This window comes from Talpa occidentalis, unplaced genomic scaffold, assembly GCF_014898055.3.
Source record: "Talpa occidentalis isolate TD23 unplaced genomic scaffold, MPIMG_talOcc4v2.1 talOcc4.5, whole genome shotgun sequence".
Lineage (NCBI taxonomy): Eukaryota > Metazoa > Chordata > Mammalia > Eulipotyphla > Talpidae > Talpa > Talpa occidentalis.
In genome coordinates, this window is record NW_023604861.1 from 73,839,701 (window position 1) to 73,983,879 (window position 144,179).

Sequence of the window (144,179 nt, forward strand, 5' to 3'; positions counted from 1 at the left end):
TTTTGATGGCAAATAAGGCAGTGAGATGGAAAGATATTAAGAAACACACTTAAGGCTGCACACCAGAACTGTCCAGGGTCAAGGCTTCTTTTCAGAGACCAGAGGGCTCACCATTGCACCACGGAAACTTTGTCCAAGGTTTCTCTTTTAATCGTGCTCTTTCCACCACACCACACAAATCTGTCACTAGAACACCCAAGCAACCAAGTTAATGGGCCCCGCGAGATGAGCCTGGACATCCCTCCCAAATCCTAGGAGAAATGTTCCCAGGAGTCCACACCATTGGCGAAGGAGAGCATGGTGGCGGCAGCCTCTCCTTGGGGAGGTTCAGTGCGATGGCTTAGAGGCCACACCATACCACCCTGAGCAGACACGTCCTTCTGAGGCTCCACCCCAACCTCCAACCTCTCCTCATGAACATCAGAGCCCAAACCATCCTGTACTCTTCTTCCACGCCATCCCCTCTGCATTACACGGGGCTGGGGGAAAAAAAGTTGAAAAGAGGTGAGGGAGGGGGCTGTGTATGAGATACACTAAATCAGTCATGATTGCCTCCAAAGAATCTCTTAAATAAAGTCTACTGGAAACTTTTGAAAAGCTGAATGAAACACCCAGCTGACTGATGCCACAGAAACATCATTTCTTTTCTCAAAAATCGAGCCAACAGCCCATTATGTATATCTTCAACCAATGAAGCACCTACTTACATACATCTTATTTTTAAAGGGAACAAAAAAATTTTGATCACACCCAGAAGCAAAGGAGTGTGCAGCTGGTAACATACACCCCTTGGGAACATGGGGCTTTTAAAATCATTACTGTTATGGCTTCTCCCATTATTATTTCAGATTTATTAAGCCTCATCTGTGTAGATTTACCTGCAGAAAGGTAATCAGGTTGTGTATTGTTTTAGGAAGCATGTGGAAATTGCCATCAAAGTGTAATTACTTTATATTCTCATTCCTCCCGGCTCTCTTCCTGGACCTAGAGACAGTCAACATTAAGGCAGATGGAAGTAAGACAATGCAGGTTACTTCCATCCTGTCCAATACTTTGGGATTTCAAAGGCCAAAAAGGCTGTGTGGCAATTTACCTCTGCACCTCACTCTTCCCCCTTTCCCTGCCTCCCCCGCCCAAACACATCTTTTCTGCCTCTCCTTTTGTTCTCTATCCCTGCAATTCCTTTCTATGAGCTAAGACCCAACTTAAGGACCAAGACATCTCACCAAGCCTCTCCAATCCATATCATTCTCCCTCCTATAAGTTCATGTTGCTCTAAAAGTAGCACTTACTTACAAAATATGTCATATTGTGCTTCAGCTCATGATTATTAGATTTGTCTTCCTTAGGGTCTATATATCTCATGCCTCACACAGAGACAACATGGGAGATGGCAAGTGTTCCATTAACTTTTGTTGAATGAATGAGTGAATAAGAACATGGCAGTTGGAGACAGAAATGCTTGACATCAACTCTTACTAGCTAGATGACATTTATCAAGTGATTGAACAAGTGTAAGCCTCTGTTTCCTTATCTGGAAAATGGCTTAGAGGAATAAATGAAGTACACATAAGAGGTGCTCAAGAACAAAGTGTGACCTTGACCTTTGCCAAGTGCCCAGTAAATCAGCATTCACTTGTTGTCTAAACCAGCTTGTATTCCACAGTCCTCTTTTTTTCAAAACAGTGTTCAAGCTGGGACATGTCTACCATATTTTGATTAGGACAGTTTGACTTGTCAATTGTGAAAAAGACTCCAGAAACCTCAACCAAGTCCTGCAGCAAAAAGACACACGGAGGTCATAGTGCAGATGGGTGTTGTTGATGTGCCTTCTTATTTGAGAAGGAAAATTTCCAAAATGTATTACAATCCTGAGCATGTTGTATGAGTCACCATGGCCCCAGTATCATTCATTGTTATTTCTCTCAAAAACTGTCCTACACCTAGTAGGATATAGTGGCACCCCATTTGTGTTTGCAAATTAAATTATAACCATGATTCAAACGTACTGGGAATTTAACTAGTCAGAGTGGTAGGGAAATGTTTTCAAAAGGCATTTACCTCTTTGTATTCAAACTATATTTCAACAAAACAGAACTCCAAAAGATCTGCAGAACCCAAAGCTGCAGTCAAAACAGCCCCAGGCCAAGAATTATTGAATGGTGTCCTTTAAACCTGCCTCATAAATACTCCCAGTGTAATGAACCCATGCCCAAAAACAGCCCCTGAACTGGTCTTCTAACCCCAATACATGTTAAATTTATGCTTTCTAAACAAGATAAAAGACCTGATTGGATTTATTTCCTTTAAAAGAAAAAAAAAAATTTCCATTCCTGACCAAGTTGAGACCCTGAGCTGGGTTTGTTTGCTACTAGCACTTACTTGCCCGTCACTCCAGCAAAACCTCTTTATATAACTTCTCTGGCATTTTTCAAGCACCCTCCGTCCCGGACTGGCCCTAGCTACCCCTCTCCACAGGGATCACGCATGGCAGTGACTCACAGTTTCCTCCTCTGGGTGTGGCAGGTGACTTCCCACCTAACCCAAACAGCATTCTCCCAGGCTCTCCCTTCCAGGGAGAATCACATTGAATCTTAGACTCTGAAGTAACCTTGGAATTCAGCTATTGTTTTTACAGATGAGCGTACTAAAGCCCAGAGTAGAAAATAAAAAGAGCAGGGACTAGATCCCAGGTTCTGTATCCCGTGTCATGCTACTAGGCAGGTGGCCTGACAAAGTCCTCAGCAGGCTCTCCCAGCACCCAGCCCAATTGAGGGAAAGTGAGAAGTCCAGGCAGGGGACAGTGGGTACCTCAGGCTGACACTCCCAGAAGCAAGGCCTGATTAGGCTCCCTGTGGCTGCCACCCTCCCTCCCATCACACAAGTCCCTACTCTCTTCTTAGCTGACTTGCCTGCATCTTGTCTTCTCAAGGTTAGACCCCTTCTAGTATTGTTAAAGTGAGAGGGATGAAATCTGACATAAGAATCCATCTGAGGAAAGGAGATGAACTGTTCTGAAATTATTACAAGGACTTTCTGAAGTCCTTACAAGGACTTTTTGTATCCAGACCAGTTTGGTTACTTAAAAGGAACTGTGAGGGTGGCGGAGTGCACCACCCTCTGAAGCATAAGGTATACATGGTGACCAGGCTCAGAAGTGGCCAAGGGGGTGCATTTTGTAAATCTACTTGCTTTCCTGGCCTAAATGGGCCCAACACTCACACATCCCCCTTCCAGGAAAAACCCTGTCATCTCTCCCCATCCTTCACCAGGTAAGGTCAGCACCAGCTCCAGTCAGACTCCAGGTCCTCCAAGAACCACTCCCCACCCAACACTCTCCCCAGTACCCTCCACGTAGCAGGAGTCTAAACCCAGGATGATGTGTCCAGAAAGGACAAGATTTAAGGCCTCAAGGAAAGTCTTTCAAAGGGGTCACAGTGCCTGGGCCCTAATCCTTGCCTCATCTCCTAGCCAGTTCCGGGGTCCCCTGCAAACCTGAAGCACTCTGCACTTCTGCTTACTCACCGGAGAAATGAGATTAGTGGGAATGCCTGGATAGCACAGGGACAAAATGAGAAAATAAACTCTTTGACAAAGCAAAACGTATTTTCCAAGCTATGATTATCTCATTATGTTATTAGTAATAATACAATCACTTCCTTGTCCTCCTCTCAGACATACACTCACAAGATTTCTTTTGTAATCCTTTTAGGGAATTCCCAGATTTACCAGGTAGCCTGTAAGAAATAGCTTCTCCTCCTGCTTCAATTCCCTTGCAGTTAAGCCCAGTCTGCTAACTGATTTTTTTTAAAAAATAAGATAAAAAGGGAAGGTTTGACCAAGACTCAAGACTCAGAAAACACAATCACCTGAGGAAAAATGAATCGTAATCATCTGCTTCCCTCAGCAGGGAATACCTGCCAAGAGCAAGTCACAGGATTGAAGTTTGGGATCCTTGCTCGGGTCTCAGATGTCACTTCAAGTCTCAAGTTCCTTTGCTTTTGAGGCCAGTTCTTGACCTTTGAGTTCATAAAGTTCAATGCCAACCAGAAAAAAACTCTTTTTTTTTTTTTTTTTAAGATTTATTTATTTATTTATACAAGCACTGCGCACAGTCAGAAGCGCGGGAGGGTGAGAGAATTCACCAGAGCCAGGCTGGGGAACACAACAGGCAGACAGATGAAGTACACTGCTGAGGGGAGCAGCGGGCGGCAGGAGAGGTCTGCGCGCCATGTGGGACCTTCCTCCGGTGGCCGGGGAGCAGCCGGGGATCGAACCTGCGGCACTGCAGAGGCTGTGAGCAGCTTCGCAACCCAGTGCTCAACCGCTGCGCCACCGGGGAGGCCCTAGAAAAAAACTCTTGACGGCACCCTGTTTCACCTCCAGTGTTCACACCTTATGTTCCCGTTTCTTTCTGCCTAGACATAAAGGGTTGACAGGCAGGGAGTGCTGCAGCAAGAGCTGTGATTATACCCTCCTGTCGCTTAAGGGCAAGAAGAGGAGAGGAAAGTCTAAACAAACAAGCACTGACCACACAAATTAACAGACCAGGCACTATTTAGAATCCGTCTTTCCTGATCCAGCAGCCCAAATACTCACCAGTCTTCGACTTTGCCTAACATATAGTATGGAAACTTTTAGAATGATAAAAATAGATTTCATACACGCACAGTAAAGAGCCCACCCAGGTAGGGGACATTTTTCCTGTCTTTGGAATGCTCCCACACTTTAAGGGAACCCACTTCTAAGGCTTCCTAAGTGCTTAGAAATTATTCAAAAGTGAGAATTAAAGGATACAGCAGGCATAGAATTTGATGACTTTCCCTAGTCTCCTCCCCAACAGAAATCTTCCACTAAAGTAAATGGCTATGAGTGTGTAGTTCATCTAGAAAGCACTCATACCAACCATCGGCCCTAAAATGGACATAAATATCAGGTCAGTTTCATAGCCATTTATACCATCCTGGGATAAAACACGTAAATAAACTGGAAAAGGACACCTCTCCTGGCCCGGGGAGGCAGCCCTGCAACAGGGCCCCATGCACACTGCCCTGCTGCAGAAGAAAATCACCCCTGGTCTGACAGATGCTGGCTGGGAAGTTGTCCCCGTGGCAGCTTCAGGGCCCTGAGGGTGCCCCTCTTCCCCAACAAGCATGCAGACCCCTCCATGCCCCTTCCCTTTCCAGCTCTTTTCTTCCATACCCCTCCCCTCATTGTCTCTCCCTCCCCAGTCCTTGTCCTCTATCCTGTGCTTTCTCAGCTTTCTTTACATCTTCTTTTGTTTTTGCTTTTTGTTGTGTTTTTTATTGGATTTTGCTTGCTTTTTAAGAACACTTTTTACAGTGATGATATTTATCACAATATTTCTGATTTTAACCATTTATTTGCCTTAGGTTCATGCATAATGCTAGGGAACCATCACCACCATCCACCTCAGAACTTTTTCATTCATCCCCAACATAAACTCTGTGTTAAAAGTATCCATTAAGCAACTGCCTACCCTCCTTCCTCCCATCTCTAGTAGCCTCTAATCTCTATGATTTTGTCTGTTCTAGATACCTCACATAAATGAAATTACACATTTGTCCTTGTGTGTCTGATTTATTTCATTAAGAGTAATGACTTCAAGGCCCATCCGTGTTGTAGCACATGTTGAATTGTATTCTATCTATGATTGACTCGTATGCCATTGTGTGTGTGTGTGCCACATTTTGTTTATCCATTCATGTGTTGATGGGCACTTGGGTTGTTTCCAGTTTGGGGCAAGTTTAAAGGACACCACTGAATAATGCTAGGCAAACACGGGTGAAGGGGTATGTGCGCAAATCCCTGCTGCCAGTTCTTTTGGGTACACACCTAGGAGTGGAATTGCTGTTTCTATACTCCACTTGTTGAGGACCCCCACACTGTTGTCCACATATCTGCACCTTTTCACTTCTACTAGCAATGCATGAGGGTTTCAATTTCCCCACATCCATGCCAACACTTGCTATTTTCTGTTTTTGTTGGTGTTTACACTTGTCCTAACAGGTGTAATGTGTTATTTGCTTGCTTTTTTGATGTAGGGTAGGAAGGCAGGATGGAGTTTATCCTAAACCATAAATTAATCCAAAGCCTTCAGACCTCTGTGGGTGGCTGTGAAGAAAGTCAAACGAAGGTGATACTGAACACTAAAGAGATGCTTCCAAAGTTTGCTCCAGGAGAGGGCAAGGAATCAACTTTCTGTCTTGATGAGAGGAAGAAGCAAGCCAGAGGACTGACTTGAACTTGTTAGGGAAACAATGTCTGCAGACCTCACTTTATGCCCTCTCTCACATATCCACACATTTTATGCCATCCTGCAACAAATACCCTGAGAACCTGATTGACTTCTGCATAACTGTGTGATATTGGGAGTGGCCCCAGAGCACCCTGGGGTCTCAGTTTCCCAGTCAGTGAAAGGGTGGTCATAGCCCCTCCCACCTATATCATACCACAGTGCTACTGTGAGCAACAAACCAGAGAAAGCTTGTGAAGTTTCTGTGGGTCAACAGTTACACAAACGCAAGGAGTAGCAGAAATTTGAAAATGGCTGTGAACCTAAACAGAATTAAGTCCTCTGTGAACTGCTTCTCATCTCCTTGGAAAGCCAGCAGCCAGGGACTGCTTCCCCAACAATCTAGCTCCAGAATTTCTCTCATTGATTGTTCCTCCTGATCCTCAGTGTTAGGGTCAAGTGCAAATGGGGGAAGGGCTCCCTCAGAGAGAGACTCCAAGGCTCTCCCTTCCAAAGGAAGCACCTGGAGAGATGGCATCTCAAAGGTCAAATGGGAAACAGAGGTAAGATCCTGAATCTGAACTATTGGAAAAACATAAGCCTTTTAATCTGAATGTTTGAAAGCTTTCATTATGAATTCCATCCCCACCCTATCCTCAGTTCCCTGCCCATCTGAGAGCATTTAGGATCAAGTTGATAGTGTAATTTGAACTTTGAGAGTCTCATGAAAGGTATCCTTTTTGCATTTAAAAAATGGAAGAAAAAAATAAGTTAATCACTACAGAAACCTGGATGCTTGTGGGCTGTCCTGGTGATAACACAATGAATCAAATCCATCCTGGGAGAGATTAAACCATGGAAGTTCTTTTTGGTTCGTCCCTGAGGCCAGCTATATCCTGGCACTTCTAGAGAGTTTACCCATCACCCAGGAATTATGTATAGGCAAGTGCTTGCTCCACAGAAGTCACAAAGTCTGGGGAGGGACAGGAGGAAAGAGAAGACATTTAAATGTAATGGTCCAATGAATAAAGCCCTAGGAATCAAGCTTAAGGTTATTATGTGAAATAGTCTGGTTTTAAAAACAGAAAATAAAAACCTCCATTGAATAAAGCAAAATGGAACTCTAATCCTTGCAACTGCATGACTAAAGTACTTCTAGATGCTTCCATTCCTCTCACTCAGTGTGAAGGAAACTAGGCCCCACTCATGGCTGAAAGAGTGGAGTCTTCAAAATTCATATTCTGCAGCCACTCTCTGCTCTGTGTTGGCTGGGCATGTTAGTTAGTTCAACACCAGGACAGGTCTATCTACCTATCAAGACAAGGACAAGGACTGATGGGCTGGATATTCTTTAGTTCATTCACACTTAGGTGTTACCTCAAACCAGCCTTTGCAATGTAAGCATTTTCTTTCTTTTTTTTTTTTTAAAGATTTATTTTTATTTATTTATTTATACAAGCACTGGGTACAGTCAGAAGCGCGGGAGGGTGAGAGAATTCACCAGAGCCAGAGCAGGGAGCAGAGCAGGCAGAAGGACCGAAGCACACTGCTGAGGGGAGCAGCGGGCGGCAGGAGAGGTCTGCACGCCATGTGGGACCCTCCTCCGGTGGCTGGGGAGCAGCCGGGGATTGAACCGGCGCCGCAGAGGCCGCAGGCAGCTTCGCAACCCGGCGCTCAACCTCTGTGCCACTGGGGAGGCCCCAGCATTTTCTTTCTTAATTGTGCTAAGAAAGGATTTTCATCTTATTGAAGGAAATTTGGGCACCGGCAGGTCAGTGACAGCAGAACTAGTCTGAGAAGTGCCTGAAATCACTGTAAGCTTAGTTAGCCCATCTTGAGGCCAGCCAAGTTGAATCATCTAATGTCACCCCAGGTCCCGGCCTTCTTGCCCCTTTCTTCTCCTCCCTTGAGAAGTCTTCTCAAGGAGGGTGCTGGCAACCCATTTTGAGGGAAAGGCTAAGCAGTGGCAGGTCACCCCATGCCCATTGCTTCTTCTAAGGTTTCAGTCAGTGTTGTCAAGGCAAATGTATCCCCTCTGTGACCCCAAGGGTCAGATATTATGCCTTCCCCCACAGCCGACATCAAGGTGACCCCAGTGTTTTCTAAGACAGTATTTAACAGTCTGTCATGCTTGTGCTCTGACATCCTCCAGTGCACCTGGGTGCTTCCCATTGTACCTTTCCCTCCAACTACAAAGATCTGACTCCTCCCCTGACACAAAATGTAGGTAGATGGAGGCCGGTCTTCATCACAGAAGTCCTAAAGGGTAAATGCCAAATGAGGGCCTCTTGCAACAGGTCAGAGGGTGGGTTGGCCGTTCTTCTCTAAAGTGACTCTACATCGTTATAGTGCAGGCATGACTCTGAGGAGGGTGTGGGTGAGGTCCTGCAGAACTAAGAGGCCCTCAGGCAACACCCACACTCCAGGACAAAACTTTCATTGAATAAAGCAAAATGGAGCAGTTATCTCCATCAAACTGCCTTGAAAGGAGAGATCCCTTCCTGAAGCTTTCAGGTGAGGACCATGGGAAGGGGGGGTGGTGGGGGGTGGGTACAGCATTCTCCTCTATGCAGACCTCCAGAGATGACCACCTGGAGAGACAGCCTCATGATATCAGCCTGAGAGGAAGCAGAATTCACCTACTGGGGGTGGAAGTGGTGGCAGGAAGTCGAAGTACACCCAGCAGGCTGTTTGTGCCACTGGAGGAAAGAGGAACTGAACTTTTTCTCATGGGGAAGTGCCTCTTCTCTTCGCCAAACCACAGGCACACAGCCATGCCAGCCCAAGTGAAGTTCCTGCAATGACCGCTGGGCGTGGGCCCACCTCTCTTGTCCCCCACCCACAGGAGCTGCCTCCCCACAGGCCTGGCGGTCAGGGCATTATTCTGTCTTGCCAGGGACCCCAGCCTTGCTGCCCAGGAGCTGGGCTCTTCTTTGCCTCCCCACGACAAGGCTTTGCCTCTAAGCCCAAGCCAGCCAGGGGAGAAAGCTGTGTACACTGACACTTAAATTAGATCCTTGCAATTATCTCTCAATCCTGCTTTGCCCAGTGCTTCTTTATCACTTTTTTTTTATAGCTAAAGTTACTTGCCCTCGTTTTAAGTACATTGTGCAAAAGGCATAGGCCAACTTCTGATATATTCCCACAAGCAAAATTAAATACCAGTAACATGTGTTTTAGTGAATTGGGTCCCTCAATTTGCATCTTATAATAAGGATGTTATCATACTGGTTTATGGCTCAGCTCTTTAGTTTTTATCTCTCTGGGGCTAGATTCCCCCTCATGAGTTCAATATAAGTCTATGAACTAATGCAATTTTTAAAATGCTTTCCTTCTGTGTTAACATTAACACCCTTATGAGTGAAAGGGCTTAACTCCCCAAAGTATACAGAATGTTTGCATTCACTGGAGGATGAGGTGGTATATTAGCCCTTAGTGATATCTGTGGCTGCTCTTAAGTGAGAGGAGTTGAGTCAGGAATCTGGTCTGCCATTGCAAAAAAGTCTTTTTCACCTCTTTCCACTAAGACAAAATCTCTGGTGTGTTCATTGCCTTACATTTAGATTAATTATAAAACATTGTCACCAGAATATTAAAGTAATGTTTAATACACAGAAGGGAATAAGGTATTCTGGAAAATGCATAATTTCCCTATGATGATTTTGCCAGTTGCATGCAATATGATCTTTTGATTGCCAGCTATAGAAATATTGTGACTAAGCTTTCACTAGCTTTTTATTTTTGCAACCATCCTGTCATAGCACTTTGAAAACTGTAAGCTTGGCCCATCAAAAAAAAAAAAAAAAAAAAAACTAAGGGTGCCCATGCTAAAGAGTTCTCTCAGCTTGGTTCCAAAGGAGGGTGGGAATGGAGAGTGTGTGTGGTGCACAGTAGCACCTTCCACTTGCCCGGCCCTGACACAGCGGGGAGGAAGAGGAAGGAGTGACCCTCATGCCTTTCCAAGCCCAACACTTACACACACACACACACACACACACACACACACACACACACATACACAGAGAGAGTGTCCCTTGAATACGGCAAAGTGTCAACATTCCCAAATGGAAATCTCAAGTCCTCCCGCTTGCTTCAGATTTTCCAAGCTCTGCTGCAGCCACACACCCAGGAGGGATGGTCTGAATCAACACAGAGTAGCAGCAAGTGGAATGTTCCTCCTAGCAGTGGCTGAAATGGGACCGACACTCCTTGGGGGGACCACTCCTGGGGATTGGTTACCTCAGCCATCTCCCTCTAGGTCACTGGGCTTGGGCCTTGGCTGTGTTGGTTAACAACCAAGTGTCGTTACCAGCAGAGGGTTCCTGTCCTTCGAGGTCTCACTCCAGGTCTCTGCAGGTGAAACTTTTCCACTTCAACAATAATTTTTTAAAGAATAATAATGATGGTAGAGAAGCACTACAGCCCAAACGCCTTCCTGCGAGCACTCATGGGCAAGTTGACGTGCCCATTCCTCTCTCACACCACTGAGAATGTTGGTAGAATTCTTCAAGCTTTTTTAAAACTGCAATTCATTTTTAAATATGTGTTCTCTTTATCCATGCATCTAGCAGTCATCTCTCATCCCAGAGCCCATCATCTTGTTCCCGTTCTCTTCAAGGCTTCCTCTGCCTCTCTGATCCCCACCCTGTTTTTAAAAATATACTGGATGGACACATAAAAACTAAGTCTTCTTGGGCCTCTCCGGTGGCACAGGTGGTTGAGCACAGTGCTATGAGGCTGTCCACAGCCTCTGCAGCGCCAGTTCGATTCCCAGCCGTGGGGGAGCTACCCACATGGCATGGCAGATCTCTCTCCTGTCTCACCCACTTCTCCCCTCAGCAGTGTGTTTCATCAGTCTGCCTGTTCTGTTCCCCACTCTGTCTCTGGTGAATCCTCTCACCCTCCCACACATCTGGCCTGTACTCCGGTTCTTGTATAAATAAAAATAAATCTTTAAAAAAAAAAATAACAAAAACTAAGCCTTCTTACCCCAAAAGGCTCAGAGTCTGGAGGCTTCATTACCTCTTCATTTGCAACACAGAGGCCCCAGGGGTCAGAATGAAAGGTGATTTCCAGGAGAGGGAACAGGTTTACTCCTCTACTGTCCATCCTACACCTGCTCTGTAGACACAAGGGCTGTGGGGGCTAGGATGGGATAAAACTAAATTTCTCTAGCAGGGCTTTCTAGCCTTGTCTTTAACTCTCGAAGAAAAAGGGCAGGGACCCAGAATGAATATGATTTCTAAAAACAAGATTTCTAAAAACAAGAGAATGATGACTATCAAAGGTAAAAACCCAGTAATGTCCTTGAGATCCCCACCGTCCTTATGGAAGAGGCGGGTTTTCCTGTCTGGGTGTGTGCACTGGCTGTGCGCACAAGATATGAATATGCATACACTATAAATAGGTGTGTGCATAAGGAATTATAAGTGGAAGTGTGCATATATGCATACTTCCTGTACAAACAGACTTCCCCCACTAGCCAAAAGTAGAGCCTGCTCCTATGAAACCTTTCCTAAGCCACAAGAAGAAATTATCATGAGTTTATAGGGATAATTTTTTTTAGTGTTTCCAAACCGAAAAAATAACTAACAAAATCATACCAAACCTATAAAATGTAAAATAACATCGACATAAAGTAAAATATGGTACCATATGATAAACACGGACTGTACACAGGAAAAATAATAAAGGGGCAGTGTGCTTTCACTTACTAGACTGTCACCAGCACACTAGGAGGCTGAGAGGCAGTGATGGTGGTGTGTGGGCAAAGTTGGAGGAGATTGGGGTGGTGGGATGCTGGAGACAGGGGAATAGGAGAGAGAGAGGGAGAGGGCCACCTCTTCATTAACACTTCATTGTCATCTGAATCCTCCAAGATAGGCAGGTCACAAATGTCCACCACTACTAGGTCAGCTGGCCTCCAAGTCAGAGCTGGAGTTTTGTGTGCTAGAGCTGAGTGGAAGGCCGGGAGGATGACCGCAGGCTTGACGGTTTAGGCTCATGCTTTTTCCTTTTGTCTAGTTCTGAGTAAGCACTCAGAAAATCCTACAGCCCTGCCCTACACCTACGTACCCTTTCAAAGTTAAAGTCATACTTTTCTGCCATGGCCATGGCGCTGTCCTTGCAGGAACACCACAGCAAGTATCCAGTTGCAGGACAACCTCACTTCCCGCCACTCACTGATGCTTTCCATTTTGATTTGGATCCTTTTCTCTTGCAATTGCGTCCGCTCTCCCTCTGTCAGTTCTCAGTCTTGGGGTTCCAAAACCTAGCATCATCTTTGTCCACTTGCACTTGGCACTGAGCATCGGTCCAGGGAAGAACTCAGGCCACTCTGTCCGCCAGGGTGCACGCTGCCTCAGTGGGCGACTGCCCTAAAGCAGACTTAGAGGGCATGTTCACATTCTGTCTTTTGTCGTAAAAGAGAAAAAACTCTTGGGATTTCTTTCAGTTAGCATAAGCAGGCCTTTTGCAAATGGGAAATGGCCTGGCTCAAACGTTCAAAAATAAAGAGCTACCTGGACGCCATCATTCTGGCTCAGGAAAAGAGAAAGGGCAGTTAAAAGCGAACTAAGATATTAAACAATTATATGGATATTTGTGGGTTTTTCTTTTTAAGATTTATTTATTTATGCATACAAGAGCTGGGGTGTAGACCAGAGGTGTGCAGGGGCTGACAGGATTCACCAGAGACAGAGTGGGGAACAGAACAGGCAGAGCTACTGAAATACACTGCTGAGAGGAGCAGCAGGCAAGACAGGAGAGGTCTGCTGCACCATGTGGGTAGCTCCCTGGCCAGGGATGGAATTTGTGCTGCGGTGGCTGACCATAGCTTCATAGTGCTGACACTTAACCCCTTGCACCACCAGGGACGCCCTGCATATTTGTGTTTTCTAATCCAAGTAAACAGGGCTTTCAGGGACTACATTTTGCTGAGGTGTGGCATGAGCCCTGTGCTGACAGAGAAGAGGGATTGTGTGCCAGGAAGGAGGCTTTGTTGTCTGCTCTATGGACTTCATCTCACAGAGGCCTCACTTTCCTCTCTGACGCCGGCCTCCAGGTCTGTCGAGAATACTTAACTTTTTCAGTTACACTCCACTATGTTTCAGTAGGAAGGGAAAAAGGGGGCAAATTGGTAATATCAAAGTGCTTTCACACCTAAGGGGAGTATTTCCACTTGTGAGAAGCCATTCCCTGTGCCTGACCCTGGCATGTACTTTATGTCCTCGCTGCCAGTCACTGTGGACAGGTCACATGCGTGGGGAGAGCGTCCTGGAGAAACTCAAGAGTGAAATAGAAAGTCCACAACACAGTGTCAAAAGCAAATGACACTGACTCTAGGCCTGTCCTGCTTCCAGAATGGGGTGTCAGGCAGGCGAAAGGGAGGTATAAACAGATACCAAGTAATACGACTACAATACAAAAACACTAAGGACTTTGAAACCCAAAGTCCAAGAGAATGAAGCCCCAGCCTGCTCAGCCTTATTTTGTTAGGAAAATATTTATCTGATTCCATGTAAGCATGCTTGCTTACTTTCAATTCATGCCTTTGTTATGAAATTCATTTAATGCTGTGGCCAAATAATAAAACGTAACATAATAAAACACGTTGACACAACGTGTATCAACAAGCATATTGCAAAGAAAAAAAGCACTAGGATGCAACTTTTACAAGTAATTCAGAGAATAAAAAACAAAAAATACTCTTCCCCCCCAAAAGTAAATCTTTGGAGCCAACTGACCTGCCAAGACCTTTCAGTTCTTTTTCAAGTTGAGTTTCTCATTTTGCTTGAGACTTGATGTTAAAGTGTCAAATGCTTGATCAGGCGTGATGTATCCCCTTTTTATTGTAAAAATAGTCAATCTCTAGGAACTGACTGACCTGATTGGACCTCAAAGTCTTTATCTTTAGGCCCTTTGTTGTATGGGCTTCTAGCAAGTCAACATCTAAGAAGACCTTTAGTTGGCTTCCATAGACAATCTGGGCTGGGTCTCTACCAGGGCAAATGGGGAACCTATATATACCATTGAACAATGGGGTCATTGTCTGCTTGAAAGGGGTGAGGATGACTACGTAGTTTGACCCAAATACATCCTCACAGGCAATCCCTTCCTCTAGAAAACTGCCAGTTCAAGCATCAGCCTCCTACATGTCTCTGGGCCTCCTTTGAGTTTCCCTTCAATCCATTCCATACCCTGCTACACTCTTTCTAAAACTTAACCATGGACACGTTTTGAAAATCTATTGACAACAAGCTCTTTTAAAAATATATTAACTATAAGACAAAATACAAACCCCTCCATCTATCATTAAAGGGCCTCCATAATATGACAAGACCAGTTTTCAACTATAGCTTCCAGTATTTTCATGAACAAGTCTTCTTGTCCTGTACCACACAGCACCTTATATTGGTTTGCCCTCATCCTTTTCCCTTATTATCTAAATCCTAGCCAGTCTTTTGTGATCAACTAAAAGTCCATCATCTTTGTGGGTCCCAGAGAAATTATCTTCCTTTGCATCCCAATGAGTGTCTCACTTAATTATCTATTTTTATGCTTATAATCTTGGTCCTCCCTCCCCTCCCCATTAAGGCCAATTATATTCCCTTTGAGGATAGAGGTTGGATCTTATTTTTCATTAGAGTTGCTCAAGGTGCCTCAGAAATCCACCTTATATACGGGCAAGACAAATCTGCCTTATCATAGGACTACACATGGGAGAAACTTAAAGATTTCTTTGCCAAGTTCTATTTAGTATGGGCTAGCAACAAGTAATCAGTGTCAGGTCAGCTCAGAGAGTTGAAATACGTGATCTTATCCCCTGCACAGGTTGCTTAACTTTGATCACAGGGCAACGACTGTGTTTCTATTACTACTCTCCTTCTAATTCATCTGCTGTTAATTTTTTACAAGAAAGACTGAGCCAATTACATGAGGACCCATCAATGTAGACTCATTCCCACCATTTGAAAAACAACTTTTAAGTGTGCATCCTACTGATAAGGTATAAAGAATAACATTCCCATCCTTTCAGAAGTGCTACAGTCCCTTGCCTGAGACTGCTATCTACAGTGGCAAAGTAAAAAAATATATTAGCATTTTAAAAGACCCACAGTTCTCACCACATCAACCAACGTAACTGAGACTAGTTATTTAGTTGGATTCTAATTAATTTAATTCTCCACTGGTGGCAATTTCTGATGGGCAATGACTGTGCTTTTTACCTCTTTGCATTCCTTCCCTAGCACTTAGCTCAGTAGGTTGCATATAACATGGACCTAATAAATATTTGTTGATTGAACAAATGAATGAGCCTACTGCACTTGGGGAAGATTCGCAAGTAAACTACTCCCATATGCCTCATAAAATCAAACTGGTCCTCCTAGGGCAAGAGTGGACAGACATGCCAATGCCGTGGGAAATAATGACACCAGCCAATCCAATAAGCAACAGGACCAGAACCCTGAAATTGTCTTTTTTTTTTTTTAATGGTCTCCTCAACCTTGGCAATACATATGGTGACAGTATTCTAGGATGAGATAGATCCTGGAAATCAGTATGTAGGGTCAGGAGTAAAGACCTAGAGTCATATCATAGTGGCAATAACAGTTGTATAACCCTGGACATGTCAGTCTCTGTAAGTTTTTGTAAAGTGGGAATAATACTATCTACCCTACAAGACAGTTATGAAGAAGAAATAAGAACAGAAAATGCATCTCTGTGCCAAGAACACAGTAACTTCTCAATAAATATCAGGCATTATTCTTATTTCTACTTTAACCTATAGTTTGCTCTTTTCCATGCTCCAGGCAGTCTGCCAGCTGAGGAGGAGATGAGTGAGGTGTTCAGCCAGAGACCATATTTTGAACATGTTCTGGCCTTCCATCTCCAGGAAACAATGCCACACTCGGGGACAGGCATACCACCCCAGGGCAGAGAGTAGTTACTCTCTAGTGCTATATGCCAGCAGAGCAAGGGGTAGAGAGAGGCCTCCAAATGTAGCCTGCCCTCAAGTGATCAAATACACCCTAACACTAGAAATACAATTGTTTCCAAAATGTGGTTTTGAAACTTGATAACGGCTTTAGATTCCAAACAAAAATCACTGCACCTGTTTTTCTTATGACATCAATGTATAAATAAAATGGGTTCACTGATCAAAAGCAAAGGAGGCCTCACACTTAGGTCCACTTCCCCATAGTCAATATCCCCAAACCCATGGAGTCTGAGCCTTCTGGTGGCCCACACAGTTGACTGCTGTGTGCTGCTGGGGAGAGGGATTATGAAGCAGGGGGTGTCCTTCCTTCTTCGCAGGGAGGACTAGGCTGTAAATGGGGTGAATGACAGAAAGAGGGGACACCAGGTGGTAACCCTGGCAAAGATGATATCATGATCCCAGTCCCAAGCTTTTTGGTCAGAGATGGGTCCTGTCCCATTCACCAGCCTGAGCCAAGAAGCCCAGGAATGACCACAGGCATATCCACACAAAGAGAACCACTTTAAAGGAAATTCTCTCAAGTTCCTGAGTTCTAAACTTTAGGGGAGTTTCTGAAAAAGAGTATTTGCATTTGAGTTTTTCCCCTCAGTGCAGTGAAGCAAGCAACAGGTAAAAACGAGGCACTCTGAATTAGGGTGTAAGAGGTTCTCTGTAAGTCTTAGAAGCCAGGGGGAAATCATTGCTTCCCCGTATCTCTCTGTAGGTTTTCCGGGTATCTGAGAGGAGAGGAGGGAAAGAATCAGGAGGAAAGCAAAAGCAAAAGAGACAGTGATGTCAGCTGAAGTGGCCTGTCTGTGTTACTATCTCAGCAAATTCAGGGAACTATCATGGGGGTGCTGGGGGGAAGAGTCGGGAGAATTACTTCCTCTCAGATCATCCTTACCAGGGATATTTGATTTGCAGTTGCTCCCTCCTCGGGCTTCCTGTCCTGCTCCTGCTTCAGGAATGACTTTGCCTGTGCAGGCTCAAAACAGCCCCTGCGCAAAGCTACTGCCAGTCCCCCAGCCCTGAGACATTCAGAGTCAACCTATGTCCATTCCAAGAAGTGAATTTGAATCAGAATGTGGCTGGAAGAAAAGAAATGGCAGCAGAATTGCTGAACACAGCAGATCTAATAAAGTGTGAGACCGAATTTGTACATCTCTAAACAGAACCAGAAACCCCTGATCAAAAGGGAAAATTAATAAGATTTCATCTTGTACAGAAAAAGAATGAACAGCATAAATAGCATCTTAAAAATGGAATCATCTTTACAGTCCAGAGTTATGTATAATTTCAGCCAATCCTCCCTTTACTTCATTGCTATTTCTCCACCTTTGAACTCAAAACTAAATATTCTCAGTAACAAGATTCAGGTCATGTGATTGGCTATCTGGATGCTATAGCAGGATGTGATGTGGCCTCGAAATTCAAATTAAGTGGGTGTTTCTCTTAAATCCTGTCCTGAGAATGGAACAGATTGTGGGTTCTATTTAAGTCATTTGAGATGAATTTGGTTTGATGAGTAGCTCTTTTTTATGCCCTTTAACTTTAAAAGCTGTCTTCCAGCAATTCTTGGTCCCTAAGTTTATTTCTATCATCAGAAGGGTGAAGTAAAGGAGGAATCCTTCCAGGTAGTGACCTAATTGTTCTCTCTCATCCGGATGCTGCTTAGAAACCCTTGAAATATAGGACATGCTTACATACTCCCCACTAGGACTGGCACAAAAACAAGTTTTTTATTTCATTCTTAAATCTTTCTGCAATGCACTATTTTCTTCCACTCCTGTTTCTGAATTTAGTAGGTCACAAGGGAGAGATTTGCAACTTGAAATCCTTCAGCACAGGACCTGAAGCCCGGGGTTCCAATCCTGGCTCTTCCACTACCTGCTTGGTTTCAGGAGTGGCCCCCACTTTTTCTTCAAGCTACATGATCTGAGGTCTTTTACCTAATCTCCTGGCCTTGTTGCCCTGATCTGTAACATGAATGATTGCTGTGGTTCCTTCTAGCTTTCATCTATCTTTGTCCTACTTCTTTTCTAGGAGAATTGATTCCATCGTGTGTCTACAAATGGTCTATAAAATTTAAATATTTCCTGAAGGTGTTTTTAAAAATATAAAGCAAGGGGAAAGGTAATGTGCTTAACAACAAGGTATCTTAATTTATACTAAGATAGGAAGGAAAACAACTTCTGTTTCTGAATTTTGCTGGAAGTGAGTTTTCATCTTAATAGAACCCTGCGGGAGTGCAAACTGAAAAACGCTGTGTCTGCTACAGAGCCAGAAGAAAGAAACATGATATTACTGTCTGCGGATTAAGAAATTTGACAGGATGGATCCTTGAAAAAAGGTGTGCTTTCAATAGTATTTGTTTTTGAATTTTTTACAGGCTCAGATTTACTCAAATTGTTTCTCTATACTTTTTTCCAAAAAGGAATCAAAGTTAGGTGTCATGTAAGAGGGGAAACAACCACCAACAAAAGACTTCATTTGGGACCTCCCTGGTGGCACTGGGGTTCAAGTCTCAGCGCTATCAAGCTAGCGCCAGCCACTGTGGCATGAGTTTGATCTCTGGCCAGGTTGCTATCCCACATGGCACAGCAGACCTCTCCTGTCTCACCCACTGCTCCACTCAGCAGTGTATTTCAGTAGATTCACCCATTTTCTGGTGACCCACTCTGTTTCTGGTGAATCCTCTCACCTCCCGCACCTCTGGCCTACATACCAGTTCTTGTATGCATAAATAAATAAAATAAATCTTTAAAAAAATACTTCATCTGATCCTCTCAATTGCTACTTTCTGGGGACACTGATATGTGAGATAAGAATTATTGACAAGAATCAACACTGACATTGAGAAAAAAATCTCTTAATATTAATAATCATCTTTTTCAAAATTAACCTCCCTACTTAATCCTCAAGAAAAGAAAATCACGCACAAAACTTGAAAGATACATTCACCACTTGAAAAGCTTGACTCTCATACAAATGCTCTTGAAAACTCCACACCAAAATACATAGGTAACATTCTAACGGGGCTTGAGGCACTGGATGAGACCTCAGTAGAATCCAACTTTGTTCTCCTTGCCTAACATTTTTCTTTAAACTAAACTAAGAACAGATTCTGATACAATTGTTTCTTTAGCATCACTGGTCTTCAAAAGACTGGGTGCTAGGAGCTGCAGGAACCACTGACTGCATCATGGACTCCAAAGTCTAGCAGACCTTTTTGTTTAATGTGACAGTCTGGACAGACCACAAAATTAATTTGCAAGACCAGGCTTGGGAGGGTAAAAACAATGTCTTTGCCTGGGCCCCGCCCCCTACCCCCAAGCACCCAGGACTGTGTCCTCTAATCTGTGCTCAGAACATGCTGGGCAACCAATTAATCTCTGCAATTTGAAGTTCCACTCCTGGGAGAGGCCACATTGAGGACCCCAATCAGATGTGTCTGTCCCTTCTGCTCCCACCACTCACAGGTAACCATAACTTTCACATATCATACAGGGAGATGTCTTCCCAAACCATCAATCTCACAGGGGGTTTTAATGTTTCTATGAATTTCAAAAATTCATAATAAATTTCATAATTTTTATTTTCTTTCAACTATAAAGGATGTGGGGAGAAGAACTTTTTTGTTTTTGTTTTTTAATAAGTAATCTATATTCTCCAAATTAGAGGGAATCACCCACTTTCTCCTCCATCAAGAAATGTCCACTTTTATGCAAACTCCAAGAAGAAATAAAAGGTGGAGGTGGCAACACAGAACAGAAATCCAAAAGTAGTGTACACCAAGTGTGGTGGTCCAAAGACAGATGTCCAAACCCCCATGGTGGTTCTGTTTCAGTTGGATTTCTCTTTTGAAGCACTGTTGTTCTAGGTCCAGGAAGGAGTTTTGCATGTACAGGGAGGATGCTGTCATGGAATCCCTTTATTTTCAACAGCACAGAGGCAGAGCATGGGGTTGGGACCATCTGTTTCTCCATGAAATAGCTTTTGTCTGGAAGTCCTATCTCACCTAAGTGAGAAGAGTCCTTGAGATCTCAAGGTCACCTATTCAATCAGTTATTTGTCATGAGAAAGCCACTGGGGAAGGGAGATGGCAAGGAGGGATGTTTGCTCCAAGTGCCCCTTTGCAGTGCACACAAGTGTTGGTAGGAGAGACAACTTCACATGCCCTTACCAATAAGTATCCTCACTGTGTGTGTGTGTGTGTGTGTCACATGTGCATGTGCACGAACACTAATGTGCTAACCTGGGAAGAGGCACCCTATGGAGAGACATCCCCTTTGCTCAGTGAGAGTTGAGAGGAATTAACTCTGGACAACACATCAGAAAACTCAGGTTCTCAGCTTCCCTGTTATTGCTGTGGTCCGGGCAAGCGCTTAACCTTGGTGAGCCTCAGCCTCCGCCTCCTCATTCACAGTGTGGATGTTGTGAGATCTGTCCCAATGAGGATCCAATGGAATAATGTCCATGAAAGCACTGTATAAAATGGGAGGCAGTACACTACTGTAAGGAATCATTATAGATGATGAATGAGCAGGAACGAATCCAGATGCCAATTATTTTGCTATCTTTTCACTAGGCTAGGTAACTAGCTAGAGGGTGAGTGGGTAAGACTTTCCCCACTTACATTCACAGCCAATATGTAAATCTATAATACACAGGTGTCTGAGTTCTATTATTTATAAACCTATTTTAATATGCTATATTGTTTCAAATTTTCCTCTGGATCTCCAGGCAATGGAAAACACCAAATTGAGAAAAGTTCTTTGCAAATGAACTGGGCCAGAAGTAATTTTTATCACTTGTTTGTAGACCTAACTTTCGTGTAGCTAATTTCTAAGGAATGGGGCACTGTCCTGATTACAATAGCGTCTTCTGATGTGAACCTCTTTTCTCCTGCAACGTTTTCCCTTGTAAAAACTGCCCCAAATTTCCTGATGTAATAATAAAGGAGTTTTATATGTGTTTGTTTGTTGGCATTAAGATATATTTGCTGAAGGTTTGGGAAACTAAAATTAGAATATTTAATAAGCAGCAAGTGCCATTTATCACCTTCTTTGGGATTTACCACTAACCCAGTGACGTTATCTTTCTTCAGCTAAATTAAAAGACAAATTCAAATCCTGCATGGTAGCCACCAAAAGCATATATTTGAAAAACAGAATTCAGCATGCCATATTATGCATTATTTAATGGTATGCAAATTATAAGTCAGACAGTTAGGAAAACCACACTTCAGCATTAATAAACAGCAACACTACTACTACATTAATTATGATATTGCTATGATTTATTCCCAAGGTTTGCATTTTGATTCTCCTTGAAAATTTATGCCATCTGATAAGCGGTAACCTATTTCCCCTCTACACCTCCTACCCATTCCTCAAATCTGTTTGTCCAACCCACCCGATGGATGCTGGATACAGAGATACAAAGTCACAAGAAGCTGCACTGTCTTATCAGCATTAATAATTAAAGAACAAACAAACACCGCCTAAAGCTCCAACATTTATTGTGTCAATGTTAAGCACACTTTTTAAAAGACAACATAGAATGTATAGAAACAAGGGGTTGGGGGACTCATGCTCATTTCCACAATACAGGTAATTAGGTTGGCTGGTTTCAAAAGGGCCAGGACGTCACTCAGGCCAGCGGTGGTCCACGGGCCGTCTATATGGGACTGATTCACTGTTCCAATGTGGGTCTGTTTTTTTGTTTTTACTTTTTATTAAAAAATATAAATAAAATGGCACTGCAGGCCCAGGCAGGAAGGACTCTGCAGGACTCTGTCTTCGCACAACGGCTCTTGGAGGCTACTGTCAGAAAACACCACAAACTAGCAGGATGACAGACCACGCTGACGTCGACTGGGCGGCTCACGTCCACCCCGCCCCTGGGGCTTCAAATTTTCTCAGAACTTAAGGGCTCTCGAGCTTCCATCCGAAAACTGCCACACATCTTGAGCTCTCTGGGTGCTACGCCGAATGGGGGTGTGTGAAGAACCTAGAAAGATGTTGGAGACAGAGGAGGAGGGAAAAAAAAAAAAGTACAGGTGTGACTTGGCCCAGTGATTTTCTCTTCTCTAACTAGCTTTCTTAAACTTAATTACTGCATTCAACCAAGCTTGTGCCACTGGCATCTTAAACATGATTCACTCAATCTCCCTCCCCCCCCACCCCATCTCTGACCTCCAAGTGTCTTTCCCGGACCTCCCTCCCTCCCCACCAAGGACCCAGACCCCCTACCCAATCATATGACAGTCCTAGTAAACTCGGGACACACCTGGAAGGAAACACTTTCCCTTATGACTGAGAAAACTGAGTAGGAAACAGTCCTTTGGTTGAGGAGAACAGGGGAGGGAGGAGGGAAGGGGGACATTTCCTTAAAATAATAATAAAAGTATAAAGAAACAAAAAATCAAAATTGATGTAAAAGCAGCACAACGAAAACATGAAATGTCATCAAGTTCAACGTCAAAGCAGCCAACGATTTACAAGAGGCGAACAAATCTCTGAAGAGAAAACCAGAACCCAAAATAGTTGCTCCCAAATGGCACCAAAAACTGCCTGTAGTTTCTTTCAAACATGCAGTTTTCTTTTCTTTTTTTCTCTTTTGTAAGGGGGAAAGGCAATGGTGAAGGGCAGAAGGGAGTGGTTATTCTCCTCCGGGGCTCCTCCCTTGCTGTGCACATTGACTTGAAGCAGCAGAGCTGGGAGTCCGGATGTGCCGAGGAAGAGGGCTACCACTGTGGCATTCCAGGCCTCGTTGCCATGGCGACCGAAGCTGGGGCCTGGGGCCTCCTCTCCCCAGACTTGGCGCCGCAGGAGGCCCAGGGTCTGGAGCTCAGCTGCTCTCCGCATCCCCCCCTGAGCAGTGGAGACCTGGGCTGAGGGGCCTGCTGTGTCCAGGTGGGCTCTGGAGAATCCCATTCCCAGTCCGGCCCTAAGTCACTCTCGTTGAGGCCCCTTTTGCTGATATCCCAGTCAGACCCCTTTGTCAGACCTGCCACCAATATTCAAAGCCCTAACAGACCAAGTAAAATAGAGCATGGGCATGGACCACGATCCAGGTATTTAAAAGCACAGCCCCCTATAGGTCTGGGGGGACAGGGCAAGTCCTGCTTTAGAAGATAGACTTGGGGGGAAATTGCTTAATTTGCCTTTTCTGCTGTCTTATAAAAGACCTGATAGATGCTCTCCCTTTAAGTAGTCTTTGCCACTTTACAGAAAGGAAAAACAGTATTTGGATCAACCATTGAGTTGTGTTCTGCCAAGTTTAGGTATTGAGTACCGTGACCCATGTGAACTGTGTTGGTCTCCTTTCCCATTTGAAAGGGAGGAATTAATTGCATCCCATCACCACAGATGACACTGGGAAATAGAGAGAGAGAGAGAAACAGGCCCATCCCCCTAAAGGCTGATTCACCGGCCATGTGTTTTAGTAAATGAAACAGCGGGCTAATGGGATAACAAGATGACAGCAAGCAAAAGTGCATACCCAACAGCCCATGTCTACAGTTTGTAGCTACAGCAGTCCTGGAAGAAATGTGCATCAACCCAGTTCCGTCTATGTGTTCTGATGTCCATTTCTCTAAAAATGGGTTCATTTATTCTTAATTGGGACAGCTGCAGGGCCTTAGGAGACACTTAGGAAAATTTGCTAAGTGGCTCGGACCTTTTAAAAGATAACAGTCTTTTCAAAAACATTTTTCCTAGCAGGTTTAAGGAACACTGCCAATCCCATCCTCATGCCAGCAAAATTCCCATAATTCTTTTTTAATGGGAAATTGTCTGATAAAAGAGAATGGGATGGTACATTCTTGAACACACCAGGCCCAGGGACAATGGAGTAAGAGCATCATAATGAAGAACACATGATTACCACACAGTCAATAAGAAATCGTGTGTGCGCGTTTGTGTGTGTATGTGGGTTTAAAAAAAAGAAATCTGTATTTCCTCCCTCACGCTCTGTGAGTAAATTGCTACAAGCAGGACAGATGAGTCCTGAGGCTTCTCATCTCCCTTTCAGGAAGATCGGAACTATCCCAGTACCTTCTAGCAAACTTTCAGTGTCTCTGCAAACAAAACACTTTGTTTCCTTATTTCTCCAATGAAATTACACCTAACCCCCCACTGCCACTGCCTTCTAAATTCTCACTCTCAGCATTATGAATACATACAGTATGTACTTATTGCATATACACAAATGGTATTTAAATAAACAGTTCTAGCACAGAATGCCCTGGGAAAAAAAGTCTACTACTTCACACTACCTGCCACTGCCACACAAATGAAGAACTAGCCAAGTGTTAACCTCACTTCTCAACAATCTTTAAAATGTGTTGGTTTCGGTCCTTTTGTGTGTCCTAAACAAAGAGAGAAGAGTAAATGGTCTCAGGATGGACGTAGTACATGAACGGGGAGGGTTTCTGGCTTACAATCTATGAGAAGTAGTATTTGCTGTATTCCTGTTTATGAAGTTGCTCTCAAAATGAAGAAAAAAGAAATAGTTTAAGCATCAGTTTGGGTAAGTGGCGAACACTGCACCGATACAACAGGGATGTCACATAAACCTACTTGAGAATTTTGAAAAATGTTAATGTCCTTAGTATTTCCTTATCAAAATACACCATGACTTCCTCCTATGGTTGGAAATGGTTTTTTTTTGTTAGTTTGTTTTTGTTTTTTTGTTATTTTACATGAAGGTTGTTAATTTTAGGGAACTGGATACAAGCTGGCATTTATAAGTTATATTCCGGTTGCCTAAGTTCCAGGTTTCCATTGTTCACTCAGTCTCAGGAATATTTTATAAGAGGGTTTCAATAAGTCAGGAGACTAAGTACCCTGAAGAAACTGTCTCCCAATAAATTTATTTAACTTTGGGACCATGTAAATCAAGCATAATCTGTGATTTATCACCAGCTGTTTGCACCCCTCCCCACCCCCCATTTGATTTAAGAAATTTGAACATACAAGTATACAGTATCCACCATCAATTCTGTCTGTCACGATGCAAAACCTAATTACACTAAGAGCATCGTATATTGAGAAATTAAAATGAATACTGTATATAAAACCTGCACAGCTGCACTCACAGCTCCTAATAAAAGAGTAATAGGGACACACAGCGGTTTTATGGATAGTTAATATGGTGGAGCGGAAGTCACCACGTCTAAAACTAGCATGGCACTGGGGAATATTTCTATTCTCTCTGTCTTGAACAGCATTCTGGATTCAGTTGGGAAGACACCTAATCCAAAACACATAGGTCTCCTCTCAGCTCACTGCCTAGTATTAGGTTCTGCAAGGTACCTGCCCCCCATCCATCCCAGCTTCTGTGCATGGTCCCCCAAATCCTCTCCTCCCAGTTTTCCGCTGCCTCCACTCTGTTTCACACCCAAATGGAAGTAAAAAAAAAAAACCAACTTTCTCTTTATTTGCGAAAGATGAAACTATTCTTGTCTCAGATGAAAGGCATTACATGAAAAGGCCACCTCACAGGCAGTAGGGCATAAGAACTGAGCAACAAAAAAAATGCTACCACAAGAAGACAACAGAATGGCTTTTGTTTTGGTTTTTACAAAAATAAGAACAATGTTGTATCCATTCATCTACACTGGAAACAGGGAGACAGTATCACAAAGGTATGTGTTTTAATAAAGCAAATAGATGCTGCAACATGCAGTATTTGTAAAACTGACAACACAGATTTCTAAGGAGAGGTTTTTAAGTAGACCTGACTTGCTTTTCAAAGACGACGTTTCATTTTGTAAGTCTGTTGGTCGATCAAAGGATAAGTGAAGGGTATTCCCACCCTCGTTTGCCATCAGCCAGAAACACCCTACAAAAACACCTAAAACATCTGTCCTGTCTAGGGTCCCTAGAATCTCAGATTCACAAGGCAAACACCACCATACATCTCAGGAAATCAGTGGCTGATTCCACAGATCTGGCAACTTCTGGGTAAATACCTTGTTACCACTTCCTTTCTTTTCTCTCTCTCTCTCTATTTATCTGATGCCTTTGTTTCTGAATTTTTATATAGGGGGTGGGTGGGATGTTATTTTTGGTATGAGGAAAGACTCATGTGGAAATGAAAGAGCTGTTTTTTTTTTTTTTTTTTTTTTAAATAAACCTCTTGTTACATTATGTCCTAAGACAGGGCAGGGATGGGAGAATAGAAAAGAACTTTCAGACAACAAGGACAGCAAAAAATCCAAAGGAAATAAAAGTTTAAGAAGCTATTACCAGTAAGTTTTTTCATTTATATCTGAATGAATTATGGGTAAGAGATTAAGGGAAAGTTTTAAACGTCAGACTGAAAACACCTTGCATTTCTTGAAAATTATCCTAGAACACTAAAATCTAAAAGCTATTTCCATGATTTGAGATATGTCTATTTTAATATAGTAAGTACTTTATCTTCCTTTAGGGTATAATACACGCATCAAAATGCCCATAGAAATAATCCTGAAAAAGACTGACTGGCCTTCTCTCAAAACCTGTTATTTTCTTGAAAGTAATTTACAGAGTGTGTCAAATGAGGACACAAGAAGCTTACATTGTGTACTTTAATTTTTTTTATTTTTTTCAATAAAGGGACAAAATGGGTGTATGAACAGGTTAATGCAGACAACTGCCAAAAAAACACAGACAGTGGTTTTTCCAATAGAACTTAACAAAGACCAGAAACAAATACAATAAAAAGCCAGGTTGTAATGACCTTTGGTCATCCAAATAAAAAAAATAAAAACAAAGAAAAATAAAAGATCAAATTAAGTGCCTCTGTTTTGAACAGGGCACATAAGCAATAATAAATAGTGACTCCCATAGTAAAAGATAAAATTTCAAGTTACGACAAACAGCTTTCATTACAGGAATAGAAAAGGCCAATAACAAAATATTCTGCATTGCCATTTACAAAAAAGTATTGACTAAAGCGGGCTTTCTCTTTAATATGCTTTGCATATGAAATTCTTTCCAATCTAAATATAAAGCACCATTTAGTTTTTGGCAATGAAAAAAACTGCAAAACATTGTTTTTTTTTTTCCTTTTTTTTTCTTTCTTTCTTTTACTGCATATGAAGGTAAGATGCTGGAATGTAGGGTGATAGAAGGAAAGGGACAAAAAGCACACTACATAACAAACCAACGTTATTAGCTTGCAGTACTGCATACAGTATGGCAGCAGGAAAAAGGAACCAAAAAGGATATGTACAACCCCTCTGACAGCCAGCCGTGTGACATTCTAGCAGGCTCCCCCAAACCGCCATTATATGGCTTCTCATCTGTACAATGTCACACTTTTTTGTTTCTCTCTTTTTTTTTTTGAAGCATACAAATAATTTGCACTATATTATCCTGCCAAATTAAAAAAATATACTGTGGCAGCCTGTCTTTTTTTTTCCACTACCAAAAAAGGTACATTGATACCTTTTAAGAGAACAAGCAACAGTTAAAAATACAAGCTTCAATATAAATACTATAGTGCCTAACACTAGATGAACATTTAATTCAAATACCATTCTAGAAATACAGAAAAAAGACCATAAATGTGTTTTAGCATAGGAATCAACATGAGTGTGCATTTTCCTATATTTAAGTACTATATAATCTTAAACCTTTCCCCAATGTATGTTTTTTTTTTTTTTTACAACCTGAAGAGCGGTGTGTATCCAAGGCATAGAATTTCCACTACCATTTTTAAATGGATAACAAGTCTTGTAACACCACCAAGACAATGGAACCCTAAAATGCAGTTCCCCCCTAAACATAATGAAGTGTTTTTTTAAAAAATTTTTTTCTTAACATTTATATTTAAAAAAGTTTTGTACAAAAAAATCCTTGCACTGTAGAAGCGAAAGCAATCATTCATTTCTATGTTAAGTGTATTCTGTTTTCCATTCACAGCGCTTGCAATGTTGAGTCCAAGTAAGTAAGCTCATTAGTCAAGTAAATGGCTGGCAAAGTTTTTTTTTAGTTTTTTTTTTTTTTAAATGCTCATCAATGAGATTGTGTTCAATTTTTTTTTTTTTTCAGCATTCTTGCAACTTTTCCCTTAAGTATAGACCTGTAAACTGGGAAAATTGTACAGTGCACTTAATTGTCCTATCTGAGCAGGTTTATTTTATACTCAACCTCTGTATCTCTGATTAGAGAAAAGATACAGATAATACAGGCAGAGTCAAGTGCTATTTGAACACCAACTGGGGCAGATGCTAGCTTAATAAAAAAGAAAAACTTAAAAAAATAAAATTAAAAACAATGAATCCTCTTCCATGTTAACACAAATAGCACACAGTGTATGGAAAAGAAATGAAGTACAACTTTTAGGGAGCACAGACATATATACTGCTACTCTTAAAATTCTCTTCTTTTTTAAGAATGTCACATTAAACGCAAGTCTTAAGAATTCATAGTTAATCATCATTGTATCAATATTAGCTTATACACCTGTTCTAGTTTAAAATGGCAAACAGTACCACGTTGTGCTAATAAATCACATATTTTTTTCCTCTGTTACCCTCTGTCAAACCTTATTGTCAGCCTCTTCTTTTTAATATGGTATACAAGATCTTAAAGTTTATTGTTTGATTGTCCATTTGACAACCAAGTGGATCTGGATCTATTTCTTTTGGTGCCAGATTTTTTTTTTTAAAGACATTACTTAAAACAAGCATCTTCATAAAATGAATTCCTTACTAATGTATTTAATCGTGTTCCAGGGCTTTTGCACGTTTCACATTCAATTTAATCATCATTTAAAAAAAATAAAACTTTGGGCAAAACAGCCCTTTTCTTTTAAGCTCTCACCAGGAGCAAAATAGCTTTTATACTGGTATAATCAGTTTTGCTTACAAGATTAAACTAAAGGGAAAATGATGATTAACTAGGACATAATGGGTCATATTTTTAGGTAGCCATTGTTGTGAGAAATACAATATAGAATTATATGCTAGGTCCTAAGGTTTATCACCTCACCCAATGCTGAATTAAGCTACGAGTTTATAACAAGTACAAAGAACCATCAACGTGGTTTTAATAGATCCAAGGCACTCATTTTAAAACCAAATGATAGAATAAACTGGTTTTGTTTTTCTGTTAATATGTCAATTCAAGGCCCTTTTTTCCTCTCCAATTTTGATACTTTTAACCCTTTAGAGACAGACACTTAGCTCACGGAGATTTTTTTTTTTTTTCAGAGCTCTCTGTTCCGTCTATAGAGGGTTAATCCAAAGACTGTTTTTCCTCCTCACATTATAAAATAAAACTATACATGATATGTATTACAGAATGTATGCAGCATGGTCTTTTTCTCTCTCTCTCTCTTTTTCTCTCAGAACGGAACTGGAAACAGCAACATGTTTGCTCAGCAACGAATCAGGGACAATTTAAAATAGCCATAACATACCATACATGCTGTCTAAGTTTAAAAAAAAACATACACAACATGTAAATTATTGCACAAGAGAAAGGCTCAAAGTTTGCGTAAAATGCAATAGTATTGCCCCATACACATCATGCATTCAAACGGTGAGAACACAAAGGAAAAAAAGAAAAAGAAAAAAGAAAAAGAAAAAAAAAAACAGGTGCTGGTGACAAGCACTCTCATCGTCTTAGCTTCCGTTACTTCTGTTTGTTTGTTTGTCTGTTTGTTTAAATCACATGGGACTAGAAAAAAATCCTACAGGGAGTGGGACTGGAGGGCGACGGGGAAGGGGGGGTGGTGAAAAAAGGGGGTGTCGGGTGGGAGTGAGGGAGGGGTATTAATATACCTCTATTCAGTTTTTATATCATTATTCAACACTCGATCACTGTGCCATTTTTTCATGTGTTTCTCCAGGGTACTGTACACGCTAAAAGGCATCTTACAAATTTCACATTTGTAAACGTCCTTCCCCACCTGGCCATGCGTTTTCATGTGCCTGGTGAGCTTGCTACTCTGGGCACAGGCATAGTTGCACAGCTCGCATTTATAAGGCCTTTCGCCCGTGTGGCTTCTCCTGTGGACAGTGAGATTGCTACAGTTCTTGAAGACTTTCCCACAGTACTCACAAGTGTCGCTGCGTCTGCCCTCTTTTGAGCTGGGCCTGCCCGGGCCCGGACCACTAATATGGGGCGTGCTCCCTCCACTTCCCGTGCCGCTGCGCCCCGAGATCCCTCCGTCCAGCTCCCCCGGCGGCGTGGAGAAGCGCAAGCTCCCGTTCTCGGAGGAGTGCTCAGACGAGGAGGCGAAAGGCGATTGTCTGGAGTCTCCGAAGCTAAGAAAGGGATCTTTGAGCTGCCTGGAGGCCGCGTAGCCGGCGAGCCACTGCGAGTACACGTTCTCCGTGTTGGGCATCGCGGCCGGGGGCAGGTCGAACTCCTTCTCGAGCTTGATGCGCTTGGAGAAGGGGCTCAGCGAGCTGGGGCTGCCCAGCAGCAGCTTTTTGGACAGGCCCCCCGAAGCCGACTCGCCCGGGGAGCAGCCGCGGCCGTTAACAGTGCCATCGTCTATGCGGTCCGACTCGCCGGCCACCGAGTCTTCGTCGCAAGTGTCCCTGTGGCCCTCGGCCTCGGCCAGGTGGCCGCGCTTATGCTTCTCGCCCAGGACCTGGTGGAAGGCCTCGCTGAAGTGCTGCATGGAGCTGAGCACCATGCCCTGCATGACATCGGGCAGGGCGCGGCCCTCGTCGCCCACGCCCACCACCGCGCCCCGCGAGCTGTTCTCGTGGTGGCGCGCCGCCTCCAGGCTCAGCCCGAAGCCGTAGTCCACCCTCTCGCTCTCGGTCAGCTCCTCCTCCTCCTCTTCCTCCTCTTCCTCCTCTTCTTCCTCGTCCTCCTCTTCCTCCTCGTCCCCGTTCTCCGGGATCAGGCTGGGGTCGTTCTCGCTCTTGAACTTGGCCACCACGGACTTGAGCGCGCTGCTGGCGCTGCCCACCAGGTCGCTGGTGCCAGGTTCCGGGGAGCTGGCGGTGGAGAGGCCGTCGTCGGACTTGACGGTCATCGGGGACGACTTGTGCATGTGCGTCTTCATGTGGCGCTTCAGTTTGCTGGCCTGCGTGCACGCGTGGTCGCACAGGTTGCACTTGTAGGGCTTCTCGCCCGTGTGGCTGCGCCGGTGCACCACCAGGTTGCTCTGAAATTTGAACGTCTTGCCGCAGAATTCACAGGACTTGGACTTGACCGGGGGCTGGGAGGGAGGAGGGGCGGATTGCAGAGGAGGGAGGGGGGGCGTCGCCAGGAAGGGCGGCTTGCTACCTGGCTGGAATGGTTGCAGTAACCTTTGCATAGGGCTGGGCCGGCCTGGGGACAGCGGTGGGCTAGACGTGTTCCCTGCCAGCTCTCTAAGTCTCCTAGAGAAATCCATGGCGGGAGGCTCCATAGCCATTGGATTCAACCGCAGCACCCTGTCAAAGGCACTCGGGTGATGGGTGGCCAGGGCCATCTCTTCTGCCCCCAGGCGCTCTATGCGGTGGGGGTCCAAGTGATGTCTCGGTGGTGGACTAAACAGGGGGGGAGTGGGTGGAAAGCGCCCTTCTGCCAGGCCGGAAGCCTCTCTCGATACTGATCCTGGTATTCTTAGCAGGTTAAAGGGGTTATTGTCTGCAATATGAATCCCATGGAGAGGTGGCTGGGAAGGACATTCTGCACCTAGTCCTGAAGGGATACCAACCCGCGGGGTCAGGGGACTTCCGTGTTCGCTTTCTAAGTAGATTCTTAATCCATGAGTGTTCTGTGCGTGTTGCAAGAGAAACCATGCACTGGTGAATGGCTGTTTGCAAGTTGTACATGTGTAGCTGCTGGGCTCATCTTTACCTGCAAAATAATACAACACCAACATCAATGTTTAATCACGGGGAGGGCATCTGCAATTGCTTACTTATGTTCCACCTCCAGCCTTCCCTGCCCCCAGCCCTCAACCCCAGGTCCAAAACTCTCCGTGGATATATCCCCGGTGCCTAGATGGTTGCTGGCACCCTCTAATGGCTGGTGCCCAATAATTATTTGTCGAGTCAGTCTTCCTGCCATTTAATTCAGTCCTGAGAATCTCCAAAGCAGAAACATCTAGACCAAGTCACGCTTAAGGATGAGATCCCCTATAGTCTAGGGAACCTCGATAATCATCTTCTGAACATTGGTTTGGGGAGCAAACCATTTCATCTCTGTGCCTCCATTTCCTCATCTGTTAAGTGAGGGATCTGGGCAAGGTGACCTCAGAGAAACTGTTCTGCTTCTGAAAGCCCATGGTTCCAGCCACTCCACCTCAGGCCCCCTGGGTCACAGATGAACTTCCTAAATAGGCTATCACTTATTTCAGAGATATCACAAAAGAGAAGGTCAACTCATTACAATTCTCTGTGGCCTCAGAGATGCTTTTAATCTGAGCCCAAAATGCACTGATTGTGGGTGTTGTTAAATATGAGAAGTTACACAAAATAACTCTGCAGATGCAAGACTAGCAACATTCTCTCATCTCAATTCAGAGAGCCCCAATTCTAGATCTATCACACCCCACCGGGTCTCCCATTTTTATCTCAAGGAATGTTGCAGAAAGTCTCAAAAGAGAAATTTAATTTGGATTTAACTGGTAGTTTCAAATCTTCAGGAGCTGTTCCCCCAGTCAAACAAATGCGAGTCTAGAGAAGTCAGGAGGAGTGGCTGGCGCAGGCTCCAGCAGACACAGCATCCTAGCTTAAGAACAGTTAAAGCCGCCAGCACCATGATGGGCAGCAGGCTGAGAAATGCTACACTAGCCTCCTCCTCATTATTTTGAGAGGCTAACAACGTGAACCAAATTATACAACATCCTGCGCCCTCGGCTGAGCCTCAGCTCCAGTTGAGAAAGAAACAGAAAGATACAGTTCAGCTAGTCAACTCTTTGGCCAGTAGCCAAGCAGTCTGGAGAAGGGCCCTGCTTAAGTCACATTATTTCTCTCTCGCTGAAAAGAACCCGAGAGTGGTAAATGCCACTTTGGCAAAGAGGGGCCAGCTTGACTTCACAATTATTCATTTTTGGAGATAGCTAAATTAAAAAACATATATACACCAAGGGAGTAACTCACAGTTTTCCAGTCAACTGCAGCAATAAAGAGGGCGCAAATGTTGGTGGCCAAAGGACAGGATGAGAACAATTGATAACTTCCCAGGGATTGCAAAAAAGATGGTGTGTGAAATACAAATGAGAACTAACAAACTTTCGCCCCTCTTTTAAAAGAGGGGTCAGGGGAGTTCCTTCAGGACCCTGCTAGTATTTGTCAGTAACTTTAAAAAGGGAAAAAATTCACCATGGAGCTAAAGAGTGGGAATGAGGAATTAATCAATTATGATTCCTCCATTTAGCAAGGCAGAAAGAAAAGCTGGCAGGGTCTTCTCAGGAGCCCTAAACACTCTATTCCAAAACAAGCCAGCCTCACTGAAGCACTTGTCTGAATAATGGACTCCCCGCCCTGACCTTGTAATTTACTTTACAATGCATTTATAATCTCACTCAATATATCCCACTCCTGGGTAAATCTCTTTAACAAGATTAGATGATAAGATACCAAAATTAGGTTTCAAACATTTGCCTAATGCGGAGGGGGAAAAAAAAAAAAGCAGAAAGATTTTGAAAGAAAACGCTGACATTAGTATCACATTATCTGCCTATTTTTGTTTGCCTCCTCTCTTCAAAGGGAAATAAAAAGCATCATTGAGAGTATTTTCATAAATTTTTTGTTGTTGTTGAACAATGACTTGGGTCCTAAATAGGCTGGAAAAAAAACGATCTAGTTCCCACTCCCGTGACCCTCTGTGGCTTTCTCCTCTCCCTCTCTAGGACTCTGTGTTATTATCATACATTTAGCTTGACAATCTGAATTGGGTAAGTAAAAAGGAGATTTGTCAGCTGAAACAAGTCCTTAACACTTTCATCACTCCAAATGTCTTAAAACCATATTTTACCTTATAATATTCTATTGAAACCCGGGCTTAGACCCATAATTAGCAATGTGGGGTTCACAGGCACCACGAAGGTGGCCATTGATAAATGTTGGAATCTATAACCCTCCATCAAGGATCTCATCTGTGTTCTTTCAAAAAGACTTAAATGAGCAAAACCCAGTTTATTTTGCTGTCCTGAGCTTCTTAAAATTTATTTCAACACTAGTTATGTGATCATACTATAATATGTTATCGCTGTGCTGTCACCCTCCCCTCTGTCATACATCAGGTCAGAGAAAATGGCATTTTATCTTATAATGAGCATACAACATACAGTTTTCACTATCGCATTTTAGTATTCCCATCAACTAGATATTCTAGATCATGAGGGCAGCTAGTGTAATCATAATGTCAATGAGAAGGGCTGTTACGATTGAGACTAAAGATTACATGGAAAGAGCTGCTTTGAAACTGGTAATTATTACCAGTCCACTAATAGCAAATGATGCATTACAGTTTCACCATATAATCTGTATTTCACTCAGCTCATGCCAGTGCACCATATTATATTACAGTGCTCACAGATTCTAAATTCCTAAACTGCAGTCATCAATAAATGTGTTACTTGCCATAATTTGTGAAATTACTTTGTTCATAACATCTTTGATGGTTCAGAAAGACCAGAATTGATTTCCTGCGTGGCAAAATTAGGGCTACATTGATTTATTGACGTGTAAAATATAATAATATTCTTCATTTACTCTGATGAAAATCAACTTCTCAATTTGAGAGCCTCATTGGGCATTCACAGGGATTGTTTTGATTTAGAGCAATAAACTGAGGCCTGGCCCCAAGCATGGGAACCTGAGGCATTGAAACAGTTAAAATCCCCTACCAGCTCCCCTGCAAGCTTCCCTGCCAGCTTTTATTTTATTTCCTTTTACTGTATGGGAAGGAATGACCACGTTTTTAGCTGACCGCTGGTTAGAAAGTCATGTCATCCAAGCCTTAGGATCTAGAAGAACAAGGAGGTCTGGTCCTGGACCCCGTCTCTATTTACTAGCTTGTGGCTCTTGGATAGTCGTTTAATTTTTCTGAGACTTAGGTATCCTATCTGTGAAATGAGCAGAAAAACAGTACCTTAAAGAACTGTGAAGCTCACGTGACAGGTGTAGATAAAAGCCCTCTGTAAACTATCAGGTCCAATGGGAACATGAGTTTTCATTACCACCAGGCTTGCATAGTTATCTAGTGTGATGACTAACCACATTACACACCCAGAATGGCTTCCAGAGGAAAGTCCAGAATCAGAATCCAGGCCTTAGCCCAGGCTGAGGGGAGGTTGTGGTTGGAGGGAGGCCAGAGGGGGTGATTTTAAGTCAGGTGACAGAGATCCACCAGGTGGAGGCCACAGGTAGGTGCTGAGTGCCCTGAAAGCTAAGGTTAGGGACCCAGAGGGCAGCGGGGTCTATCTGGAACCCCACAACTCATTTCCACATACCTCGTTCTGGTCACTCCTAAATTGGTCCTGCCAGCGTGGGCACTAGGACACTCTACGCCCTCCCCTGGGCAGCGGAGTGGAGGAGGAGACAAGTGTTCCAGATCTGACACCTGGTTCCCCACTCCTCAAATCAGACTCCTTGCCCTCAGGAAGGTCAAGCAGAAGGGAGAACTAAACTGCTTGCCAGTCCAGCAGCCCTTGGCCTGTCCATTCCACCCTCCTCTCAGATGCCCAGCTCCCTTCCTTTACCTTCCCTCCAAGGGTGGCTCTGTTCCCACAGTCAAGTGGGGCCCCAGGCACCCCCAGCAAAACCGGGAACACTCTCCCCACCCAGCCAGCATGCTGGGACTTGAACCCGCGAGTCCAGCCCCTACACTCCGCAATCTGTGACCTAACCCAGGCTTGGGCCCAGTTAGATGTTGGGAGAAGGGTGAGGGCAAAGAAGGTGCTTTTAACCCTTGCACCACCCAGCCCTCAGGACCAGAGGGCTTGTGAAATGCACACAATACCTCTTTGTTATCTAGGATTACCCAGGAGTTCACGAAAATAAACAACTGGCTTTGAATTTGGTCTCCCGCCACTTGGCCTGCCCTGTAGACACATTCACAGATGTGGGTCTAGGTTACCTCCCATAGAAAAACCAGTCCCCACTTATTGCCCAAACTCCTGCGCCTTGCTCTTGTTATTCTCTTTCCATAACACTTCCCCCCCACACACCTGTTTGTTTTTTTTTTTACTTTCCGCCAAGAGGTTATTTACTTACAAAATAAAAATACTTCCCTTAAATAAAAATTAGATGTCATACTTCTTTTTCTTGAGTCTGCTTTTCTGTGTTTGGGGTGGACTCAACACCCCTCTCCCTCTAATCTGACTTTTTAGTCATGCATGATTCATACCATTTATTCTTACATAGAGAAGCAAACATCTTTCAAAAACATTTTTATAAGCATATAAGTCTAAATTTCATAAAACAATGATCTTCATTATAAAAGTTGGCTTGAATAAACAAATGGACGTGGTGGTGGTATCTTTAAATTTTAGTAAAACTAGGTAAAAAACAAATAGGAAATTAATATAGACACACACATCTATAATGTACAATGGACATATAAAAAACACCATGTTTAAATACACATGTAAATGCATATATAACATGCATGAGAATAACTCTGGAGTAACTCTAAACTTCTGGTCTGGCCTCTATTAAAGATAGATGCTATGGAAAAAATTCAAAATCCTCAATGAGGCCATGGGAGCGAATGTCCAGTAATAAAATGGGTCCTGAGCACACAGACATATGCAGTCTCCAGCTGTGGAGCCAGACAAGTCCCTGCGGAGGAGACCCACAGGGATGCGCTGCTGTCAGCTCCGTGCCTTCAGTGAGGAAAGAAAAAGAAGTGGGGGGCAGGGGGAGGAAAAAGTCACTGGGGGCTGAGTGGAGAAGGGGAAGGGTGCCAAGTAAGTAATGGCATAATACGTTTGCAGATACCAATCTATTTTGGAAGTAACTCCCTTCAGTACTTAAAAAGTAAGGGTAATTTCCAGAAACTCTCATCTCTATACACATGGACATTTGTAGAAGAAATAATGTTGAACTTACAAATACCCTGCGGGGCATATTCTGCACTCATCCCGGGCGTGGGGATTAGAGCTCCGTGTGCAGAACGAGGGGAGGAGAGGCCCCTCCAGTGCAGAAGTTTATCTGTGAAAGAAACCCAAAATCAAGCACTAGAGCTATAAACAACGCACATCTTAAACCACAGGATATCACATTTCAATTCCATTAAAATAGATTAACCTCATTACAACAGCCTTGCAGATAGCTAACAGGCCCAGGGCCTGTATCAAAAGAACAGGAGTGAGTTTTCCCCCAGCTTACTTTTGTTTTTAATTTTGGTCTTTTGGACAAAAAGAAAGGGGGATGTTTTAGGTGGGGGTGGGGGGGATTATTTGTTTGTTTATTTGTTATTGTTGATAGTTGTCTTATAATAAGAGATTTATAAATAGCAAAGAGAAAATTAGTGACAATGGGTAGGGTTATCTGCAAGGCTGGTTTACATGCTTACATTTACTTTATATTACAGACAGTGCAAGCCAAAACAATATACTAATAGGAAATGAGTAGATTTAGGAATCATTTCTTCTAGAACAGAGTTCCGCTGTGCCTTCCCAGTCCCACTGCCCTTCCCTGCACCCCACCAACCCCCCCCACCCCTGCCCCGAGCTATATTTATGACAGCACCTTCAATGACTGGGAAACCTTAGGCAGTTCAGGACTTGGTTGGGCCACACCCTAGAATTCTATCAGCTTGGCTTCTTAAAGCAGTGGAGAATAAAGAGTAGACTTCTGGGGTTAAAATAACTTTGGGCAAGTCCTCACCCTTGAGGGCAAGGAATCCTACCACTGAATGACAGCAAACTAGCAAGCCCAGAATAGCAGCACCCGGAAAAAGTGGCCCACTTCTCCATTCTACTGCATTTGGTTGCACTCTGGTGAGGAAAAATGACTTCTCACACTAATAAACATAAATCTAGCAGTAAATCAAGCATTTCTAGCACAGATTTTTGTGAGAAAGGAAATATTTGGTTTGTGCAACCTGGGGATTATATGGTTGATGTGGTAAGTTCCTAGCTTTTCCAAGTCTACCTTGAGCTAACCAAGCATGCAGAGGTCAAGTTTGAGACAGAGTGGAGGATAGGTGGAGCAGGAGCTGCTGGGTATGTTCTAGAGGCTTGGGGTTTGTGATGATTGGGGGAGGCAGGAGAGAAGAAAAACAGACTTTGATGGTGAGTAAACAGAGTATGTTTTCCATTAGCTTAATACTAAAAGCACTTAAAAGTGTTGCTGTTGTACTCTAGGATAGCAGGTCTCGGGTGTAAAATACATCCTGTTCTCCTTATATAGATCACACTGCCAAGAACAGCCAGGGCAGTCGGCAGGCACAAGGTATCCTCTCAGGAGGAGCCTGGTGTGTGACAACGGCACGTTGCTCGTGGAAGCTCTCACATAAAATCTGTTGTTTAGAGGCCTGCAAAGGGAGGCTGCCCCTGTGGCTCCACCCAGCCCAAGACCATCTATGATGGCATTTCCTCTTCCCTGACCCAAAACAAAATAAAAACCACAAAATGAACCAACACAGGCAGGAAGATCAGATTTAAAAAACAAGTCTTTATTTGACTGTTTATGTTAAAAGAATTAAGAGTAGAGGGTAAAATTAACTACAGATTCAGTCGATGTGTGTCAACTAGAAATCTGAGGATCCATTTTTGCACTTGTTCTTGCCTCAGTGTGTTGCCAAGACTGAAATCCTTTTCTTAGGAGACCCACAAACTCAGATGCCTCTGTGACCCCAGGATAAGAGCAGCAAGGGTACTTAGATCCTTGTATGAGGACACTGAGATTTTAAATTCCCTGCTGTCCAGTCTGGGGAGAGATCCTGCGGGGTCACAATGGGCTCCAGCAAACGTGGCAGAACTGGCAACCTAGTCCAGCCTGACCCACTTGCACCATCTCTGGTTGGCAAGCTGTCCACAAACCCACCGGTCCTGAGCAAGGTAAGCTTGGGGTGAGGGAGGGGAGAAGGGCAAAAACCAGGTCCAGTTCTCCAAAGTACTGCCTATGAGGTAGCCAAAGGAGTATCTGGCATCATGGTTTGGTTTGGTTTTTGTTGAGATGAAAAAACCTTGGAGATCATCAAGTCTGTGCCTTCCATGAACAGGCGGGGATGGAGGCCTTGAGAAATTCAGTGAAGGACCCTGGTGACATGGATGGCTAACCACAAATGAAGATCAGAATTGGTCTCCTGAATCCCCAACCAGTGTTCTTTCCTGGGATGTCCATTGATCTCCTCCCCTCTGTCCTTGACTTCCCCAGCAGTACCAAGCGGCAGAGTTCTCTTTTTCCTCATCCATTGAGAGAAAAGATCTCTCCTAACACCCTCTTGGGGGAGATTCCAGCCCAGAGGTATGGCTTGGGCTCTCAAAAGGTTCAAATGAACTGACTTGGTTTCAAAATTGGCAAACAACACCTGATCTGCCTCCTGGCTCACCCCATCTTTTCACCCCCTACCTCTGGCATTCCTATCAGTCAAATAAGCTATTCTGGAGAAAAATTGAAAGCTCGTTGTCTTTGTGAGAAGGACTCCTGCTTGCACTTGTTGTCATTTGGGAAGAGGGTCAGAGCAAAGCCGACCGGGACACTCGGCTGATCTGCTGCTGCTGCTCCCACTGCACTCGTCCATGCCACTCCCCTCGTAAGTAGAATCGACATTCCCACAGGAACCAGAAATGCTAAATTGTTAATAGCCTCCCTAGGGTTTAACTTCTTGCTATGATGCTTTCAATTATTTCATCAGGGTTTAGGCAGAGTAAAGTCTCACAATTAATGCTTCTAAGCATCACACTCCACCAGCAGTTCTGTCTTCACAGGCTGGGGTTGGGGAAGGGGGCTGCTCCTGGCTGAGGGACTTCTTTTCCCACCCTTGCTTTCATTCGCCCCAGGGAGAGGTGGGCTTGGGTTGCTGGCTGGGAAGTGGGTGGCCTAACTATGCCCTCTTTATTCCTTTGCTGGTATATTTAACACCGTGGTTCTCAAAGTACAGACCAGGGCCTGGCCTCAGCAGCACCTAGGAACTTGCTCAAAATGCAAGTTCTCAGGCCCCTCCCCACACCTACTGTATCTGAGACAGGGGCAACCTGTGTGTAACAAACCCCCCAGGTCAATGTAGATGCTCCAGCTTAGCAAGTGTTGTCTTAGGGAAGGAAACGTAGAGGCCACTGGCCATGAGACAGGCTGTGTCTCTTCTGTCCAGGAGGCTCCCTCCTCAAAGACTAGAACAGTCAAAAGCAGAGCACACTAGGAAAACCCCAAAGGATTGTTCCAAGTGCAATGTGAGGTCCCCTTTCCTCACTGGCCAGGACAGCCAGGCTCTCTATCAAGCAGGGAAACTTCTCAGCATAAGACAACATCCAACATCTCAAGTCTACCCCAGGCAGCTGGAGACCTCACTGCTTCCACAAAAACTGCGGCACATGGCACAGAAGAAGCAAGACCCAGATGCCTGTTTCCCTTTCTAGACTCTCAAATGTGACATGTTGCCCTATTCTATATCAATCTTTCCTCAAAGGCCTTGTGTGCCTCTAGTGATTGGTGTTTTTCACCTGTTCTCTGTATCATAAAGGTCTCTTTAACCCTGACACTTCCGCTTGGGCATTCACAAATGCTTTATATGCATTATTAGGTTGCAAAGCTTCCTTATGGTTGAATAAAAAACATGAATCTTATTTTTCATGTCTAATTACAAACCTGCAACAAATTGGGGATGGTATTGATTAAATGTTTTCCATCAGTCACTGTACGATTCTATATACACTGAGTATCTTTTTTTTTTTTTTCTTCCCTTACCCTCCCACCCTGGATACCAACTTTTGACACAGAATTCTGGAAGTTCAGTGGGACATTCCTGGATTTTAAGGTCCGTAAATCAAGTATCAGGTTTCTCAAGAACATCTCAAGGATTCCCTTACCATTGACATGCTATTTGTTTCTGAAACTAATTACTGGGTGTGTAAAACAGTCACATCACTGACCACTAACAGGTAATGCTGCCAGTCTACAAACGCGCTGAAACAGCTAAGCGTTATTTCCAGCACACTTTGGGATGCTCTGAATGCCCGGCTTGGGTCAGGAATTAAAATCCAGACCTCACTAGAGGAGTATATGGATGTATAGATGTTTGCTGTTCACTAAAATGTAGAGGTGTGAATAATTTTTTCTCTTAAACATGCTTTTAGTTGATTTCCCTATTTTACTAAGGACATAAAAGCAGTTCAGTTGACCTCAAGCAGAAGAGTTATTTCATAAAGCTGTGACCTCTCTTTCACCTTGGGCCTTCACGAAGAGGTTGGATGCTGAGCCCCCACGATGGGGAGAGATCTCTGTGTTGGTGAGAGGCCAAAATAAAGGGCCCTTCTCTCTCCAAGATTCTCAAGTGCCCTGTTTCTGCACAGCCAGTGGCCAACTTCTAGGCTACACTTAAAAATGTATCCTGAAAATTTGTAAAGTTCTCTGAATGAACCAATTCCAGTCTGTCAATATTACCGGACCCAAATTACAAAAATAATAACTATGCAGGTAGTCTGGACATGAGGTTTCTTTATATGGAAGAAAACCAAATCACTGGATTTGGTCCTTCTGTCATTTGACCCTCTCTTTTGACTCAAAGTTCTGGAAGTTCAGTGGTATATTCCTGGATTTTAAGGTCATTAAATCAAGTTTCTGGTTCCTCAAGAACATTTCAAGGATTCCCTTACCATTGACATGCTATTTGATAGATATCAGCTCTTCTCTCAGATTCTGTGATTCATCAGAGAACTATAGAGCAAACACTACCTACACCAGTGTCTTGAGTTTTATCAATCAAATGTGCCCGCTTTATCATTACTCACAGACTTTGTAATTAACCTTCTGATGTTGTCAAAATCACAATCCCTTTTGTTCTAGAAATAAGCATTTATTTACATGAGCATTTTTTCCCATCACTGCTGTTGGCTACAGTTTTACCAAACCATGATGCTCATTAAAAAGTGTATTCTGGAAAAAAAAAAAAAAAGTGTATTTTGTACCAAGGAAAGCAAGTGAGAATTCTCAAGACATGGCACTACAGAACTTCTTAGCTGAAACTTACCAGGGCTTCTTACATTTCCTGGTGCTTCACTGGTGACTTTAATTTCATCTATCACTCATTTAAAAACTGTTTTTTTTTCTTTTTTAACTAATCTTATCCTCTCAGAGCCTTGATTATCTAAACCCTACATTACTAAGTTCACCTTATTACAGTTCTTACCCTAAGCATTCTCTCTCTGAGGGAAAGATGACATCTTTTGTGCCCCTTTATCTATAAAAATGCATAAAATGAAAGTCACCAATCTGTCAGGCCTAAACAACATTTTCTGCAATCTGTGTCTTTAACATAAGCAAAGCATATAATTCAAATAAAAAAAAAAAAAAAAAAGCTTGCGTTTCTGAAGAATAACTAAGCCAAAGACATTGTGTTCCATCTTTGTGTTGAAATGCAGATTTCCCACTAAAAGGCAAATCCTTCATTTCAAAAGGTTGAATAGGATGGTACTTAAAAAAAGAATTCCAGCTGGTTAAATTTAGGGTGTTGAAAAAAGTTCACTCCAATAATATTCTTTGGCTCTGGGCCCAAAGTATTTTCACTTGATCGTGAATTAGATAAATTTTTATTACACTTTAAGCTTTTGCCTTCGAATGGTGAAACTTATGGAGGAGACCAGAAAGAAGGGCAGCTGCATAAAAAGACAAATTGTCTTTGGGTCAGTGTTTTTTTCTTTGTTTAGCCATGTACCTCACTATGCAAAAAAATGTGAGTACTCAGGATAAGGTTCATTCATTCACTCTTTGTTATATTCACTCAGCAAGTATTTACGGATTGCCCGAAGCAGTGTGCTGGCCTCTGTGGGGGGCACAAAGAAGAGGCCCACACAGACTTCCCTACAGGAACCTTCATCTGGGAGGAAAAATAAAGACTGGGCAGAAATCGCTCTACTCCAGTGCATAAAGTGTGTCAAGAGAGGAGGACAGATAAAATGGGAATTCAAAGGAAAAGAAATTACTTCTATCCGGAAGGGAGGAGAGTGGCTTTAGGGAAGAGGTAACTGAGGAACCGGACTTGGGGAGCCCAGAGAAAGGGTTTGCTAGACAACAGAAAAAGCAGGTAGGATGCTTGAAGAGCAGCAAAGCCCAAGGTGTGGACAGAGCAAATAGGTAGTTACCTCTAAATCAAAACAGTGTCAATTTATTTGGTTATCAACAGAGGATAATGTTATCCACCTAAACCCTCTGAGGACTTCAGTGAAGTCTTCAGCTTTCACAAGTTGATATTTTCAAATATCATCTTTTCTTAAATAAGGGACACAACCATGTGAACTACTATGAAGTTCACCTATCCTGTTTTGTTTCTCCCCTCCACCTGGGGTTATTCCCCTCTGATGAATGGTGCGCAGTCTGCAAAGGCAGAATTCACTGTATTTCCTTCCTCTCAATTAGACAAACAAGTGTTGATAACCAAGTTCTTTGCAATACCACCTCCTTGGCTTAAGTAATCTATTTCAGATGTTTCATTGCCAGTTGAAAATGGGCTTGAACTTGCTGACACATATTCAGCAAATGACAAGAAATGTGGAGGCCTTTCTACACTGTCTTATCTCTGTAATAACGAACTTGACCTTCCTTCCAAATTTCCCCTGGTCTTCAAAGCCTGGGGGGAGTACTCTAATTCCTTCTCCTTATTAGAGAATTTTAATTGTGTGCTGTGGTTTGTGAGTGTGTACACACACGCGCGCGCACACACACACACACACACACACACACACTTGCCTCTGCCTGAGGTATTTGTCAAGTTATTTGGGAAAATTTGGGCACTAACTTTAAAGATGCCCTTACTTTATGCATTCACTCAAGAGTTCCACTGAACCTCAGATTCTTCTCTTCCTTTAGAATGTCAGAAATTGGTTCCACTGGAGACCTTGCTAGAACAAAATCAGAAATCTAAGTACTTCAGTCCTAACTCCTACTTACCACCTGTGCATGACCTTGAGTCAATAAATCCTTCCCTTTTCTGGCCTAAGTTTTCTTGTCTTTAAAAAGAGAAGGCTGGAATAGATGGACAGCTTCTCTCTCCTGTTCCCCAGGCCAGCCTGAGTCTCCTTGAGACTGGATTTAAGGCAGGAGTCTCGGATGCAGGTAAGAGACCATGCATGGGCCATCCTACAAGCTGGCCAGGACAGGCCTGTGCCCCTTGTGACCTTGCCGTGATTAGGAGGAACCTACAGGCCAGTGAGGGCTGGGTCCAGCTGCCAGGCTAATTCTCAGCCTGAGAGGGTAAGCTTGGTGGTGGATTTCAACTTCCTGGACATAATCTTGCAAAAGCTCACCTGTCTAAGCTTCAAGGAGGAAACCTAGCTGATTCCTAAGCCAAAGAGACTGAAGGTCAGAGAGAACCAGGAAGAAACTTCCCACAAACCCAAGCTAAATGTCAAGGGAAAAGGTCTCTGCTGCCCGTGCCAGAAGGCCAGTGGCAAAGCTTGGCCTCATGCCACAATCTGGCACCCACTGCTCGCAAGGGCACACATAGGACTAAGAAAAGTGAGTCTTCTCCCAGCCACCGCAAACCAGGGTGGCAAGGTTCTGTATAGTCCCTGCCCTCAACCAACTTAAAGTGTTCCTGGAAAGCCATGTGTAAAATGAATTTCTGTAAACTGAATCACATTTGCTAACGGACATAATTTCAGAGATGTTTCATCACCCTTCCAGCTCATCGAAAATTGGCAGGGCTTCTAACATTTTACCTTTTAAGTGCTTCTTCCTCCACCCCCCCCCCCAACCTCTCTGTCAAGTAGTTAATGATCTGTAAATAAACACTTTAAATTCAGTAGGGGAGCTCACTATTTAAAGGAACCCTGTGGTGAAACCTTTTGAAAAAAGTTAACAATCTTTCTGTAATGTGAAAAATCACCCTCTAATTTATCAGTTTCCATTGATGAGATTTAGTGTGTATTGGGCTTTCTTAAGGTGGGTTCCAGGGCAATACTTCTGTGACTAGACAAGGGGTGAGTGATGAGACTGCCCTGCATGCCCTTCTCTCACCCAAGGTTTCTGGAGTTCTACACACTCAACTGTGGATGCCAGTAATGCCTTCCTACCCCAGCCAAGAAAAGAAGAAAAGGATAGAAAGTCATAGATGAAGACACCTGGAAAGTCCTGAACCACACTTCTCCTGATTCTAGTATAAGATGCCTGAGGAGGATGGAATGAACATTTCCAGTGGTGGGGAGGAAAGGTCTATAAAGACTTGAGCTGATGAGACTGACCATTTCCCTAACAAACATCTCATTCTGATAATACCAGCCAGGGTGGAGGATTGTCTATCAAAGTCAGCAAAACATGCAACTCCCAAATTACTCTGAAGAGGCCCCCACCCCAGCCTTTTATCTATGTCGACGCATAACAAATGCATTTATGATTCTCTTTCAACATTTTCATCAGTCTGGAGAAAATACCAGAAAACCAAGCTTAGGACATATTTTCAAGTGTTCTTGGGCACTGAAAAGGAAACTGATGGGGCAGGAGCAACGGTGCTGGGGTGACAGGTGTGTGCTGGTAGACGTGACAGGTCCAGGTGATGCTGCTGGTCTTATCTTCTATGAATGGCCTGTGCAATGTGTGGACAGGGAAGGAACCGAAGAATGGCCCCAAGAAGTATGGTTTATCTTCTTCCCAAAGCATCCGCTTTGTATTCTGCTCCTACTCCACCTACCCCCATGATCCTGTGGGAGAAGGAAAGATATTGTCCTCACCTCCCCAGTGTAGAAAGGGAAGATCTCAAGAGTGTCCTGCCGCAAGCAGTGAAGGTTGGAGTCCTGCCCACCTTGGGGACCAATTTTTTTTTAAAAAGATTTATTTATTTATTTATACAAGCACTGGGTACAGTCAGAAGCGCGGGAGGGTGAGAGAATTCACCAGAGCCAGAGCGGGGAGCAGAGCAGGCAGAAGGACCGAAGTACCCTGCTGAGAGGAGCAGCGGGTGGCAGGAGAGGTCTGCGCGCCATGTGGGACCCTCCTCCGGAGGCCGGGGAGCAGCCGGGGATCGAACTGGCGCTGCAGAGACTGCAGGCAGCCTCGCAACCCAACATCAACCGCTGCGCCAACGGGGAGGCCCTTGGGGACTAATTTTTGCCCTTGGTCAACACTCACTTCAGGAGCCCTCGAGGGGTTGGACCAAGGCAGAGTATGTTGTCCGGCACTAGTTTCATGGCCACATACAGTCACTTACTTCCTGGGACAGTAATGTGGAGTGTGTGCATCAGGAGATGTAAAGAAGGCACATACGACAGGCCTATGGCTCTGTGACAACCTTGGCCAAGTGATTCTTAGAACCAGGACTGGCCATTCTCCAGAATTAAAACCTATTATATCCTACGGTTAACACAGAACTGCTTGGAAATTATGAGAGCTAATTTAAGGCTTCAAAGCTCTACAAACTGGGAAAAAAAAATGGTCTAGCAGGTCAGGCTCTGACATTTCTTCAGGAAAAAAAGTAGGCTGCCCTCTTGCCTGAGGTGAGATTGAATCTGTGAGGCCAGGCCTTGTCCCATGGCAATCAGTTCTTCTCTCAGATACAGGCCTCTGCCCGCCCAAAAGTTCCTCCAACTTCTGCTACAGACTTCTCAGTCCCTCAGCAAATCCCTCCCCCAGGCTCATCCTTACCTCTCCCATGAGTACCACAGAACAAAGCAGAGGTAAACACAGCCTATTTACTTGAGGCCTATTTTCTTGACTTCATTCTTACTTTCCTGGCTTTTTACCCAATTTCTAATCCTTCACTTATACCACTGACCAACTTGGAAATAATTTCCTGAATAAAAATGAAATACCCACATGCCTAATCTATAGTCATCAAAAGGCCCCAATCCAGCCACAGGGTGGGGGGGCTGCTGGCTGTTCTTGGGCTTACTAATTCTGTTGATACAATGCGGTAACACCCAAAGTTATCAGACACCTCCAAGAGCCTCAGACCAAGAACCCACCATCTCATCACTCCTTTCTACCCACCAGATGGGTCTACTTGGGAACTCAGCCTGGGGAGACCTGTCCTCTCTAGGCAAAGAGGCTATACTCCCCTTTTACCTTTCCGTACGCATCAAGTGAGACTAAAGACACCCCACATTTCCAAGATCCCAGGATGGTTTCATTTTGAATATCTAAGACTGCCTGGGAAATAAGATTTAGCATTCAATTTCCATGCATCCTAACTCTGAGACTGACTTGGGCCACCAATGTCAAGATCTCCTATGTCTACCAGCAAGGAGAGACGCTCTACACTCCCTAACAAGCCCCTCAGGCTGAAATCCTTTGCTTCCAGAGCCTAGACTTCTGACTGCTGGGTAGCAAGCCCCCTCCGTCACGGGCCCACAGATCTCCACAGACTTCGCGCTCAAACCCTGTCAGGTGGTGGGGAGTGTGGACAGCAGGGCTGACGGGGTTTCAAAGAGGCCGACCAGGCAAGAACCATCCTGTACTCCTGCCCCAGCTCTAACGCAATAAAATGTCTTTTATCAGTGTAATTCAAGGCAAAGAGTCAAGGGTCTGTCACCATTTTAAAGAGGCTTATTACATGGCCACAAAAATTTGCCTGAGGCTCAAACCTGGCATGTAAGGTATCAGCGTGGGACAGGTTCTTTTGATTTGATTTTATTTTCTTACAAAATCTGAAAATGAAACGCTTCTGTCCCTCCCTTCCACCAACCGTTTTTTGATTTATGGGGAGGAGGAAAGAAATCTGAAGCTGACAGGTTGGGACAACTCCACTCAGCTTTCTCACTCAAAAGCTGCTTTTGTTAAGCCATACTTTGCATTTATGGCCTGCGGCTCTTGGCTGATACTGGCGGCTCCTCCAGTGTGCAGCAGGCCCTGGACTTTCCCGGGAGGAGGCCCGTCTGAGCTGACTGCTCCCTCGCACCCAGGGCGGGGGCACTGAAGCTCAGGGGCTGCGGATGAGGCCCAGGCTTAGACAGTGGAAGGGATGGCAAACGATATGTCTTAATTCTGTCCCCCGCTCTATACTACATTTCTTTTGGGTCCAGGACTCCATGTGATCCCTATGTGTTAACCAGTGCTGGTTCCCCAACTGAAGTTCTCTGAGAACCAAGATTATATTGTCCACTTCTCGTGGCCTGGCACCATTCTGGGCAAAGACAAGCCCAGATACTAAAAATACTTTTTAATACTTGAAATTGAACACTGGTCTAGACTTTTCTTCCTGTTGAAGAGCCAGTCCAAATGACCTTACTGAAAGGAGCCAGAAGTGACCAGGGGACCTTTCCTTTCCTGAAGTCACAGGGGTCTCTCAGGCAAATGGCTAAGAAAGGAGCCTCCAAGTCAGCCTTGACCTGGGAGATGCTTATAGCCCCCAGAAAGTGACTGCTGGTCCACCAGTTCACTGTATAATTTTGGCAATCTATTATTATGTATTCATGCAATAGTTGTTATAAAGAATCAGGGTAGTAATTCACTTTCCATACAGTGCATTAATTGCACATTTAAGAGTTACAATAAGACATTAAATTTCCTTAAGTCTTCTGATGAATTGGTCCCAATTACTTAGTCTGGGTCCCTTTCCTCCCCCTCTCCCTCATTTTAGCAATCTCCCACACTCTCCTCTATTCTCATCCCCCACCTACACCTCCGTCTTTCTGCCCCCAGAGAAAAAACAGTGTGAAGTCCTTCCGTTCAAATAATCCCATTTAGATCCCATAATTTTGCTCTACTAAAAGGGCTTAAAAATAAGGCTAGGAAACCAGCCATGAAGGTGCATTCAAGGCTGACTAGATGATCTCATCTGCCTCCCTGCCTCTGATGTAGGGAGAGCACCTGCAGCAGCCCACACATCCATCATCTGAGGTACACCAGGTCCTGGCACAGCCCAGGAGAAGACCAGGGAAGAAAGAATCAAAGCCCTCATGTGTCCTATGAGACCAGAATTTCCCAGCTGAATGACTGGCATGGGCTTAGGAGATAACCCTGGCAGATTCCTTTTCCATCCAGTGCCCATGTCCGGGCTCAGCCTCTATTTCTGCTTGGGACATGCTGGGGGGAAAGAACAGAGAAACACAGACACCCTGAAAACAAACACGTGGTAGGCATCCCAGAAAAGGTAAAAAACAATCAGAGCCCAGGGCTTCCTCTCCATCTCCCAAGAGGTAAACCAGGCCCTTTGCACCTCTATTTTGTGGTTTTGACACACTACACCTCACCCACCACAAACATATAACATGTTTCAAGGGTCAAAGCAATATTTTCCCCAAGTAGGGCAGTGTGGTCTGCTGACCTGGGTCATGCAGGGCAGAACTGAGGTCACCCAGGTCACAAGCTGCAGGAGCTGGCAGGGAAACCCAGGCGAGACGAGGCTCCTATGCACTGCTAGTAAAGGAGGGGCCGTGACAAGGTGCCGGGGCTGTCCTCACAGGCCCCTAGCTAAGAGTGAGAGCAGGGGGGACTGTTCTTCTTCTCTATTTCAACGAGTTGTGATATTTTAAAAATCATTTTTGGATGCCCCACTCCCTACGTATCTCTCTCCCACAGCTTCCAGTACACACAACCCAGTCCCTTAAAAGACACTTGGCTTTTTTTCACAGATGAGCTTGTCTAACAGAACCCTAATACATTTTATGTCATGGGGGGGGTAGCTTTCTGACCACCGCGGTGTTCTGGAATTGCAAGAGCTTGGTAGAGTCTCTGGGAAGTAAATTGGGAGAAGCCCAAGAGACAGCCAGCCTAAGAGAAAATTCTAGTACCAGTGATACCCACTTAGACACAGAACATGGTCAAAACCTCTTGTTGGGTCTCATCTTGACATTTGGAACATTTGGAAACATTCTATCTAGAAAGTTTAGCTTGGTTGGAGGTTTTTTTTGTTGTTGGTTCAAGTTGTGGTTTCTTTTCCTCCATAGAAGAAATAAATTTGGATCTGTCTTTATTTCCTGTTCGTGAAGCGGACAGAAGGAGGGTGTGCAGGGGAGGAGATGTGTGGGGAGCAGGCTGATAGATGGAGCAGGGCCGAGAATATCCGGAATTGGAGAAAAGTGAGAAAAGGAGCTTTTTCTTGGCTTCTAAACAGTTGGAATTTCTACTGCCACTGCTTAGATCCTGGGCACCAGGCAGAGGGAGTGGGGAAAGGGGCATGTGACAACTTTGCCACAAATCAGGATTTGGCATTTAAATCCACAGGAAGCAAGAAGAATGGGAGGACTTCTTATTTATAGATTTGCAGATGAATTGAAGAAGATAACCAAAATGTACTTCTCATGTATCTGAAGGAGCAATTCCACTTTCTGACTTGAAAGTTCCCCATAGAGAGTACCGCCCGACCCCGGCAGCGCGCTGCATCCTAAGGTTAAGATCAGCTTCCTGAACGGGCAGAGGGCCGCTGCTGTGGCCGTAGCTCAAGAATTCTACTTTGAAGGACAGGTTGGTACCATACTACGTTTAACTGGATTCAGTTCATCTGATTATACAGTGCCTTGCTTTCTGGAATATGTAATCATCTCTTTCTGATGACATTTTAAATATCCAACTAGACAAATAATTGCAGCAATAATTGATAGCAGAGTCAAGCTGGAAGATCACTGATTGGCAGAGTCCCCACTGAAACAAATCTTCTTTCTTTCAAACATTACAGGAATGATGCTTAAATCTAACTTTTGCTGATAAATGCTCAAAATCTGATTTACTGATAAAGGCACTGCAAGAGAACCTGCACATCAGCCTGTGATTACTTTGTGAGCTGTTTGAGAAGAATCAGGCGGCATGATTTATATTACTTTATTTCCCATGAATAATTGCAAGGATAGAGTGGGGAGTTTGGAGAGAATCAACTCAGGCAAAAGAAGTGTTGATCCTGATGCTGTCCTTTCAGAACAATGCCAGCCAGCCATCGGGTTCACAGCCCTTTCCCCGCTGATATGTACTCTCTGGCACCAGCACGCTCTTAACAGGGAGAAGACCCAGAAAGGAAGACACAAAAGATGGACTCTGCCCAAGTCTCTACAAGCTGGTTTAAATCAGTCCCTCAAATGGAACTCACATTCTCCCCTCTATGCAAAGAACCAGGGGCCCAAGTGATCTCAGGCAAGTCCCCGACTCCCTTCACCCCAATCTATTTCTCCATCCAAAGCAGTGTTGAGTCCAAATCAATTGAGTCTACAACGTGTGTTTTGATTGTAATATTCAAGTAGTTACGGTTTGGGGCACTGCTTTCAACAATTCAGACCCTGTGGAATGCTATGATGGTCAGAAATAACTCACAGAGGATGCCTGTCTCCGGGAAACATCAAATGAATGAGCCGATGTATTAGCAGACACAGATTACAGTAAGGAAAATCTAAAACAGAAGATGTATCTGAATGGTCCAGCTAGCTACAAAGGCAAGAATTCAGGGATGGGGTCTGAGCACTTGCCTGAAGTACTGGAGTCTGAAGATATCCTTTCATCACCGCCCCCCACTTTCATTTTATTTTCTTCTTGTTAATCTTTCTTCCCGTCTTTCTATTTTTTTTTGGGGGGGGGTGGAAGAGGGGGGTGGCTTTTTTCCCCCTTGAAACCAAACCATTATAAGCGAGTTTGCCTGGTAGCTTCTGTTAAAAATCAGAAGCTTGTTAGATGTAATGATTATCTGCGCCGTGACACTTACCGCATATGAGGGGGCTTGTGGAACAGCTTTACTCTAATTTAGAGCTCCTCCGTTAATTAGAAAGCCCTCAGATTTTCTGCAAATGCAGGTCACTATCGACAGCTCACGCTTTTGATGCTTCGTCTGTGACAGTTGTCAGGCTGCCCTTCCAGGAGCTGGCAGGGTTGTCCAAACTCTGACAGTGTCATAAAATTCAGTCACCATGCCGTTTTGCAGGAAGTTACAGGGAAGGTGACTGTCCGCACAGACTGTTTCCCCACAGCCAGCAAGCCTGATGAAATTTGCATTCACTTTCAGCTAAAAATAGCTCAAATTTCAATCCTCTCACGCCCCCCACACACATCTTTGCCTTCTCCCTTTCCTGTGTCTTCTCTTTACTACCTGCTTCTCTCTTCTTCCCATGCCCTTTCCAGATCTCCCTTTTCTCACCCTCCCTCCTTGAGTCCCCAACACTCAGGGTCCTTTGCTATAGAAAATGGCCATATTCACCATAAAGGGAAGTAGGTTTTACAGCTCAACCAGGTTGCTTTTTATTGAAACAGCAGTGATTGTGGAACAGAAACTCCCCCATCCTTAAAAAAAAAATCTATTTCCTATTTCTTTGCATTGGTCAGCAGCTGCACCTGCTGAGGTGGAGGTCAAGTCTACACTTACAGTAAGGCTCACATGTCTTAAGGCACGAGGGGAGGGGCAGAGGAGGGGCAGGAAGAAGGAAGGGAAGGTCAACAACTCAAGAAGCAAAAAAATGCACATGGGACTGAGATTGCCTGCTCTCATCACCATTCCAATGCAAGACCTCAAAATTACAGAAACCCTCATTTAGGAATAGATCATCATGGGCTATGTTTGGGGGGGGGGAGGGGAAGGAGATGATATGTTCATGACTATGTGTGAGCAAATGTCTTTTCATTGTGTCAGGTTCATCTAAATGGATCTAAGTTCATCAAGTAACAAATGACACTTGCTTAGGATTTGGCCAAAAAGGAGACCAGTATCTAGAATCAAAGTAGAAAATATACAAAAATCATTAAGGCTTGGCTCTGAAAGAACAGGCTATCCCTTTGCCACCCTATTCCCAAGATGACTTGTCTGCTGAGACAAGTCAGAATTCCATTCCTTATGCAGACCCAAATCTTGAGGTCCCAGAAAACAAATGCAGGAGGCTGGGCCAGCCTCCTGGTGGCGCAGGAGTTAAAGCCTCAGCACTATCAAGCTATTGTCAGCCACTGTGACATGTGTTCAATCCCTAGCCAGGGAGCTGACCCACATGGCACAGCAGACCTCTCCTGTCTCGCCCGCTGCTCCCCTCAGCAGTGTATTTCAGCTGATCTGCCTGCTCTGATCCCCACTCTCTCTGGTGAATCCTCTCACCCCCTGCACCTCTGGCCTATACCCCAGTTCTTGTATGCATAAATAAATCTATTTTAAAAAATGCAGGAGACTGAGGGTCCTGGTAGCCTGGCTTTGCAGTTGCTGACTTAGGAAATGCAGTGGGATGGGATGGTACAGAATGCCACAGGCTATTCTGAGGCATTCATGCAAACCCAGAATTAGCTAAAGTCACAATGACTGGAAAGGGTGGAGCAAGGGGACCCCAAAAAGAACCCCAAGGACAGCATCCTCAACAGTCACAGTGGGCTGAAATCCCAGCAGTGATCTCTGCCTCCACTGACATCCTGCCGCTGTCAGCTTAGTCACTGGCTTCCAGACACAGTCCCAGGAAATCCCACTGTTCCCTGAAGCCAACTGAAAAATCAGAATTGTGTGAGACAGGACATTGGCTAAATCCTTGCCATTTGTATACTGCCTATGAAGAAGAGGAAGGGAAAAAACTAGACCCGGAAAATAATGTGAAAGTAGCAAAAGTCAATCGTTTGAAAAGAAAAACCCTCCATTTAACGTCACAAAGCTGCTGAATATTAGGTTCCTAGGAAGCTGTCCCAGCAACCTAGATATGAGAAACAACGCTTGCTATTCTGGGGTGAGAAGTGAAGTTGCCTTTCACTCGGGACTGTCAAACCTGGTCTATAAATACCAGCGCTGCCCCCTGGAGAACAATGGGCAGAGCGTGACACAGAGACAGCAAGTGTTTCCCTCATGTTACACAGCAATCCCAGCTTCTCCCCAGACAACCCGTTCACCAAATAGATGGCTTTGTTTTCCCTTGGAAATATTTACTACAACTGATCTCCATTTCCAACATGAGAACGAGGGAAAGAAGTTACAGATATCAGTTTCTCCACTCCCCTGGTCCTGTTCGCTCCTCCTCCCTCCTCCCCCTCCCCTGCCACACATACAGTGTATTTAGGGATCTATCTCCATATCCACCCCAGGTTTCTAACACTTTGTTCTATCAGCAGATCAAGAGTAAAGGACAGTCACAAGTCATTCTCCATCCTAGATGGATCTGACTCAAAGGCCGCTGCAAGTCAAGACATCCCAGGGTGGCTAGTCCCGGGCATTCAGGGGCGCTGCTCTGTGGGTGGACAATGGCGTGTTTCCAGAGAATGACTTATGATCTGCTCTCTCCCCCACACATCACGACAAGACACCATCATAACCCTACTAGCCCACTTGCCCCACCTCCAATTTGGCAGCTGTGCCTACTCCTCGCACAGCGAGAGAGACGGGGGTGGCCAAATGCCGAGAGTCCACTTCACGCACATATGGGTGGCTAAGTTCTGAGCGAGAAATTCCAGAAAACTGCATACACATACATTTTAAGAGAGAATTTCTAAGGACTTACCAATCTGCACTGTTGAATGAAAATGGCTACATCCAGCCTGAAAAAGCCTTAAAATTGCCCCTTCTGAGACGCTACAAGCCCTGGGGTGGGCATGCGGTCCACAGGCTTTGAAATAAGTAATGCACAGCAAGGGGCAGCATGCAGGGTGAGCTGGCAGACTGTCAGGCCCATGGAAATCTGACTGCACACCAGAATCTGGCCTGGAATTTCTGTCAGGAAAACGGATAGGATTACAACTGACCAAGCCATCAGGTGTGACAGAGCGGTAACCCACTGTCTTGGAATGACCACTTCCTTTCTCAGAACTCCTCAGCTGAATGTCTAGTCAACACTACTCACGGGCCTGAGTGGAGACTATCTCCCTTAACTGATCACTGCTCAGCCTGCTACACAACCCCATTCCATGCATCTCCCCTTTTCCCTGCTAACAGAAAGGAATCCGAATCAACTGCTATTTAACATTAAGATTATTGTTCCACCAGAATCAAAAAAGTCTCAGGAAATCAAAAGCAAGGTAAACACTCCCCCTATAAATCTAACTGAGTTCCTCACAGTGCACTCCCCAGCCTTCCATCCGTTATGTGCCACATTATGTGCCACAGGCAGGAGGGAAGGCAGCACCACACCCCTGAGTGTGTGAAGTTCTGACCTTTACCCATGTAATGATCTACTTAATATAATATTTTGTCTTTAATCAGAGAAAGAATAAGATAATTTGATATCCCATAAAACTCCCTAACCTATATTTTACAAGTCAATTAGCCAGTCCTTTTGTGTTAATGTCAGCACGTCCCATGTTGCACCCCAGTGAGGCTTCCAGGAACCAGTGGCTACCACACCACACCCCCAGATGTAGGGAGAAAACTGAGGGAGATGCAGTGGAAAGTTACTGTTTTGTCATCCATATGGAAAGTAGCAAAGTGGGAAACCGTCTTTTCAAATGGAGATTATTTTCCTTTTACCCCTCCTTCTGGAGGGGTAAATAATAAAGCATACTAATCAACATTATATATGGAAAAATGAAAACAGAATCAGATTCAGGAAAAACTAAATTATAAAATCCAAAAGACATGAAAAAGTAATCCTAGCCAATCCTTAACGGGGGGGCATGCAAAGCCACCAGTTCTCACTCTTATTTATGAATAAAAGAATGCAAAATGCAAGTGGCTTAATTTTAATGCAGATATATATTTCTCCATTAACCATTCTATCTGAGCAAGTTGCGGAAAGCTGAAGACTGGATATTTATGAACTTTTTATGTGAAATTTGCATAAGAATTTGGTCTAAATATATGATGAGGAGCATGGACATCTGGTACAAATGTGAAAATACAAATGTTCCCAACTGTCCAGCAACATCTGCCTTGAATGGATTTGACTCATTTTTCCCATCTCTAAAATGGAGTTCCTAACCAATTCTGGAGAAAGGTAGCGAACAACTGCACAGTAACTCTTAGATAGAGCCTTGTCTTTGCTAATACTTTTGACCTGATTTTGAAAACACAACAATAACACTTATAACACATTCTCATTATGCGGGAACATTAGCAGTAGCCTGGAAGGGTCTGTCTCATTGGCTGTTAAAAGAAGTTTTCTTTCCTTCTAGGAACATGAGGAGTGGATTTGGCTATTTCATCAAGGCCTGTAAAAGACACCTGAGTCATCGTTTTAATTGAACAATTTCTCCAAGAATTCAACCTGTGAGAGAAGGAATGCTGGTCTCTGTGGTATGTTGGGAACGCCAGTGTGTTCTCCCTGATGCCTCTTCTCCATTCTTGGCAATCCAGTTATGATTTGACAGCATTTAAAGATGACAGTACTTGAGGTAATAGGACAATGCCATAACAGGATTACAGCAAATGTGAAAGAAAGGACACACGTAGGTACTGTCATTTAGGTAATGTCATCTATGATCAGTTTTTGTTTCATTTTTTGCTGACACAGAAGTCAGTATCACTTATACAATTCATTGTAAACCCTGTTATAGCTGTAAATAGTTTGCTCCCCTGATCAAAAGGAAGCACTTATACTGCAGGGGGATTTGGCAAAAACAATGAAAAAAAAAAAATTCCAGCCAATAGCCAAAGATTCAAAAACAGCCTGAAGTCACTACCACCCAAAATGAATTTATCTTCAAGGAAAAGAAGAAAAAATTACTCTTGGTCAGAAACAATAGGTGGCCAAGAGGTTTCTGAAGCATGTCTGAGACCACAAAGAAGCTGCTGCTTGAGAGAGTTGGAGAAGATAAAGTAGAAACACCTAAATAATTCACATTGAGGAAACCAGTCACACTACTCTACCCACCACCAGGGTCCTTGTCAGTCACACCATTTCTCATCCCATTTGCTTTAGGTCCGTTTGCCCACGGCACATCCAAATCTGTATCATACCAGACTCTGGAAGTCAGTTCTACTCTATTTTCTAATTAATTTCAGCCACTGAGTTTTTCTCCCAAAGTCACCAAGTCTCCTAGAAGCAATTATTCCCTTGCAGTGAACACACAGCTGCCTTCCTACCATTATAATCGTTTCTTCATTGTCCAGGACAGGAAGCCATGCTGTATGCCAAGTGACCAACCACAAACCAAAGCTTTACCAACTTGTCTCAAAGGAAAACTCTGGTGAAAGGAGGAAGTACCATGAGGGAGGTTAAAGAGATGTTCTGACCATTTCCAATTCTAACAGAGACTGGTTCTCCTCTTGAACATTCCAAGCTCATATGAGACTCTGCTTTCCTTTTTACTTCCTGGACTTCCCTGTCTAATCTGCATCTTCACATGTCCTTGTCCTTCTAGTACCCCTTTTATCAACTCTCCTCTTATGCCATTCAAATTCAGATTAGCTTAATAACCCTCAAAGTAGGACTGTGCTATTAAAGAGAGTTCATAGGCTATGAATTTTATCACATGCCACCCGAATGATAAATGTCATCCTGAAAAATGATACAAGTTCTCAACAATTCCCCAGCAAGGCTGGTCTGGAGGAGAGGGACGAGGAGCAGAGTGCACCCTGATGGCATCTTACTTCCACACGTCATTCCCCTCTACTCCCCATCTGTAACAGGAGAGAAACAAAAACTTGCCAACACTTAAAAGTTCCTCTATGTTAAAACCAGACCCATTTGCAATTCTCCATCTTGGTTCCATCTTGTTTGTGAAAGGAACCCTAAAGTCAACCAACTTAGTCCCCTAGAACATACATGTCAACAGCATAAAACTCAGCATGAAGGGTATTAGAGTTTGACAACCTCCCACCACACCCTTAGACAGTGTCCTCAGTTTACAACTCCTAGAATGTTGCCTGCAGCCCAAAGCCTACAGGATACAGTCCAACTCCTTCAGCTGCCATTCCAGAGCTCCAAATTCTAGTCTCAAACTTCTACTCCAGGCTTAGATCCTCTGTGTAACAACGAAATACTCTGTCCTAGTAAAAACCTTTTTCTGGCTTTTCTTCTTCCTGTCTGACTTCCTAGAATCCTGTTCATACTTCAAGTCCTGACGTAAGAATTCCTCTCTTCCTTCTCCAACCCCAAATAGCACTTGTTTTCTGCACCTCCCTGGATTCATTCCCAGTTCTGACATTGCTGGTTGCCTCTCTGTACCTCTTCTTAATTCCTGTCTTCCCAATAACCTTCTTCAGTGCAGCAACTCTGTTCTCTACTAATTTGTATTATATTTCAAAGTATCCAACATCGTATGTGATATACAAGACACATATACTCTAGGAATTCGACAGTGGTTAGACGACTGATTTACATTCCTAAAAGGGAAGACATTTTTCCAAGTATCATTTCTGTTCGTAATGGTCATTTTAACCATCTCTATAGCCACAAACAGTTCCCTTCTGATATCTGCTTGAACTTCCAGATAACAAAGGCAAGAGGCAGTAACATGCTATGCTACACAAAGATTAGAATTAATATCCACCCTCTTTAAACAGCCATCCCACACTCTGGAGAAGAACAGAAGCGAAGTGCATGTGCTAACCAGAGATTGAGCTGGGTCGAGCAAGTCTGTCTGTCTCAGAGTTACTGAAAAATAGCAACTCCTTCTGTATGTGAAACCCCACTTGAAGGTCATTCAACCCTCCAGCTGTATTTCAGCTTTGGTCATCTGCAAAGAAATTAGGCACAGCAGGAGCATATCCTGAATCCAAAAAACTAACTTTGAAAAACTTACTTTTAATTTTCGTTAAAATCTAACACCTCTAAAAAGGACTTGGATTTGATGCCAGAAAGTAGCAAACATGGATGCTCTCAGCCCCCTTTAGATATTAGGTGTGGGGCCTCCCTGGTGGCGCAGCAGTTGAGCGCTGGGTTTCGAAGCTGCCCGCAGCCTCTGCAGTGCCGGTTCGATCCCTCGCTGCTCCCCGGCCACCGGAGGAGGGTCCCACATGGCGTGCAGACCTCTCCTGCCGCCCGCTGCTCCCCTCAGCAGTGTACTTTGGTCCTTCTGCCTGCTCTGCTCCCCGCTCTGCTCTGGTGAATTCTCTCACCCTCCCACACTTCTGACTTTACCCAGTGCTTGTATAAATAAATAAAAAAACAAACAAACAAACAAACAAATAAATCTTTAAAAAAAAAAGATATTAGGTGTGTATACAGGGTGGGGGGGAGGGGAGTAGGGATTAGGGTCAAAATAAGGGGTATGGGAATTGTATGGGGAATATAAGCAACATGAAAATGCATACATTGTGCAAAAATGAAAAATGATGTAAAAAATACATAAAATAAAAAAATAAATAGATAGATATTGGGTGTGTAAAGGGAAAAAAGTCTAGCAAAAACGAAGGCCACAGCTAATGGAAGTATTATTTGAAATGTTTCCCCAAATTCTCCAGGCTGGGCTGACTCCTATCAGCATCTTCCTGGGCATCATCACTCCACCAAGACAGGAAGTCAGGCCATGTGGCCAGGTGAACCCATGGCTGTGTGTGCATGGAGATTTTCCATGGCAGGGCCCAGATTGATGAAGCCTTTGCACCAACTTGGGCTCAGAAAAGGCACTCTACACCAGCCTGCCAAACACACAAGGAAAGTTCAGTCTTGCATTAATGCTGACTACCTTGGAGACTCTGCATAACAGAGACTTGGAAGAGAAAGTTGGAAGTTTAACAAAATCTCTCACTTACAGGATTTCTTTCTTTCTTTCTTTTTTTTTTTTAATGCTGGAATTTTTTTTTTTTAAGCTTTATTTATTTATACAAGTAGTGGGTACAGTCAGAAGCGTGGGAGGGTGAGAGAATTCACCAGAGCCAGAGTAGGGAGCAGAACAGGCAGAAGGACCGAAGTACACTGCTGAGGGGAGCAGGGGGTGCGGCAGGAGAGGTCTGCGCGCCATGTGGGACCCTCGCGGGCGGGCAGGATGGAACCGGCGCTGCAGAGGCTGAGGGCAGCTTTGCAGCCCAGCACCACTTTACAGGATTTCACTAAACACATAGACTAGCATCTCCACGAAGGAAAAGACATATCAATAAATGAGAATGACTTGGGCACCTCTTCCATTTTTATCTTTTAAAACCCACTGGAATTCTATGAAATAAGTCCCCTCCCTTGACCATCCCTTTCCCTCACACACTCACAGGCACCCAGTTATTTCTCACAGGCTCTGCTTGTGGAAGGTAACACCCTCTCAGTCTGCCTCTGCTCCTCTCCCAGGCACTACCACCTTCAATGAAATCTCTTCAGAGACTTCAAAGTGCATTCTGATTTCCCTAAAATGTCCTCTGGTGCCCCCCTCAGAGATGGTTGGAGTCTTGAGAAGACGCAAACAGTTAAAGGCTAGAGATAGACAGATGGTCTTCCATGATGGTCCAACTCAAGCGGCTGTTTTTTATTTTTTAGCTTTATTAGGGGATCATATACATAACAATAAAAGTCACTCATTTTAAGTGTACAGTTTGGTGAATTTTGCTAATTGCATACAGTTGTATAACCTCCAACAAAATCAAGATATAGAACATTCCCATCGCTATGAAGTTTCCTCATGCCCCTCTGCAGTCAATCCTCTCCTCTCACTCTCTAGCCCTTTAAATCATTGATCTACTTCCCATCAGTATATTTTTTCACTTTTCTAGAATTTCATACAAATGGAATCATACAGTAGGTCACCTTTAGTGTTTAATTCTTTCACTGAGCCAAATAATTTTGAGATTCATCCCTATTGTTAACTGCATTAGTCATTTCACTCTTAAATCAAGTATTCCATTATATGGCTATGTTATGATTTGTTTATCCATTCACCTACTAAAAGATATTTAGGTTGTTACCACTTTTGACTGTTGTGGATAGAGTACTATAGTGAACATCTGTGTACATGGGTTTGTATGTATGCATGTTTTCATGTCTGTTATGTAAATATCTAGGGCAACTCAAGTTTTGAGAACACAGAAAAGGCTTTGAGTTTTAGAGTCCCAGGAAACCTCACTTTGTCACTCTATAGACTGTCCCTCTTCTCCTCCATCCCCCTGGAGTTCAGCTCCAAAGCCTTTGTCCTAGCGATCTGTTTGGGTCAATTGCTTAATGTCTCCTTATCATAAGCAGAAACCTCTCCACTACATTAAGGAAATGATGGAAAGAGACCCCCAAATTTCTCACAATGGGTATTCATTTGGACTGAGGCCACTCTGAGTCAGATGACTATTAAATGTTGTGCTAAGAACGCTAAGAATTCCCAGTAGGTCGGGGGGTGGGGGTGGGGGGGGGTGTGGGGGGTATTTGACCTCCCCCATTAACTGTATAGTTGAAGAGCAGCCAAAGGTTCTGGAGATAATTTCCACCTTGCTAAAAGCCCTTGGGAAGAAAGAGAACATCAAGGCCTCTGTCAGACAACACCCCAGGGCTGGACAACTGTTGCTCTGTGGTGTGGCAAGCAGAGGGGGGGTGGAGGGTGATGAAAAAAAGCCCTCCCTTTCCCCTCTCCCACCCTCATCTACTATGACAGAGCAGAACTAGGGGAGGGCAACAGTTATACAGGAAGCAGAAGCATGCAAGAAAGACCTAGAACCTCCAGCTGCAATAGGGAATTAAAGGAAGACATGAATTAAAGGGAATTAAATAGGGAATTAAAGGAAGACATTATTTATTTATTTGTTTGTTTGTTTGTTTGTTTATTTATACCAGCACTGGGTACAGTCAGAAGCCGGGAGGGTGAGAGAATTCACCAGAGCCAGAGCGGGGAGCAGAGCAGGCAGAAGGACCGAAGTACACTGCTGAGGGGAGCAGCGGGCGGCAGGAGAGGTCTGCGCGCCATGTGGGACCCTCCTCCGGTGGCCAGGGAGCAGCCGGGGATCGAACCGGCACTGCAGAGGCTGCGGGCAGCTTCGCAACACAGCACTCAACCGCTGCGCCAGCAGGGAGGCCCAAAGAGAGCCATCTTAGAAAGAAAACAAGTCAAGGAGACGAAGCTGACCAAAACAGAACAAACACTGCTACTGGAAAGAAACTGAAGGAGAGAGTGATGCCCCAGGAGGGAGGCACACCTAAATTACTTTTGACACTTGAGCAAAGTCTTATTGCTGGGGCGATAGATCCTGTAGCCCAACAGACAGGAAGTGTAAGGCAGGAGAGGATGGTGCTGGGAGTGGGAGGAAGAGTAGGCTGATGTGGGGCTGGACCTGGGGGTCCTGGCCTCTCAGCTGTGCATCACCACTAACTGGCCAGGCAGCCCATGGTCATCCTCTCTGCACCTCATTATCCCCCAGTAAACAAGGGGTGGGAGTAAATGACTACTAATACCCTCACGTCCTATAAATCTTGTGCCATTTTCACAGAGATGGAAGTATAGAGAGTTGAGAGTGGAAATGGCCCAGCGCTGGCTGAGATATCAAATGGGAAAGAAAATGTTCGTCCTGACTAGCCAATCTCCAGTTGGCAAAGACAGACTTGGAAAGACACAGATTGGTTCTGTGATGACAGAGAACTTCAACTTCACTCCTATTGTTTTACCACCAAGCTTTATTTCTTCAGGTGAAAAAATGGGATGTATTTCTTCAGCTGTAAAATGGGTATGGAAGTAGCATCTACTCCATAGTGCTGCTAAGAAAATGAAATGAGTTAGTATCTGTAAAGTACTTAGAACAGAGTAAGTGCTCTGTGAAATAAGATGCATACCTCCTGGTATTTATTAGTTACACCTCAGCAGAAATGAGGTCATCAGCCTCTTTCCCCAGAGGAAGTTCAGAAGAGTAGAAAGGGGAAGAGGGAGAGAACAGCGGGAAAGAATGTGAGGCTGGGGGAAGAAGAGGGCCTATTGAAAATGAAGATTCTATTACAGTAGCTGATAGATAGCCACATATCCCAGAAGGACCGACAGATTGACAGATGAAAAATGAATGGAGAGTGATGAGGTGGGGTGAATGCACAGGGAGGCCATCACCTCCTCTATCATTTGAGGAGGTCCACCTGGTCCACCTGGAATGGTATACAAGTCCCTTTATTCACACAGAAAAACAATGTAATTCTCCACCAACAAGAATACCTCAAAAGAGGCTACCACTCCCCACCTCCATCAGAAGCCAGACCCTCCCATGTATTTCTCTTCAGCACAGGTTCTGCCTTGCTTCCTTCTTTTCTGCACCCGGGGTCCATCAGCACCTCAGGTCCAAACCCCCTAGAAATACGTCCAGTTCCACCAGTGGGGGCAGTCAGGCTGTTTTCCAGGTTGGGGTGTACACCTATGTGTCTACTGTGGTTCCTGTGGTTTGGAAGTGTGGAGCTTCCCTAAAAGCCAAAAATGTTCAAAAGGAAGCCTCAATCTGGAGATAGGCATAAAAGGTGCTTGGCAAACCCCAATTCCCTTTCTGCTTAATGATGAACAACTCAGTACTCCTCCCACAACCCAACAGCCACGGCCCAGGAACCTGGGGTGGAGACGGCACACTCGGGGCAAACTGTAGCTCCAGATTCTAAATGGCGCACAGATCTGGAGAAGACTCCAGAAAGGGGAAACAAATTAAAGAGAAGGGAACCAGGCTATGCTCAACTGAAACCGATGATGAAGGATTTAGGTATTAAGAGGAGAAATGATTGAAATGGATGCATATGGGAAGGAAATGGATTGGGGGACCATAGACTTTCTCATGAGATTCCAGAACACTCAAACCAGGGGGAGTACCTGGGAATGAGAAACACAAATTGCAACCTATACATGGAAGTGCAAGGAACACATTTACAGGCTCCTGGGCCCAGTGAGATAGATGGTGCAGGCTGCCACAGCCAGGGGAGGCAGAGCTGACAATCCCTAAGGTGTTCCCAAAGGGCATGTGGCTAGCCCTCTGCGGTAGGGGTCCAGGCCAGCACCAGGAGCTTTGTAGAACCGTTTCCCAGACAGAGACAGAGTGGGTACAGACTGACCACAGGTCCCACTGTTGTCCGCCAGTGAGCTCTAGCACAGGGCAAAAGTCAGGTCAGAGGAGCAGCAAGCAGGGGAGCAGGGTGACAGAAGTATGGCTTCATCTGCCTCTTTGCCACGGGTTCAAGACACGGATTTGAGCAGTTACCCTTCCAGAAGAGACTGATGAGTGCATCTCTCCAATTCTGCCCAGCCCTCCCCTTGCTGACCCCTCTCCCCGGAGCTGTCTGGGGCAGGGGCCAGTTCTGAACTACAAGTCCTGATTCCACAGACCTGAATTCCAGGGTCGCCCAACTCCAGCCTTCCCCTCTGACTGCCAACAAGAGCTCACTCTCTCTCAAGAGGAATCTTAGGCCAGTTCCTGCCTCAAATCTCCCTCACTGTACACAAGAGCTCTGTTCCTAAAAAGCAGTCTATAAACTGAATTTTTGTAACGCACACCCATTTCCCCATCAATAGTCCTAAGAGATGAGTGAACACAGCTTAGTACTTGATTTCTGTCTTGACAATTCTGTCTTCCCAACAGCTTGGGAGAAAATCTTGCTTCCAAAGGGACTGTAAACTCTCAGAGAAAGAAGCGCCTGCTCCCCGCTTCTCTCCCCGCACTCAGCTCACGGAGTGCTTAGCCCGCACCTGTAAGCCAGCAGACTCAAATTCTCTTTAACTAGCATCTTCTAAGCTAGAGCTATGAGTCTATTTCCTTGCAGCCTTCCTTCCCTCACCAAAGTCCTTCTGTGAAGTACTTAATGACCTGTGAACATTTACTGAGCTAGAAAAAGAATATCAATATCGTTGTGCATCCTCTTGTAAAGTGAAAAAAAAAAAAAAAAAACCTTCCATAGATAAAGTTTCACCTTTTTACTGCTCTGAGAAATTCAGATTTATCACCACGTGGGTAATTAGTTTTCAAAGACATATAAGTTGTCTTCATGTCAAATCCGAGACACTAGCCCTCAATTTAGTAAGCCAAGGAACTGTCAGAGAGCTTTGAGGTCTAGACTCAAACCTCGTTCTTGAACTAAACTGGAATGCTTCAGGTAGACAAATTCATGGCTTCTTAAATCAGGAGTCAGTTGGAAACTCATTCAGTGCTTGCCAGTTACCTCCTCCCTCATTGCCATAGCCTATAATGGTGATGATAAAAACCATTATGATGATAATAATAATAATAGCTTCCACTGAATGGAACTTTGCAGCTTACACAGCAATTTAGCAAACTCTCCTTCCTTTGAAGGCATACAAGACCACTCTTCTAGCATCTTCTTTCTCTGTGCTACCACGTTATCTTCAGCCACATTGTCCCCAAAGGACTGCAAGGCTTCTTGTCCCATTTCTCCCATTGCCAATAACAGAACAATTATCTAGTAGAGAAATATTCAAAAGTGCATAGTCCTAAAAGAAACTATTTCATCAGTCAAAGGCCACTGTGCAAATTCACGAAGATCTGGGTGTTGCAGAGGTTGTTATGCATAAAATGGAGGCATCCCAATGAGGGAAGATATGGGGAGCTCCATGGGCAACCCTGACAGAGCCAAATATGACCCTATAGGAAAGGACATTGATCTGAGCAGGGTTGGGGTGAGTCAAAAGTCCTTGGAGGAGGCAGAGTGGAGGAGAGATTGGTCAGACTCCAAGCAAAAAGGGCCTCTGGCTAGATGGGTGTGTTGCTCTTCAAGGGGACACCACAACCCTGGGCACAGAGGTGGTGAGTGAAGATAATGCCCACAATGATAACCAGCAGGGTCCTGGCAGAAGAGGGCCCCGACACTACTGGCAGGGCACAGCCGCAGGGATAGTTCAGGGTACTCCAGGGACTCCTCCCCACCGGGGACCCTATCAGTACCAACCAGGTGCACAAGAAACACACCCAGGCTGGGCTAGATGGAGGGGTCCCCACAAGGTTGCAGGGCGTGCACAACGAGGAGGGGGAGGTGACAGCCTTCAGGTATTGCATCATCTCAGTACCAGAAAGGTACCATAAAAGACTAGGGAGCCCATACCCACTTCCCTTCCTAGAAGTGGCCCGGGACACTCAGAACACAGCCACCACTGGCAGTTGCATTTGTTTTTTAAATGTTAACAGCGAGCAGATTTAAGGTGCTGAGGAGAAGTGAGCGAGATCTACCCATCTGCTCACCCACCGTATGATCAGGAAGGAGAAGAAGGCTGGGAAGCAGCCCAGGGAAGCTGGGGGGCTGCTGGGATGAGCTGCAAGTCCAAGATCCTCCAAGATCCCCCCACTCTTTGCAAGGCTGCTGATTCACAGAGGAGTCTGAAGAATGTGTTGCTTTATAAAGGAAGCCTCTTAGAGTTATATACTAATATACATATGGCTTTTATATAAACATAAATCACCATAAACCTTGATCAAATTCAGATATTGTCTAGCTCCTGCAAAAATGACATTTCTCTAGGAGAACAGGAAGCAGGTAGGGTTGGGTATTGAGAGTATTTGGGTTGAGGCAGAGAGAGTATTTTTCCCGCATCCTCCCTTCCTCTGACTCTCTCCACACATGGGTATCCAAAGGGAAGAGTAAGAATGCAACAGGGACAATCCACTTCTCTTTGCCTTTTCCCGGACATGACCCTATGGCACATGCCCTAAAACTCAGGTTAAGTCTGCTGTTGTCTTGTTTAGCCCCAAGTCAAGGAGCTGGAGAATGACGTCTGCTCAGAACCTGGGGAGGCTGGGAAGAGCTCGGGCTCACACACGCGCTGTGCAAGAGCAGCAGACAGAGCCCTGCAGGCAGGTGTGGGGGCCTAGGCACACCTCTTCAGCCACACACTTCCAGCCCACAATGATGGAGGCTGAAGTTCAAAGACCACCTTCTGGAACATACCCTGGCAGAAGATGCATATTCTGTCACACCTCTGAGTGAGAGTAGAGAAGAACATTTCTTCCCAGTGGACAAGAAAGGTAATTAGCCCCATTTTACAGATAAGGAGCCTGAGGTTAAATGGGGTTGATCAACTCGTTGAGGCCACCCAGCCAGCATGTGAAGGAACTCAGGTGTGCCTGGCTTTAGAGCCCAAGCCCCTTCAAAGTCCTGCCTTCTTAAGACAATGTTTGCCAACTGCCCCACACCTATCCAGCAGCCCCAGGAACAGGTTTCAGTGAGCCTCCGGAGCCATGAGATGCCTTAACACTAAAGCGTGGGGGCAGTGGAGGTGGAGTGGCTGCTGGAAAGGGCCCTGGGGGCAGTGCCAGGGCTACAGCACGTTGGGGAAGGGAGACAAATGCCAAAGCCGTTTGCCATCTCAGGTCTCTCACTGCTCCTCCTCCCGACCTACAATCACAAGACTGCAGGACCCCCTTTTCCTCCCCCCCCCCCCCAGCGCTGGCTGGCCTCCAGCAGGACTGAGACTCTGAAGGAGCAGGCGCCAACCTGATTCCTCCCAGGCGGCCAGCCCAGGCCGGCCCCTCCAGCCGGGGCACCCACCCCGCGCCAGGCTATTTGCTTTGGAGCTGGCTTTGTCTCTCATCTGGTCTGCTGCAGCTCCCCTGCTCCTTCGCCTTCGGTCCTCTGCCCAGGCCTGCCCGGGGCTGCTTGCCAGAGTGATTGCATGTCAGGGCTCTGCCCTGGGCACGGGGGGCTGGGACTCCCACAGTTCCGCTGCTCCACCCAACATGGAGAACCCAGAGACCCAGCAGGCCCGGGACAGCACCCGGGGCCGCTGAGGGGTTGTGTGTCAGAGAGGTGGTCCTGAGAGTGAAAGGCCCTGACTCCAGCTGGGGCAGGAGGAGCGAGAGGGCTGTGAGGTTCCTTGGGACCGGTTCTCTCAGGCCAAGCAGCCTCTGACTTCTCTGCCCTGAGCCGCACCCTTGAGGCTGACAGACATGCCTTCAGAGCCGGGTGAGGAGTGGCTGGCCATGGCCTGGCCTGGGCAGTAATCCTGGCAGGAATGCATTCAGAGCAGGGGGCCTACCCAAGAGTCAGGCAGACAGTCTCCAGCAGGGAAGGAAGGTGAGGCCCTGGGCAAGACAGGAAGTTTGGAAATGACTAGGTGTACCCAAGGCTCCTCCCAACCCCTCAGGACCAAGTCCAGAGCCAGGCTGGCGGCTTTACCTCCAGAGACAGCACCTGCCAGCAGCCCAGGTGGAGGGCTAATGTGCCTGAAACATTAGCCCAGAGCTCAGATCCAGGCACCCAGGTCCAAGGCCTGGAAGGTCAGAAAGATAAGCACTCAGACTCTGGGATGAGGCAGAAGATTCTGGAATCTTGCTAGCAGTGCAGCCCAGAGCAGCCCTTTAACCTCTCTGCATCTGTTTCTCCAGCAGTAAACATGCACCGCAATACTGTACTGCCAACCTCCCAGAGTGGCCATGGGAGCTGATTAAAATAGTGTCTCGATGCACTCAGGCCCACGCTGCTGGAACTCAGCGACCTTGCTGGCAGGCTCGCCAGCGCCTCTGGGATTCCATGTCCTCATCTCTAACGTGGGATAAAACTTAACTGCTTGGTCCAATTCCCGGGTGACTAAATCACCAACAGGGGTCTCCAACTGCCAGGAGAGCCCCTCCCACTAGAGATACCCTTAGAGCAGTTTTCACAACTAGACCTGCTTCTGGAAGGTTGTCAGTTGCACTTATTTATATCATTGTTCCAAAATGTTACCTTCATTCCACTGGATGTTCAGTGGCAGCGAATTTCATCTATTTTTTCCAGACATGTAGGAGAACCGAACAAAATGAGCCCCTCCCATCGGCCTCAAGGAGGTCACAGTCTAGAGGCTGGAACCCTCCGTGATGTGTAAGCAGGCAAGTAAGTGTCCCAGGAAGCCAGGGATCCTTCAGGGAAATGAAGGATGCTTTTGTAATCTGATTAGTCGCTTCCAAATGACTTATAAATTCTCTTTCAGGTACTCACCTGAGTGGCAAGAGATAAAGGCCTTTCAGAATTACTACATTTGTTTCCTTAATTATAGCGATGTGCTCATCTCACATGAAACATGGAAGAAGGGGGAAGCAGGAAGATGCATGTGAGAAGCCACCCCAGCCTCTGTGCATTCCTAAGTGACCTCTTGTAGATAATTTACGAGCGAGTGAGGAAGCAAGGTAACATTATGGTTCTCTCTACACAAGTTGTGTTGCAGTAGGTGAAATCTCAGGCTAACAAGGTTTGAGGGAGGAAAGACCAGATTGAAAATAAGCCTCCCTCTACCGAGAAGTTTTGCCACCAGAAGTCCTGGAAACCTGACAGCTTTGCATGTTGTAACAACGCAACTCAGGACTATCAGAATCATATAAATATTTGTACAGATTCTTATCAAAGCAACAATCAGATAGCAGGTCCCTCGAAGTGAGCTGATGTGCTTACAATTTATTGTCCTGCTTTGTAAAAGTCGGTGAAACAGAGCAACGTTCAGCAGATTTGCTGAGTTCCAGAGTCAGAGAGTAGGTAAACAGTGCAAATGTATTGGCTACTCTCCCTGGCTCTCCTCTGTGGGCTGTGAGCAAACGGAAAAATAAACCATTGGAAAAAGTCTCAGCCTAATAAAATTACACAGACAGAAAAACTTCTTCGTGGAATTCCGAGGAGCAGCATAGCGGGTTCTAGCAGGCACATATTTCGCTCTGCATCACACATGCTTCGCGACTCCCTGATCTTGGCTATCACTCTGGAATCGTCCCCAGTGAACTTCCTCCCTATCTTCCTCCTACTTCAAAAACTATCATTTACACCCAGCCCCATGCTTTCTTAGTACCAAGCGCACAGAGTTTTGTCAGAGTTTAATTCTTTTTGTAAAGTTTTTAGAATTAGACAGTATTTTGCATTCATGTACACCTTCTGAAAATTATCAGCTGCTTTATTAGTTCAAAAAAAAAAAAAAATGAAGGAAAGGAAGTAGAGAATGTGAGACACTGAGTGTCAAGGCCCCATCAGACCAGACTCCACATTTCCACTGTCTGCTGGAGACTCATGCCTTTGGATGGCTGGACTACACCACCCCCGTGCCACAGGGCCCCAGTCTCCTTTTTGATTCACACGCAAAACAGAGATGCCTGCCAAGCCTTCACGGGAGAAAACTGGGCCAGGGGGTTAAGAGCACACAGCGGTTTCCCAGGCCATCAGAGCACAGCTGCCTGCTGGCAGGCATGCAGGAGTCATGATGAAGATGCTTGGTCTTTCAGAGGCCTGGCCCACCCTTTCCTTTCTAAGTCACCCCGTGGCTTCACCCTGCCCCACCACCCACTGCAAAGGTAGAGGAGGCTACCAATCTGAATGCCAGAACATTACACACACTTGAACCTTCCACCCTGCCAGCCTGCTCTCCCAACAAGGAAGGTGTAAAAAAAAAAAAAGTTAACCACCAATTGCCTGTGGTTTTCAGATTTACAGTAATGTTCTCCTTGAAATGGACTCAGCAACCCAGAACCCAAGAAAAGTCCAGCTAGAGGGCCTCCCCGGTGGCGCAGCGGTTGAGCGCTGGGTTGCGAAGCTGCCCGCGGCCTCGGCGGCGCCGGTTCGATCCCCGGCTGCTCCCCGGCCACCAGCGAGGGTCCCACATGGCGCGCAGACCTCTCCTGCCGCCCGCTGCTCCCCTCAGCAGTGTACTTCGGTCCTTCTGCCTGCTCTGCTTCCCGCTCTGGCTCTGGTGAATTCTCTCACCCTCCCGCACTTCTGACTGTACCCAGTGCATGTATAAACAAAAACAAACAAATAAATAAATAAATGAACATGCCTCTATAAAAAAAAAAAAAAAAAAAAAAAAAAAGTCCAGCTAGAGCAAAAAGTGAATGGAAGGTCAACAGTGCTGAAATAACTACCCCCATATTTCTCCACAGCCTCTTCTTCAGAGCCTTCTCTCAGCATTGCAACCCTGTGGAACAAATCCAAGGAACAGGTACTGCTGATCACTGGGAAATGTACCTGAGGTGTTTACTCAGAAACTTCTCCAAGTTAACATTTCCCCAGGTGCTTTGGGACTCTGGCAATAAATCCTTGAAATTATAGAAAGGCTAAATGTCAGGCACATATCTGTCCCTGCAAACCCTAAAAAGAGCAAACTAATTGCTGTCACCTGCCTCCTCTACCAACTTCCCTGCAAACAGATCTTCCACCAAATACCAGCCTTCTGCAGCCCAACCGTCTGCCCTGTGGGCTGTGGAAGAGGTGGGGGGCCTGGAGCAAGGAGACCAGGGTAAGAATCCCAAGTCTGCCCTGATCTGTGCAAGACCAGACGTGCCTTTCAATCTTTCTGGACTTCAGCTACCACCTCTCCTGCCCCCTCACATGGTTACTCATAAGGTGAGGCTCAAATATGACAATGCTCATCAAAGGCTTACACAAGAGTCACAAAAACACGCTGTGATCTTATTTTCATCTTCATTACTAACAGCACAATGGGTGTTTGCAAAGGATAGGCCGTTTTTCATAAACCAGAAAAGCTGAGAGTTGACAAGAAGGGAAGGAACAGATACTAAGACATTGCTTCAAGGTCTTTTTCTGGAGCCCTTCCTTCAGCTTTCTAAATGCCTGCTGCAGTCACAATGGCCCCCAAAGACCAGGCCAGTTTGTCAGGACTTGTAGGTGGGATGTGTTGGAGCAGCTGTCGACTTGGGGTAAATCACTCATCAGGTATTCAAGCGTGCGGGGCTTCGTTCAGCTGGACAAACACTGCTTCTAGACCGAGAACCAGCACTTTCCTGCCCTTGGGAGCCAACCCAACCCTCCTTTACCTTCTTGTCCTGACCAGTAGGCCTCCTCTTCAATGCACACCTCCCGGCCCTTCCTTGCAACTCCCTCCGTAATCTTTCAAGGGACAGGGACCTTCAGGACACCAAGGCGAGAGCATTACAAAATAACTTCCTGCTTATCCTTCACCAAAGCCGGGGACACAAGGTGGCCCCGTGTGTAATGAGGATGATGGATCCTCCGCGTGTAGGTCGTACATTTAAGCACAGACATTGCCAGCTAACTCCTGAAGAGGAATGCCAGGAATAACCTGAGGCATGCGGGCAGCATTCCCCAAAACAATGGTGGGCCAAAAACTTCGAATTCAGCAAATACCCAACAGCTAAAGCAGCCCCACCTGATTTATCTGCCAGACGCTGTGGGGGAAGCGTGGTGGCATTTGGTTTGTAACCCACATAGGATTTTGCAGGGGATGGGACACCACACTAGGCTTTGCAGCCTGGGTGAAACCAGATGGTGTCAGGAGACAATGAATTACTCATAGGCAAAGGATCTGTTGTTAGCACACCTCAAAATCCCTTTTTTTCTAGCCACCATTTGACATCCACCACACTAAATCACAGAGAGGTGGGAAAGAACACCTGGGCCCAGAATAGCTTGTCAAATTCGCCAAGTGCCGCTGCTCCCATCTTGTCCAAGGGCATTTAGGAAGGCAGCCGAGGGGAGGGGGGTGCCGGGGCTCTGGCCCCTCATTTAACACCCTCTGTATCAAAGGGAAAGTCACCTTCAGAGGCAAGCGCTCGCTCCGGGCTGGCTTGCCACTTCCAGGCCCCTGGGTTCTGCCAGGCGAGTCCACCCTGGTCTACAAAATCCTCTGGAACTCTGAGACAGCCCTTCTCGGATTACAGAGAGAGCTGGCTTACAGAGAGTAGCGGGAGATAGACCCAAGTGTGCCAAGCCTCGACCCTCCAAGGTGACAAAGACCTCACCAGACTGTGTCTCGCCTTTTCTGGCTCAGTGAGCCAGCCCAGCTGGCACGCTGCCTCCCAGGAAAGCCCTGGCTATACAAAACACACCCAAATGCCTTTGTGTGTCTGCTCTGAGGACTAATGATAAAGGCAGCTCAAGACGGAATTGGCCGTGCCTGTGGCCTCCTAAATTGCGAAGGCCGCATTTAGCACTGATGAGCGAGCCCCCTCAGGTTTCCTCCTAGACGCCTGCTGTATGTGCATTTTTCTGTCAGCAACCTCAAATAATGTCTATAATGCTGAGATTTATACATCTGTACTAATAAATGTTATTTCATTATAGCCTCTGCAAAACCACCTTTCCGCCTAAACATTCAATTAATGTAATTAAATTGCTACCTGATGGCATTATCTAATTTAACTTGGGGTCCAAACTATTGAAAAGCATGTGCCTTTTAACACCCTGCCTGGTAAGGCATGTGATGAACGGAGCTATAAACATGTTGGTATAACTGAGCTGTTTTAAAATAAATTAGCAAACTATAAAAATAAACAGTTACATACATATGTACTCAATTATGAACTAACTCTAATTTTTGTTCTGAAATACTGTCTTTGACCTTAGTCATAAACAAGCACTATTAAAAAAACATAATATCTCAACAGACAGGAGGCCAAGGATTAAATGCTCTTTCAGTTCAGCAGAATGCAAACCAAGGGACCAAAAAAAAAAAAAAAAAAAAAAAAAAAAACCCACGAAAAAGAAGGAAGGAAGGAAGGACAGAAGGGAGAAAGAAAAAAGAAAAAGTTCTTTTTTCTCGAAAAACTGGAAAATACATGCAAAGTGAACAAAGACTGCTGCACGCTCATTGATTTAAAGCTGCTTCGTTTGAGCCAGAAAAGTTAAAACCTAGTGAAGTGCTTTTGCATTTTCAGATGTTTGAGAGTCTCTCAAGAAAAGAGGGCAGGCGAGGGAAAGCACTATTTCCAAATGCAGCTGTTTCAACAGCTCACTGTCTGCATAAGTCTCTGTTACACAGGCTACCTCCCCACCTGAACTAAGCTCTCCGTCCTAAGTCTGCTACTGCCTCTAAGTCCTGAGATTTTCTAAGACATATGGCAGAAATGTGGAAATTGTCTTCCAAATAGCACAAGACAGAAACGGAGGGTGGGGGAGAGGGAAGAAGCAAAATCAAGCTGTTGAAACTGTACACAGGACACGTTTTCACACTAATCCAGTGCTCCTGTAACAAAGGACAGCATACTATGGGATAATTACTATGGATTATTATTACAGTTTCTAAAGAGAAGAACAAAAAAATCCACAAAAGACATATTACACACGCAGATTTCTAAAGCTTTAAAATCATATGGTCTTCGGTGTCGGTTCCTATGAGGTTACAGGCAATGCCCTAACTGAGCAGGACAGATGCAAACACAAAAAAGCAATCACAATAAACCTGAAATTCTCTCATGTCATGGCGCTTACTGCCCTTTATTTCACAAACAAAAGTAGTTGAGCAAGGGCTAAGTGGTTATTCATCTCAAAGAGCCAACCTAAAATGCTGACTGCCCCAGGGTTGGTTACTCTCCCTGAGACAGCAGCTACAAAAAATTTCATAAATGAAAAATAGGAGGAAACTCAAACTTGGCCACACTTATTTTAGATCATGATGGAAAAGGCTTGAAGTGTAAGAGGAGTCAGAAAAAAGCTTCTTGGGGACACAGAATGCTATCCCAGGCCGCTCTCTGTGCAGGAAGAAAGGGGCATCAGGGTTTCGTTGCTTGGAGACAAACATCCCCAGACACACAGTTAAAACAGTGTGGCTGTCAGGTTAGGGAACAGCACCCCTTGGAACTGTGTCGGACTTTGCTCTTTCTGCTGAGGACTTTGCTTTCCTCTGGAATAAAAAGGATATGAATGGGGCAGAGGATAGAAACTGAGCTAAGGCACTGGGACAAACTGGTGGGGCGGGGGTTAGCGCTGAGAACAGAAAAGGCAGAAACCAGGCTCAGCACCTGCTTATCTGGGACCAAGGGAGTGGCTGTGAGCTGGAGGCCTCTGCACTTCCCTGAGGATCTACTCCATCTCTGACCTGGCAGCCTAGACTTTTTCTATGGGCTCTCCCTGGGGTTACCTATGATTCCAGAATACTTTGTGCTGCAAATGGCAAGACCAGCGCCAGAGAGGAGAGAGAAAGCTAAGACCTACCTTGAGAGAGAAAGCTAAGTACCTCTAAAAACTGGTATTGAAGGTCTTCACGGAGACTTGAGGGTGATGGAGCACCGCCTATGATAAGGAACCAGTGGCCGATAAAAAATGTTCATCTCTGAGCCCCAAAGCCTAAAAGACCTCCTTGCAACAAAAGTGCTGAATCCTGTTTGTCATCAGACTCCTAAAATTACCAACTTCTGTTCTAAAGATTCAAGCTGAGGTCGGGGAGAGAAAACAATTTGATTCTGGCCCTTGCAAACTATCCCCAAATAATTTACTTGGTCTCCGCTCTGGTTGGCTTGGATGTTAAGAGAATTCCAAGAATTATTTTACTTTTCCATTAGAGGGCTCTCCACTCTCCTTTCAAGGAAAAATACTTTATCTGCCAGCCAGCTTCTTTCCAGGAATGGGGAGCGAGAGAGGAGGAGACCTGTGGAAAGGAGGACAACAGATTTCCATACAAAATTCCAGACCCAGCCTGACCAGCACATCAGAGCGTCGCAGAGCCACAGATCGCAGGGGGGGGGGAGGGGGGAGAAGTACTCTGGCCGCAGATTCTGCGGGCACTGTCGAGAGGGTGACTCCAGTAAACGATGCAACTTGCATACCCACTTCTAAATCCCATGGTTCACCAGCAGCCCCTGATGGTTTACCTGAGCACTGGAAAAAACAAGCTAAGGAAAAGGAATGCAAGAAACAAAGCACCTATCTCTGAGTCAAAAGATCAAGTTGTCTTTGGTACAGCTGAAAACAACAGAGAAGGAAAAGGGGAAAAGGGTTCAAAAAGCACCTTCCCGAAAGAACTCCAGTGAGAGTTTGCTTCAAGTGAAGCTGAGATGGAGCTCTCCTAACTGCCCGGCCCAGGGCTGCTCTCCCTTCCCTCCCAATACCTCTTTGACCTCCGCCATCTAATACCTATCCAAGGCCTTATGGGGGAGGGAGCGGAGGAAGAGGAGAGAAGGGAAATGAGGAGGAGGCAGGGAGGGGAGGAGAAGGAAGGGAAAGGGGAGGGAGGAGGGGGCTTGGGCTGAGCTCTCCCATCTTTTTGAGCACTTCCAATGCCTTCCCCACCCCAGAAAGCAGCCATGCCAACCAGCCAGCCACCAAGCCAAGCATCCCCACCATGCCAGTCCAAGCTGCCATCATCTTACCTAGATTTGAACAACAGCCCCATGTTTCTGCCTCACCTTCTCAAACTCAAGCCTCATAAAGCAGCCAAAGTGACTTTCTGGAAATCCCAAGTCACATGATGCCAATTTTTCCAGGGGCTTTCATTTCCCTTGGAGTCAAAGCCAAGGTCCTAGCACTGGTCTACAGGGTGCTAGTCTCCTCACCCTCAGACCTCAGCTCCCACCCACCTCCCCTACTCCTTGCACTCAGCTCAAGATCCTTGCATTGGCTATGTGCTCAACTCGGAAGCTCCTTCCTCAGGATTCCCCGCAGCCCGACATCTCACTTCTTTGGAGATCCTGCTGCTCAGGGGGGCCTTCCCAAGCACCCTATACATGTGCCCAGCTTCCTTCCCCCTAATTTCTCTCCAAAGCAGTATGACCACCTTCTAACAGGCTATATAGTTCACATATTTATTTGTCTGTCACCCCAGCAAGAAGAAGAGTGCCTTAAAAGCAGGGATTTTGGAATGTTTTGATCATTGCTACAAGCCCAATACCAAGAACAGTTTCTGGCACATCACTAAGTGCTGAAAATGAACTACATGAACCTCCAGATTCACCAGGCGGTTGGGCTAGGGACACTTGGGCTTGGAGTTTGAGTTTCAGTCAAATTCTATTTTCCCCAGAGGCCCTAAGGCTCAGAGGGAACAGAATTTTGAATTATAATATAAATGGAGAGGTTGAGCTGGTTTGGGGAAAAGAGAAAGGATGGGGGCTCTTGAGAGGGGCCGTCAAGACCAAATTAGAGCCCCCACACACACACACACTCCAAGGCTTATGAGGAATCATTAGAAGGGGAAGGGGTTCAGAGTGTCTCCACTCGGGAGTCCCCACACACTTCTCTCCCTAGCCAGTCGTGAGTCCAGGCATGATAAGATGCTCAGACTCACACCCAAAACTGCACAAGGGGCCGAGCCTCCTCTATGCATCTGTCTTCCTCCCTTTGTGCTTTTGCTCTCCAGCCTCAAGGTGGGGAGGTGCAAGGGGTGGGGGTGGGGTGGGGGGGCATGCCATGATAAAGGGGCAAATTCCTTACACCTGAGACCAGGATCAGCCAGAAAAGCTAAAGTACCTTTCCTACCCTGGCGAACATTTTGACAGGTGAATAAATGCTCCCCGGTAGGCAATAACAAGGAGAAGTCTGAATTAAAAGAACTTGCCAATTTGAAAAGTAATGCCATTCTATGTGACTCCACTCTATTCTGTTACCAATAAAACACTTAAAGATGCTATTCATGCAGACATAAAGTGCTAATGGCCACTTGTTAACATGTTTCATAATGCTAATATTTCCCTCTGATTTCCGACAGTTCTATTTTTTTTTCTTTTTTCTTTTTTGGGGCTATTTTAAGTTAACAGAGTGCTAATCTGATCTGAAACTGAAGGCTTAAAGAGCCACACTCTACAAAACTGCACTATTAATGACAACCACTGCTTTACATGTTGCACCATTTCATGAAAACAATCATCACTCAGTCAATGTATTTTCCAAGCCACAGAAAAGCAGTCAAAAATGCAGGAGGCAGAGAAGTTCATCGTGTAAGGCATGGAGCGGGGAGGAGGGGCTCCTATTAATTCTTCTCCAAGCTTTGTGCGCTGATTCCTTGAAGGCAAGAAAGCAGGAGTGGGAAAGCAAGCAGGATTTTTTTTTTTTCTTTCAAAACAAACCAATATGCAAGCAACTGAGGTGCTTCATATGCTACCCCTACTCACCAAGCCGCCCCTTCGGTAACTGGAATGAGTGTTCAAAGACAAAAGAAAAGCTGTAGCTCATCACTTAGTACTGACTGGGCCAAAAATACAAGAACTCTTTCCCGGAAATGTAAGTTGCTCGGTGATTCCAAACCCTGCCGGGCCTGTAATTTTACCCAAAGAACTTTGGAAGGCTGGGTAACACTGCAGTGGGGAGCTGCAGAGGCACCTCTGTGCTCACCTTCCCTGGAGAGCTGTGCAAACTGGAAGCCACTGATCTTGGATGCCTTCCAGGGGGCAATTCAGAAGCGGAGCTAGAGTCCCATCTTAACTACTGAAGCACTAAAGGTGGCTGTGTGATGTGCTAGAGAAAACAGGGGTCTGCGACTCAGGCAGACCTATTCAGGTTTGTGGCTGAGCTCGGCTGGGTAGCTGGGTGGCCTGGGCAAGTCACATCACCTCTCTCGGCCTGTGTACTTTAACTTTCCTGGCTTTCGGGTATAAAGGATTTCCCTCCCTTGGTCTTCCCCGCCACTTGGCCACACACACCCACCTACCAAATGAGAAAGTCAGTTTCATGAGAGGCAACTTGTCTGGTCTTGCTTACCTCTGCACTGCCAGCACCCAACGCAGTGCTGGGCGTCAAGTAAGTGCTCAATAAACACAGGTTGACTACAAAAATGAGATTAGATGGCATCTGCCTCTCCTCTCAGCTCTAAAATCTTCGGTCCTGTGAAATGAAAGCCCCCAATAACTTCATGTCCCTTATCTGATTTAAGAGCCTTCAATGATGTAGTCATCAGGGCATCCCCAGGTTACTTGAAATTGGTTCAGAGCCTGAAGAAGATCACAGTCTGATGAAGACGGTTTATTTTCTTTTGGTTTCTCAACTGTGAGTCACCTTTAATGAGGGGTAGGAGAACAGGCAGGTTTTACTGCAATACACATCTAAAGTGAAAGAATAAACTTGATCATGCTGCCCACCCACATGGCACCACTTGGATGATGCAAGGAGGAAGGAGCTTTACTGTTTAGCCATCTCAGAGATGAATCTCACCCAAGAAAGATCTCCCTGGGCTGCAGGTGACAAGTCACATGGCTACATCACCGTCTCTGGTAACCCCTGAGAAAAGCAGACAAAGGGCAGCCCACAGAACAGACAATTTTTTGGAAGAGATTAGGGGATAGTGAGCCCTCACCTCCCTACCCAAATCCACAGGCCATAGAGGGGTGGCCACTTACTTTCTCTTTCTCATCCAGTGCAACTCTTTGAAAGGCTCTCCCCTGGGAAGAGGGTGACCAGAGTAAGGGACCTGCATACACCTATCATGTCCAATCTACACAGACTCTGCTCCAAGATGGTAGAACGTGGGACAAGGAGGAAGCACGAATCTAGTCTTAGGACTGGCAATAGATGGAACCTTTGCCCCCATGGGCAGAGAGGGGACTGCTGCTTCCCACAGCAGCATCCACTGTACATTTGCCCCACAGCCAACCACCCCATGGGGGCACTCTCACCAGGTGTGAGTGCCAGGTCAGCCTCTAACAAGAGGTCCTACTTCTGTCCTGTTGGATCATATCTTCAGGTCCTACTAGAATCTTCCCTGACCTCCCCTCTTCCCCCTGGATCCTCTGTGCCCTCCAAGAGCTGGCTGCCCATTCCCACCCACCACAGAATCGACTCCACCCCTCACCAGGAGGGAGAGAAGGGTTTCCCATGCTAACTACTAACTCCAATTATTCCAATATCTAGAAAATTCAAAGTGAGACCAGCTCCAGAAAGGGGCATAGTTGGGACGACACCTACAACAGGTTCTGTGCTAAAAATACTTTGGAGCGGATAAAGCCTCTTCTCAACAAACCAGAGATTTTCTGCCTTCCACATGGAAGAGAAGCTGTTTCCTGGCAAGTGGTGGGAAAATATTCTAGCGAGAGTCAGAAAACAAGGGTTCTAGATCCACTATTCTTGAATTCTCTAAGTCCACAGTCCCAAATTCCAAAGAAAGAGAAGAGGGAGGGAAGGAGGTGGACAGAAGGGAAGGGCTTTCACTGGCCTAAGGGAAGGCAGGTGGGCTGGGCTGGGACTCAGGCAGTGCACAGGAACCCCCAGCCACACAGGACACTTCCTCTTGGACTGCCCAAGAGCACTTCTGGCCACCAGCGCTCCAGACAGCTCTCTAGAGAGAATGTTCTCCAGTTGGTCACTTCTAGGGTTGTAGATGGGAGCAGGCAAAAAAAGACACACGAGAAAGGTCATAGCAGGACAGGAAGGCTGGGGTCTCCCTGGCCACTGATGGGACAGCAGGACTGAGCCTGGGCCCTGAGGAGCAATTCACTACCACATAGTTCTGGAACTTGGAGAACAGCTCACCTAAACACAGAATTAAATTGGGAATTTCTTTCCTTATGAAATAAATCAGAATTGTACAAATAAATCTAGTTGTTGAATGACTCTCTTCACAGCCACAGAAAAGGGTATCATCACACTGGCAGAGTTGGTGAATTCCACTGTTAAAAGAGGATTTCCCTACTCAAATAGCAAAGGTCTTTCATATACATTACCCCCCCCCCAAAAAAAAAAATAGAGAGAGAGAGAGAGACAATTACCATGCAAAGCCAAGCCAGTGTCAACCAGAGCTACCAGAAGGAAAGTAGGACTCAGGCCCTGCTAAAGGCAGGTGGTCCTCTTTTCTGGTATATTCTGGGTGTTGACAGGATGCTGTTCCCAGGTTCCCATATCCCAAGGGATCCCCAGTGTTTGTCCAGCCCTGAAGAGCCTCCCCAATGCTTACTCCCAGCAGAGAAGGGGCAGAAGTTGCAAACAAAGAGCTCACCATTTGGCCAAGAAAAAAGGTGTCCATGGAGCGTAGGCCCCAAAGACATCATCCCCTATCCCAACCCAATCCTTTCTCCATTTCTCCACAGGGAGAAAGGAGAAAATGAACTTGCCCACCTTTGCACAACAGGGAGTCAAGGAATCCAATTCAAAGCCTGGCCTTTCAATTTTCAATCAACCTGAACAAAGTATGAATTAAATACCTTTTATGAGCCAGCATCATGCAGGGCATGACAATATAAAATAAAATAAAGTAAAGTAAAATAAAATAAAAATAAAATGAGATGCCTGCTTCAGAAAGTTTCTAGATTTTGAAGGATACAATACCCATACCTAGGAAGCAACGTGCATACTGTTGATGTGCTCTCACCAGTACCAGTGTGACATGTCTCCGAAGACAGCAAAAGAATTGGGGTCACTCACTGACTATGAAGCAGGTCTTTGCCAGGTCCCCACTGACAGCCTTAGTTACTGGGAGAAATGGCCTTGGAGATTCAGCCAGAGATAGCCCTACACAATCACTCATACAACTCCATCGGGCCGGCTACCTCTCAATTCTTTGAAACACAGGTGCCCTCATGTAAGAAGGTGGAGGTGTGACAAGAGGAGTAGCAGGGTGTGGCAAACTGACTCTTGATCACCTAGTGGCCCCCACTCCCCACTTCTGCTGGTGACTTCAGACTAGAGGCAGAAGTTCCCAGGACCCTCAGTCCACTGTGAGGTCATGTTGTGGGGATTACCAGTCACCTCTGGGCTAGGCAGAACAGGAAGTGAGTCAGTCAGCCTGAGAAAGATCTAGTCAGGGGATGTTTGGGCTCCACTGGGCTGAGGAAGAGGTTCCAGACTATCATGCAACACCTTGGAGTCTGAAGCCTAGAGAGTCCCTCTTCTCACCATTCCACTTATTTTTTTTAAGATTTTATATTTATTTATTTATGCATGCAAGAATTGGGGTGTAGGCCAGAGGTGTGAGTGGTGAGAGGATTCACCAGAGATAGAGTGAGGAACAGAACAGGCAGATCTACTGAAATACACTGCTGAGGGAAGCAGTTGGGGGAGACAGGAGTGATCTGCCATACCATGTGGGTAGCTCCCTGGCCGCGGATGGAACTCGTGCTGCAGTGGCTGTGGATAGCTTCATGGTGCTAAGACTTAACCCCTGCGCGACCAGGGAGGCCCCTCACCATTTCATTTACATCTTGATTGAACTGGGGTACAACAAGGGAGAAGGGTTGAAAATCTGGCCTTGTGGCTATAAGCCTGTCATTACTCATGCCATGTTTGTGTGCTCTGAAATGCTTTCCCAAGTCTGTAATGCTTTTCCATCAGCGTCCATACACACTGTCACCTCTCCTCACCCCAGCACACTATTAAACACAATGACCAACTCCTATTTTTATAATACAAATTGGGCTAGAAACTCAGAAAAGAAAAAAAAGACCTGGATCTGCAGGCTCTCGGGGAATCTAGGCTCTGCTCCTCCCAACCTGTGTTCCCCAGATGTCAGCAGAAAGTCATCAACAGCTCTCTCCCCTGCAGTGAGTGAGGCACACAAGGCCACTCACTGCATTTCTCAGCCTCCATGAAGGTGTCACCAGGAGGGAGGCCAAGAGGGAGAAGATAACTTCAGAGAAGGGATCATAATTCTCCATCACCTGGTGAGGCAGATGGTGGTCAGGGATCTTGGGACAGGTGTAGAGAACGAAGCTCAATATGCACAAGGTGGGAGTCTTGGGGGAGGGAGAGATGAGGTATCAGTGTGGTTGGCAGTGAAAGGTTAACTGTGCTCAAAGATGACTGAAAAAGACCAAGGATTCCTAGTGCTCATCGAGCTGAGCGTGAGTCATCAATGAAGCACTGGGTTTTTTAAAGCAAGCCAGACACCGAGTGCAGATCTGCAGTGAAGGCCAGGGGAAACACTAAGGTACATGGTATTCTGCAGTAATTGGTTGTGTTTGAGTAAAAGATTTGGGAATGCAGGTGCTTCTAAAGAGGACTATAAAAATAAAACACGAGTTAAAAGATAATAGATCTATGAGTTCAAGTTCAGGGAATAAGGATGATTAGGAAGGAACGGTGGCAGGGAGCAAAGAATTCTAGAACATGAAAGGTTGCAGCCCAGAACTGGTGATAATATACTGTCTTTGCTAGAATGAAGAGGAAATGGGTTTAAACTGAAGCGTAAGAGATTTAAGGCAGACAAGAAGAAGGATTTCCTGCTACTGAGAGATGTCTTTAAAAATAGAACCGTATAGAAAGGGAAGAAGTCAGAGTGGCCAATTCTCAAGACCTGTCTGCCCCGTGAGGGCCATATATCCCCACCAACCTGATTCCATCTACCCCATATGTCCCTTGATCTGGATCAAAATGCCAAACTGCTCCACAAACACATCTGCAAAATTTAGCCATTCCACATGGTGGGAGTGCCATCAGGAAACATGGCAGAAAGTCCTGCCGTAATAGCAGGAGGACACAAGGAAAGGAAGAAGGTGCAATGAAAGGGCACGATAACTAGCAGCCAGGTGGTGGGTGTTCCGTTGTTTGGGTTTTACCACTAGGTCCTTGGGTTAGCATCACCTTGTTCTGAGATGTTCATCAGCAGAGCTCCAGTTCTGAGAAGTACTCCAGCCCTCACACATAGAAACGATGGGGCAGCACAGCTGTCCAGCAGCAGCACAGGGGTCCCTGAGTCATGCTGGGCAAGGAGAGGCCAGGGCTCTGGGCCTACTGAGTGACGACAAGTCCATCACTGTCCCCTCAGCCTCAAGCTACCCCATCTGTTAAATGAGAGTGAAAGACACAGTTCCACGCCTCCCTGGTGGCACAAGGGGTTAAGTCTCAGCACTGTGAAGCTATTGGCAACCATTGCAGCACAAGTTCCCCGGCCAGGGGGCTACCCACATGGCGCAGCAGGCCTCTCCTGTCTTGCCCGCTGCTCCCCAGCAATGTATTTCAATGAGTCTGCCTGTTCTGCTCCCCACTCTATGTCCAGTGAATCCTCTCACCCCCTGCACCTCTGGCCTGTATCCCAGCTTTTGTATGCATAAATAAATAAAATAAATCTTTAAAAAAAAGACACAGTTCTATACCTATACAGAAAACGCCCAATAAATACTTACTTCTCCCTTTCATGATGGAAAATGTTGATGCTCAAAGATCTATACTTTGTTCCATGATTCCTCAGACACTCTGGCCAATGAGGAACAAAAGCCTGGCCCTAAAAATTAATTTTAGGAGAAAGGAGAAATTCTTTTCCTACACTTTAAAATAATTGCTGAGCTTCAATTATCTTAATTTAAGAAAATACAAAACTAGGACCAGGTATTCTCTAGCCAGACTCCCTCCAACAACGCTGTACCTGAGCTCATCTCACCTGGTTCCCTCTGTGATCTGCACGTGCATCGGACAGGGACGAGGGGACGCTGGATCAGAACTTCGGTCCCGAGAGGTTATTACAGCCTGTCCCAGAGTGAGTCCAAAGAATCTTGTTTCTACTTAGTATTAGTAAGTACTATAAAAGTACTTACTCTGTCTATTAGAGCAGACTCAAGATTAGGCCTTAAAATGACATATCAACTCACTTGAATTTCAATATGCTCAACTGGAAGGGAGTTTAGAGATGGGGCCCAGGCGGAAATTGCACATCAACAGGAGAATGTCAGTTTCTCACTTGCATGAACATGAGGAGAAAGGAAGAAAGCACACCCTCCCTCTGAGATTCGCCACACACCAGAACAGCACAAAGAAGAAGAAGAAACAGAAATCTATCAGAGAATGTTGAGGAAATTTTAAGAGACTACTTGTCATCCTAAAGTTCCCTTAAAAGTTCAACCAGAAGCAGAATAGTAGAGGAGGCACCCAGGATATCCAGAAGATCTGAAAACTCCTATCCTGGCACAAGTAAGCTAGAAGAGCCTCGTGAAAAGTCTCTGATCAGTGAGTACAGTCGTCCACTGAGATGGTTCACAGGTCTGCATGTTACTGACCTTCTGTCAAGCTGCTGTCTGAAGCCACCGCACCCACTAAATTTGTCTCCTCACTAAATTTCACTCCTCATTCTTTAAAAGGCTATAGTACACATCTCTAAATCTTGAAAGACAGTCAAAAGAAGTGGGATTCCTCAATCCTGACACTTGGAGGTAATACCTGAAGCCAAGAAGTTTCTTGTCTCTTAAGTACACCAAGAGTCCCTTTAAATATAGCCCACATTAAAAAAAAAAAAAGTAGATGTGAAAGTGGGGCAAGAAAGGGAACCCACGAAGCATGCATGCTCAGTATGTGGGTAGCAACATTTTCAAGGCATTCTGTGGCCTTTTTGATTCTATAACCTCCATATTGAGAGACATAAAACACAAAACATTACACCTGTCAGGTGCTCTGCCCCGAACTATCTCCAGGCAAATATAAGTCAGTACATCAGACTTCCAACGACATGAAAGTTAAAGATTAGAAACATGTTGGAACGCTTATTTCATGCAGTGCCAAAAATGTGTCTATAACCTGTGAAGAGAGATGGGTGTGGAGCATCGGAGGAGACATATGACAGCATTCACATTGCAGAGAAAAAACATGGTCCCTGCTTGCTCTCTTCCCTTCCTTCCATCTTTCCTCCCTCCCTTCTGAGGGTAAGTCCTCCCGAATGCTGACAGACTTTGCAATAGCAAGTTAACCCCGGCAGAGAGTGAGGCTGCAACCCCTGGAGGCCTGTGCAGATTTCCAAGGCCAGTTCTGTTCTGACACGTGAGGCCAAAGCCACTGGTCTAGACATTCACGTGGGCATGGGGACACGCTCACCCAGGGGCTCCAGGTCACACCCACTATTCTCCTGAAGGACTCCAATGACAAAATAAACCCGCAGAAAGCCAAAAGGTATTTATTTTTCTGTGGGGCACTGCCATTTACCAATCTATACCTTAAGCATTCGTGGCTATAATTAGCTAACTCTCCTCACATGGAATATTACAAAATTCGCATCTACTTACTATCTCCTCTCTCTGGCAGAAGAAGCATGTCACTGGTAAGCAATTACTGTAGCTCCTTCAAATAACTCAGCTTAAATTTTCACGGATGGCTCTATGCATATATGCACAAATGTGTACTTGATGTAGTGTCACAGCTTCTTTTTCCTCCAAACTGAAAAATTCGGTGAGTCAAAGATAACATAATAGACCATAATAGAATGGTATGTCCTATAGGTAGATTTTTAAGAAGTCTTGCAACAGCTTTTATGCTGGAGTATTAAAAATTTCCTCAAAATTTCCCAGGCAAATGAGTGCCTTTTTAATTTTCACCCTTACAATAAACTCTTCTGCAGGTTTTGTTTATTTTGAGGAAACATTTCACTTTTTTTTTTCAAGACATGAGGTGTGAATGATGCAAAACAGTATTTGGATATATAAACTGAATTATTTGCATAATGTATTACTAATCAGTGAGTATAAATTCTGGAGTCTGAGGAACTGAAATCAAGTGCCACAGAATTTTTAAAATCTCGATTACAAAAGTAAAAGTCTTCCTTTGGTGGAATAACGTACACATTTGCATTCTATTTATAAGAAGGAGAAATTATTCCCACAGTTTTCTGAAGAATTTTTATTAAGTGATGTTGATGTGGCTGCTTTACTCTGACTCAACAGAAAGAGGCATAAAGGACATGAACACAACCACACCCAGCACCACGCGTGCCAAGAAGAGCAAAGATCACATCTAAATAAACAGGAGTGCCCCACACCCCCATGTTGGTTGCCTGCTGGACCCCCAGGCATCGGAGATAGAAAGTAGGGGAGGGGGGTAGCCAGACATGCTGCCTCCACCACCCACAACAACAACCTGGTCACACGATTGCAACACACCCAAAATCATCTACCCCCTTCTTCTGTTGGCTCCACTGGTGTTTTCATGCCAGCTTGTCCCCTTCTCTGCAGAGAAACACTGACATGGAGGTGCAAACAGTAGAAAAAAGAGGAAATGGTTCTAGTTTCGTACTCTTCCTTTGTCAACCAATCATGATAACACCAAGCTAGAGAAACTATTAGTCTGTAAAAACACTTTTTTGGAGAAGGGATTTCATGGGAAGAAGAGAAAAAGATGTATCAAGGAGTCTGCCCAGGAGACTGCTCGGGCACCTTCCCCATCCCCACAGGAGTGGCTTAGAAGGCCTCCAATTGCCCAAGAGTCACCTGCAGCCTTAGAACTTCCAAAAGCGTGCTCGTGTAGGTGTACACACGCACACACCCGCGCACGCACACGCACACTGGTCTTGAGGGTGCTGGGTTACATTTCTACAACAGCTGCTCCTATTGTCTACTGCCAGTGAAGCCAAACCAGCCTAAAATTTAATTTAATCTGCTGTAAACCCAAGTGTCAGGCACTTAGATGGCAGCTAAAAGCACCACTCAGATAACTGAGTGACACTTGCTAATAATAGCCTCTGCATGAGGCGAACGGAAGCGGACATTTTGTGAAGCAGAGGGACCTGTGCCTGGGAAGTCCAGGCAGCAGACACGGCCGAGGCCAGCCCCTCCGGCCCCTATGTGACTGGCTGCATTAAGATTACCGGTGGCCTTGCCTTCCAGAGATGCAGTCACAGCTGTGGCTTTTGCTCCACTGGAGAAAGAAATGCCCCTGCACAGCTGTGCAATCATTTCCACCTTCTGGAGGCTGTGCCCCACCTTTTCTTGCCTGACCTATTTGTGCCCCCTCCCCTTGAGTATGGTCGGCCTCCTCACAGGTAAACCAATTTTCTCTAATAGCCAGGCTCAAACGGCCACGAGAAGAAGGTCCCAAGAGACTAGTCTTCATCAACACTACCAGATAAGAGGGTGCTTCCTACCAGCTTCTTCCCAATGCCCACAAAGGCAAGAACAGGCACCCAGGCGAAAGTCAGACTCCACCTCTGCGCTGCGTCACACTCTGAAATAAATTCTGGGCTCTCTTCTCTTCCAGGAGACTGAAACCCAGCACACAGTGCAGAATCCAAGACGACCCCCTGAGCAACGAATGTTCTAGACACAAGACTTGAATTCACAGACACCCGCTCTGAGCTGAGCTCTGGTTGAGGAGACAACACCCAATCTACAAGTCCGTTTGGTTTTTTGCCAGTCAAGCAGTCCCTTTATTTTTGGGGAAATGTCAAATATGTATACCAAATTAGAGAAAATGGTATAAATCAAGCCCTAAGTAGACATCATCCAACTCCTTGTCACCACCAGCAGCTCATGGCCAGTCTTGTTTTATCTACAACCCAACACTGCCTACTGGATTATTTACATTGATTGCAGACATCCTATCGTTCCATCAGTAAATACTTCAGCATGTATTTTTAAAAGATAAAGATTCTTTTTTTTAACCACAAAACCATTATCACTCCTAAAAAAAATATAGTGACAATAATTCATATCATCGAATTGGGGAGTTACTTTAAACTTAGAAATACTTCTTCCCAGCCCAGGTCATGCTTCAGAGAATCCCTTGCACCAAGGTCTGAGCCTAACGCCACCAAGCAATGCATTCAGAGAGCCACACTCACTAAAAAGGGTCCCGGCCTTGCTTAAAGCCACCTTGTACCTCAGGCCAAGCTCCTGCCCCCTCGTAGTCCCCTGCCCTATCAGGGACCAAATGTACCCTCAGGGGCCTCATCTTCACCCCTCGCAATGCTCCCCACCACGGGACCCTTCACCACATCAGGCAAGCAGGTGCACTTGCAGTGTGCAGAAAACTGGTGTCTACTTTTCTTCTGAGAGTGTGTTCTCCTGGACCATTTTGCACAGAATTCATTCACAGAGCATGTCTTGGATATACAGCTGACTAGATATGTCAGTTATGTTCCAAATGGGTTTTCACAGGTCAAGGTTCTGCAGGCAAGAGCAAATACTATTTTTAGACCAGATAAGGTCACAATGCTTTTAGAGACAGTGAGGTCTACAATAAAACCTATTGATCAGCCTCTGGAACTAGTGCTCCAGAGAGACACAGAGATTGAAACAAAAATTGCCTGGCCGTTTTCTCTGTAGACTCAGCGTGTAAAAGCTTGTTGGACTTAATATCTTTCAGGATATAAAATAAGTAAGAAGTAACTTGTACGGATTACTGAAGTCCATTTAACCAGATGCAGAAGCAGATCACAGGAAATACACTGGTGACAGATCTCTGAGAAAGGGAAACTTCAAGGCAACAAGTGTTGCAGCCTCATGAAAGATAAAAATGAGCCTTTTCAACTCAGTTAAGGCAAAAGAGATAGGCTGCCAGCCTGATTTTGGCTAGAGACTGTAGTCTCTAAATTTGCAATTGAGTCCCTCAATCCAGAGCTGTGTGAATAACAGACATCAGAGATAGCAGGAAGACTGATTTACCTAAGTTATAATTGATGAAAAGAGGTATTCTCATGAACAGCTTCTTTAAATTTCCATACTGACCTATCAGAATCAAGGTAAAGGCTCAAGATCTTTCTAATCTGTCTCTCACACACTATTTTTATATATGTATGTATACATATGCATGTATGTATAGATGTGTAAACGTGTATGTATACATGTAATGTATGCACATGTATTATTTATTATGGTAGTGTTGGTGTATTGGGGTATTTCTGTTTGTTTTTTTTTCCTAAAGTAAGACTCCATTAAGAGTCTTGGAAAGCCACTAGGATGTTACTTAACTAGCCAGAAAGTTCATGAATTTACATAGGTTTTAGAAACAAACCCTAAATAATTTATTTAAGTCAATGGGATCTTTAAGGAAAGACATTAACATAATGGACTATTACATCTTAAACTTCAGCCAGAGATCTAAAACTTTGAAGTCAATTATGTCCCCATAAAAACCTCTCCATTATCAGCGGTGCTCGATTGTTTTGGAGACGGAACCACAGGAACTAGTGTGAAAACTGTAGGGTATCTTCATTTATCATCCGGTCCCATCTCACAGTCCAGCTCACCAACAAAATATGCCATGGTAAACATAATCCATATATCAAGTAGTGACACGGCTGACCCCATTAGTGAGCCAAGACTGTCCTAGCCGCAGCAACCTATCATACATTAACAATACAATGGCTGATACATTCGCAAGATACCGTGGGCTGGGGGAGACTATAGGGCTATGAAATCTGAAACTTCATATCTGAATACATATGTTGTCGCCTTTCTCTTGGCATGAATGTTATGGTGCTTTGTCTTCAGGTACTAACTAAAGGCAGACGGAGTGCCTCTAGTTGCTGTCATTCATTCGATCTATCCCATTCTCTTCCACTGGGCTGGATTAAAGCTAAACTTTTCCTTTCCTTGTTAGTTTGTGGGTGTGTTTGATTGTTTTTGGGTTTGCACTTTTTTTTTTTGCCACAGACAAAAGAGCACACAAAATCTGAAGCAGCTGATAATCAGTGCCCTAACAGCGCACACCTAAAAAACTCTCCAAAACATTACAAATTAAAGAGGCAGTAATTTCAATCAATTACTTTTCTATTGAAGTCAGAGATCTCAAGAGTGCCTGTGTCCTACAAGGAACACCTATTTCACAACAGCTTCGTTGTTCCTTATGCTTAGCACAAGGGGTGATAAAAGAAAGTTTTAGATAATCACTACCCGAAGAGTAACTTTGAAAGCCCTTTCTCATCCTGCTTCTGAAAACATCTTTTTATTTGGAAGGCAATGCCACATATCAATGATATTTGCTGGACAGTATGGAAAAACAAACATCCATGTTAAAATCAATGGTAAACACCAAGTTTGGAAAATGGATTGCAAAGATCACACGTCCCCAAACAGGCCATATGCTTTTACCTACACCATGAATTAAAAAGAACACGTTCCTTCAATTTATGCTGTCTTCAGCACTAACAGAGGGAGAGTTTTTTCAAACATGTTGCATTGGATGCCTTTAACTAGCAAGAATTTGTAACTCCAAGAACTCGGCATATGTAGGCTATGTCCATACAGAGAAACCAGTTTTGGGGGAGGAAGAAGGGAAATATCACTGAATTCAGTCAGTTAATTGAATTTAAAATACCTGGTTGTTTGAATTCAACTGATTTCTTTGTCAAACGTATTTCTATTTTGACATAGCTATGGTTGCCAAAAAAAGCAAGCTTGGAGAAAATACACATTATACTCCTTCGAGTTTATTAAAATAAAAACAGCTTGCAACAATTAAAAAAGATGGAGAAATCTTGCAAGGCTGGAAACTTCTGTGAAATATCACCATTCCATTATACCATGCTTCAGTTTTGCTTCCAGCAATTTGTAAGTTGCTCTTAAGCTTTCTACTGAGAGATCATGAGTCCAAGCTTTAATTTCCATGGCAGCTTCTATCTTTCGATGCAAACCAAGAAAATAATTCCACCCTCTTTGCAGGTGAGCCCAGTCCAGCAACTAGATTCCTAAAAGAGCAGGGGAGAGGATGTAGGGAATATGCTGGTGGTGTTCAGACCATGCCAGGACAGGATGGGTTCAAATTACCCATATTTTACAGATGAAGAAACAAAAATGTCAAGAGGCAAAGGGAATCCAAGATCTCACAGCTCAGGGTCAGAACCCAGGCATCTGGTTCCAAGGGCAGTCATACATACTATCATTAAAAATCAAAGTCTGGTTCTAGAAAAATCTGTAATATCTAAAAGATCTCATTCCCCTCCCCACCCCCCAACCAGTCTTAGTAATTTTTCCATTGACTTTATGGGAGAATAAATGTCTAGTTGTAAGATCTTTACAAATTTTTATTTTACCCATTTTTTTAATTTGTTGTTTGCTAATCAAAAATAGTTTATCACAATGCTCTCAATTGGGCTGTCCTCATATTACAGGCAGAGACTGTTTTTCCTAGTAGAGAATGGCCAAGGACTGGAAAAAGGGATACTTCAAAAAAAAAAAAAAAAAAAAAGTGACAGTGTTTTCTATAACAATGTGAAATACATACTAGGTGCCAAACAGATATGATTTCTCTCGTCCTTCTGCAAAATCTAGATTTGATCAAATTCGGAATCTGGTACAAATCCCATATTTTAGGATGATGTGTTCCAACGGAAAGCTCGTGGTTGGCTATATTTTACTTTTTCTTCCCTAAAAGATTTTAAATAATTTTCATTTTTAAAAGGATTTCAACTTTGGATTGTGCTGATGCCAAAGTCTCTATACATCTAATCAATCAATAAATAAGACAAACAAAGAAGCATATGTTTATCCTTTACCATTTGGGAAGTGTACATTAATTACTGCAGATTGTCTCCTAGGCCTGTCCCCCCACCCCAGACAGCAGTGTTCAAAAGTGTCCGCAAAATAAAAATGTATGGGGTAATTAAATGGATATTTATAATTAGAACTTAATAATTTGCATCAGGGACAAATGAGCTCTGATTTTAATCTGCAGTGCATTTAGATTAGCCCGAAGATAGTGTAATTTGATGGTTTATAGGCCTCCTCTCAGATTATGAAATAATACCAAGCCTTCCAAGACAGCACGTCTGTGTCAGGAGTGTGTTAAAGAAGAAGATGCAATGAAAATGTTTGACAATGTGAAAGCAGCCATAAATTACATGACAACTGTGTAAAAGTCATGATGAAACAAATAAAGGGCTGACCTATAATGCGTCTGATTCATTGTGACACACACAACTCCCTGCACTAATCTCTGCCCAGCCAACACATTCTTAAGCGGGGAACTACTTAGCACCGGGAACGTTGTAAATTATCACTAGTCAACAGCATTGATTTTTAGTCGACATTTCAATCAGGTTGAAGTAGAAATACTACCCGGCTCATCCAACAGCCTCTTAACCAGTCCACTGCCCCTCTGCGGTCTCCTCAGTTATGGCTTTGTTAAATTTCCATTGCTCTCGCCATTCAATATTTATTATAGAGTTGTCACATCCAGGCACTTGGCCTGACGGGTCACGGGCCTGCCTCTTGGGACATTAAATTTGTGCTTACCTTAACGAAGGCAGAGCCAAAAAGAGAAGAAAGAAACAAAAGGCCACCAGCCGAGAGCTGGCCTGTTACTCCAGAGAATGGAGAGAAAACTAGGAAGGAAAAAAAGAAGGGCCGCAAAGCAGTGGTCTCCCATTCATCGCCGCAGCTGTCAGTCTAGGAGTCCCAGCTAACAAAACTCGGAGCTCCTCTTCAGGGAGATCAGGGAATAAATACCACTGCAGTCTGGCCCTCAGGCGTTCGAGACAATGTGCAGAGCTAGGTAAAGAGTAAAGAATCGAGACCATCAGGACGGTCATGCCAGTCCCAGGACCGAGTAAGAATTGAAATGGAAGGCTTGGAGGTCTTTACCTACATGTATTCTCAGCAGCTACTTCCATCTCCATCCCCAACTCAGAAGACCAGCTGGATCCATGCCTACAACAGCGTCTTGGTGGTGGATCTGAACACCCTCCCTTGATTCAAATAGATGGCTCACCAAGCAAGACACTTGTCAGTGCTGAGGTCAATTCTTTCAGCTTCCCTGAGGGACCTCATCACACAGTAGGCACCTCCTGAATACCCAAGACTCTGAAATAATTTAATGGAGGTCTATGGCAGCCCAGCCAATTCAAAATGATAGGTAATAAAAAGAAAAACACTGACATTTGGTTTTGGAATACATTATGTAATCCCTCTGCAACGAACCTCAGGTCTTGCTTCAGCAAATATTAATGGTGTCAGAGCAGCCTGTGGAGTGACTGGGGGAGGCCACCATGCAGTTGAAGACTTGCCTCAGGGAAAGCCACATGTGGCTCAGATGGAGTTGTTGACTGTAGTTTCCATTCAAAAAATCCCTCAAGTCTCTGAGCACGCCTTCCGGACTTGCCTTACCACAGCGCATGTACCACCAGAAATGAAAACCTCCTTGAAGCAGATTAGTACCCTCCCAGCACCGGTGGTCCCCAGCAACCCCTACACAACACACACACACACACACACGGGCACTTACTATCACCCATGCACACACACATGCACATACTATCACACATGCACACATTCTCTCACTCACAGTGCAAGTCTGATTCTCCCCACCCCTTAAGGTGTGGTTAGTCAAGCTAATGCCAAAATGACAATGGAACAACATGGCTTAAAATTGGACTTCACCAGCCCTTAAAGGTCTTAGCTTGGTTTCCTGGTCAGACCATTGCTTTCTCCTAACAAAATCACACACAAAGAGTAAAACCTCCTCCCTCTTCTCCACAGCTTCCTCATCCCACTTCTGGCTCACTCGGGACAAACAAAGAAGAGACAACTTGCAAAGCAGGATTCCTTATGCTGCAAACTTCCAACAGCTCCAAGGCTCCTCCAGTATGCCCAGGACAGCCACCGAGGGACATGCATCTCTTGTGCAGAAGAAGGAAAAACTTGACCATGGAGTCCACAGAAGCGCCAGCAGTCCAGCAGCAGGGCATGCCACCCAACTGGTGCTGAGCAGAAAGCTGCATGCCTTTTGAGGAGGCAGCAGAGGATAATGACTGGAAGTCAAAGGATGGAATCCTTAATCACTCTGGCCCCTCAGGGAAGTCATTTAACCCTCAGTTTCTTCCTCTGCCAAATGGGGCTAATAGGACTTCCCTTCTGGGCTGCTGTGGGATGGAGTAACGGTGCGTCAGACAACACGGGGCACCTCCTGTGTGGCGAGTAATTTAGGGCTTTACTCCTTGCAGCAACCCTGTAAGAGAGGTACGCTGGGTTGTCTTCCATACAGCGTGGTTAAATGTTTTGCCTGCACTCTCCCAACCAGTCCGTGATACCTTAAGACTCGGAACCCAGAGACCAGGTCACACACCACTCTCCTGGCAATGCAGCACACGTCTGTAAGGACGAGGGGATCCAGGCATCGAGGGAGCTGCCCACAGCAGATGCCTACCCCAGTTGTCCCCTCTCACGGGATCTGCAGTGGCTCCTGCACCACAGGTCCCCTGGGAGCCCAAGGCTCTGAGCTCTTAGAACCCTCCCTCCCCTGCTCTCTCACCCCCACCTGCTGGCCCCCACACAGTAAGGAGAGATGTTGAGACTCCTGATCTCACAGGAGAACGAAAGTCCCAAGCCATGAACATCACCACAGTGGTAACCAGCTTTGTGGAGCGTTTATCCCCACTGCCAGGCAAGCACTCTTATCGAATGTCCATGGTGATCTGCCTGGGCCTCCCCCCACTTTACAAATGAAGAAATAACCTTAGAGAGATGAAGAGAGCTGCCCAGCTCCTCACACAACTAGAAATGCGGGCAATTCTTCACCATTTTATTCTAAGTAATCACAGAGGCTGAAGAGGTGGAAAAAGGAGATTAAATGAGAGAAACACATTTTTAAGAGCTTATTTCAGCCCCCCTCTTCCCTTTCTTATCAGCATAAGTTACAAAAACACCCAAGTGGAGAGAAGTCTACCTCTAAGGGCCTGACTGAGTCTTTTTGGGTTGTCTCAGGGAGGAGCCCAGAGGTCTCCCAATTTTTCCAGTTTCTATCTGCAACTAGGAAAGGAGAAGAAAAAATCCACCAGCCTTGGGGGTTTTCAGCCTAGGGACATAAACACGATGTTATCATATTTTATAGGGATGTTCACAATGGGGCCTTTTCAAGTGGATGGTACGGAGAACATTTTTTTATTGTGTGAATTACATTTTGAACGGGCCCCCAAACCACTTGGAAGCCCTGGGTGTCGCCTAGGTGGAATTCTGAGCGCCCAGCTTCCGCCCTAGCAGCCCCTCTGGTGGGATCCAGAACATGCCTCTTGCCAGTAAGTAACAGGAAATTCAATTACCTAGCCACTTGTGGCAGGAGGGCAAAGACTGCACAGTAAAAGAACTAAAAATGTCAGGAAGTTATTGGGTTGATGACTCTGGCTTGCCAGCATTCATAAGTGTCTAAAGTCACAATAAACTAAAAAACACAGAAACAGACCAACACAGATAAGATGATGGAGAATCAAACAGGCCCAGACACATGGGTTGCCATGAGCCCTGCGGGGGGCGGGGGACTGGCCTTCCAGCAGGTCACTTTCCCCATCCCCCACCATTCCTGGGCCTTGCTGGCATGTGTTCTGTTTCCCAGTCACCAACAGATCTTTCCCAACTAGGAGTTTAACTTCATCCTTTACAAAAATTTTCATTTCCACTGACTTCCCACCTGCACACAGGGACACAGCGGTCACGCCCCAGCCCGGCTTTGCACGCATACGTCCGGGCAAACTCTCTCACGCACGCTGGTCTCCTGAACACACCAAACCCTTCCCGTCCCAGGTCCTGGGGTTACTGGCTTTATCACAACTCTTTTTTTCCCAATGGCAAGCCAGGAAAGATGATAGAACCTGTGTGTGTAGCCAAAAGACTGGCCTCAACTGGTTCAGAAGGTAAAAAAATTGAGCTGTGTGTCTTTTTTTTCCTTGCCTTTAGCCAAAGACCTGGGAGCATTTGATGTACAGTCAGCAGGTATTTAAAAAAGAGAAAAGAAAAGAAAAAGAAAGAAAGAAAAAAGGAAAAAAAAACCACACACTGAAAAGGCTTGGCTGCTCTGGGGCCCTGACACGCTCTCATCTAAAGCTTGGCCCTCGGCCAAGTTCATCTGTTAATGGACAGCCACAACCAGGGCCTGCACCTCCCCCACCTCCCCGACTCTTCTCTGTTCTCCTACCTCTTTCGAGCTCCTAAAAACTAGACATCGATTATGTCTGCGCTTTTCCCTTTCTATTCAAGATAAACAAAGTGCTTCAAGTTCAGGGCACACCCTGGGACCCTTGACAAAACAATCTATCATTCTGTCTGCTAAACCAGTCTGGCTACACCACGGCCTGGGAGAGCAAAGCTTCCAATGTACAATTTTCCCTTTGTGCTCCTTCCCTTTCGCCACTAACCTCTTTTCTTTACCACCTTCTTCAGAGCAGATGGACTTGACCACTTTGCTTAAGCCCCTCCTGGCAACCTCAGAAATTAAAGAAAAGAAGGGAGCCCCGGCTGCCCTTCCTCCTGCCAGGTCCCTCCCCCGCCCTGTGGTGCCCACATCCCTCGGACACGAACACGAATCCCGTTAAAACCACCCGATCCTGTCCACCGGCTCCCCACAGACACTCAGAAAATAAAGGAAATGCAGGGACTGCCCCTCTTTTGCTCCCTGCAAGGATATTTTAAGTGAGTTTTGTTCTAAATCATATCCATTAATTTATCCTGACTTGCAATTAAATGCAAGAACACTTTTTACAACCAGTACGGAATGTATTAATTATAACTACAAATGGTCAAATGAGAGCACAATCCCTCCTAAAAATATTAATAAAATACATAATAAATAATATTAATGAAACAAAAATAGATTCATAAGCCTTGGCCTGAGCTTTTATTATTTCACGCAAAAGGGGAAACCCAGCCAGGGAAACTTGCTCCATAAACTTTGGCAGGGCTCTGGCCAAACCATCACTACTGAACTCTAAAGAGCACGCTTGTAGGGGGGCAGGGGCACAGTACCTTGGGGTTCTGTGCAAACGCTGCCTTGACAGGCTCATGGCCACAGCTAATCAGACAGAGCCCCTGATGTCCCCCAAAGCTTTCCCAGGTGGTCCAGGAAAGACACCCGCGTGCACCCCCTTCCTGAGGCAGCCGGGGCTGTTGCTTCAGTGCCCACCCCTCCCAAAAACACAATTCCCTAGACCCAGAGGGAAATGAGCCCAGTGAAATTAGGGGCACAGGACTCAGGGCCCACCAGCACCTTCCCTGCATCAGCACAGGCAGCTGCCTTTCTTCCTGCGACACCACCAAGCCCGTGCTAGCCAAGCCCCTGCTAACCTGTCTCCACATCATACAGCCCCTCACTTCACCCCCAGCACTCCCTGCCCCCTCTACTCCCCCCATATCCAACACACCCACTGCACAATCGAATCTAATTAAGATCAAGAAGAAATTTGCATTTTCTTTTCACTGTACCCCTAGTAATCACAGAAGTTCTTCAAATTTTGAGAATTTTGTTCCTCTGCTAATTATTTCCCTCATTTTGCATTTCAAGGCACAAAGACAGTCTATCTCACTGGTGGTCTATTAATAGTTTGAAGTTTTGAGCATCAGAAGGTAGGGTGGGTCGCCCACCCCCCCCTTAAAACTATTCTGTCGTTTCCAGTTTTATAAAAAAAGGTTTTTTTGTTGTTGTTAGTGGTGGTGGTGTTAATGTTTCTTCCAGAAGACAGCTTGGTTGTGCCATTCTCTGTATTATCATTTGGTCTCCCCCTTACAATAGTTACCCGCTGCCTGATTTACTGATTTACAGAAAGTTGGTATGTGAATGGCAAAATAAATAAATAAATGAAAAAGAAAAAGAGAGAAAAAGAAAATTCCTTGGCATAAGTATATGTTTGCTGATCAAATTTCAGATCATGTGTTGTTCATTATTATGACTTTACTTGAAAAACAGTTTGCCACAGTGAGATGGATTCGCTTTATAAGCTCTCTACCCCTCTACTCCATTTAAGTGCTTTGAAAAACAGTACAATTTTTTTAAGGTATATTCAAAGCATGAACTGGTTTGGATTAAAACAATGTTTCAGTGTCTGTAAATTCCCTCAAAATACATTTTTAAGACTTATGCAAAGCCACACATGATTTTGAGGGAGCTAATGAGATTGTCCCACCAACAAAATTTAATGGTGATTTGAGAAATTCTAATACTTTTCCTTTACTTCCTGCAGAATTATTTGTGTACTTGACACTTATACAGTTTCTCCATTATATAACAACCTACTCTGGATACAGTAGATTATGCCAATCTATTAGAATGAAATTTGTACTCCATATAAGCAGAAGTTTCCAGTCGGCTTTGACTTACCATTATGTTTCAATGTAAAGTGTTATTATAGCTGAGTATAAAGCACAGCTACTCCATGCTCACGGGTTTTTAACTCTAATACTGTAATCTTTCTTGCTGCTTCTAGGGCTGTGTCAGTGTTTACATTCCTGGAAGTTAAATAAACCGACATGGCAAAACTCCTGGATAGACTGAATAATAAGGCTTGTGATGACTAAGTTGTTTACTTTTTACCTTGTTAGGATCCCTTTCTTGTAAAGTTTGGGGGTGAGACAGAGAGAGAAGGAATGAAGGGGGTGATGTGAGAGAGAGAGAGAGAGATTTACACATTGCCTTCCATATGTCACAAAGACCTTCCTACCCACAACCCACAGCACTGAAGCAGCGTGCACAAGTTAGTTTTGCCTTTTTCGTTTTGTTTGTTTTCTTAAACATCAGGTCACACGAAAACCCTCTTCTCTGCTACCTTCCCTCCAACAAAAAGTATGAACATTTTTTTGCCCATTTTCAAATAGCAAATTATCCATTAGATTTCATCATATCTTAGTAAAGCAATTACATCAAGAAAATGATAGTGCGTGTGGAATCAATTATGCATGCAGTTGGCCGGAGACCAAAGGCTGTGAAGTCGGAGAGGGCAGAATCGCTCGACACACACAAATAAAAAGCCCCTGGATCTCACAGATGGACCCCATCAGTTCATCTTACTGCCTAAAAAGTTCATGCACTTAATAATTTATTTGTGTTCTGGATACTGTTTCCCAGCTGAATATTAACAACTTTGAACTGAAGCATGCTTTTAGCATGGTATGGATGGAAGTCACAGTGGGGCAGCGCTAAGGTCCCTCAGAGGTTAAAATTGTAGTTATGTTCCTTACACACTGTTCATTTTCCATCACAATTTATTTTCTTTCATTAAACATTCCTTTTAATCAGAATATCAGTTTCAGTGTTCTGATTCTGCTTGTTAACCAGTGATAAACTCATAAACCAAAGATGAACATCAGCAACACCGCATAGTCGATTCAAGAGCAAAGGCAAACACCAGCATCACAGGCTCTCAAAAATCGGAAACCGTTAGTTAGCACCTTGTTTTCACAACCAAGGGCCTTGTGGACCTTGAGCGAGGAGGCACCGGGAAGCCTGTGGACCACGACAGACTGGAGGAGACAGACAGCGCAGCTAGGAGCTGAAGCTGACGCAGGCCACGGGAAAACTTACTCCAGCTCAGAGCATAAGAAGTCGGCCAAAGCCAGGCCCATGTTGTTTAGGTGCTGGCCGCAGATTTAAAGCAGCAGCCCCTCCACATTGTTCAGAAAGACCACAGTCTGCAGCAGTCTCTTTTTCCAGAGAAGGAGAGCTGATGTCTTAATACACTAGAACATTCCAGTCTCCTCGCCATCGTCCTGCTGACAAGGAAACTGCCAGGCCACTTTGGAGGGGGGGAGCAGGGACAGGCAATACATATTTCCATGCAGATCTGGATGTGCCTCAATCACAGTCTTAAATTTTACGGTCTTCCCCCCAAATGAGAACGACTTCCAGTCAGTGCTTCCACAAACTGTACTTAACGTTAAAGGAAAAAACGGATAAAACATATGTAATTACTCTAGGTTAGACTTCTAATTCCTCAATTCACTAAAGGAAACTTGGCAAGAGGATGCATCATTTTGCTTCTTTCTACTGGGGCATCTGAGGAGTAGAGCCACTGAGGCAGCTAATACACAAAACATGATCAAAAGTGATTAACAACAGCTTCATATGCAAATTGCATTAATGAAGGAGTGCAAAGTCATCATGTAAATTAAATATGTCAAATCTCTTGGTGAACTTTCAATCTTGAGAAGAAAAAACACTGCTTTAATTTTTTTACATCATCAATTTTGCAAGATTGAAAATCTAAGAATCTTGGTGCTATAAACAATTTTCACCTTTTTTTTCTCCTTCAGCAGGCTGACAGGCCAGCCTGATGTGCACCGAATGTACATGTTAATAGGCCAATCAAAAATGCAAAACAATTCGCAATTACTGGAAGGACCTAATGGTCATTAGAATTTACAACTAGGTAATGAACTGAAGTCTGCCCACACCATGCATATTCATAAAGCAATTTAGCCTTTGAAGATTAAAGAAGTGCTTAAAATTCAAATGAGCTTTAGCAAATTATCAGTAAGATTCATCCAAAAAGCAAAGGGTTTTTCTTCCTATGATTTCCTCATTTTTTTAATGCAAAATTGTTATATCTTCCAGACTGAGCTTAAACTAAACATTGAGCTTCTAGTGAAGCCAAAGGGGCTAAGAGACAAACAGAGGCTGCAAACATCGTTACGGACTTTGTTCATAAAACTAAGCCCTTAAGAGCCAAACCTATCTCTAAACATGGTCATTTATCAAAAACAGCCCAGAGTTGTTCATAGGCAATGCTGTACAGTCCTCCAACGAAACAGATTAACACCAGCCCCAGCACCCTCCCAAAAAGCCTTTTCCCCCTCAAGTTGAGCCTCCTGTGTAAACATCCACTGTGGTACAAAAACAGCTTTTTCATCAGCTTGGAGTGGCGTTCATGTTAGAAGTTTCTCCTTCCACAGGGAAAGGAGCAAGAAAGGAGAGGATGTGAGGATGAGGAACGGGATCTGGTTTACTTCCTAGAAAAGAAAATCCCTTCCTTTGGTTGGTTCTCTCCTGGGGATTCCCCCATCCTGCACTGGCAGCACTTAATCCAAGAGCACCAGGTCATGCAGACATCAGGTGGCATTCAGAAAGTGTTGGGGGTCCACCCCCCACCCCACCCCGCCCCGTTATGAGAGAGAGTACCGTGGGAATTTTGATTTCCACATTTCCCCATTATGAGTCTGGGGCAGAATCTAACTCACACCTTACTCATCTCACGACATTTGAGAAATTCTAGTGAGAGAATTCCTAGCGAGCCCATCCTCTGGGCTCATCCTAATCCAAAATCCCAAACCAGGTGAAAACATGAGAGTAAACGTCAGCCGTGTCTCGGCCAGGGTACCAGTCAGGCTGAGGATAACAGCCTTGAAAGGACCACATGCCGATGCTTACTGTTCCACTGCTTAACTCGAAGGGCTCTGCTTTGGTGACTGTGTCTGAATCCCTACTGAAAATATTCTGGCAGCTTCTCTCTGCCACCCTTCTTCCCCTCCAGCCCCAGCCTCAAGTCTTTCCCTCCAGTTGCTCTTACCTGAAATGTGGGTCTGTCAAAGAAGTGGGGAAGAGGAGGAGAGAAGGGAGAAGGTGTCGGGGACTACTCCTCACTCCTTGACTCTCTTATCCGTGGGGCCTGCTCAGAAAGGTGCCACATTTGAACGTTTATTAAAAAGAATAAGCTGCAGAGCCGCGTGTAACCTGCATCCACAACCATCTGCGTGAGTCACAGGTCCACAGTCCTGACCAATTTCATTTGACACTAATGTTACTCTACATGAGTAGAGTTCAATGAGGGTTGATATGGGATGTGACAGAGTAAATCAGAATTAGATTAAAAACAAAAGTTTAGAAACCGATGCTACACTGCAGAGCAAATGGGACTTGAAGGCCAAATTTCCCCTAACTGCCTTCGAGTCATTTTCCCTATTAGAGCTTTGCCCGCCACCCCCCTGCTGGCAGTGCTGCCATCACATCAGAAAGTACAGTGGACGGTATATAGGAAGGCTTGAGATTTTCCTCTATAGATATAATACCTGTATATTTAATACACAGCAATTAACTTTTGGTCAGGAGTCTGCAGGCAGCAAGCTGCCCCAAGCAGATAGGGGGGGAGGGGGCTCAGAGCTGGGACAAGCACAAAAGACAGGTCCAACAACAATGCCTGCTGTCAGCAGCTGAATTATTTTTATACAGGAATTTTTATCTCTATTGTACAAACAAGTACGTGTCTGTGCAGACTTGTTAAGCAATCCACTTGTATGTAGAATAAGATTTTTTTTTCTTTCTTGCTACCAGTCACACAGCTCCAAGATCAGAAGAAATACATAGTCTTTGAAGCTGCTCAAATGTTTTAGTTAAAAGGACAGCAGTTGTTTTCAAAGATCCAAGAGTATCTTTATCAGAATTAAATTTTTCCTTATTGATTATTTCCCCTTAACATAACAAAAACACAACATGAGAAGGTTACGATTTATTATGAAAATTTTCTCAGCCTTTAAATCATTCTTCAGTAGCCAATGTTCACTTTTGAATGTAAAAGAATAATTTTCCTTTTTTAATCTTTGGGTGGGATGGAGTCGGAGAGAGAAACTCATGAGATTTAGAATTTAACATTGGTTAATGCATTGTTTTAACTGTGAACTCAAAGACTGGGGGTAGGGGGAGTAACATGAGCAGTAAATGACTCATTGTGAGCTGCCCCTATGTGTAACTATATCATGGGATCCTGGTGTCCCCTGAGTGGGTGAAGAGAAAGCTTCAGGCTTGGTGGTGGTGGTGGTGATGGTGGTGGTGGGACCCAAAGAGAAATTCCCCATTTCAGAAAGTGAAAGATCAGACCTGGCATGTCGTCCACTGCTCGACAGCCAAAGTAAGTCCCCAAGCTGCACCTTATTTCCCTAAAAATTAACAGATGTGATTTTTCTTGCAGCTTTTTTATGCGTCATTACATATCAAGAAAATGATGAATATAAATTTAGATGTCTTGATGCTTAGCAGGAGGTTGGTGTTTTTCATAAAGTTCAAAAAGAACAGAGGAAGGGGGAGGGGCTACGCAACCGCACCTGTGTTCTTTCTGAAAGCACCTTTGCGGGTTTCACAATAATTCCATTCTTCATTTTAATGGGAGTTTTTAATCAGAGGACTCACCACTATCTAACACTCAGATCAAATTGTAGGTGTAATTGTTCATCACGAATGCTAACAACAGTGAAGATACAAACAGAAACTCTTTGTCAGTGACCAAAGGTCCCCAGGTATCCCCTTCATCAGCATGCCTGTTCCATGCTCCCACTGGGGATTCCCTGGCGAGGCCGATTCCATCCTGAGTAACAGGCTGCCAACCCTACCTGGGAAAGGGTGTGCCAGCGCCTTCTCGCCTCTTTTACAGGAAGCTTAAACCTGATCATCTCACCTTCAGTGGATATAATTTGTTGTTTAGCACTCTAAGAACTCGGTATTTCATCCATCTAAAGGATCAAAAGAGGAAAAAAAGAGGAGCAGATGAGGGAGCGAGCAGAGGCCAGCCGAGCTCCTGTGCAAGCTCCTGTGCACGAGCGTTGCCTCAGACAGCAACCTGTCCAGGTAAACCTTCCAGGGGAATTGCATCAGATCCGCTCACATCAGTCTCCAGGGTGAACCCAGAGATGAAACACTCCGGTTCCCAGTCTGCAAACTTCTCATTTGCCAGTTCTTGGCAGCTTATTTTTCCAAGTGTTTTGTTTCAGGAAATGTGTGTATTTTTCTTTGTACGTTTTGTGGATTTACCACAACTGGTTCTGACAGCTGTTGATTCTGTTAAATGAACACATTATAAAAACCCTCTTTAAAACCTCAAGCAACAGTGGACTCAAAAATAATGGTAAAATATTTTAATGGAGTTCCAGTTGAGAGTTGTTTTAAAAAAAAGTACAAATGAAGATACAGAAGTCCTTTAAGTCAGCATGTGAGAGAGAGAGAGAGAAAGAGAGAGAGTGTGTGTTTAATGGGGAGGGGGGGTGTTGCAAATCACCACAAATATTTACACTGTACTCCCTTTGTTCAAATCACATACTTTTAACAGGAAAAGCTGGAACTGTGGCTATTTAAAATCTTAAATATTCAAGCGCCTGTAATTAACCATATGAAACAAATTATGTCGCATTTCTCCATACCAGCACATGTAAAAAATTCTGGTGGTGGATTGGGAGGTGGCAGAGTTGGGGAGACAACTCCAAAGGAGGAAAGGATGATGTTTTCATTTTGCTATAGATCAAAGAACAAGAATGGAAACTGTGGCATATCGAGCATTTTTACATCGCTGTCTTTCACACTGGGCTATCTAAGTTTACACAATTCCCCAGACTAGCTGCATATTAAGCTTGCTGTGTACAGCTTTATTATGGTGCGGTGGTGGAAGAAGCATTAATATTCCAGCTCCGCATCTGACAGGGCATTTACATGCGCCCATCTGAGCGGCACCTGAGAGCCCCTCCAAGGTGCAGTAACTCTGCGCCTATTGTAAAGGCAAATGAAGCTCACCTATTCCCTGCTGGGGTCAGAAGTGACCTCAGCACCCCCCATGCCTCAAATCCTTCCCTTGCCAACCTAACTCAATGCCATCACAGAATGACGAATGAGCTCAGAAATAGACCCCAAGTTACTAAACCCTGCTAAGAACAGCAAAAGCCTTTGCTGAAATGTTTTAAAAATGCATAGGGAGTGCAGCTGGCCAGTAAAAAGCAGGGAGACAAATTCCAGCAAACCCAACATGGAATACGTTACATTCTAAAACTGATTAGAAATACAGTCTGATGTTTACTGGCTTCCAATTGCGTTTGGCATCAAGCACACTGGCTTTAATAATGCTGGCTTTTTTTTATTATTATTATTTTAAATCTGCCTTTGGTTTCTAGGAGCACATGTGGAGAGCTAAAGCATTCTTATTCGTCAGGTTACATTTCCTGGAAATTAAGTTTGTGACAGAAAATGACTCCAGTAGCAATAATATGGTTCGTGCTCAAATTAATTAGGTCATTGTTGTAAAAACTACATGGCAAATTACAAAGGTAAATTTACTGATATTGGCCAGAGCTCTCCACCCTACAAGTGAAGGAGAGAAGCAGTTTAAAGATGCCTGTTTACCTGGGGAGGAGGCAAGGACAGAAGAAGGTGGGATGAGATGGCCAATGTTCTCTTTGTATTACAAATAAAAATACTATTTATTACAAATAAATAGCCATTATCCATTAGATTTCATAGTCTGAACATATTTTATGAACTTTATTAATGTCCTCCAAATTGACACATAAAATAAAAACCTGCTTGATTTGAGATAATGTTAAAAATGGGCACTAAGTTCAAATCTTTTTTTTTTAAATCCTTGTAATAACAACACTGCTGACATAACCATGACCCAAATGAAATCTGAACAAGCAGAAAGGTACTAAAGATCCTTGGTGATTAAATCTCTTGCTAAAAAAGTGGCAAAGTGCCAGGCTGGGTCCAGCTTGATGCTAAGTGCTTTTTATTGCACAAAGCTTGTACTACTGTATGTAAAAACAGACTTAGGCTTGGGGTAAATTTTGTCAAATGATTTCTTTGTGCAATAAAGGGTGTGAACAGAGCAACCAAAGTAGATTAAATTAACATCTAATGACGCAATCGCCATGCATCTCCCTAGCTGTGCTTCTTGGTTAAATTTCATATTTATCCCCCAAAGAAAGGCAAAGTTTCTTGCTTTCTCACTGGACAGTGTGTGAAGTCACCATTCACCTAGTCTCCTTTATTAAACCTTTTTACTAAGAAATCACAAAATGCTGAAAAATGCCTGTCTAGGATCTGCACGTTTGTTACATCCTCCAATTTAGTCCTCCCACATTAACCAAACTACACTGAGGCTGCAGTGTGAAATTAATGATTTTCCAGGACTCTAAAATGTGCCATTAACATGCATCCAACTCCCCTCTTCCCTGAGCCTAAGGTTCCCGGTCCTGACACTGCCTGCTCATTTCTAAACGCAGTTGCCTTTTTCAACCCATGGGTAGCTCCACAATTAAATGCCACATTCACCAGGAGAAAGGTGTGCAAAACAGATTTCAGATCCTTTAAAGTAAAATGTACAACTTGCAACACAACAAGGAATAGGGTGATTTAAGAAATCACAGCACTGGGTTTTGTTTTTTTGTTTTTTTTTTTTTGAGCTTTCACAGAACGAACACAGAGAATGGGAGGGAAACTTTCCCCCTCTGCTCCTGTTCTTGAAGTGAATACATATTTGTGTTTCCAATAAAAGGCCATTTTTACATTAACTGTCTGTAACAGCAGGAGACAGAAAAACTAACACAATCTCCACATCACACACAGGATGATCTTCATATCACGTGGACCTATTCTCAAAACTATTATTTATAAAAGACAACTAGGAAAAATGCACAATGCATCTTTTCTGTGTCACAGAAAGGGTAATGTCTAAAGAACTTTGGGATCTTTGGGATCGTCCACATTTTAGGGGTTTTTTCTTTTTGGCTTCCCGGAGTAAATTTAGCAGCCATGCGGGCCACTGTGTTTAATTAAGCTTTCAAAACTCCTCTGACAATGCCAACAATTGTAAGACACTTCTGCGGCTCAATCATGCAATCACTGTGACAGTTCTATTTACAATTTGTCTTAGAAAGAGTTTCTCTGACATTGTACTTTGACAAAACATCCAAGCTGCCAGTTCACAACCTTTCTCTGTCTTATTTACAAATACAGCTTGTACATAGGGCTCCCAGTCTCATGAACATGAGCCTCTGGGTAGGCTCACAGGCATAGGCTCCCTATGAAAATCCTAGGTATTTATGAGGAAACAATATTCTCTGTTCTCTGGATTCTAAAGGTAAATAAAACATTCACCAGTATATGGGGGGTGGGGAATGGTGGTGGTGGTTGTTTGTTGCTTTTTAACTGCCATGCTAAAAATCCACTTCAGAAGTCAGTAGTTTTTATTCAGAATCACACAAATAAAAATGAAAAATAAGTAGTCATAATAGCATGCTATAATTTATAGTCTCATTTACAATTATACTATAAGGTATACAAATACATCCTCCAGTTCAGCCTGAGCCAGGAAAGAATTAGAACGGGTACAAAAAAAGAGAAAGCAAGCTGATTTTCTAAATTCTGAAATGCAGTTATACTTGATTTACCTTTAAAAAACATGCAACTGTCTTTCTGTTTTGCATTAGTATTTCCCCCTCCATTAGACTGTCTTACATATTATTATCTAGATATGAATGTACTGTCTAGGCAAATAAATTTTAAAATCCTAATATAAAAGTCTATGTTCTTGATTTTAAGGAGAAAAAAATTATATAACAGTTGTAGTAGACTTTACTACACTTGATAGGACTTGTCATATTTCCTCTCACTCTTTCAAAAAGCAAATAACTTTATGACAGCCCAACACTAATTTAAAGATTTCTATATGCAATACCCCAAACCTCAAATCTGACACTGTGGGATAGTATTTTTCGGCCTTTCCTATAAGTGAACAGGCAGTTTCATATTCACTAATCTTCAGTGACTCTTTCCCCATCATAAAATGTGTGACTAGGAAATAAAACCAAACTCCTCTTAGAAGCCCAGCCTGCCAGGCAAAGGCTGCTGCTAATGTGATGGTGAATCTGACACACAAATTGATGAACTGTGCCCCACACGAAATAACCTGCTCACTTCCAGTTCAATTAATTCTATTTCCGTGGTCTCAATACATCACAGCCATACAATATTTTGAGTATTTGAATTAAGTGGGGGGAGAAAAAGCCACCTGCCCAACGTCTATGTGTGGTGTTACCACGTGGCCATGGGTGAAGTACTAGACGCAAACCCATCTATTTGCCAGGTAAAAATCATCTTTTCTAAAAAATGCTCAGTTTAGAGAAGCCTATATGCAGTCAAAATGCATACCAGTTTACTGAACACTTAAAGAGCTCTACCTTATTCTCTTATTTGAAAGCCCTAAATCCAAAGCTGCATTTATCTCAGGAAGAAGATCTGTCACTGTTTTATTCCTGCTTCCTGCCTACAGAATGGCACAGAGCACACAGTTAGCTCAAATCCAACTTACATCACTTTAATAAAGTCTTTCCCACATAGCACACTTAAATGACTACCTTTATGTGGTTGCCAAACATATTCTTTCAGAGATTCATCAATATAGCTCATTCCTAATACAGAGAATTGCTTCTCCTTTCTTTTTGTGACACAATTCAAATATCTACTGAATGATTGCCTTTATTGTTTCCTTCCTTAACACAAAAAGAAAAGCAGACATGGAATTGTGAAGACGTGCTTGAGAGAAAAGGCTGGGAGTACACAGCCGACTTCCAGAACTTAGCTCCAGAGGCACCTGAGAGCCAGTGCATCTTAATTTATGTGTAATGGTAGAATGTTAATTTCACCATAGGAAACTCTTAATTCATTACTGTGAATCATGAGAAGTCGTGATTCTAGTTACTGACATCTCGCTTTGAGATGTGACCAGGCTATTTATGTTCAACCAATTCCAGGGTAGGAACAGGTGATTAAACACAATGAAAGGAATCAAGACTCTCTAATTATTCATGCATGCAAGGTTTACCTCACCTGGGTGTTAGCACCTGTGCACCCATTGAATATCTTAGCTACCTTGGATATCTTCTCATCTTAGTAGAATTATTTAGTATTAGTCCTATAGAACACTTCAAACTTGCTTTTTTTACTCTGGCTTCTCTGGGCTCTGCTATTGCAGTAGTTCTGAAAATATATACAATAATAGAAGCTTTATGACAACCAGCGAGTTAAGCAAAATATCTTTTCTTTTCCTACATAGATTCACAACCGTGATAGTAAAAAGTCTTAACTATATATAGAGCCTTCCCCCCAGTTTTTACATTCCTTTTCTAAGTACAGAGGCACAGAATTTTTGAGCTAGTTAATCTGAGACTGAATAACCTATCTGGGACCTCAGTAAGAAGTGTGGTTTTAATTCTTGCTTGACAGACACTGTGTTTTGTCTTTAAAACGAGCAGCTCAATATGTAAATACGATGTTACATCACGCAAGTGTTACTCCATATTTGGTGATTTAGAAAGGCTTTGGATCTCCGAAGACGACAAATCCCCTTCCGCTTGCTCTTGCTTCATTAATCATGCCTTACACTTCTGTTCATTTTCCTTCAAGTCACAAAACAGCACATGGAAATGGTCATTGCCATATCCTACTGGGAGGTGTGGCGGGATAGGGGTGGGAGGTGGAGGGAGTGAGGAGATAAAACCTTAAACTACATGTCACTTAAGCTAAAGATGGTAGATTTGAGAAAAAGATTTTGTAAATGAAGCTTCCCTGGTAGCAGAGATCTCATTTCACTAAAGGCAAAGTAAGTGTTATTGCAGGGAGCATTTAAAAAAGAAAGAAAATGCCACGTTTGATAATGATCAAAATTCCAGAGGGGGAGAGGAGAAACAATATGACATTCCATCCCCTCTGGACCACTGACCTATTACAGTTCAACCTGGTGGTCAAACTAGATCGGAGAGACGAGTTTCAGTGAATCAATTGAATATCTGCACTGTCTAAAACTGAACAAACCTTCTGTATCTGGGGGAGGGGGCAGGGGAAACAGAGGAAAGGGATCCACCCACAGGGATACTGGGTTTTTGTTACCACAGAATCTGCATTCACTTTCTGTTACGTTGTTTCAGTACAAAAAAAAAAATGCTTTAAGGGCCACTATGCAGTTTTGCTGTTTATCCCTCAGAGTAGGGATTTAAGTCCCTCTGTTAGCCTTTAATTCCTTTTCCCTTGAGCTACTGAGAAAAGCACACGCCTAGCTACCTCCGCTAAAATTAACCAAAGGAAGAGGAGCTGTTGAATACGTGGATTTATTTTTCCAAAAGAAATTTTACATTGTGTCATAGCAGAAACAGTGGAAGTCTGGACTGGACATTTGTAAGGGTGACATGTGGTTGTGTAAACCACAAACAAAATCAAGATACATCTGTCAAAACCACATCAGAGACAAGAGAGAGCACAGAGAAGCATTTATCATTTAGCTGAGGAGGCAGGCTGCAGGGAGCAGCCGTTCCTGTCAAACCAACCTTTTGAAATTTCCAACATGCCCTTAAACTTTTCGAGTAAGCATGTCTGTGCGCTTCAGCAACTGCCCTCTCTACTCTGGCCTGGCCAGTCGAAAATGGCATCTTAAAGTCAAGGTCACGGTGTCATCCCACCACGGGGCTGTGTTTAATTACAGCCCCATACAGGCTGACAGCCAATATGGATCCAAGGCTAGTCCTGACGCTCAGTTAACTCTTTCCACCCCCTCCAAAGTGCCCTGGCAGCCCCCCAACGCACCCCAGCTCACAGAAGTCTTTAGAACTAACTGCACTGCTAGGGAGACCTGACCAGGTATTCTGCCTCCAACAGGTCACTGGCCCAACTATAAATGCCTCTATGGCCACTCTGCCTCGGATTTGTCATCAAGGCTGGATATGGACACTGGAAACTGAACTAGGTGTAGTAATAAGGTTCAACACTTAAAAACAAGAAGGGAAGTAAAAAGGAAAGAAATTCAGAATTGGCAGATCCAGAGAGAGGGTACCAGGTGTGTGTACCTATTCCACCTACATCTGACTCAGTGAAGTGGAAAATATTTATTTTTTTGTGTTCTGGACATAAGCAATAGGAATGATTATTTTAACATTACAGGGCTGGCATGGACAGTCACATGGAGAAATACAGAAAGCACTTCACCATTCCTTAGTGCTTGGCTACAGCGCCTCTGAAAATGAAAAGAAAACATGCAAACAGCTTTTCTCCTTGCTTCTCATTTACCTGCTATGTGTTCCTGTTTGGGGCAAATTCCTCTAGATGACGTTGATAAACAATCGTCATCCTCTGGCGTGACCTGGATGCCAACCTCCACAGGATTGGATGCTTTTTTCATCTCGATTGGTGAAGGGGAAGGTGGCTTATCCACAGCTTTTTCTAAGCAGAGGCTGCCATTGCATTGTTTCCGTTTGTGCTCGATAAAAATAAGAATGTCCCCCAATGGGAAGTTCATCTGGCACTGCCCACACGTGAGGAGGTCATGGTCCCCTTCTGGAGCTCCCAAAGGGCCGTGGTCTGGTTCATCATCTGTAAGAATGGCTTCAAGAGGTTCGGCTGTGGTTAGAGAAACAAAAGCACAATTATTAGAGATCCAGGGAGGAGAGAAAAGGGGGAAATATATTCTCAGCCTCATCCCATCCCACCACATTATGTAAAGTGTTTCTAGGCTCCTCTACATAATGCCCAGAAAACATGAGCATCTAAAATGCACAAGGATGTGGAAATCATCAACAAGAAAGCAAAATTTATCCATGAGGCAGATCATCATATATTTAAAGAAAACTGTCAGACTTGCATAACTCCAAAAAAACCCACACATACACACCCCACAATACAACTGTATCTGGTTTGTGACTTTAGAAAGAATGTGACTCAAATAAATAGTTAACACATACAAAAAGAAAGCTTTACAGTTAAATAATAACTACCCCCCTCCCATGGCAAAAATATTGAGTGAAACTAAATTTACTTCTTTTTTTTTCTTATAGACTAAGTTGTCTATTGTGCCAAAAAAATAAATAAATAAAAGGAGAGGTGGACAAACACACACAGATCCTTTGTGTGTAAATGTATATGCTCATAAGTACACAGAGACAGAGCTTCATAAATTAGAAAGCTACTACATCACACAGAAAATGTGCCACATTTACACCGTCGTAATAAGAAAACGACTGCATTCACCTGTGAAACAGATCTAAATAATAATCATAACGCAGCATAATTCACACTGCCAAAAACCTTTCTGATCTCACTCTCAGCAGTGCCACAAAATCAAAGAAATACCAAATTCACTGGCAAGTCTTCTCAGACACATTAGCTAAATGGGATACTTTTGAGTACTTAAGAAAATAAGCCAATTAGTCATTTTTTCATTCTGAAGAAAGGAATGCCTAAAATATTCTAAACATGTTTGCACTTGGTGGCCCCCATCACATAAAAATCAGAATGGTCAAGCAAATGCCACATTTCAGAACAGGGCTGAGAAGTCCTTTCTTTAGACTTGAAATACTTCGCCTAATGTTGTCAAAGTTGACTAATTTTCTGAATGAGCTCCAAAACGCTTCATTATGAGACTATTTCTGCACACATAATCACCAGCGATGGTATAACAAGGTAGATATGTCTGTCATTCCTGCTTCCTTTTTTTTCTAACTTTACACCAAAATACTCCAGCATCTATTTAAACAGCTTCTATCATTTTTTAACCTTCCTAAGGAGGAAAAGAGTTGGTAACTTACAGCCTTATACTTACTCTATAAAAAAAAAAAAAATCACAAAATACAAAACACATTCAGGATGCTGCCAGTTAATAAAACTGAAGCAGAAAATGTACAAGTCTTAAACAGTTAATCAGTCTGACCTTCTTTAGCAAGCTGCCAATTTCACATTTAATGAACTTAAAGCCACAGAGAATCAAAAAATAGATTTTAATTTGAGTGTAGAATATTGGAACAGATTTTGATAAAGTGCAAAAATCCAGTGAACTCAGGTTAAATTTATTTCAACCCTACCCAGGCTGAATATTGAGGGGGAAGATCTGGAGTAACTCCCAGATGTGCTGGGTGAAATAATATTGAGAGAGCCCTGCCTAGCTGCACCTGTGCTCAAGTAGGACATGTCATAATTTCTAGCCTCTGGTACTCCTCCTAATTTAACATAAGGTCACCACAGGAATATGAAGGTTATATTCCTACTAATAAAGACAGCAAGGTAAGCACTTTGCCCAACATACTGACCAAAAGATAAATACAGAATACTCGTGCATACTTTTCAAATAAAAGACAAACGGAAGTGCTTTTGCATTACACCTCTTTCATTTTTCTCCTACATTTGCTTTCATTTTTACCAAGTGAGGAACCGAATAGGGAAGTCTTTCTCCAAGATCACTGCTATTTGAATTAGGATTTTTAAGTACACATTGACAAATGGGGCTTTTTTTTTTTTTGTCCAACACTAATAGCATGTTCTGAGGTTTACAGATTACAGAAAGACTCATAAAAATAAATTTTTTATTAAAATTAGTAAGCAGAGCCTTTGCAAAAAAAAAAAAAATTTTAAATCCCACTGTTAAAATTCATTTCTTATTCCCAAGACCTGACACATTCCTGAAAAGTAGGATTATTTAGGAGAAAAAGGAAATATTCTCCTAGGTATCAAATAGTTAAAAGGTAATGCGGTACAAAACATACTTGGTTAAAGTCTTCTAAATGTAGTGACTGAACTGATTTACAATCAAAACCAGGAAATGAAGTGGTAATTCAGAGGTTGCTGATTACACCTCCACATTTCACCTAATTAATTTTATAGGAGGCAAAGTTCTTGAAAATAACAAGATGATCAAATGTACAGATATAAAACCTGTAACCTCAACATTTTCTATGCTCTTAACGTAAATTATTGCTAATTAACAAGAATTATATCCTAATGTATGAAATACGTTTAACATGGGGCCCCTTGCAAAACATTTGGCTAGAGATGGTCAGAGAAACACCAAAACGTGTTCTTATTATTCCTGTTATATTATTAAAAATCAGACGGAGTGGGGCACAAAGAAAATATGAAAATACAATTCTCTTGGTGTAGTCTACTGATTTGCATTGACATCTTTTCTCAGTGGCAATCAACATTTCCTTTCTGGGTATCTGATAATTTCTCTGTATTTTAATGCAAATTCCTTTCCCTAAAAACATTCCTAACCTCAGCCTTTTCACCCCCTCCCTCAATTCAACTCCATCCTCTTGGCCCCCACAATACCACGGTTTCTAAGCTCCGGCCTAAGCTTCGACTACAAAGCGGGGAGTCCAGGATTGAAGTAGAAGGGAGTAGGCAAATAATCATAATAATTAGCCGAGAATTCTCTACGAGGGAAGAAAGAAATAGAAAATAAAATGCTTTTGCGTTCAAACAGCAAGGCAGACTTGAACGTCTCAATGCCCCAGCGACTAGCTGAGATCTCTTTCCTCTCCATGCAGTTGCAAAGGAATATATTTAAAAAAAAAAAAAAAAAAAAAAAAAAAAAACCCTTAGAAGAAATGTAGGGAAGGATCTGGGGAAACGTGGGCTGCTGGGGGAGGGGGAGGAGGTAAAGGGGCTCTGCCTTCAAGTTCGCTTTCCAAGTCCTTCCCTTTGATTGTCTTAACTGGGTAAGGAAGCAGACCGAGGTTGAAATGCAGAAAGGAAAAGCAAAGAAACAAAAGCGGGCAGGGGCAACAGGCCCGGGGCAGGGGGCCCGACGGGGGCGGGGTGTGCAGAAAGTTGGGCGCGGGGACTGTGAGGCACAAAGCGAGCAGCGTGCTGGCTGCAGGCTCAGGCCGCGCTCGCTGCAAACACGTGCAGCCCCGGCTGCGGAGCCTCGGGCCCGGGGCCGGGAGGCAGAGGGCAGCCAGGGGCCCCCGACTGCCGCCTGCACGCCGGCCCGGCCCGGCTGCAGGGGGACTGCGGCTCCCCGGGCCAGCCCGTCAGTGAAATGGAAAGTGAGGTTTGGAAAACTCTTGAGGCTCATCTGGTGCAGCCTCGATACCATCGCGCACACCTCAAGCGCCGGTCCAGAAATTCATTCTGTGTCCACAGACCCGCACTTCTTACTTTGGGCGCTCGCCACAAACGCGTTTCTCCCGCAATTCCCGGCACCGGCGTGCGCAGCGCGGTGGCGGCTGCAGTTATTCATTATTAATGACGCTGCTCGCCCGCATCATGATGATGATAACTATTACTATTGTTGTGATTTCGGGCTCCGCGGCGCGGGCTGCAGAAGGCGGGGGCGCAGGGGTCGGGCGCGGAGGAGCCGGCGAGCCCGCCGCCGCCGGGGCCCGCGCCTTGCGCGGGGGTGAGAGGGTGGACGTGCGCCCGGAGACTAAGTGCCAACTAGCCGGTGCCCGGCCTCGGCCTGGCCCGACGGGGCGCGGGCACCTTCGCCTTTCCTCCCCGCCAGAAATGCCCGCCCGGTAAGAAAGCGAGAACTGCAGCCGGCTCCGCGCCGGGCGCGGGGTGCCGCCGCGCGCCGGGGCTCCTCTCCGGAGACCTAGCCAGGAGCATTTTTAAGTCAAAATGAAGAACAAAGACATAGGGGGTGCTGGGGGGGGCAGGAATTCTCCCTAACCGTCCGTTTCCCCCGCCCCCACCTTCGCAAAGCTCGTCCCTCCACGGCCGAGAAATGCAGGGCTGGGGGCGGGGAGGCTCCGGCGCAGGTTCAAGTTCGCTGGGCTTTCTCGATCTCGCGCTGCCTCCTAGCGACCGAGCGGCTCGCGCAGCTCAAGAAGCGGAGGAGGGGCGGGGGGGGGGTTGTTCCTGAGGACCGGATGGCTCCCGCCCCCTCTGCGCGCCCAGAAAACGAGAAAGACGCATCCCTTCCAAGTGGGTACCTTAGCCTAGGTTAAGGGGGTGTGGGGGGGACCCAGCCGGCCAGCAGGGTCCCGGGATGGGCCCCGAGGGGGGGGGCTGGGAGCAGCCCCGACTGCACGCTCGCCTCGGTCAGCCCTCGGGGCCCCCGGCGCGCCCCTGCGAAGAGGGGCCCGGCTTTCCCGAGTCCTGCGAACGCGGCCCTTCCTTCCCGCGGGTACCTGCCGCGCCGTAACTTCACACCGCCGCGCGCCGCGTCTGCTCCGCATCCGGCGCCGCCGGGGGAGGAGGGGCGGGGGAGAGCGGCGGGGGAGGGAGGCGCGGGGGTGGGGAGGGGGAGGGCCCGCGACGTGCCGGGGCGGGGGAGCTTCAGAATGTGTGACAAGTTCCAGGGCCCTGAGAAAAATTCAATTCCCTGAGCGCACCTACCCCCCTTAAAAAAAAAAAACAAAAACAAAAAAAAACAACTTGGTATAGGTGGTTATTTAAAATTGCATCAAAAATTAAAATAAGAGTCGAGAGTGAGGAGAGGAAGGGACGTGGGCCTTCCCGAGCCTTTCTTCACCTTGCGACTAAACTTTCGGAAGTGCCCACCGCCCGCCTTCCCGGGAGCATCCTGCTGGCCGCCCCGTACACAGAGTCTCAAGGACACAGCAGCACCCCCAGGCCGGGCTGGAGGCCGGGAGAGCTCGGGGTACAGCGTGCGGAGTCCCAGAGACCCAGCACTCCCAAAACACAGGCTCTCCGCGGTCCACCCGCACAGCCCCCAGAGCCACCCCCGCGTCCCCCACCCGCCCGGCCGCGCTCTAGCGCGGGGTGCTCGTGGCCGGCGGGGCGCGGAGGGGGCAGGGAGCACACGTGGTGCCCTCCCCACGGCCCCGCGCCGCGCGCCAGGAACGTCCGGGGAAGAGAGGGGGAGGGCGGGCAGAACGCGCTTTCTCAGTTGCTTTGCAAAATAAAAATGCCTTGGAAAGTCGAGCTTCTCCCCGCGGCCGTCGCGGCCGCGCTGGCGGGAGGCGGGCTGGGCATTGTGCTGGGGCGAGGAGCAGCCCCGGGTCCGGCGGGCGCGGAGTCGCAGCGCCGCGGGCCGCCGGGCGGGCGGGCGCGCGGCCGGCGCCGGGTGGGCGATCCCGGGCGGGGCGGGGGCGCAGCGCGGCCCGGCGGGGCCCGGACGAGGCCCGGCGGCCGCCGCCGCCCGCTCCCGGCCCGCCGCGCGGCGCCCGGCCCTGCGCCTGTTTGTTGGCAGGAGGCTCCCGCACACGCGGTGCTTGTAAACATTCAGACACGAGATTTTTCCCAATCAAAATCCACTTCCACTTTTTTTGAAAATCTTCCAAAAAATAGTAAGAGGAGGGAGTTCCTCGCTCCCTCTCCGAGCCGCCGGCGCTCTAAGTTTGCAACTAAGGGGGTTTTGGGGAAGGAGGGGGTTGCATTTCCCCCCACTATTAGAGACGGCGAGGGTGTCGCCGGGGGGAGGGGACCCGAAGGGGAGAGCGAGGCGGAAAAGCGCCCGCGGAGCGCTGGACTTCAGTGGTGGGAAAGACATCTCACATTTTCTTGTCTTGTTTATTTCATTCCATTTCATTTTGCGCGTCTTCTCGCCTCCACCGAGTCCGGCCGGGAGGGGTCGGCCGCGGGGAGCCCGGCGCCGGCGGCCCCGCGCCCGCCCTCCCTCGCCGCGCGCCCCCGGCCCTGGCTCCTGCCCTCGGCGGCGGCGGAGCCGAGGCCCGCGCGGAGCCGGCACAAAAGGCAGCGGGACACACGGCCACCTCGGGCCGGAACAAAAGGCGGCAGCGCCGGCCGCGCCTCGCGTCCTGCCCCGCCGTCCCGCTCTCCCCGGCCGCGGCCGCCCCTCTCCGGACCCCGCACTCGGGAGCGCCCCGGACCCTCCCACAGCCCCACTTTCCCACTGCCGTGGAGGTGATACTTTCCTCCGGGGCGCACTTGGCCCGGCGCGCTGGTGTCCGAGGGCCAGCCTCACCTCTCTTCTCCCAGGGAATTGTTTTTCAGGTTTGGACTCTGCACCCCCCCCCTTTTTCTAGGAAGAGTAAAAGCAGCCCCCCTTTCTCCACCAGCTCGCTCCCCTAGGCTTGCCGGAGAGTTGTTCACATCCTTAGCATTGTTCATTATTTTGCAAAATTGAAAGGGAAATCATTGCATTCCTTTTTGAAAAGCGAAATAAAGCACCGGAGAGCAGGAAACAGAAGTCAGAAATTTGTAAAATTAAGAGGTATATGCTATCCCAAAAGTGTACACACGCCTATGGCTCGGGATGGGATGAGGGTTTGTTTTCCCTTTAATCTCTTTTATCCCTACTATAGGTTTTTCTCCTGGAAAAAAAAAATTAAATGCATGCACACACCCCTCTTTCCCCCCTCGCTCTTGCTTCTCGTCCTGCGCGCTCTCGTGATTATTAATAATTATTATTACTATTATTGGGTTACTTACGCGAGAATTCCCGTTTGCTTAAGTGCTGGGGTTTGCCTTGCTTGCGGCGAGACATGGTGGGCTGCGGGGCGGGCGGCGGCGGCGGCGGGCGGACGACGGCTCGGTTCACATCGGGAGAGCCGGGTTAGAAAGAAGGAGACTCCAGAGAAAATATCTTCATCAGTGCCTTTTGACATCCAAAATAAATTAGAAATAATACAAAGATGGCGCAGGGAAGATGAATTGTGGGAGAGCCGTCATGGCTTTTTTTTTTTTTTTAAGCAAAAAAAAAGAGAGAGAGAGAGAGGAGAGAGATAGAGGGAGAGAGAGAGAGATGAAAAAAATGGCAAAAGCCCCCCTGAGCTGCAAGTTCAAGTGCGGACGTGACGTCCCTGCGAACTTGAACGTCAGGAGTCTGGATGGACAGAGACACACAAAACATGGGCAGGGCGAGCAGGAGAGAAGGGGAGGAGGGAAGGGGAAGCTCACACCAATGGACACACATCAGGGGCTGGACATGAAAAAGAGACCAGGACAAGCCAATGGCCAGTGCGGGGCGGGGGAGGTGCGGGGCGGGGGGCTCAGCAGACGCCAGACGCGGCCCCGGGGGAGGGGCGGGGAGGGGCGCGGGAGGGGCGCGGGGCCGCGGGCTCACCAGTGGCCGCAGCGAGCGCGGAGCCGGCGGCGTGGCCCGGAAAGAAGAAAGGGGCTGGGGGGGGGGTGGGGAGCGAGACGTGTGCCCAGCGCTTCCCCCCACCCCCCTGCACGCGGACCCTAAAATGAAAGATTATTTTTTCAAGCGGGCGGGGAAGGGGGAGGGAGCGGAGTGCCGGAGAAGCCCGCGGCCCCGGGCCGGCCGCGCGGGCGGAGGGAGGCCAGGTGGAGTCGCGCCGGACCCCCCCCGCGCGCACCCGCCTCCCTCCCGCCCCGCGTGCGGACGCCCGGGGAGGGAGCGCGAGCCCGGAGCCGGCGTCTGTGCCCGGGAAACTTTGCCCAAGAAGAGGATAGCAAAGAAAATCACCCGAAGTTGAGCGCTGAGCCTCCAAGTTACAGCTCCGCAGCGGGCGCGGGGTGGCGGGAGGGAGCGCGCGGCAAAGCGGAGTCCGGCCCCAAGTTTGGAGGGTGCGGGTCCGGAGCGCAGCGGCTGGCCTCCCGGAGCTTGGAGACCTGGAGAAAGGGCGCGAAGGCGGGTGAGGGAGCGCAGGCCCGGCCGGGAGGGCCGGGAAGCTCCCCTAGGCTAAGCCGGGGGCCGAGGCTGTGAGCGCCCGCGCCCGCGACCGGGGCCAAGCGCGGCTGGAAGCCGGGACACGAGGCTCTCGGGGGTCTCGGAGGGAGCCAGAGGCCGAGGAATAAAGAACCTGGAGCCTGATTCGGGGCACGTTCCGACCCGGGAGGGGAGCGCCGGGCCCGGGGCGAGGGAGGCGCCGAGGCGTCCACCTCACCGAGCGGCCGCGGGCCAGAGGACAAAGCCCGGGCGGTCTCGGTAGCTCCCGGCCCTGGGAACTAGCCCCGGCGCCGCGGGAGGTCCCCGAGCGGGTCCCGGGGAGTGACACACCCCCTCCCACTCCGGGCAACTGCAGACGCGCTGAGGAACTGGGGCGGGGGAGGTTCTTGCGGGCAGGGCACAACTGTTCCTTTGCTGTTACCGGGGGAGAGAAAATGGGGACTGGAGAGAGGGCGTCTGGCTCGAGGAGCAGCGGGGCGGCCGCGGAGGTGGGGTGACGGCCCCGGGTTAGCGCCGCGTTCCCGGGCGCACCAGGCCGAGGGGCGCGCTCGGGAGCCCGCGGCCGCGCTGGACTTTCTGTGTACGCTGCGGCGAAATCAGGGAAGACCTGTTGGGAAATAAACCTCTGTTTCTTTAATACACACACACACACACACACACACACACACACACGCCACCGCACCGCTGTCAAAAAGCGGGCTTCACTCTGGCGTGGGATACTTTCAGTTTTACGTAAAATGTACAGCAACAGCACCCCCTGCGATTGGAAAGTTTATTCAGAAACGTGCCTGCAAACTCCCCCGGCGTCTCCCGCCTCCCGGCTTCCCCGCCTGCCTGCGCCGCCCGCAGCCTCAGCCGCGCCGAGACCGCCGCGGCTGCAGCTCCGGAGGGCAGGGGGCGAGGAGCGCGCGGGGCCGGGGCCGGGGCCGGGGCCGGGGCGGCGCGGAGGGGGCGCCGGGCGGAGCGGGCGGCGGGCCGCAGACCGCGCTGCAGGTGGACGCGCGAGTGTGCCTCCGCGAGCCGGCAGCCTGCTCCCCTCTCCCCCGGGCGCCCCGCGGCCCCGCGCGCCGCCCCGCGCCCCTCCTCGGCCTGAAGGGCGTCCTGGTCGTGACTGGCCCCCTCGGCAGGGGGCTTTATTGTTTTAAGCGAGGGCCGGGGTCTTGCACGCGCGCCCCCACCTCCCAGCCGCTCCCGCCAGCGGCTGTTTATTCATGTGCTGTCTTAGTAAAGTTTCAAACCTTTTAGAAAATGACTGGCTTGCCTAGCTCGGGGATGCTTCCGGCCCCTCCGAGGAAGAAAATGAAGTGTGGATGCTCAGCGTGAGGAGAGATGTGGGCAGGTCAGGGTTTGTGTAAATGTGGTTTGTTGTTATTGTTTTCCTCCAGTTTAAGGGTGAAAAAAACTCAAATCCTGTTTAAGAAGCAGAAAGATTCACTTGCAGTAAAGCTCTGTAGAGTGTGCGTTACACCATTTCCCCCTTTTCATGAATTCTTCAGAGCAGATTAGCGTCTCTGTTCCTCTACGATTTTTTTTTTTGAGGGGGGGCTGGGGGGCGGGTCTGGTTAAGCTAGCCTTAGCGTGGCCACAGGAATGTCCTTGCCGTGGAGGAGGTTAAAGGGGGGCAAGGAGAATTGTGAGAGGGAAGGAGATGAGAGGGAAGGAGAAAGTGCAACTGGGAGGCCTTTGAAAAATAAATAAAATAAAAGCCCCTTTTGGTATCCATAGTGAGTCAGATTATTTTGGAACAGAGCTTTTGAAATTTAAATATTTTTCCCATCCATCCATAAAAGTCCACATATAGAGAAGATATATAATAGGTGAATGTGTTGTGAAAATATATATGTGTGATTTATATATAATGGTGTGTATAAAGCTTTTCAGGGTTGGCTGTAGTGTAAAAAGTAATGACTTTATTACCTCTGAAAGGTTCTGTGGCTCACATTTAACAGTCTTCTGAATTACAATTCATTACACAATTGTGTGCTCTCTAAAACCGGCACCCTATCAGGGCGGCTATCTGTGGTTATTTCCAATAAATAACTGGCAACATTTTATTGATTTTCTTTTTTAAAAAAATCATAGGAAATTAAGCACTTAGTTACAAGTAGGTCTGCTACGTTATTGCACTTGTTTCAGATTCCAGGGGGTTCCTTCCGAAACCACATCTTAAAACATACATTAAAAACCCAGTTTTGCAGCTGCTTTCCCTGAGTGCCAATGGAGTGGTAAGCAGCAACGTTTCCACCATTAACATATATTTAATTTCACCATCATAAAATGCCAAGAGTGAAATAGTAACTGCCCTCCGCTCCCTCCCCTCCCCCAGCCTGATTTCACCTAGTCCAGAAAACCAAAGCTGTGCATCGGCATCTGATCCCTCCTGGTGGCAGACCCCTCTCCAGTCCCCAATTCTCGCCACTACGCGTGACACCCCCTCCCTCACCGCTGTCGGATTCTTGCTAAAGCGCCCAAAACGGGGGGAGGGGTGGGTTTGTGTGTGTGCTTAAAGAAATAAAAATGTGTTGTTTTAAGAGGCTTAGAATATTACATAAGTATTGATTAATGATGCAGGTGGTTTTGTAGGGGGTAAAGGGTCACGTTAAACACGCACACTTGGATACACAATAAGTATATTTACCTTTCCCGAAGTGGCTTTTAGAAAGCAATAAATTATGGCAACGTTAAAATTATCTTCTCACCGTTCAGTTAACTTTATTTGGGGCTGTAGAACCTTTGCTGATTCCATGGAGGGGGTAATAACGCTCTGTGGGCTCCTTCCCAAATCTTTGGTGACGACATAGAGTGTAAACTCCAGGCCAACAGACGACCCCTCTCCTCCCTTCTCCCCCTTTTTATCTTGCCCGCGGAGGAGCCTCCCCAGGACTTCCTGCAGTATATATTCTGCCTCTGATCTCCGTACTTAATAGCCAAGTCCTGGTTTATGCTTTATAATGTGTTGACAAGTTTTCTAACAGACTTTCTGAAATAATGCACATATATTCACGTCGGTTAGAAACCCACCGTATTTTTAGAGTCGAGTAGATCTATACCCTAATGTAGTGAAAGAGTGTAAATCATAGAGGATTTCATAGTCCTTTCAGTAGTTTTCGGTATGAAGTATGAGCCGCGTGGCCTCCAGACGTAACCTTTTAGAAAAAAAAGACAGTGCTTTTATTTTATGGTGTAAAGTGCTTTTAGCTCCAGGGCTCTGAACGTGAATGTGGTCAACAAACAGCTCCGAGAGGAAGACTTAATACAGCCCCAGCCCTCGTGCGGATCGCCTGGCGCGAGGGACTCAGGCTGAGCTGGAGAATGAAGGGTTAAAAGGTCTGTCTCGATGGAAACTACAAGATTAGTATAAAATATTCACTGGCTGCCTTTAGGGGAAACACCTTTATAGACAAAAAGATAAATAAATGAATGACTAAATGAATGGTTATAAATACAATGGGTTCTCTCTCTCTCTCTCTCTCTCTCTCTCTCTCTCTCTCTCTCTCTCTCTCTCTGCCTAATGGCAGTTCAGGATACACAGAATGAACTATCATCTTCATAAAATAAAACTTAGGTTTGGGTTCTACAGTAGGAATATGTTTTGCATTTCCATGAGGTTCTTGAGGGCCAGGAGGCTCGGGTGTTAAGATAAAAGAAAAATTAATTAAAAAAAAAAAAGAAAGGGGGAGGCTGTATGAGAAGAAGGGGGGTGTCTTTATGTGAACACTCTAAATTGAAAGGGTGAGTGGAAAGGCCACACTCTCCTCCTCTCCCCAGCTTCCTTTAGCCCACCACTCTCCTATCACATCTCTTCCTCCTCTGGTAGTAGTGATCCGGAGCCTGAGACCCAAAGGACACCCCTGGGGGGGCAGTGTGTACACCTTCTACAAAGGTACAGGCTTCCCCGGGGGAGATGCCAGTGGGAACATTAGTCTGTCTTTTCTCCAGAGGCTCTCTGGGTCTTTTGCTGGCTGGCAGACCACTTCACAGACCTGGATGGACCTGCCCAAAAAAGAAAGAGCAGTGGAAGAGGAAGGGAAGGGGAAAGGAAAGAAGGAAAAAGCTGATTCTGCTCTAAATAAGTCTATCCTTTCCTCTAGGCTGGGCTGTTGTCTGCTAAGTCACTAATGGTGATGGTGGGGTGGGCCAGGTAGGGGGGAGGGCAGTATTCTTTCCCCTTAAGTACCTTTTGAAAACAAGGAGTTACTGTTAAAACCCTGCTTGATGAAATATTTAATTTAGCTCCCTAACACTGACATCAAGCCTATAGGTGCTGGGCAATGATACCTAGCCAATGTACTGTATTTGAAACTTCCTAATGCAACACTCAGCACATAGTAGATGCTCAATAAAGGGTTTTTCAGTGAATAAATGAATAAATCCTATATTTGTATAAATGAAACCAACATAACTATCCAAATTCTGTAAGTTTCCCCCAGAGACCAATTAGACATTGATCAGGTAAAACTCTAAAAGGTGCATTTAGACCTAAAAGTTTCCGCTAAGGGTTTCCACTAAGGGTAGTCAAAAAGATTATTCTAGAGATCAGAATAGTTGAACAATTAATAATATACTGCAAGCTATTTCTATCATTCCAACAGCCTACATCATCAAATATCTTCCAAGTAAAGCAGTATTAAGAACCCAGTATCAAGTGATCATTTTATTCAAAATGTTGCTTCTAAAACAAGAAAATACAATCAAAGCAGCCAAAAAAAAGAAAAACTACCTCAACCTTCCTTCTCTGTTCCCCTCTCCCCAGGAATCTTTTGCTTTTAGCAAGGGAATAATTTTTTTTCAATATATTTTTTTCACATCTAATCTTAAAAACAAGCTTTACCTATTTGCCTCTTTTGGGGGTGGGGTGGGGAAAAGGAGGTAAATAAAAGGAAAAGCAACTCAACACACACACACAGACACATCTGGTCTGACATTTTGTACCACAAGTTTCAGCCCAATGTGATTTAAAACAATGTGAGTTAAAAACCTCTTAAAATTTGGGTTTATAATGGAAACGCTGACAGACTCTTAATTATAGCAGCCCTGCCAGACACTGCTATAATGAAATAGTTGTGCTTTCATTACTATAGAGGCACTATAGTTAAGGCTCTGTCAGTGTTTCTATTATAAACCCCAAGTTTAAGAGGTTTATAACTTGGGCTATTTAAATGGCACTGGGTGGAATTCAAGTTATCAGTCCAGATGTGAGGTGGTTTTATAAAAGACAGAACAACTCGGCTGAGGAAGCCTTTGGATCAATCTCTCTCTCTCTCTTTCTCTCTCTCTCTCCCTCTCTCTCTCTCTCTCTCTCTCTCCCCCCCCTCCTCTCTCCCTCCTTCTTTACCTCCCTCCTTCCTCCCCCCACCCTTACAGAACATCACAGAAATGAAATGAATTTTAGTGGTTTTACATGGCCTTATTGCCAACTTCTAGCTATGACTTCACTGTCTAAAAGGAAATTTTATAGGCAGTTAGTCCTTTACTTGTACAAGTACTCTTTGCTATTATTATGTTTTCATTATTTTATTATCCTGAAACATATATGTATATACATATATAGAGTGAGAACTTAAAAATCAAGATTATATGTCAGTGATGTTGCATCACAGAACGTATACACAGAAATATACATTCTAGGTTACATTCTGATGAAAAAGTATAAATTTACCAAAGAAGAGAAATAGAGGACCTCATATCGTCTTTAATTGGTCTATCAACTGTATGATAAAAATAAAGGTAGTATTAACATCTTTTTTCAGAAAGTTGTCATTTTCCTGGTATCACTGGGTTTGTTCAGAAAGCAATAGCTACCATGATGGTGGTGGTAGTGTTGCTAATGGTGGTGTAATGGTGGTGATGGTGATGGTGGTGGTGACGATGGTGTTGGTGATGGTGGTAGCGACGGTGATGGTGGTGGTGGTGGTGATAGTGGTGATGGTGGTAGTAATTGTGGTGATGGTGGTAATTGTGGTAGCAGTGGTGGTGGTGGTGATGGTGGTAGTGATGGTGATGATGGTGGTGTGGTGGTGATGGGGGTGGTAGAAATGATGATGGTGGGATGGGAGATGGGGATAGTGTGGGTTTTTTTAGTTAACGTATCTATTAGAGGGATATAAAAGATGAAGGTAAAAAGCTCCAACACTTGCTTCCCCAACTCTTGATGCTTTAGAAAGATTATTCCATAAAGATCAAGAGGCAGAGGAGTTAAAATGACATTTTGAAATGCATGCCACCACTACCACCAAGATGTGACCCCTGCTTTTGGCAGACCCCAGGGTTACTGACTTTATACAGAAAAACCCACCAAAGAATTGTGCAGCAACCACATCTGCATTTAAAATCTTTGCACTTCCACAAGAGCAATTTCTTTTTTTGTTCTCTCTGACTGAAATCAGACCACCAAATCAGGCCACCAAGTACCATAAGGCCTTGCTAATTCTTACTTCACAATAGCATTAGCTGGCCTGCTCTGGAATTAGGTAGGTGACAAAAGAGAAGTAGTCATCAAAATATGTCACCAGGCTCAAGTTTTTTTTCTGCCAGTTTCCAATGAACCTCACAATTGCCCAACCCCACAATTACTCCAGATGTATGCCAATCATTCCCATAGCCGGGGTTATTCTAGTCCTTTTTCCAAAAATTGACACCTCTTATTCCTGATAGTTAGTCATCAGTAATTTTTCCCCTGCAAAATTCAAGGAAGGAAACTTTTCTGGTAGAAAATATCTATTCCTATTTCATCATTCTTGGCAATATGATAGATAAACAAATCTCTCTAGTTTCCCTTTTCTGGTTGTATACAATTTGCCTGTTTTCTCTCTCTTTCTCTTTAAAAAACATTCCCTTGCACAAGGTCAGTTGTCTAAGCCTCCAGGTTCCTATAAAATGAAGAATCTGGTCCTAAGAATTGTTATTCTTTCTTTTTTATGGAGCACCGCTCTGAGCAGACATGAGATGCGGTCCCTGCTCTTGGATGGCTTTTATTTGTAAGGCACTAAGATACATATACACATGCACAAGCATGTCACATAAAGTTCACGAATTACACATGCCAAAGCCATACAAATGCATACTATTATCCTTGCTTTGTATAGCCCTGCCTTCACATTGCTGATTTGAACAATTCTAAGCTTTTAGCAATTACTTGTCTGAGGGAACACAGCACTGGTCACTTATGTTACCAGATTTTTACTTTTTGGAGAAAGAACTTGGTTTCCCAGAAATAAGAATGTTAACTAATGAGATTTGAGCAAGGATATCTGTATTATCTATTGTTTTTTAAAAAAGATTTATTTACTTATGCATACAAGAGCTGGGGTACAAGCCAGAGATGGGGTGGTGGTGGTGAGAGGTTTCACCAGAGACAGAGTGAGGAACAGAACAGGCAGACTGACTGAAATACACTAGTGAGAGGAGCAGTGGGCAAGACAGGAGAGGTCTGCTGCGCCATGTGGGTCAGCTCCCTGGCTGGGTATCGAACTCGTGCTGCAGAAGCTGTGGATTGCTTCATAGAGCGGTGCTTAACCCCTTGCGCCACCAGGGAGGCCCTGTATATCTATTGTTTTAACAATTTTTCTGATGTTATATAATAGCATAACTAGTCACTTTTGAGAAATGAGTTTTTGGTATTTCCATTTGTCTGTATTACCATCCAAAGCATCTGTGGATGTTACATTTTTCAAGTGACTTTGTTTCACACATAGTAGGCATTTAATACATTTCTTGAATCAAGGAGTGAATTTCCAGTTGCTGCTGCAGGTGAAAAGGACACAGGTATACAAGTGTGGTCACAAATAAATTAAATATGCATGTAGTGGAAACTTGTATTTTTTCACTTAAAGATAGTTTAGAAATATAGGTTATTTGCACAGCTGTTTAACCTATGTTTTATAACTGCAAACCCATTTGCATCAATTGGAAACAACTATCCGTCTCTCTATATGTATTTCATATGGTAACTGGTGTCATAAAAGCCACTTCCTGAGAACCTCTGGGTTGTCAGTGCTTACAGAACAGAGCCTTTGTCATATGCATCCTTTTTGCCCCCTCAGCACAAAGTAGGACCTTAGGAAAATGTCTGGTACATGATAAAGATAGACAAAGTAGGCCACTTAGATTCCCAGGCACTTCACAACCCTATCCACCACAGACAAAATGCCCTTTTTATTATTCTCAATTCTCAGATTTTGAAATACAATAAAATATTCAAACAGCCAAAATCCAAGTACATTGTAACAAAGTTCTGTGAAGCATGATTCTCTGGATACCACCTTCTTTAAATATTGAGATCTATTCTAGCTCAACAAACAAATCAAAGAGGGGGACCTCCCTGGTGGTGCAAGGGGTTAAAACTCAGCACTGTGGAGCAATCCACAGCTCCTGCAGCACTAGTTGGATCCCTAGCCAAGGATGTTTCTGCACGTAATGCCAATTATAACCCACATGGCACAGCAGACCTCTCATGTCTCTCCTGCCCACTGCTCCCCTCACCAATGTATTTCAGTACATCTGCCTATTTTGCTCCCCACTCTGTCTCTGGTGAATCCTCTCACCTCCAGCACCTCTGGCCTGCACCCCAGCTCTCATATGCATAAATAAATCTTTAAAAACAAACAAATCAAAGAGACACAGATCCTCCTTATATTAGCAATTGCTCTTCCACCCACCCCCAAACACAGATTTGTGGGATACCCAGGGAACAAGGAAAATCAGAATATGCTCTTCAAATATGGCAAGAAAAGACTCATGACCCACTCCTCTCAAAATAATGCATCTTGAACTCAGAACTTAATTAGTAGGAGAAAATACAAGATTAGTGATTTTCTAAATAAACTCAGTTTCTGACTGTGAATCTATGAGGGGGGAAAGCATATACATTAATTATTTGAATGTTAAGCACATAAAAAGGTTGTGCTAAAAATTATAGATCTTTTGCCTATGTAGATTTAAAGATTCTAGAAAAACTTTAATGTGCTCATTTTAAAACATGTTTTACAGGAAGTCAATTCTCCTTAATGGGAAATTGCAACTCTCAAAACTTTTTTCTTTTATTTTAGCAAAAATAAATCAAGCAGAAAAGCAACCTCAAACCAAAAAGAATGACTTTTCGATGTAACTTTAGCTTCAGAATTCCAAGCTGGATTGTTTCATTTCCACTAATCTTAACGGTTAAAGATTTCAATCTCTTAAAATTAATGTGACAAAAAGAAAATTTTAAAATGCTCAACCCAGGCTTCATTTTCAGCTACTTTTTCCTCAGTAAGAGTGACATATCTGATTTGTAGAAACATTCAAAACGAAAACATTCCTAGCAGTGCTAAAAAGTTGTGATTCATTACTTCCAATTTTACAGCATTCTTGAAGAAGCTTTTCAATATGGGAGCAGCTGAAAGGAGCAAAAGAGTTCCCAACTTCTTAATTTTTTTAGGGACAAGGGACTAAGCAGCAGCAAGGAAACAAATATTAATCCTGAAGTATATATTTTTTTACAACACAATGCCAAATGCCTAAATGTAGTGGTTAAACTCAGACTGAAATAATAAGATGATGGCAGTAATTATTTTCATGAGAATTTCCCTAGCCAGAATAACAAACAGATATATCGCCTAATGTTACAGCGAAAGGTAGTACATCAGTACACACACTGCTGTGGGGACTAATGTGTGATAAGAGAATCTGCCTGCTCACAATTTGGGCATTTATGTCACCACGTATTATTGATAGCTCATATTATTTTTTACTACATGGTGTCTTTATTATGTAAAGTCTAATTGCAGGAAAAATTATTTACATCCCTTGATTTTGATAGGCATTTCCACAGAAAAGATGGAATACAGAGAAGGCTGTGTATTGTAGAATTCCACCATCATCACTAAGGATGTTTGCTGATGGCTGCTGATAGCAGTACTATGAGCACTACACATGTGACTTTTAAGAGGGAAGGAAATTAAATACAACAGGCTGGTGATAAATAAGGATGAGTCTCTGACGGAAATACATAGAAACTGGACCACTCAGAATTAAAACTTTAGCCTTCATTGTCCCTACATTCAGCCACTGTCAACTTAAAAGTGTATGAAATCTCTGGCTATTCTGAAGCCCCTGCTAAAACAGCATGTAAACTGTACCTTGGTCCTGAGGTGGTGTACAATTAGATGTTTCTACATGTAATGCCAATTTTGATGCCTGCTTTGGTGGAATGCTTTTTGAGAGAGCAAAATAACAAAAATCTGACATCCAGAACCAAACAAGCCTGAGTGTCTGGCCCATGTATACTTTCCACAAAGAAGGTCAAAAAGGGCTGAAAGAAAAGGTGTGTCTAAGGTATCCTTGGAACTCAGAGCCAATAAAAGCGAAACTATTCTCTTCTGAGACCTAATTAACTTTTATATCCAAAGCTACACTGCACATTTGTTCATTGCTTATGACTAGGACTGAAAAAATGTATGTGCTATGGAACGAGGCTTTTACATGATCTATTGGGTGGCTTTTCCATGTCTATAAGGAATTTTCTGTTCTTTAGAGGTACTCATTCAATGAATGAGAAAGTCTATGCTAATTTCCCCCCCTCAAAACATTAAGTATTTTCCTTTACCTATTTTCAAAGAACCAGGGACTTAGTCCTGTAACTTCCAAAATATTCCCTTCAAATCCTAAAACAAAACCCAAACAAAAATGTTCCAGAAACAAATTTCATGCTACCGGCTTTGCAAGGATTAGTCTCCTATTAGAGTCACCATTCCTATATGATCCTTTTTCATGTTTTAAAGAAGGATATATATTTTTCTGTTACCTTTTCTGACTGTAAAGCAATCACAGGAACCTGCAGGAGGCACCATAAATATGCAAATTTCTGAGAGATAACTGTTTTCAGTGGTTATGCCTCCAAGTAGTCAGGAAACAGGAGAGCCTGAGCTTCCTACTTCCAAGTAATTCGTATGTTGGTAGTGCCCCCTGCTGCAATCACAGGTTGTCCAAGAAAAAGAGAATAAAATTCGGAGCATCCAGATCTGGTTAACATGGGAAATAAATGCCCACTCTCACTGCTTTGGGAACAGCCATAGCTGAGTTTTCAGTTCCTCGTGCCTGTCACCCATTCACTTGAAACACTTTCCTCAGCCTCAAATTTGAAAGATTCACTTTTATCTCAAAACCTTTAATATGCATGTTACACAGAGACAGATTTTATTTCTCAAAAAGCATACCACACCAAGATCCGAAACAGCATTTTTAAAGAATGAAATATTTTAAGAATTTTTTAGTGCTTACCTACAGAGAATAAATTCTAAATGAGAAGAATATCATGCTACCTACTATGACATTAGAGAGGGAAGGGAAAAGTTGAAGTGTTAACAGGATGTAGAGCGATTATTCAATTTCAAATGGCTTTCCTTATTAAAGAAAAATTTTGTGATCCATTATCTCATAGTGTGGACTGGATATTTTGATATTCAAAAATAAAATAAAATAAAATAAATACATGAAACAACCAAGTCAGGATATTGGAAAACTGATTGCGGTAGCTGTACAGTCACTCTACTACAGATTTTCATATTAAGAGTTGTATGTGGGGGGGGGTTGGGGGGGTGATAAAACAGAATAAGATGATACAATTCAGACCTGTGCCGGTCTACTGAATACATAATATGCATTTTTAAATTGCCTGAATATATATTCACATGACAGAATCTAATGGGTTTAGGAGGAGCCCTTGCTCTTGATCAAATCATAAAAACTGTTATAAACTTGTCTATCACATGAAATCACATACACTTCTATTAAAATTGTTTTTGTCTTCTTGTTTAAATACTAGAGTCAGACTAGATAAAGGAAAGTAAACCTTAGGGGGGGGGAAAAAAAAAAGCTCAGCTAGGTATTAGAAACTTTAGGTAGACTCCTTTGGCAAACCTTGGTGACACAGATACCCTTAACTTTTTCTGCTGAATCCTTCGTGACCATCCCAATGCCCTAGATCCTCATTTTGGCCTTTTTTTTTTTAACATCAGTTTCAGAAATGTAAACATCTGATAATGGCTTTTAACTGGTGTTTGAATTTCAACTTAGCTCCATATCACATTTCCATGTTCAGATCTTCAGAATCAGAGCAAGGTAGGGGACTGTGGTCATTACCTACATAATTTCAGCAATGAACCTGCCTTTATTTCCTCATCCAGGAATCTTGTGTCCCTGACCTGAGAATCCAGGAGGGGAGAGAGGGAGGGAGGGGAGGCAAACCTATGGCTATTAGTTATCAAGCAGAACTAATTAGAAATAGATCTTGATATTAAAGGTATCCATCTTTTCCTTTCTCAAAACTTAAACAAGCTCCCATTACTCTATGACGAGGAGAATTTTTAAACCTGTGCTCTGGGTTTTATTGCCACAGAAAGTGAACTGTTAGAAAAAGAAAAAGTGCACAAAACAGCAGTTGGGAATCAAGCTCCGTTTTACCAGAACCCCTGCCATATAGGTTCTGTCACTCACCTTCTAGACACTCGGTACAACCATTCAATCTATTGAATCAAGAGACTGTTTGATCTTATCTGCATCTGTGAGCTGACTGTCAACCTGCTTAGGCTGCATATTAAATCATCTATAGTAGCTGTATCAAGCTGGGATGATCTGTTAATTCTAAATTTATTAACCCTTGGAGTGCAGTCATCATGTTTAATCTAGTGTAGCCCGCATTTATTTTACAAGACTAAATCCTTCTTTAAGATATGGCTGTGCTATAGGTTAAAAACAGCTAATGTGGGTTTCATTATGATAATTGGGGGGAGAGACTGAAAAATGCTAGTGTGTCTACCCTCACAGGCTACGTATGTCGATCCCATACACTCTCCTAGGCTGGGGTTTGCCCGGAGATGAATTCTTCTCCAGAACTGGGTCTCTAAAAAGAATGCAAAAGAAAAAGGAGAAGGGGGGAGAAAGGGGAGAGGAGGAAGGCCTCTGACAGATTTCCAGTGGTCCTTAACCAGAAAGACCAATTTCCACAGCAGTGTGAATCCTTGATATAATGCCTGAGGAATAAATTTCCCAAGGTCCACACCTGGCCAAGGATGCTAACAAAATTCCTTAAGTGTATCAAACTTCTTGATCAATAAAGATCGCCTATTTCTAGATGGAATGATTTTTTTTCACCACTACCACTGCTCCCCGCACCCCCTCCCCAAAATTCCAAGCCATTCAAAATAAAGGTAGTCCTGCTAAAAACAGAAAAACATACTCATTTAATATGTTAATCTGGTCTTCACACCAAAAAAAAAAAAAAAAAAAGATATCCATCTTTTCTACTTGCCCGTTACTGATGTTATCAACATATTCATAGCTTTTCTTTCAGACACAAACTGCTAGGCATGCTCTCTTTTTTGGTAACCACGTGCCTGATATCTCTCTAATGTAGCCTAATAACAATTTTAGCATTCAGATGAAGCGATTTCATTCTGTGACTGCCTTTTCTATTAGATTTGATTTTGAGAAGCCCCAGTGGGTGCCTTCGAGGCAGAGATCTATCTGTGAGGCTGCTACCGACTCAATAGCAGCCTGGGCTAACCTTGACCTTTCCCGAGACCCCGCTCCATCTGGTGCCAGCCTGCTTTCCACACACCCCCCCTCCTTTCTTGCTTCATAGTCAACATTGATCAAGGCAGAACGGAGTGCCTCGTCTCCTGGAAGGGTTGGGCAGGCTCAGGAGGACAGCACATTTCAGTATATGGAAATGATCAAGCTTCTTATGCAATCATAAATCTACATAGGAGTCTTGTGATTTGATATTTCATTCACCTCCAAAGATTTTTTTTCCTCCCTCCCAACAGGGATTTATAAGCTCTGTAAGAGCTCCCGGACAACGGCTTTCCCCAGCACCTGGAAATTATCAAGCTTGCTGCTTGCTGAATGATGCTAACAGCTCTAATGCTGCAAATTCATTTTTAACAACTCACTGGCTTTTATCTAGGGTGTGTGTCTGTGTGTGCTTTTCTTTAAGAAAAATCTACCAATGCATACTACCAAAGACACCAAAATCAAAATCAAATCTGACTTAAAATATCCTGCATCTCCACACCCATTCCCATTATGTATTTGTAGATAGATTTTTCTATCTCAGTGTTCTGTCCTCTTCTTAACAAGTAAGAGGGGAGAGATAAGGAGGAAAAAAGAGTGGGAAGAGAGGGGCGGAAGGAGAGAAAAAGAGGCAGAGAGAGAGAGAAGAGAGGGTAAGAGAAGGGACATGGAAGATGCCCGAGAGGTAACTAATTGTAACCCTTGAATGGAGCTTGAAACCTACCTCTCCCCTCCCCAAGGCCACATTCCGCCTTTCCCAAAGACCCACACAAATGCCTCCTTCAAATCACCCACTACAGTGCACAGATGCCTCCTCTGCTCATACTCTCTTTCTTTCCTCCTCTTCTGTCTGTTTCAGGGGCTGGGTGGTAAAGAGGCTGACTGAGGGGGAGTCACGTGGGCAGCCCGTGGGCAGCGGCGGCAGCAGCTCAAAAGAAATTGACTGACTGGCCGCTTGGGCGCATTTCAATATATGGAAATGACCAGAGGCTTCTGCAATAAATCAGCACTCAACACTTTGTCATTTTTCTAGTTCTGCTTCATTTTCCTATTTTCCTCTTCTCTTCACAGAAGCCGCATTTCTTGCATTGTACCCAGCTGCATGTCTTCCCACCTCCAAGCCCTCACCCTCTCCAAACCTTGCCCCAACCTCGCCCACAGCCTCCCCACCCCCCCCTTTCTGTTCTTTGGCCCCCATGTAATTGGAAACATCCGGTAGGGTAGACTACGATTCTTTTCTTTTCTTTCCCTTTAAAAATTTTTTTCCTAACATAATCGGGCAGCGTTTGCTGTCGTGCCTCAGATTTCCTTCTACCAGAAGCGACCTGGAAGCGCTCACTTAATCCCCAGGAGCGGGACCTCAAGCCCCTCTTGATAAAGAAAAAAGATGAAGACCACGGTCCTGGTTTCACCTTTCCCCATCCCAGTTCCCGCTCCCACTCTCGAAGAGTTCCCTTAGCAAACTTGAAAGAATATCAGAAGCAACTTGTGCCAAGAAATGCCCCATACCCTGGGTAGGTAGCCTGAAGAAAAGGGAGGGTGTGATGGGAATCTAAGTCGGGTTGCAGGTTCCTGCGCTTCTCGCAGATCCTCCGTGCCCCCCTCGCCCTGCCCCTACGGCTCGGGTCTTTGATGAACTGAAGCTGCGCGTCCCCGCAATCTGCAGCTACTCTGCACGTTTCTCAGGAGCTCACCGCAGCCGGAATTTCGTGGCGCGTGCAAAAAGCGAAATTGCCAAAACCCCATCACCGCGCCGTTGGGTTTTTTGTTTTTTTTTTGGTTGTTTTTTTTTTTTTTAAGTTCAGTGCAGAAGCAAACATTACCTAGCTTCCTCCCCTCTCTCAGCTCCTACTTGAGATTTCTAATCTTTCAACTTGGGTGTCTCCCTTGTCGACTGGACGGCCTCTGTTTTTTCTTTCTCTTGGATCTGGGAACAATAGGCATGTAAAGGGTCAGTGGGCATCACCCTATAAAGCTCAGAACCTAATTAATTTTATTAAAGGAGGATCTGTTTATGCAATATGACAGCCTGGGGGAATTAACCATTTGAGGTCTCAGACGCTGTTCAGACTCCAGAGATCCCCTCCTCAAGTCATAAGCTTATACCTCCTGACCCATTTGATCCAGGGCTGCACCTTGATCCTGGGTCTGGCCTGGTTTTTGTTGTTGTTGTTGTTGTTTGTTTGACCTTGTAAAGAACTTGTCTAAATCCCGGGGTTCTGCACGAATTGAGGGACATCCAGAAAATTCATATATTCCCACTGCCAGATGACAGCTGAAGTGCCCACCCATTCACAGTTTGTTGCAGTGACAGCTCAAAAGGTCTTACTATTGAGAGGGGGACGGGGGCGGGGTGGGGAGGGCGGGGGAGGGTTGAACTTCTTGTGGTCCTAGAGTGCATATTTGGCGCTGGGTAATAATGCTACTTGAAAATCATGTCGTATGAAATCCAATATGCCTTCTCAAGAGCAAAGGAAAATGTAGCCGTTTTTGAGTTATTATTTTTTATTTTTTCCTGCCACTCTGGTAATTTGAAATACATTTTTAATAACCTCCTGGAAAAAAACAATAGTTCAGACATATTGTTCTTTGACTTAATATCCCTGTGTATTCCTTAATTGCCAAAACAAAGTTTATTTCATTTACAAGGGTTAACTTTATATCTCCTAGGAATTCTAATGTCATAGTTGTTTTTTTTTTTTAATCATTACCTTGGATTTTGTTCAACAGGGAACTAGAAATGTATAGCATATGTATAGAAATAGATATGATAAAATATTCAAGAGCTCTCTGAAGGAAAATGTGCTTGAAAATAACCCCCTTTTTATGGAATTTGTTTTGATTTAGATCTATAGATAGTAAAAAGAATGAAAGAAACTGTGAATTACACTGAATATAAGATGTTTATCACTTTAATATTACACTTCCTAGCTTCCATATTACAGAGCTTTAGAATATTCCCCAAACTTTCCGATTGAAGCTCTGCCTTATACGGTCTGAGGTTTGTCTGAAAAGACCTGCCAGCACATGCCAGCTAAAAATGAGTGTCAATTAATAATAATAAAAAAAGCTCCCTTATTTCTACACTCATGTAATTTAACAGGTTTGCAGAGGAACATAGGATGACAACAGTTGTGAGAACATTCCAATATATGCAGTTCTAACAGCTTTCATTCTGAGACGCCAAACCTTCTTAAAATAGAATGGCTTAACATTTCTTTTTTATATTAAAAGTCCAATCTACACTTCACATAAAATGCTTTTTTTATCACAAAAATATTTGTCTGTAACAAAATGCACTTTTTGTTCTACCAAAAAAGCAAACATCTTGAAACAGATTCTCCCAGCTTTTTACAGCTCCCCATTGCAATTTTCTGTACTATTTTCAACTGTCCCTTCCCCCATATGAGATACTTTGAACACTAGAATAAAAATAATTACAACTGAAATACTGAACTAGAATGCCCCGTTTCCCAATATTGCTAACAGAATCTCTGATTCTTAAACTGCTCTCTGATGGAAGTAGGCAAATTGGGGAACTTACACTGATATTTCTAAGTGCAGTTTGTTGTTTTAAAAACATATTGTACTGATTAATAAAAATGTGAAATAATTTGAGTTACAAATTTTGAACTACAAATCGCCATCTGCTCAAATGGGGGAAAACCAAAAATTGCCGAATATATTTTCTCACCTCTTTTTTTCATGATAACATAAACAACATTCCTGAATAATTAAAAAAAGAAACTGACTACACTTAATGCATTTTTATAGTTCAACAACTGCTTGGTGAGTCCACCTTCTCAAACGTGCAATTATTTTTTTTTCTTAATTACTTACATATGTTCTATCAGAAGATGCAGGTTCTAGTGCTTTTCCTCTGTGTGTGTGCAAATCTGCTTAGCTCCATTAGACTAAAGCTCCTGGGCTGATAGAATAAAGTGGGATGCAATGTGCAGTCACCCCAATTTGGTCACAGGTGTCAACTGTCAGAGAACACTCAGCATCCTCTGTGGCTGGGGAGAAAATGAAAATATTTCCATAAACCCAGCCTTGGAGGGGAAAAGCCCACCAAATAGATATATAGATACCAAGAAGTATGACAATTTAGTTTGTCATTTGTTGGGAAAGAAATTAGGTGGGTAGATGTGCTGTCCCTTGCATTTGAAAGCAATGGTTGATGGCCTAGCATCCAGGATTCAATGGCATTTACCATTCCACCAGCAGAAAAAATGAAAAATCATCTAGACTGTACCAATTTGTTGGCATTCAAGCAAGGAACCATCAGTGTGAGGAGTCTAACAGGAAATCCAATACATAGGTGAATGTTCTGCTTTTTAAACTACATACCAAGTTCACACATGACAGACAGACAGAGGGTGATTTTTAATCACCCTCAGAATAAAGAATTCCTATTTATTCAGTTAATTGTCAAATAACATGATACATTTCATTTTCCTTTTGCCTGACTGTAGGGGCGAAGGTGGGGGAAAAACGGCTCCGTTTTTTTATAAAAAGATTTGTACCACAACCAAAAAGCCGGAACTTCATAGACTGTGTCCGCACTGATCAAGGGGAGGGAAGAACAGATGAAGCCATGCCAAGCTCTCAAGCCCACCGCCATCCCTGTCCAGTTTCAGTGCAGGTGAAAGTCAGGGTATTGAGCCCCAGGGGCCCTGGGCAGGATGTGGAAGTTGCTTTCATCAGGTTGGAATGGCATAGAAGGGAATGGAGAACAGACTGAAAAATGCCTCAAGATGACCCTAAACATCAGATGCTTTCACTCTCTTTCAACTCCAAGTGTAATTCCTTGAACATGGCAGCTGCTGCTTTTGTTTTGTTTCAATTCTAATTCATAACCAATCATTCTAATTTATGGAACATTCAATGCTGTGCAGTGTGAAGTAGGGCAGGCTCCTTCTTCACTCAATGTGACACCAGGTGCTTTTCAGTGTCGGCCACACCCAGGAAGCTGGGCCAGGAGTGGGGAGATTGAAGACAAGTTTGAAAAGGACAGTTCCATGTCTTCAAGTGGTTCACAGTCCAGGGGTGGAACTTACACCCCAAACTGACTTCACAACAAGTCAGAGTGCGGATGCGAAGTAGAAGAGATCAGGAGGCACCCAAAGCAGGAGACTTCTTAATTGCTGGAGAAGGGAGAGCCAGGCTTTGCTAGGTGGGGAGGGGTGGGCAGAGCATATAGGCTAGAACTGACCTGAGCCAACACCAGGTACATGAGGGTTTTTGGTGAGCCTGGGGGCTGCAAGTCACCTGGTGTAGCTCAAGCACAGAGTGAGTGGAGTGGCAGGAAGTTGCGTGGAAAGAAAGGTTGGGGTGGGTTTGGAAACTCCTAGGGTGTTTCCAAACTCCTAGGGCGCAGAGGCCCTCCTTGGGTTCTGTTCCATCAACAGTAGGAACTACAAGCAATTATTTTTTTTAATAAAGATTTATTTTATTTATTTATGCATACAAGAGCTGGGGTGTAGGCCAGAGCTGTGGGGGGTTAGAGGATTCAACAGAGACAGAGTGGGGAGCAGAACGGGCAGACTGACTGAAATACACTGCTGAGGGGAGCAGCGGGCAAGGCAGGAGAGGTCTGCTGCGCCATGTGGGTCACCTCCCTGGCCAGGGATCAAACTCCGTGCTGCAGGGGCTGCCATTAGCTTCATAGTGCTGAGACTTAACCACTTGTGCCATCATGGAGGCCCTACAAGCAACTATTTTAAAGACCCAAGGCCTCCAGTGTAAGGCTTTAGAGTTTTCACTAAATTCTGTAAGCACTGAACAGCCTTTTGAGTGGGGGTGGGATGACATGTTCTTTGGAAAAATGGAACCTGGAGGCAATCTGGAGGCTGCTTTGTTCTCTGCCTTTCCACCTAATTTTCTATTCACCAAACTGCAGAAGAAGTGGTCCAAATGCAAATGACATGACTGGGGACCTTACCAGGGATGGAATGTTCATTGTTTTCACCTTCATAATTAAAGACGATGCTCCTGACAGTGATTTCTGTCTACACGCACGGTAAGACTAAATTTCAGAATCTTCACACATAAAAATCTCTTCTTTGAGTGCTTCTTTATTTGAAATCTTTATATCTAGTAATCTAATTTATCTTTGTGTGAGTCACAAAAGGTTTGACTGCCAACCTTTCCCCCTCCCCTCACACAATTTGCCAACGACGCAAACTCGGGCCTCCACTGGTGGCGCAGGCGGTTAAGCGCTGCGCTGTGAAGCTGTCCGCAGCCTCTGGACCACCAGTTCCATCCCCGCCGGCCTGCGAGAACCCCACATGGCGAAGCAGACCTCTCCTGTCTCGCCCACTGCTCCCCCAGCAGTGTATTTCGTCTGTCTGCCTATTCTGTTCCCTGCTCTGTCTCTGGTGAATTCTCTCACCCTTCCGCGCATCTGGCCTACACCCTGGTTCTTGTATAAATAAATACATAAATCTTAAAAAAAAAAAAAAAGACCCAAACTCATGAGAGAAACCCTTCTTTTCTACCACAAAGAGTAAATTCTTGAAGCTACCTAAGCCTTCTAAATCACACAATCATTTATTTAGCATCCATTATACATATATACAGCCCTTTGCCTGATCCTCTAAAAAAGAAAGAAACCCAATACCAAGAAAAGAAGGATAATACATGCCATTATAAATTTTTTTTAAACCCTAGAACCAAATGACTGCAGATTAGCTAATGTGATCTGTTAACTGGTTGTCTGGTGATCTGGTTAGCCACACAACACTCCTGGTGCAGCAAAGCTAAGTTCTGTAAATTAAAAACCTTTTAAAATTAGATTCTATCTTTGCAGGGCAGAAGAGACCAATTTATAGAACTCTGACTTTGAGGTTTCGTGGCTTTTGTCTTACTTCTTTAGTTCTACCCAAAAGAAAATAACAGTATGAAAAATGGGACACCATGCTGCATCTCAAACAGCTTTCTGCAAATTAGAAAATTACCCTGTATCATCATAAGGGCTGCCAGCATTGTTTTAATATGGGTCTGCTAATATTCCATTCTGAAGGCCCTAATTTAAAAATCTTATATTTGGCTGCTAAAACCACTGCAGGCTGAATCTTGTCAAACAGGAGACTTTGTTTTCCAGTCCTGGACATGGAGCATAATGGTGTCATTTTAAAATGCCTGGAATGTGTCATGTGGAGGTGGGGGAGACCAGAAAATTGTCTTTAAATGCTTTCTTTTCAGCACACCTTATCTGTGATCCCAGATCAGAACCTAGTTCTCTTGAGGATGAAGTCTGCTTTGACATTTTTAGAGAGGAAAATCTCGAGTAACCCATATGGATTTCTCACACAGGATTAAGCCAAAATATATATTTGCATGAGATTTAAACAAAGTACTTCCTATTTTAACATTTACAATTTATTATCTGCTTCTCTGTGAAATTATTTGTTTGGTTTTAAATTAAATCTACTCTCAATAAGAATGAGCAAAAAGTATGGATCCCAGTTATATAAATCCACGGTCATATGTGTATTAGCAAATATAACATAATAATATATAGAAATATACAGTATAAATGTCCACTTTAACATCAAAAGCAATAGCTTATGATCTGACTTTAGACAAATTCAAGGAAAACCAGACTTATTTCCATAGTTCCATTCCTAACTATTCCATTGTGACTTGGAATTATTTTTAAGTGGTTATCTTCCTCAAATATCAGAAAGTTATCTCCCTCAAATCTCTTACTTTGTGTGTGTATATATATATATGTATAATATATATATACACATATATATATATATACACACACACACACACACATACACCACAGTGTCATGGCCAAATGTAAGAGCACATCATTCAGCCTGAACCCTAAAACATCGTTTCATTTTATCAGTTTAGATTATTAATTTAATGTAGACTGGTGTATGGATATGATATGAAATGACACTTATGTAACTGGGATCCATATAGAAAGCTATATCCTTCGGTGATGATTTAACTCAGAAAATTAGTCTTAGTCTTTCCTTGTTCTCTTTATTTCCTAGCTGTACTTTCAAGTATTATATGTTTTAGGCAACTTCTGTTTAGATGTAAAAACTGATTAATCCCTTGAGTTGTTCTTATTTAAATTACAGACCCATAAATGCAGCTTTTCATCCTTGGCAAAAATTTAAAAAGTATCAACTTGAAACTTAAATGCAGCTCTATCCAAGAAACAAGTTTAATAGTTTACAGTATGTGGCAATTTGAGTGTGATGACTACTTTTGAGCTCTGTAAGCATTCATTAGCTTAGTTTCCTCCCGTTAGCTTGCAATAAAAATAATAATATTTGCCATTTACTAGGAGCTTTTCACCCTCAAAGTACTTTACAGGCATCAAGTGGTTTATTTATTAATAATCTATGTTTCTGCTTAATAAACTAGATTTCTATTTACAATCAAAGGGAAAATTAGAAAATGTTTTGCCTGATGGAAGTAAAAGGAGTAGCTAACAGGCTATCAAGTTACATATTTATTTTGCCCTGCCCATTATTTTAAAATAACTTTCAGCTAACCAATGAAAAAATGTCAAGGTCCTCGGCATGGAACTATAGAAATCTGCTTCATGTCTGTTTTTCTGATTTGGAAGGAAGTTATTTTCAAAGTTTTTACCCCTCAATTTATTCTTGCAAAAGGAGACTTGGTTTCAAATGCTACAGATTAGATACTAATTAGAACTTGTCATTGTGTTTATAAGAACACCACAGCCGCTCTGTGCTGGCCAGCATGGGGTCACGGTGGGGTTCCCTAGAACTCCTAGGTGTCTGCTCAGAGGCCTTCCTTGGGTTTTCTTCCAACTGCTGCCAGCAACTCTTTTAAAGACCCATGGCCTCCAGGATATTTGAATTTGCCCCTTGGCTCTGGCTTCAGAGCAATGGATGGGAGTAGGCACAGTCCTCAGTAAGTGACCTCTGCAGAGGTAATCAAATAAACTGCCCTGGGGGTGGGGGTTTAAGTGGCATCAATAGATAGACTCAGACATATGCACCTCTATACAGTCCCACACCACTTTTCAAATTGACCTTCTCATCTCAAGATATGCTGTTCCCTAAACATGAATGTTCAGTTGGACCTACTTATGCTTCTATTTTGACTGTATCATCCAGAATTCTCCTGAGGAATAACTGAAATGTGTGCAGGTTTCTAGAGATGCCTCTGAGGAGGCACAGCATAAAACAAAGGCACTAACTGGTTCACAAAGAGTTTTAAAATGGCTCATTGTCCTGCAACTTCAATATAGGAATGTACCAAACATCAGCCACACGGCCAGGAGACAGGTTTTACTGGTGATGTGTTCTCTCTTAAGGCTTAGAGATAATTATGATAATGGAATAGTACTTTTGTGTGAGGTGATATTTTACCATTTTGTAGTATTTCCACATATATTCTCTTTTTCAATTAAGCAGACTTTCACCTCTTTTCATGTGGATTTTGGCTTGTTTGCGCTTTAATATTTTTGTGGTGTTTCTTCTAACTGATATGAGTGGGGTAGTGTAAACATCACCCTAGTGTGTTTGCACAATGCTGCCTTGTTATAATTAAGTGTATTTTTCAAAGGTCTCTAAGCTAGTCATAAAAATTTGCTCAGAGCTCGGAATGTTAGGGTCTGATCCTGCAAAGGAATTCTTTCAAACAACACAATAACCTGAATTTTGGTCATTTAAAAAGATGTACATGTGAAACAAACTCTTCAAGAGGGTTGCTGGTTTACAGAGTAATCTGGTGTGCCTCCCACTCTTATTTGTGCAAAGAATGGAAGTGTTTAAAAGTTAATTTTGGTCTTTTTAAATGGTTGAACAGAGGCGCTTATGGCAGAAATAGGCCTTGTGATTCACCTTCAGTTTAAAAGTGCTAATTTCTGCCTTCTGGGTGCCTTTATAACAACCTGTCGCAATCTTTGGCATCAGAAAGCAACTTTCCAGAGACAAGGGAGGAGAGAGCCTCCCCCCTCACCCAGGATACAAGCCTCCCCTCTGACATTATCATGAAGGAGGCAGAGAGCCACAATTTGCAATGTCTCCCCAGGAAGGACAGAAGCAGAGGCACAACACTTTCTAAGAACTCCTTCTGCTGGAACTCCCCCAGGTCTGGGTCATCAGGCACTAGGGGCCTCACACACCTTTACCAGTCTAGTAATAAACAGATGACTATGTGGGAAGAGAACTCACCTCTCTCTTTGCAAAAAATCATTTGCTGTCTCATTCTTCATCTCTTTCCAAAAGCAGCATTCATGCAAAATAGAACTGCAAAGTTGGCCAGGAATGGGAACAAAATTGCAATTCAATTGCTTTTTTACATTTCATAAAATAATGGCAATAAATTAAATAATCAAAATATTTAGCAGTGTAAACTGGCTTCTGCCACTTATGCAGTTACTTCTTTTCATGAGGAAGGTTGCTTTACATACCAATAGGTGTTTTTAAAATTATCTCAATGTCTATTTAGACACGCTGCTCCAGGAAGGTCTTCTGGTTTTTTCAGTTGAAATTAATATTTGCTAATAAAAGAACTGTCAGGACTTTGAAGAAAACACTCATTTATGTACCCAAAAGAACAGAATGTTTCCAGTTTTCATTTGTGCGGTGTCCCTGGGCCCCAGCTAGTCAGCAATCCTGCATGGCAGGGCCCAGGGCCAGCCGGCAAGCTCATGACCAGGGAGTGTTACCTCCTTCCACGAAAGATATAGAATATGGAATTCACTCATTCTCCCAGCCCTGTGTGCTCCCGGCAAAAACAAAGACAGTGTGTGGGCTGGGATCTGCATTTACTCATAAAGTTTAAAGTGTTGGCTATAAGAACAACTGTCAAATGGCGATTGTACCATAACCCATGAGAATAAAGGGGGGAGACCCCAGAGGAAAAATTCAATCTCACACCTACTAAATTTTCATATCTATTTCAGGAATAAATGGATTCTAAAATTTTGTGGCCTTAAAAAAAAAAAAAGAAAAGAAAACAACGTTCCCTGAGCACAGCAAGAAGGCAATGCTGAGACTCTTCAAGAGGGACCTGGACGCGCAGATCAGATCCGGGAGCTGACCCCGGCTTGTTCCCATTCAGACACCACCCATGAGACCATCTGCCAGGAGTTGCACTCCCAAGGTGCCTGGACCTCAAGTTCTCTTCCCAGGCCTTCTCTTCTGACTCTGCCTTCCTACCACAGGAAGACCCACGCAATAATTGAAAAAAACGAGATTTTGTAATACTTTTCAAGGATTACCAAGTCAATTACCAACAGGAGGAAAAATAAAAGGGAAAGAGTTGAGAGTCACATGCTAGGGCACATTCAATTCAAATAGTACCCAGGGAGTTAAAATTCTCTCTATATGGTGAACAGTGGGTGCCTACATGTCGCTGGCAAGCCCACAGCAGTTTAAGGTAATATTTTGGTCAGCAGGTGTAGACCCCAAAAGAACAGTGGTTTAAGACCTGGATTGTGAGAGGCAGGCATGCGCCCAAATTAGAAAGGCATTCCAGGCTATTATTTAACATTCTACATATGTGAGATACAGAATGAAAGAATGAGAATTATCTTAAAATCCCTGCTAAAGCAGGGCCTGCTTTCTCAAGGCAAT

General features: G+C 44.5%; 1 protein-coding gene across 9 annotated transcripts; it reads right to left on the minus strand.

The window, feature by feature from the left end:
* Positions 1-20,092: 20,092 nt before the first annotated feature.
* BCL11A (BCL11 transcription factor A) lies at positions 20,093-118,249 on the minus strand. Of its 9 annotated transcripts, none has more exons than XM_037527440.2 (5): positions 117,840-118,249; positions 110,778-111,107; positions 37,246-37,347; positions 31,899-32,041; positions 20,093-22,247 (listed from the first exon to the last, which is right to left on the minus strand). In XM_037527440.2, exons 1-5 carry the CDS (start codon positions 117,892-117,894, stop codon positions 22,146-22,148), a joined length of 732 nt encoding a protein of 243 aa, XP_037383337.1. In that variant the 5' UTR covers positions 117,895-118,249; the 3' UTR covers positions 20,093-22,145. The 9 variants fall into 9 exon arrangements, with proteins under 9 accessions (XP_037383337.1, XP_037383336.1, XP_054557548.1 ...); XM_037527439.2 differs by having other exon boundaries at positions 21,528-22,247; positions 30,299-32,041; XM_054701573.1 differs by having other exon boundaries at positions 21,528-22,247; positions 30,147-32,041.
* Between the last annotated feature and the right edge of the window lie 25,930 nt (positions 118,250-144,179).

What these genes read in the sequence shown, in the direction of transcription:
- BCL11A (XM_037527437.2), bottom strand. Translation starts at nt 117,894, where the DNA reads ATGTCTCGCCGCAAGCAAGGCAAACCCCAGCACTTAAGCAAACGGGAA. An exon ending in AAGCAAACGGGAATTCTCGC is followed by an intron (nt 111,108 to 117,839) that starts GTAAGTAACCCA and finishes CTCTAACCACAG; the next exon opens with CCGAACCTCTTGAAGCCATT. An exon ending in ATATGCCCCGCAGGGTATTT is followed by an intron (nt 32,042 to 37,245) that starts GTAAGTTCAACA and finishes ATTATTTTGCAG; the next exon opens with GTAAAGATGAGCCCAGCAGC.